The sequence below is a fragment of the Epargyreus clarus genome, unplaced genomic scaffold (genome assembly GCF_041222505.1).
Source record: "Epargyreus clarus isolate Ecla_fem2 unplaced genomic scaffold, WU_Ecla_fem_2.2 ptg000003l, whole genome shotgun sequence".
Lineage (NCBI taxonomy): Eukaryota > Metazoa > Arthropoda > Insecta > Lepidoptera > Hesperiidae > Epargyreus > Epargyreus clarus.
The window spans coordinates 7541662-7685840 of NW_027332211.1; the positions used below are offsets into that span (position 1 = coordinate 7541662).

Here is a 144179-nt window from a genome sequence, read left to right on the forward strand (position 1 = left end):
ACCAACAAATATAATAAATAGCAGGTGTTAAGAAAGTATGTTATAGTTTAAAACACCTAACCTAAAATCTATTTGCCTATTTTCTTTGTTTAGGACGTTTGATAAAATTGTTTCATTATTTATAATACCTTCTTTCGAAGAAATTTCTTGAATATAATACATATGTGGTAAATATTAGACTGAAAATTATGATAATTAATGTACATTTATTTAAAAAAGACATAATTACGTTAGATAATATCTGTGCAAATAAGCTTGAATCAAGGCGTAACTGTAACATTGTACCTACCTACCTATTTGCAAAATTTAACGAGAAAAAAATACATATTTATTATATTTACAAAAAAGTCTTTAAACATTTAGATTGGTTACAGTTACATTATAAATACCAAGAAGTTAATGTCAATACTTTGCATCTGATTAAACAGTTTAAGAATGAGTTAAGGCGTCCCTTATAATATAACGGTGATGTCTCTTAATGCGATACAATTTCCGCCGAGCTCCTGACGACTTCCGCCGATATCAGGCGCATTAGTGCGAAAAATATCGCTAAATGTACCAATGACTTAGCATCCCTGCTTTGAATATCATTACTTCTATTAATTTTAGCCATTAGAGGTTTTATATTTCCCGAGCTACTTATATCATCCTAGATCTAATGGCATGGCCAGTTAATTCTTGTAACTTCCTGAGTTGCTTCACTATCATCTATCGAATGGAATGACTCGTTATATTTAATCTTAATGAAAATTAGCATAGGCTGTAACGGATTCTAAGTCAAGCAACATTTTTAAATTTAATTTTTTTTTAAATCACCTCATTTTTAAAGCACGTTGCCGTATTTTAAACACTTTGTCTACTTTTGAAGGTACTTTTTGAAATGGGCCAGTGGCCTGTTTTATAATGAGGTCAGAAGCACTTACGGTTAGTCTTAACCTGTGCATGTCGTTAACGCTGTACTGCACTCTAGCATTTCTTATTTTTGTTTACCTTTCTTGTTTCTTTTTCTTGGACGCTATCCTCAGCCTTTGTTTTTAAAAGTTCTCAGTGTCGCGAGGAGTTCTTTTCACGTACTGAAATTGGTTCAGCTTTGTCTTCTGAGTCCTTATTCCTTATTATATATATGAAGAGTGAACGAATGCCTTTTGTACTGTTTTTTTACTATTATAAGTACTATTTACTATTAATAGTAAATAGTACTATTAATAGTATATATGTATTAGTAGTTGTAGTTATTTACTATTAAGTAGTATTTTTACTAGTATAAGTACTATTTTTTTTAATAAATCAATCATATTGTTTGCTCATTCTTTGTTTTATCAATTTACAATTAAGTTAAACAATCTTCCCGATAAGTCTATATCTAATTTCTTGTTTTTGCTTATCACGGAACATGTAAAAGTAAAAGGAAAAATCTGTTATTCCTGCTGAATCTACATCCCACAGTATACACAATGTGGCTAAGAAAATATATATTTAGGTCATAGAATCAATACGCAGCAGAAAACAAAAGAAGTATCACCATAACGAAAAATAATAGTGATAGGATTGCGAAACCTTGTTATGAAATACGATATGTTATAAAAATAAACGAGAGGTAGAAAAAGGAGATTAGCAGGTGAAATGAGTGACGTGTTCAGCCATTAGTGCGGTTCCAAGGCATTGTGGTGTGACGGCGCAGCGACAAATCGACCCTTTGTTGTCGTATTCGTTGACGTTGCGACACGCGATATGGTGGTCTAATATCAAACTCATCGTTACTTCACTACTCGTAATTCTGCCTTATATTGATTCATTTATTGGATGACCATTATGTAATAGATATACAGGCCAAACCTAACGCCTGATGTCATTCTGTCCCAATACAGAATTTTATGCCAGTTCAAATTAGAACCTGGACAAAATTTGCGGCAGATGTTGATTTTTGAAAAAAAAATAAGGACCAAAATTTTTGTAGGGTTCTAGATTGCTGGCGTGGTAAGATATATTCTGAAGCGGGTATTAAACACTAATGTGTTTGGGAACCCCTAATCCTAAATCCTAAATCCCTAATGGGAATTATTTACACAGGGTATTTGAACGATTTCGTGTAGGTCTCTCCTAGTTACATGCTGAATACTTCTGGACAAAGAATATATGCAACACAATATATATATATATGGTACTTAGGAGAAAATTAAATTGCATTAAATTGCATTGAAGAAGAAGAGAAAATTGCTTTTATTATTTAAACCATGTTAAAATATAGGTAGATGTATTTAAATCCTTACACTAGAGCTAATTAAATTTTACTTTATAAAAAATTGAATATTCTTCAATTAATTTCACATTAAAAACTTGTAATAACTGAAAATGGTAACGTGACGAAATGAGAAACTCAACACATACGTTTGCACGTAACTATCGTAACAGCTTATTTTTAATGAAAGGAATTCTGTGAATTTGTTGCAATCGCAGCGTGTGAAAGATATAATATTCTATATTATTACTTATTTAATCAATTCTGTGAATATTGGCACACATGTCGTACGTATGTATTAGCTTTTAATGCAAATCTTTTGAAAGTCTATTGCTAACTGAGGATCTGAGTATAGATTATAGTAGAGATGTTTAAATTCAATATGTTCACGTAGTTGATTTAGGTCATCAGATGATTTGGTTTGGTTTGTAAGAGCGAAATGTCTTCTTTGCCAATGTGTGGTCTTAACTCAAGGGCCTTTCTTTTTCATTAGTTGTCAGTCTTGCGACTTATGTCAGGATCTATACCTATATCGATATAAAAAGATCTTATTCACATTAAAAATAAACAGTAAATGAATAGTAAATAGTGAGTCATAAGTCACTCAGACTTTTTGGTGAAGTGATATCGCATGATCTAAGAATAGGATTGAAGATTTCCTTCATTGTTTGCAGGGTATATTGTCTTACGAAAGAGCGCTTCCTCTGACGGGCTTACGATAACGATATAATTTGGCGACGCTGTCAGCGAAAATACGTTTCGGAAGAAACAATAATTCAAGGTTATTTCTATAGATGAAGACATTTTCAAAATCTAATCGAGATTTAATTAAGACCTTTTAGCTTTTATCCTCCTTCCTCTTTGATTTATAATATTGTATTTATTTCTTAAATAGAATAGAATTTAGTACAATAATAATAAATATGTTTATTTAAAAATATGAGAGAATTGGCATGGATGGAGAGATGGATTCTAGGACAAGCAAATGTTTAAATACGTACATAGTAAATTGAGATATTCGTTATAGTTTTTTTTTGTGTATTGTCATTTTTTTTTGTGTATTCCTCTTATCCTTATTTTATTTATTAATGTTTACTTACAAATTATAAATAATATTTGTCTATTATGATTATATACAATGGACCGTGTTTAATTTATGTATAGATATTAATGGAGATATTTTCTATTATATAAAGAAGTATATGTAATGACATTTGGCAACAGAAGTTGCATATCATAACAGTTCAAAGGCACTGTCTCATCGTTTCCTCTCTTTATATTCCAATTCTAAATAAATTCGTTCGTTAATAAGTTCGTTCGGGAGTCTTTTCTTCGTTGTACAGTATTTTTCAATGAAACTGTACAGTAAGACTAACAGTATTCTTAAAACAAACTTTAATCAACTTAACGATTATTTTATAGCTATTGTGCTAGACTTCTGCGGATATTATTGGAGTGAAGTGAAACGGATATAATCTTTTTTACAATATTCATTAAAGTAAATACTATGAGACTTGAACATTGTTTTCTTTGATTAATAATTCTTTAGGCTTTCATGGACCAATATTATGAGGAAGATAGAAACTCTACATTGATGCCGATTTTAGAGTCTGAATTAAATTAAATTTATTCATTTTAATTATTGTATAGGTACATGATTTATTAAATTTAAGGTTATATGAATGGTCATAAGAAGTATTTTATTTAGATATATTTTTACTTATAGCTGTAAGTAACAATCATGATGAAATGACGAAATCAAATGTTAAGCGGTCTAATTCCTAGCTTTTGCAAACTAAAAAGTACTGAATGTAAGTCCTACTAATCTATACATATAGGTATATAGAAAATAATATGTGTATGTATGTCCTTTATAGAATTATAAACTATGCATTTCATTATGTGATGATGTTTAGCAAAGTTGTTGTGCAAGGTACAGTTATATATATCTATGCCATATTACTTTTATTAAAACGCGGGCGAAGCCGCGAGGAATACTAGTATTTATTATATAAATGCTAAATTGCTCACTCCTTGAATTTCTAGAACTCAATATAATATGATATTGAGTTCTAGAAAGGGTAAATAATATTTAGCGCGAATATAATAAAGCCTTTGTATTCAATATCTCTATAAATGCACTCATAGGTTTGAAAATATGACAGTCAATTAAAAATTTAATGCAGTACTTACAGTACGGTTTACAGTCACTTTCTCAAAAGTTAATAATCAGTGAAAGTGCTCTCGAATGAAATCAATAAAATGTACCTAATATTACCATTTATTTTTATATTACTGGATTATAATCGATATATAAAACATATGCCAATATTCTTTAATATGTAGGCGTGTTTAAATTTGTGTTAAACTCTTAAAGTTAATTACCTTTTTCACGTATTTCTAACGTAAAACAGTTCTTGTATTTCGTTGAAAGGGGTACCTATTGAAGATGGCTTCGATAATATGAGGCGACTCTCGAAATCCTCAGGAGGAGCAATGCATGTACAACTTCTATTCTACGTGGAGCCCATAACATGGGGCTGGTCATAGACGTCCATAGGCAGCAGGAGGATAGCACAGGTTTGCTACTCCAATGTTATAGAAAATCATATCTATTATAACGATAGGTATATTATGTTTTATCCCTGTAGTATCGGGACCGGAATAGGGCTACGGTAACCCCTGCTAAACGTAAGAGGCGACTAAAAGGGGCTTCCGGAGTTGCGGGCCGCAAGAGTAAGAGCTCAAACCGTCCAGCAAGCGACCCCGGGGAGGACAGCGGTTTGTGTGGTCGCATATCGCTGTAATCACCAGGGGATGTGAGAAGAGCGTAAATTACTCCCCGAGGGCAGAGCCCGATAGAAGGGCATTGCATTAGGAGGACTCCGGCTGTGTTCCGTTGGACATCCCGGAGTTCTCCAGCAAATGCCGAGGACGGCCACCGGGGGGGTTTTAGTGTGGTAAAAGTCGGCGTCACTTCCATGGCGTCGGGTACCTTTTGAAGGTTTCCCCCTCGTCAACAAAAAAAAGGTATATTATGTTTAATATTTATAGAGTTTCCATGAAGTGAATATCAATTAAATTGTTCTCAAAAATCAAAGTTATATAGTCATGTGGTTCTTGTTTTTTATAAGGTTGGTAAGTTATGTTGTTTTTTATAAGGCTGCTATCCCCGTTTCTAAGAAATGACTTTACAAATCGCATTTATCTAGTTCCTATGTAAAATACTAGGAAGGCTACAAAATGCTCGCTTCGTACGCATTAAAACAACACAATTTGCAAATTGTTATTACGACTTGCTTACAGAAAAGCTACATTCCGTGCAGCATGTTACATTCATACCAGTTTTTCCTCGCGAACCTCAGGTAATTCATATTAGCCATTTCACTATGACTGTGTGTCTAATGTGCATATAATGACACTGTGGATTGCATTTCAGTAGATAAAAATATCTATAATTTATATTACAATATAGTTAATTTAGAGTGCAATATAGTTAGTCTAAGATTTTGGACATTATACTTCTTTGGCGTAGTTAAAAGGAGTTGGAATGTCAATATATACACGTGCAAATAGCGGAACAATTATAAGACCTACAAATATTATAAAAATATTTGTATATATCATATCGTATTATATCACGACACATGATATATCTTCAACTAAAAACAAATATGATTATCATAACGTAACGCTCCAGCGTAACGTTTCCGTTACAAAACCAATACATTTTTCCCTCTCATGGCGCGCCTAAAGTAACTTCATTTATCTAATAGGATCTATAATGCAGACAATTTCAAATGCAACGTATGTTTGTAAGTAATTACGAACGTAAATGAACGCACGTTGTGACTGTGATAGTATCACGAACCCATTACGCATGTTATTAGCTGTTACTGCAAGGTCGTACCGCTATTAAGAAATCCATCAGGAATTCAAAGTTAATGAGCCCTGTTGACCGGTAGCCGCTGTTAGTTTAATAGACATATCAAAACTTAGTAGCGAATTGAAGTGATTTATTGTATTAAATTGCTGTTGGTACCTACCTAATATTGTATTATTTGTGAGATAATTTGTAGAGGTCAATGACCCGTTAATAAAATATACGAAAAAGTCAAATACATATATCAAGTTTGTGTTATTGCCGTCTATCGACAATCCAAGAATAGGTCCATGAAGTCCATAATCTGGAAACTTATGTGGTGGTAATAGATTTTTTCTGTATCTTAGACCTAAGATGGATATCTCATTAGATTAGCTTATATTTGAATGTACTTACCTCTTAAAGACGAAGACAGTATGAAGCGAAAGATCGTGTAGAGATGATGTCTCCATAGTCGATCTATAACAAGTACGAGTAACTCAATAAAAAAAAAAATTTTGGTTAACATATTAATTTAATTCAGATTATTGAAATAAAAACATTAAAAAACTTAGTTTCGATCAGTTTTTCCTTGCAATATTAAGTATTACTTACATACATATTAATACAAAGAATAAAAACATGTACTGCAGTACCTACTCACATCTCTCCCTACTATAAAGGGAGATGGAGTTCCACTCTAAGATTCTGCTCTAATGCGGGCTCGAGTCTACTCCACTATCCACTACGATTTGCAAGTTTTATTATGCGTGTCAAGGGGTAAGTCAAATGAATAGTAAAGAGCGAATACTTTTAGTTTTATGTTCCCCTAGTTGGCGACCTCTGATGGGGGAAACTAGGGGAACAGAAAATAGAAAGCATTCCCATGTTTATGACAATACTTGGACGGATATGATCATAATGATTTCTTAGCTAAGACCTCGTAACGGTATTATGACGTGAAATATTATATCTTGTATAAAATTATGGGATGCGAGGGTCAAATATGAATATGCTATAAGTCAATCGCCTTGCATAAAGTACTGTAAGGCTCATGGCGGGTTACACGTATTTATACGCTTAGCATTCGGTTGAAATAATTATGTGACATACTAGTAAAGTTATCATATTAGAAATGTGGGATGCTTGGTTCAGAAAATGGTTGTTGTTAAGCTCCGTCGCACAAAATGTTATGAATTTAATTTATGATTATATCTTCATACGGTTCCCCTTCTCGTAGATCCTAAACGGGTAAACTGATTTTGATTTTTTTTTAAAGTGAGTTGATCGAGGATATTTGAACTGTGGTTGAAGAAAATTGATTCAGTTGAAGATCTTACCTCTTTTGTAGCACGAGTTCGAAGTTTTAACAATACCGTAGGAGTCTCTACAGTAAATTTGTTCCACCGAAAAGAAACACTATGAACTCACACTTAATCTTTATTTTATAATTGTGGCTTTATAATGAAAACATTCGAAAATGTTATACCGAACACGTGGAGCGCGTGCGCATCAGTCGGAGGCTATAATCGAACTGATAGTAAAACTACCCGGCCGATGTCATAATGGTTCGATATTCGTTATGAGAGGGTAGTGGTAGAAAATCACATCTGTGACACTAGCGATATCACGATGATTTCTATGACGTTCCGTTAAATATATGTTTCTTTTTCTTGTTTGCATTTCTACTTTTTTCATTATGCCTGATTGTTTTCAATCCCATGTTAATGGTAGTATTGGCGTATGAGTTACGTAACAAAATAATTTAAAAAATACATTTAAATTAAATTTAAAGTCATCGCAAAGTTGTGCAAAGAGCAGATATTTATTAATAATTACAGTAATCTCATTATTTTAAACACATTAATGAAATCAAACTCATCTTGTAGGTCTTGAAGTCATGTAATAATATAGTCACATAAACGGTACAGAGTAACGATATAACAATTATACGTAAGTAAGTTCACACTAGTGATTAGAAGTATTATAACTACACAAGTATCTCCGTTATTCGACTGCTCTTGCTGAAGTCTCCGACCAGTACCCCTACCAGGAGTTTTCAAAACAACGCAAATGTTTACGTTATGTATGCTCAATCCATTCTTCTGTTCCGTTAGATTCAGTAGAATGATTTGTCAAAAACGCACCACTGAGTAAACATAACAAAAGTAAGTGCTCAAGTGACCTTGAACTTTTTGTCTCCCTCAAATGTTCGCAAAAAAGTGAGACAAAACATAAAGCGCCATTCTGTCAATTTAGACATTTAATTTTATGTTTTGAGTATTTCTTGTACCGCGTCAAATGTTGTACCACATTATATGAACATTATGCCAAAATATTATTGATTAATTATATAACAAATATTTACAAAAACACATTTGCAAATTTAAATAATTTAAAAATGAATATGTAGGGAAAAGATGATTAGGACATTAAGGGGAACAGTAATTCAGTAATAATAAAATTAGTTATCATAGTCAGTCGGTCGAGTATATGGCATCGCATAATTTAATAATCGCATAATTTAATAAAATTAGTTATCATATTCAGTAAGTCTACTATATAGCAAAATAACCATAGCGAGGGCTAGGACAGTCTATTGAAACAGACAGCGATCCGTGCACCGAGACGCATCCAAACCAAATGCGTACTGATCAAGTGCTTCAACCCTTTTTATAGGAAGAGCAGGTAAAGTAATCAGGTTAACGTTTCTATTAATGTTATTATAACATTATTTCCTTTAAAAAAACTTTAACAATTGTGTTTTTTCAAATTAAAAAATCTTTAATAAATATATATAGTTACGAGAGAACCGTATTTTTATTAATACTCTACATTCCTATGCATTTTTAAAAAATGAGTATTTATTACATATTATAGCACCTATTGTATAAAACTAATGTCTTACAAAGCAATAATGATGATAAGGTTGGAAATGAAAGTGCCGGGTTGCAGTTCATACTTTTTTATTCTACCACTGCTTCGGAAGGTATCTTATCTATATGTAGGAGAAAGAAGAATAAGTAAAAAAAAAAACTATGTGGTTGCTGCGTGTAGCCTGGTAGCCAGCCTGTCGCGTATCTGGCGACCCAGGAACAGCATGTCATCTTCTGCCTGCTGTGGATCCAATGAAGGCACAGCAATGACTGGAGTTTCTGAAAACAAAATATTTTATTATGTACCTTTTAAAAATTAAAATTGATTTCATACAAAATATATATATATTACAAGGAATTTAACAACTACCAAGTATTTCTTCATCAGACAGGAAGTCTTTAAAGTCTAGTGCAATATTATGTAACACTGAACATGCAACAATGATTTTTGCACATTTGTCTGGCTTGTAGTGCAATACTCTGTCTTTATGCAGACATCTCCATCTATTTTTGAGTCGTCCAAATGTATTTTCAACTATGACTCTTGTCTTGCTGTGTATTGCATTAAATGATTCTTGAGAAGAATGTGGTGTTGGGTTTATGTAGGGCGTCATGAGCCATGGTCTTTGAGGGTACGCAGAGTCACCTGTAAAAATTAATGGAATCGAAATTATTAATAAGCATAATAACTGAAACCTGACCTACTTATTAACATATATCGCTTTACCTAAAAGCCAAACCGATTCGCCATTCCGGTGTAAAGATTGCATAAATGTGTTAATGGTGCTATTATTCCATATGAAGGCATCATGACTTGCTCCACCAAATTTGGGATTGACATATAATATTCTGCCCTCATGATCCGAAACCTGGCAAAACAAAAACTTGTATGTTTCAATTTAGTCACTTGCTATATAAATTTCATATTAATGCCTATACTTACTACTTGCACATTAATGGAGTGATAATGTTTCCTACAGAAATAAAGGTGTTCCTCGTTCCTTTTGGGTTTTTTTATTTTGAAATGGGAGCCATCAATGCTTCCTAAGACACCCGGGAAGCCATACTTGTTGTAGAAACTAAAAGTAATTCAAAAGGTTATTCAAATTAAAATTACATGTATCCCTAAAATGTAGATGGTATAAATAAATTGTTAAATACTGACTTTTGTGTGGTACGCTGTCTATCTTCAGGCAAACATGGAAATTTTATAAATTTTTTTGTCACATGAGGGTGATTTAATGCCTCCGTGACCTCTTGCACGTACCCGCTAATCGTCTCTTGCGACAGGTAATTAGCCTCGCCAATGACACGCTGGTAATCGCCATTGGCGTAGAATAGTAAAGCGCTAAGAACCTAGAAATATAACAATTTTGTACATTGTATTGTACGACAAGTAACTATTAGGTATCTATAGAAAACAAAATCTTACCTTAGTCTCCAGCGACACCCTTTGTGATTTCCTTAAATCAGTATTTTCCCTTAATACTGTGCACAAATAGGTAAACCCCCTCTTTGAGAGCCGGTACAACTGGATGAACTTCTTCTCCGAGACACGAGATACGTTGCTCCGTTTCTTTAAATATAGCCGCTGCCTTGCCCGATGGTCTGCTTCCTCCTGCTGCTCAATCATCTTCCCAGCAAAATGGTATTTAGCGGCAAACATTTTCAAACAAAATGAGCAAAACACAAAACACGGCGAAAAGTCCGCTGACTGACAACTCGGTTGTCCGTTAATGTAAATGTCATGACGTATTTTACGGATTGATAATTGTCAAATAAGCAACTCATAATGCCAAATCGCGATTTGACGGCTGTTTATGTCTCAAACGTAACGTAATTATTGTAAAAAAACCGTTTTTGTAACTCGTGTTCCGACACTATACTTCGGAAACAATCCGCTAGGGGCGCTGATTGGAATTTGTATGGGCAAATACGTAAACAAATACCAAAACAGTCATTTTTGTCGATACGTAAAAACTCCTGGTAGGGGTACAGAATGTCGCTCTCTGTTAATTCGAGCGCCGCCAAGGTGTCGTCCCCACTTCACCTACCCGCATCTGTTTTTAAACTGTAGTATTAAATGAGTCACTTATTACTTTAATGTAACGTTATAAAAATGTGATATCGTTAATATCCAAGCTTCTTATTAACGACGATAACATTCGGCCGTCCTGCTCACACGTTCGTCCTCGATCGTGTATGGTCTGATGCAAGAGCTGCAAAAGAAAACCAGTTGTTTAATGCCTAAGTCCAGAAGAGTTACACATTTTCTTTTAATACCGACTCGCACGTAAGAGGCCCGAACTGTTTATCAAAAACATGGCTTAAACTATACGCATTTTCTTGCAATACCGACTCGCATGTAAAAGGCCCGAACTGTTGATCCGAACCAAGGCTTAAACTAGGTGATGTTCATATAGAATCACACTAGTTGTGTATTACCTAGGTTATATATCTGCCCCAACAGTGTTCACCACGGATTTCTGTTGCAGGCATAGTTCATAAGGACTCTTTACATAAATGTCATATGCGCGACAGGTATTGAAGCGAATGCATTAGACTATTGTTAAATAATAAAAAACACGGTTATAACTAGGTGATGTTCATATAGGATCACTCTAGTTATGTATCACCGCAGTTTTTGTACCTTGTTTACGATAACATTCGGCCAGTGCTCAACTCAAATTTACTCCAAAAATGCAATATTCACTTAATGTCTTCCAGGTACTCGATGCCTTGGGTCAACCCAACCATATGCGTCACCAAGAGACACCCGTGAACATCACATTGCTAGAGGCATCTGGACTAATCCATCTTAACTCCAGATAAATAAAAATCAAACCACAAAGTTTCCTACACCTACAGTAATGACAACTAATCTAACTGCCTGTATTCTAAGTCCAATAGTTAAATCTCCAACAACTATTGATTCGATAAAGTTACGCATCAGAATAACGACGTTTATCTTATTAGTCCATTTCGGAATGCTCAACAACCTGTTCAATAACTGTTATACTGATAGATAGATAGATCTATAGTTGGCCACTAAATGAATCTGTGCGACTCAAAATACTATTATAACATTATTTTATTACTACTTAGTACTTCTTTTAATTATTACAATGTTATTTTATACAAATAGTTGCCTTTCCAACGTACGTCTTTTATCAACTGATGGAGCAGTATCAGAATAATAATATATCGTTTATATTTGAAATGAATTATATCAAAGTTAAAGACTAAATAATGGTAAACAAACCATGAATTTCACACAATATAACACGTAATAAGTAGTATGAACCCAAATTTTTACGTTATTTATCACAAATTCAAATTATTTCTTTCAAAGTAACATAACCATTCAAATTCACATGAAATTGAAATTCACATTTCATAACCCACTTTTGAAAGTCAGAAAGAAATTTCATTACATTAAATTGAATTTATATTCAGTTATAATACATACTATTACATGAATTTCAAAATTTAGTTAACAAGGCAAAGAACCCATGCGTTCACGTCAGCGACATACTTGTCAATTGTGTAATAAGCTTAACTACTTAACTTTTTTTTTTTTTATTTCACCAAAAGTTTTAAATTAAGATTCCCATAAGGAAGTTATAGTTTGGGCTATTTTATTGTAAAAGTTATGCATTATACTAAGGAAGATTTGCTAGACTTTACGTAAACGTCGTTTTTTTTTTAAAAAAAAACAAATAATGTTATGGAAAGAATAAACACATTAAAATGGTCCGTTAATCTAAACGGAGTTTAAACAGACCTTGTCTTACATTAAGTTCCTCGGAAGCGGATTTTTTTTTTCGTAGTTATCAAACGGATAGTGTTATTGAATACATACTCGTAAACTACCTACCAAGAAAAATGACTTCAGAAACCGGCCATTATTTAACTATACTTATTTGTGTCTACAACTGATAAAAGATTTTTTTAAACACGCTTTTATTTTTGCCACGCTTTTATTAACTTGACCTGTATGTATGTATGTAACGGTATATTTGAATTCGATTTTTACCTAGTTTGAACGGTCAGATTTATTTAAAAATTTTGAAATACTTATGACATGACATGATTTTAATAATCTTGTCCAATTCTAATTTTGTCTCATCAGGATCGTCAGATTTAAAACTATAACTGTTTTACATAACATGTGGCTCCTTATCAATCACAACCTAAAATTTCTATGACCTGAAAAAGGTCTTTTAAAGTTGATCATGATTTTATACCAGCCAGCCAAACAAACAGTTAGTCAAACTATCTTATGATACACCTTATTACCGAACAATTCATATTTATTATATATATTTCAAACGCCTCGGCTTCACCTGACTTTTATATAGTTTGTAATAAAAAATATATTAGTGCGTAATATCTGTATAGATTATGTTAAGATACTCGTAATATGTATCATTTACAACCAACACTCTCAAGGAGACGCTCGATGTTTCTATAGAGAAAACCTAGACATGACGCAATTGTGAACCGTATGAAATTTATATGAAAAGTAAATTATTGTATAAGAAAATCCCATAGAAATGTACCTATGCTTTTATTTGATTATATTATTAAACAACATTATTATTCATTTGGATATGATATACATATAATAAGAATGAAATCTTCACGTGTTTACATCGAATATATTTGAAAAACAAAAAAAATTGTCTGTCGGTTTGTATGTTTGAAAATGCATTAAAACCAAAACTACGAAGTTGATGTCAAAAGTATAAATTATTTTTTAAACATTACATGGCCAGGTAATGGGAATTCCAAATTACCAACGTACTCCGTGATCTTGACAGAGGGCATTGTATAATTCAAATTATATTTTGAATCCACATGAACAAAGTCGCAGGCAAGACTTGTTTTAAAAATGCAATTCAAATTATATTCTGAATCCACATGAACAAAGTCGCAGGCAAGACTCATTTTAAATATGGTATACAAAAAACCATCTAAATGTATGGAGGCTTCAATGACCGTTTCTCACTTAGTACGTATAATAACTTAATTGTTGTAACTTGTAAATAGAACTAAGCTCTAGTTATAAAAGCATCAATTTATTATTATTATTATTATTTTACTTAAAATTATTTATTCTGAATCCCATACAAAGTGGATCCCGTTTATCATTTCGTAAGTGGCTCACATAATTGATAATATCGATAGTCTAAGCGTCTCAACGTTTAAGGTACAAACTTCATTTACCAGTTTTTGATAGTGCCCAATTTTCAAACCAAAAGGACGTGTAATGTGTCAAATTCAAATTCAAATTTAAAGGTTTAAAATTACGAGATGTAAAGAAATATTAATACAAAACGAAACGTTGCATACTAAATTTAAAACAGACATTTAATATTCTGTATAAGTGAGTCAGTCAGAAGTAAAATGTGAGTTTTTTTATATATAATATTCCAAAGACCGCTGCGCAAAAGCTTCTCTGTTTTCTTATAGATCATTAAATAATGTGCATTTATACTTTATGGGAGTCAAAACACAGTAGTACACAGTACTGCGTGAGTTCACCTAGAATTGATGGAAAGCTAAATTTGGCAACGTACGTATGCTTCTTTCATAACAATTACGTATCAAGTATATGAAATCAAAAGGAAACTTTCATTGATTTATAAAATGAAAATGTGAACAATGTAGATGTGAATGCAAGTTTATTTTTAAATATAGTCAATTAATATCCGAAAAAAAATAACAATAAACCTTAAACTCATTTACCATTTCCCTCGTGGGTACACTCAGAGCCACTCAATACGGTCGTGATACTTATTTGCAGTCAGTTAAATATGTACCACGTAGATATTATACATTTCTGTACAATTATGAATAATCTAAATTTTGCAACTTAATAAACGTGTCACTAATATCTAGTAGGTATACTGTACTCTGTAACTGCGTTTGTTGCTACCGCATAGTCCCTTCCATACAATAATAACAAACGCATATACGTAAACCCAGTTTGAAACATTGAAAGTTATCAAAAATAAATTCAAATCTAACCTGTATGCAATTTCTGGCGTACATTAGCCTATATTAACAACCATTAGGTTCCCATATCTATAAAGCCTAACATTTAAGATTAAAGATCCTTAAAATATTTTCATAAGTACGTGTATTTCTATATATTTCAAAGTAGGTGTAACTTTAGAACAATTAGGATTTACTTTTTACACCACAGACTTTAACCAAATGGACAGATTTACCACAAGAACTGCCTTGCAAAATTACTTTTAGACACTTCTTCACAGAAAATGCACTTATTTTGAAGTAAACACCTCAGTTTACAATGTTAACAAGTAATTTGATAAGAGTAAAGTTTGTTCACAAAATTTAAGTATATCATTTTCAGAGGGTATGAACATTTCATTGAATTACTAGTCTCAATCTATCCATTTTCTTAATTCAAATGAGTTTGCCCTTACATCAACGACATTTATCTACCCCCATTTTTACTTATTCTACCAAGATGAATTCACATACGACAAAATAATGTTTTAACTCACGGTTTTTATTCCTGTGTCAAGTATGTTCGTACTTACGAATCGCCGTCCATGATTGTGAGCTGGTTCTTGTACACTTCTGATGAAATCAAACTCATCTTGTAGGTCTTGAAGTCATGTAATAATATAGTCACATAAACGGTACAGAGTAACGATATAACAATTATACGTAAGTAAGTTCACACTAGTGATTAGAAGTATTATAACTACACAAGTATCTCCGTTATTCGACTGCTCTTGCTGAAGTCTCCGACCAGAATGTCGCTCTCTGTTAATTCGAGCGCCGCCAAGGTGTCGTCCCCACTTCACCTACCCGCATCTGTTTTTAAACTGTAGTATTAAATGAGTCACTTATTACTTTAATGTAACGTTATAAAAATGTGATATCGTTAATATCCAAGCTTCTTATTAACGACGATAACATTAAATTACGTTAATTTGATACAAACCGCGGTCGTCTGCAGTTAAATGAGACAAGGACGAGATGTACGTAACTGTAATTACATAAAGTAATTCTTAACCTTATTTTTCTGTGGCTTTTGTTAAAAGTTTACGAAATATCTTAAACATATTATTGGATATCAAGGCAGGCAAAAGTTTTATTGCAATATATTAAATAGTTAGATTTAGTTGACAATGGATGGATTAATGAAATAGATGAGTGTAATAAGATTAAGCACTCCGAAGATAAAAGTTACATTAAAAGTAGGTACTTATTATCAAAAGGTTTGGCGATATATCGACTATACAAATTGAAGCTATTGATTTGATGCTACCCAATTGAAACTATCATAGAATATACATAAAACATGAAAGAAAGGATATAATAAAATGATACAAATACATAAAATTGAATTGTCTGTCCGTAAATTCAAAATAACTGACTTTTTTAAAGCTAACACTAAAACCCCTACTATTCCATAAAGGTGTTTATCTGTGACTTACGTAATTTATGTCACTGTACAAAGGAATAAATTATTTTTATAGTTCGTTTTGTAGACGTTAACTCGAGAATACATATTTATTTAAAACTTACAGAGCAAACAGAGACAACTACATTGGGGGCATAAAAAGTCTAAACGAGCTTAGAAATATGAAACAGGCAAACAATAGCCCTATTCTACTCACCGGAATAAATATTTGTCCATAGGGGACAGTGATATGCCATCAGGAAAACTAGGTATGTAAGCAAATGCAGATATTGAAGAATAGCGTTAACTAGAAAAGGAGTTCTATTTAACATCGAATCATTGTTTAAGACTACGGTTTAAGATGAAGCTGGATTGTCGTGTGTACGTTTAGCATTAACTATGGATGGAGTCAATATTTCATCAAAGGAGGAAATCACTGGTAAAAAATAACACAAGTTGGTATGACCAATTAACACGACGCCGTATTTTTACGATGCACGTCGTAGACGTCCACGGGGTGATGTCGCAACATTACACGACATCGCAACGTGCCACAATGGAACACCGTACCTTGTACATATGTTTCACCCCTTAATTGCACTTTTTTACTTACACGTTTCAATTATTTACTCTATTGATTTAGTATGTATCCATAATACCTACATTATATGAGCTCGACGTAAAAAGAGTAAAATTTTTTTTTTTCGAATTTGTTAGTAGCATAAGTCCCTGATGCTGTGTAAAGTGAGAAGACCGATAGTAACCGACACGTGTGGCTGAGCAAACATTACTTAACCGTATCACCTCGCTCTTTGATAAAAGTTTCGTAATATTTATAACAGCTATCACCTTATCACCTACATCCTAGTGCAAGGAATGATATGAGCTCCATAAATTTATACGAGGAAGTGTTTAGAAGTGTAGGTAAAACCAGCAAGTACGGATTTCGAAATCCGTACTTGCTGGTTTTACCTCATATTAGAGAAAGTCCACTTATTTAAAAAAAATCGGTGACTCTGTCATATTTATACCTCCACACACAAATACACACGCACACACACACAATGTGTACCTACCTACTAAAGAAATAATAATTATTGATTACCATTACTTTTATGAGGTTTTAATTTATACAATAAACCCATTATATCATTATTATTTATTAGGTAATAACTACTTTAACAATGTTATATTCGTGCCATACACTACAATGAAAACATAATTTAGTTCTTACATTCTTAATGAAAGATCGCCTTATATAAGTTAAGTTGTGTAACATGAAACCAAGCAATTTATAACAGAACTAAAGGGAATTTCGGATATAATCTAACTAGAACCATTTTTTACGTTTATCGGAACGCCCGTTGAGCCCGTAGTTTGGAAGCCTGCCATTTCCACTGCCTTACTGATAAAACTTTAAAGAATTGCCGCCTCCAGACAGTACGTAACTACGAACTTATTTATAGACTACATAATTTTTCGCAAATATTTTATTAGTATTAAAGGTAATGGCCGAATGCGTACTAATTATGGCATTTTTTTAAAAAGTTTATTACATTTTCTATATTTATAGTTTCATGAAAAACTGGCAGATTAATGAACAAAGGAGCTACTTATAGGTAGGAGGGTAAACCTTCAAAGGCCCTCCTCAAAGCCCTCCCAAACGAAAAAGCTGGACCCGCCACCGTATTCTGGGTGCCTTAGACACGTATAAAGACTAGGACACAAACAATCACAGCCAGAAAAATCCATAGTTATATATATTTTTGAAATCCGCTAAACTGTGATAAGTCGAATTTATCGTCACAGGGGTTTCGGGTTCAATCGGCAATCTCGGATTCAGAATTCTATTCTATATAGACATGGGTATGTAATTCATCATCATCATCAACAACCCATTATTGTCCCACTGCTGGGCAGGGGTCTGGCCAAGTAGACTGCACATACCTTTCAGATTTTTTTTTAAATCTCTCAGGTATGCAGGTTTCACGATGTTTTCCTTCACCGTTTAGCAAGTGATAATTAATTTCTAATACGCACACAACTTTGAAAAATCAGAGGTGCCTGGGATTTGAGCCTCGGACCCCTCGATCAGGAGGCCGAGTTTCTTAACCACTAGGCTATCACTGCTCCTGCTGGGTATGTAATTAATCTTGTCTAATCTTTGTTTATGTCCATCGCCCTCACCACATGCAATTTCTAGTGAGAAGGTTATGAGCGTAGAAAGCGTTAATTAGTTTGTTTATTAATCAGTTTTCCATTCAATTCCGGTTGCACATAGAGAAAAATCTATATCTATGGCTGCATGCATTTATTTTTTAACCTAGCCTGTTGAAAGTGTGTGGAAAGTTTCACACTGCAATTAGGTGGAATCGATGACAATCGTTAGACGCGAAAGGTGGAAGCGATGGTAAGATAAAAATAATGTAATCTTTGAGAGCGTTCAGTAATTAAACACAATTAAGAATCATTGAAGCGATAGCTGTGGTACTTTTGTATCGTAAACGGAAAAACTCGTGACTTTTCATACGTGGTCTCGTTTATCCAGGAAAAAAAAGAAAAATTAGTGTTTTAGGGCACCTTCAGCCATTAGACATGGTTGTTAACCTTGGTTAAGACTGAGTAGTTTTTCATGTCCTTAAGTTTCTGTTATTTTTTGAAGTTTGAAGTTTTGCTATAATACGAGCATAGATATATTATCCTACTAATATATCTATGAATACGAGTAATATAATTTGAAGGGTGTGGAGAGAGAGGCATTTGCGCGTCTTTCTTTTTTGTTTAAAAATATCCATTGGTGCTGCCATCTTTGAAACACTGAACCAATTACAAGGTCTATTCCTCGAATCGTAAACTACGTAGTGACCTAAAGCCGAGACAGATGTCGCTACAGTCTATGCGATAAACAAAATGAACAACTATAATAACTTGTAAAATAACCTATGATTTTAAAAATAATTTGGTGAACTTAACGAACATCATAAGCTTACTAGGGTATGAAAGTACCCTTGCCATGTATTTTTCCCTTTAAAAAAAAACTACATTTTCTAAATTGATTTTCAAAAAAATAGCGATAACCGCCTTCAATGTTTGAAGCAACAGAATAAGTACTTAATTAATTATCCGTTTAAACTGGTATTAAACAACATTTTTTTGTTTTATGAAAGAATAAAATATTTCTTATATTTTAAATATTTTTTAATAGTAATAAGATTATACTTATGGGCCATGTAAGAACATGGGCCTGTAGTCTATTACATTAACAAATGAAACAAATGTATATTTCAAATCTATATTTTAAACAAGTTTATTCGAATACAAATTGATATGTACAATAAAATACCTATACATATAAGCAATGTTCCTTCATAGTAACTTCAAGAGTAAATTCTACTTACAACAGTTTAAAACTACGTTGTCTACTTTCATAACAAAATGCGTCTATATAATATAAGATGTAACATGAATAACACATACGTATATCTTTATGACTATCTAAATTCTCAGTACTCTTTCATCTGCATTTGCATGTTTCAAAAAGTGATTAATAAAACTACAAGTTAAACGATTTTACTAGATAATAAAACTTTGAAATGCAAATAGTGGCGTACATGTGAAAAGTGCTTTAGTTGCGCGTTCAAATCAAGCGTATAGTCAGACACAGATTGTAGTGTAGTGTATTAAATCTGTATTTAACTAGCGTAGTGCATAGACTAGTAAAGATACTTCGCCGCCTTGAAATTGAATGAAGGCACAAACGGTTGATTTTTCTTTTTTTTTAATTCTTAACAAATAAAAACAGTTTTAGAGAAAATTTACGAATATATAACTAATATCTACTGCGTAATTAACATAATAAATAAATAAGTATTTCAAATATTTTAGGGACATTTTAGCACGGACACGTGGCAAACAGTTTTTACGCAAGTATTTCAATTCTCAAAACTGGTTACATTTTCTTGTTAGGAGTGAGCAATCTTTACTAATCTATGGCTTAGTGGCATAGTGTGGTCGGTTCGGTGTAAACAAAAGTTGAGTATCAAACGAATAACAGACAAGTGCGTAACTCTCAAAGTCAGCGTATGACAATACGTTTGGTGTGAACGCGCGATTAGGTATTTCTATAGTGGCTACTTTTCATAAGCATTTTTAGGGTGTAAATAGTTTTGTGGACTAAGAAATATTGTAGTTTCAAAAGTTTATTAATCTCAATCGTATGCAACATTTTCTGTAGTGACTGTGGCTATTCGAAAATTGTGAGACAAATGAAAACATGAAGTATGTAATTATAAGTGTATTATGTCACGAAAAGTATTATGTGTTACAACACGCTTTACTTTTTTTTGAGAAGACGCATTTTGGATTCCACAATAAAAAAGAGAATAATAAGACATACTAATATCATATTCCATTTAAAAATCACGTGGAAAATATTATATGTAATTTACAAGCTTGGGCTCTATCGTACGTGTGTCCTGAGGCGGATTTTATTAATTTTGTACTAATAACAGATTATGTGTGAGCGCTGAAATAAGGATCCTCTATAACAGGACTGTCTATCACAGCATGTAATCAGATCAATCAAAGATATTTCTAAAATCTAATTTTACATCATCGAATTGTTTATTAAAATTTATTGTACGAATAATTTAGATTCAATTGAAAATGTAATTTTATTACAATAAATCGATCTATAAAGTAGCATTAAATCTACATAGCTATTTACATAACTTTCTAAAGTCATAAACATTTCATTATATTTCAAAAATCTACTTGTAGGAATACTCAATAAAGATTTGTTTTGCGTCAAAGTTACTTTTAACGTGTACTGAGCTGCTACAGTGCTTAAGTAACAAAATTACATACCTAACGATAAAAAATAACGAAATACCTAGTTATTATTATAATAAAATCTCGAGGCGATCAATTACAATTGTCAATTATAAATATTGTATGATTTAACATATAAAAAACTTTGTCACAATGAAAATTACGTGATGAGATATTCATTAAGAAAACAATAATTTGCACAAAAAATACGAACCAAAAATTCTATCAGATAAAAATATAATTGAACAATTGACATTATCAATTGAACGCCGCCAATGATTTACAGATTTATATACTATGTGCGCAAATATTACATGACGACATAAGATTTTTAAGTAAAAAATACATAAGGGGTCGTTCAAGTATTACGTAACGCAATTTTTGAAGATTGTTGACCCCCCTCCCCCCCTTGTAACGCACCGTAACGTTTTTCTATACCCCCCCCCCCTCCCCCTCTCTAAACGTTACGTAACACTCAAGTGTCAATTTTTACCCTAAACTTGCTAAAAAGTTATGTTATAGTTTTTATCCTTGGGCGTGTTCAGCCGAACTAGGTGTCCTGAGTATTCTAAGTTAGTTTAAGTATAGTCAAAGCATATATACTGCTATACTGTACTATACTTAGTCTAACTCAGAATACTCAGGACTTATTTCGGCTGAACCCACTCATTCAAGCGATTCCCCGTAAAACGTAAATGAAAAGGGTTGCCAATTTAGGAGTTTTAATTCTTTATTTTTTTATTAAAAAATGTTACGTAACGTGTATTAAGAAAGACCCCCTCCCGCCCCTGTAACGTATCGTAACGTTTTACAAGAAAAAAATGCGTTACGTAATACTTGAACGCCCCCTAATGACAGTAACTTAACTAACATATCTTTGGGATAGTACTTATTTTAGATATCCACTAAGTTTGAGCGTTGTTAAAAAGAAAGAAAATAAAAGTCAGGTACAAGAATCGAATTTATACGTAGTGCGAAAGAGAATAGTTAAATGAAATAGTTAAAATATTGTTTCATAGGAGATTTCGAAAAATAGGTGTAACATGATTCTTTCAAGAGCATATACAAGATGTTCTAGTTGATATAAAAGATATTGGTACAACCCACTACTATAAAATTTAATAAACATTAATAATTATTTTTAATCTAGACACTTCAATACGCTAAAATCTATTTGAAGTAATTTTGAAAGCTAACTACTTGCCCGCTGGTGAGTAGTGCCTGATAAAAAATGCAAATAATTATAAATGGCACTCTTTACATAATAAAATATAAATAAGGTGTCTACAGATTTTCTATATATTTGGCATTTCTAAGTACTAGCAAATTATATATCATAATTACTTACCTCATAATGACAACTGATAGATAATTATACGCGTTTCTAAATTACTTTACCTCAATTTTATAAATTACCTTTAGCTCTTTATTTACATAAACTATGACATTTTTTTAAACTGTTAACATTAAATGATTTTCAATAATTGAAGTGATTACTGATTATAAATAGATAATTACCACAACATCTCATTATAACAGCAAATCATGTGTTTATTTTCAAATAATAATTAACCCTTCAATAAACAAGAAGAATTATTCTTATCATAAATTATTGTATATATTATATCATAAGTATTGTTTGCGGATAAATTATTAATGTTGTGCAATCATTACATTACTGGTGTCTTAATTATATTCTAAGATTCATAGTACAAATAAATAATTAAGACAATTGTGATAAAAAAGAGATGGTGACAGGTTGCCCATAATGTTACTATTGTTTTGTTTTACATACATTATATTTTTTTCATTACTGCTTTACTACAGATCGTAGCATTAATTAATTATTTTCTTACTTATCAAAAAAACAATTTCTCATAGACTTCGATAAATCCGCTTCGCTACTCGTCACAGATTTAAGAATGTACTTTTCAGCATGCTACGGGCATATACACATAATTACTATATATTGAAATTATGACATTACATTCATTTATTAAATGACTCAAGAAATACAACAATTGGGATTGTGGTTTTCCCAAGATTCATTTATTTGGACAAGGATAAATGTTTTAAACTATGATAAACATTTTTGGCTAATACGTGCACAGTTACAATTATTTAACGTCATTACATTAATTCTGAACTTCCTCGCAACGTTAATTAATTCAGGAAAAATATAATATAGATAATTATATAAAATTTTCCTTATAGTAACTAGAACTCGAGATAAGTATATGGCTCGACTTGGCGGAGGCACTACCGTGCCTTCTGATATAGCATGAATCTACGCATTAAACTTTTGAAAACTGTAAAGATAATAAATTAAATGAAAATAAAAAAACTGGTTCCCAATATTTGTTTCACTGATTCTTCAGTCGTCGTCATTCAGCAGATCTGTGCAGGATTTGGCTTTGGTGGACCTGGAAAAGATGAAATAAAAAAAATATTTATAGATAAATGATTTCGCTATTATATAATTTATTTCGTTAAACTATTTTGAAATCAAAACTCCTACGTCCATTGATATTTATTCAAAGTATCCAATATTTTTTCTATTAATGATCAACATAATTTTGACAATTCCTGCCTATTGCAAATTGTCAAATTAAGATAATTTGTGGGCTAAAGTTGGATAGACGCTGATACTTTTGATAGAAGCTTTCTACAGTCACGTCCCCACACTAGGACTCCCTGTGTAGTGGGTGCCATGGATACACACAAAGATAAATCATCATTCAGATATCTGACTGGCCGGGGACTGAACCAGGAACCCTTTGTATGTTAGACTGGTGTGGTGACCGATCCGCCACACGGATCCTCGGCGGGGGATTCGCGGGATTGATTAATTAATTAGTAATAAAGGGCGGTAGTCAATAGCTAGCAATTTGATAGCTTATGAGAAGTTAAAATAAAAAAAAATGTTAATAAAACCCTTTAATATTGGAAGTGCAGGCTGAAACCTAGATGGGTCAAGAACTCAAATTGTGTCTTAAGATTATTTAAGAAACTCACTGTCCATTCTTCACTCTCCGGCAGACCCTCAGCTCGATGGGTCCACTGCGAACTGCCTTGAACAAAGCCAGTGCTTCTACATGGGCTAACTCATGACAGGCTTGTCCGTTCACCGCCAATACTTCGTCACCTGAAAACCAGTTGTAGGTTTTGTTGTAACTATATTTACTTGTGAATACCATATGCACACATCAATCACGATATGTATAACCTCATATTATTATATTCGATAAAATAAACACACCTCAATACAAGATCACAATATAGTCGACATAATAAATACTGTATAATGTTAAATGTATATTTTTAATTTTTTTTATATGTATACATTTTTTAATAATTAAACAAAATTTACTAATAAAACGAAATATATTTTTGTGCTCATTGGAAACAAGACTATTTTGTTGTGTGCATTTTCTGTAAAATCAGCAGAGTACGAAATTTGTAGCATTTAAGAACGAATAGTAGAAAATTTCAAAAGATCGTTGTGATCTTCAAAAAATTATCTTCTTGCTTGATAATACACAAGCAGACCAAAATTTAACAACAGGTAAATATATGTTCAGTATTTATATGAACACAATAAGAAATTTGATTTTTTAAATTAAAAAGTAATGTAAATGATTAATATCTTTAAAATGTACATTTTGCTTTACTTTATCTGCTGTTAAAGTAATATATGAGTTGTACATATTTGTTTAGTCTCCACGGCTAATTAACTGGATACAACTAATTACAATAATTGAGTAAAATGCAACACAGTAGGTAGTATTAACATTATGTCATTCCCAGAACCGGCACATGTAACTTCCGATCCTTATCAAACAGCATTCCAATTCAAGTAAAACATTTTTAATGATGCAAATTTTGAAAGAACATACCTGCTTTGAGTCTACCATCGTCGACTGCCTGGCCTTGTGGGAGGATGCTCTTTATGAAAATACCAAGGGGTCCTCTTGGAGAATCACGTCCACCAACGATAGTGAAGCCGAGTGGTTTCTTCCCTTGGCCTTTCTCAAACGTAATTGTGTGGTACGTATGCGTCGGCGCTCGTGGTCTTCGTGGAAGCGTGCAGAAGTTGGCGGTTGGAGTTTGCATATCACTTTCACTATCATGTTTGTCTGTTGTCCTGTCTGCACCATCCGGCACATCCACATCCACTATTTCACCGGCACAACTGAGCGACAAGCCGTCCTTGTTCGCGCCACCGTAACTGACTACCTGCCGGCGCAGTAGCTTGTTGTTCATACTGCTATAGGTCGCGTTCTGACCTTTCAGGAAATGTGAGTGCGCGCTCGTCGCACTGTCGCTCGCTTCGTCCGCTACCGATAGCGCGACGCGATTACACGCGGTGTCGTCCTGTGACTGTCGACGGTCTATCCTGACGTCATATTTATCGACACGTTTTTCCTTCCCCAATATAATCGCGTTCTCGTAATCAACAGAGCTTTCTCTCATAAGAATAGGATTCCGCGGTGGTATCCTCTGTCTCACGTCCACAGATGTCCTTTCACGTTGTCTACATATAACGATGTCTATTTCCGATGCTCCTGATCTCAGTGCTTCTTTGGCTTCCGACATCGTCAAGTCACGTAGGCGTCGACCATTGACGTTCAACAATTCGTCACCGATTCGCAATGTTCCTTCCCTGAAAAAACAAGAATAATATTTTTAAAACTATATATATATAAACAATATTTGTAATATAACTATGAAATAATGATCACATTTACAAATAATATCCAAGAAATACTTACTTAGCTGCCAAACCGCCTGGGACCACATGAGCTACCAAATATCCCACATGACCTTCGTCCGAGAGCTTGGTTTTGGCAATAAATATGCCTAATTCATCGGAAGGATTCCTTCTCATAATTCTGACAACTTTAAATTCGGACTGGGTTTTATCAGAACTGCTACCCCTTTGAGGCTTTCGGCAGGGTGGTATTGGCGGTATTCCAGCATCTCCTTGACTAGCATCTCTTTGACGCATTTTCTGTTTTTCGGTTAGTTGGAGGTACTGCGGTTCCGTATATTCAGTGTTCTTTGGCATTCGCCTTAATATTTCTTTCCGATCTAGTGATAAGGCCCTTTGATTATGTCGTGGCCTCGGCTTGGGGCAGTCTGGCCTTTCCCTGCTTCTTCTATCGGATATTCTAGATTTTACATACGTTTGATCTCCTGATACACTCCTGCCATGACATGGAATTTGGGAATTTGTTTGTGACGCAGAACTTTCACAACGCGAGGATATTCTGTCACTGTCGAATAGAGAAGAAGCTGCCGACTCATTAACTAGTATACCTGAATCTGCATCTTCACAGTCTTGTATTAATATATTTTCATCGTCACACGACACTTGGTATACGTCATCGTGGAAAACAGAATGACTCTTCTGAAACTCATCTAATCCTGGTAAGGCTCCGTAAGAAAAGCTTCTTAATTTAGCTTTTACACCACCCCTTTTCTTACGGCTTTTGCTAACTGTTGGCTTTGGGACACTATCATTACTATCTTCATCGTCCCCAGCCTGTCGGTAAAGTTTTGATAGAAACTTATTTGTTGACGATTTTAAGTATCTATCCGACATTGCTCTTAATTTTGCTGACAGACACGAACTAGGTCCGATAGTATCTTTGTCGTCCTTAACCTTATATTTATCAGTCTTTTTATCAGATTTCAATGCAATTGGAGTATCATCATATGGCTCGTAATCATCGTTAAAGATTTGGTCGCTCGACTTAGAAAGGTTTGTACCGGCCTTTGGTATAGAATGATATCGGTCGCATTCAGAACCAGAGCTGTAACATCTGGCTCCTCTATTGGTAAATGATTTACCCTCCCTCCAATTACACTCTACAGGACTAGTGACAGTTTTGGCATAAAATACGTCATCTTCATAACTTGCCATTTTAACCCATGGATTATGATTTTCGAATTCCATATGTGTGTCAGGATATCGGCAGTGACCTATCTCGTCCACGTGCCCAAAACCGCTGCAATCGCTGCCGGATGTGGACGCCGCGTCATCGTTACGCAGAGGTCCGTTGGATTTAAAACACGATAACTTGGTGTTTTTTACTTTATCCAGTAGCGGATTTCTTTTTTCTCTATAAACCATATACTCTTTCTCTAGAGACCCTCCGCGGTTTTTGCGGGAAGCGCTATAGCTATCTTGTGGTGATGCCGAAGCATTTTGAAGCGATATGCGCCTAGTAACAGGAGTTTCACTACTGCGGTGATGCGGGTGAGGTGATTTTTCCACAATAATGATTTGGTCGCTTAAGTTGTAAAAGTTTGTTTCTACTGAACTGCTGCTACTTTTTCTATGCGGGTACCGCACTGGAGACATGTCTGAAATTTAAAAAGGTAAAATTTAATGCATAACAGTCAACAAAACTTAAAAGCATAAATCTTATCGCTTATTCCAACTTTTAGATCAATTAAAAAAACAATATATTATTTTTCCCTTGTTTACCCTTAACTTTCTTCTTAATACTTTGATTAGTAGCAGAGCTAACGATAAACGTTTAATATTGTATTTATACAGTCACTTTATATGGATCTTCATTTTATTTATTGAAGTAATACTTCTTTCAGGCGTTTAGGAAAAATAATGAGAGACATGAGAAATTGTGTAAACATACAAATGAAATCGAAACCATAAAGTTGGCTAGAAAATATTGTAAGTTTTTCATAACATGATACCATACGATATGAGTCTTATCGTGTCATATCTTTTTTACTATTAAATAAGCCAAAGAAGTATAACTTAAATAACACGTAACATAACGTAGCACTTTGTTTTGTCTAAACTTACCAATTCTGGACCTTCTTGAGGAGCGCGGTTCCGTTTCGGGTGACACGGCGAGCAGCCGCGGCGGCTCACCCTTTCTGAACCACCGCATTCTTCGTCACTCACACCATCTCTAATGCTGAAACAATACAAACAAACTATTTAATACCATACACACACATAAAAGCTTTCTACACTCATAGCTTCACACTAGGATTTCCTGTGTTGTGGGTGCCATGGACACACGCATAGACAAATATACAAATAGTCAGACCCAGAAATATAAATCAAAATTCACCATTTAGACATCTGTCTGGCCGGGGATCGAACCCGGGACCCTTTGCGCGTTAGACTGGTGACCTCTCCACCAGTGGGTCGTCAATACGATCGATGATACAGAGACAATTCGGAGAGGATATGATTCACATAAAATATATATAAGATTTGCCAATGATTTGGTGTGAATATTCTAGAAATTCGTCATTTAATGAACTGAATAGTTTTATTTGTTTTTATAGAATACATTAAACATTATTAGGTAGGCATATTTAAACGTCTCATAAGGGTCTTTACATTAATCGCATTAAAATATGCCCGTCAGAGCCTTTTACGATGAAATTGGCGAATGGAATCCAGCATGAATGTTTTAAAACAGATGTTAATGACATCTTAAATGGCAGTTGAATTTAGGTTCCTCGTGACGACGGTTCTAAGACTAAATAAAATATTTTGATACCATAGAAGTGAACGGGCATGTAGTTCATCTGACGGTAAGTGGCAAATGCAATAGACATGAAACTCAATCCTAGATAGTATTAATGTTTGAGCTACACAGATCCGTTGCTATGGTGTTATTAAGTCCTTCACTTACCACCCCTCAAACCAGGACACGCAGCAGACATTAACACTGCTGTTAAACAGCAGAAATACGTGTGGCGGTGGTGCCTCCGGAATCGAACCATGAACTAGCTTTTTCTCATATGATACACGTAAAAGCTTAGTTCTTTTTTACACGCTTTATATTAGCTTTACTTGTATGTTTGTCAGTAACTCCGTTTTTCAGTAGAAAGAGATTAACATACATCCTTATAATTATGACGCTTTGTGGATGCTTACTATAATTGACATAATTTTATTGTGCTTAAATTCACAAAATTGCATATTCATACAGTTATTTGTAATTGCACAATTAGTACGCATATTTTATTACCCAATGAACTGAAACTTATCGAATGCGATGTTATTAAATGCATTACATTCAATTTTAGTATCGATTACGGTTACAAAATTTAAATTAAATGTTTACACGTAGGTACGTATGTCGATAAAACGTAATCGTGTCATTCTAATTAAATTACAAGAAAATATGTTAAAAAACAATACGCTAATTCGTAGACCAAGGTAAGCGCGCCACTTGGTCATTTGTGGTGGTTGTTAACCCCTGAAAAGATGCTTAAGGAAATTTAGCACATCACTACTCCATGTCTATAATTTCTACACTTAAAGCGAAAGTATTAAAATTTCAATTGAAGCCTTTTATGATATTTGTTATTGACACTAATATTTATAACAGCTAAATTAAATACTCATTGTAACTTTAAATTGTTTAAATTCAATCTTTCTATCGACAAAAGCAGACAATAGACATGTGACCTTTATATGTATAGAGGTCTATAACACTGAAAATAGAATATCATGTCGCAGTCAGAAGTGAGAACTTAAGGACCATTTAATAACGCTGTTGTAAGATTCGAGACTAAACTCGATTGTACTTCACTGCATAGTCTCTTCAATGATAATGTTGACATGTAGTACACCGCCAGTCGTCAGCCTTGTGTCACGTATATTCAGAGCTAAAAACCTCGAATTCAAATAATTTAAAACAATATCCAACCTACTTATAGCGCCCCCTACCGGTAAATGTCATTATCGTTTTTCGTGCAGCCTGTGTACATTTATGATTTTTCAAAATAAGAAATAAAATAAGTAATTTATCGTAAAAATTGTTAATTTATAACAAATATTTCAATTCATAATTTATAAAAGACGTAGGTGTGATATATTGTGCAGAAAAGTTACAATGGAAAATAAAGAATTTTGACGAAATTATTCTGAAGACTTGTACTAGGCGGCCATTACGAATGCCGTCGCAAATTGAAAATGTATTATTTTCATTTATTAAAGATAAGATGATAATCTTATATATTAATGAGGAATGACAAGGTAAATTTTTACATATATATTTTTCCAAGCAAAGGATTTTTAGATTACCATATTATTCTGTAGCAAGGAATTTGACGTCTTATGTTCATTAACTAAGCTTGTCACCTATTTAGGTGATCTCGCTTATATAAATCCTTATATAAATCTCGCTTATATAAAGCTATGAACATAGAAATAAGGTGCTATTTAGCCCCGTGCATGGGTACTAACCCGTTTATACTGAGTATTTACTCACATAAAAGAATCTACTATTGAGTAGAATATACCTAATGGGTATTCACCCGTTCAAATAAGGTTATGACCCTTACATATTGGATATTTACGTACATAACAAGAAATAGGGTGCTATTTAGCCCCATTCATGGGTACTAACCTGTTTATATTGAGTATTTACTCACATAAAATAATCTACTATTGAGTAGAATATACCTAATGGATATTCATCCGTTCAAATAAGGGACCCTTACATATTGGATATTTACCTATATAACAACTATAACAAGATACTACTATTAAGTAGACGGATACAACGGATATTCATCCATTCTAATAGGGTATGATGTCCTTCACATTGGGTAAATAACCCAAATAACAAAATACTAATAATCAGTAGATAGACACAACTATTACCATCGAGTGGGTGTAATGATTTTAATGAATGAACATTTTATTGAAGAATCATTCAGATTAATAATGTACATGATACAGGACATAGAGATGACAATTTATATCCTTTTGTAATACTCTAGAAGAACCTAAATTTGTATTAACCATTCATAAGAATTTGGTATCTAGGTAGATCAGCATATTAAAGAGTAATTTACTAAAGGAACTATCTATCTATCTAGATGGTGATAGATAGACTAAAGGAAAAAATAGTTTAAAGGAAGAACACTAGCCTCTAGGAAACTGTGGGACGGATAACACATGATTAGACTTTAAAAGTTGCACAAGTCGCAGTTACTATTGTAGCTGTAAAGAGTCAAAAGCCATGCCACATCAGGCAAATGCTTACTGCTCTCGAGCATTTGACATGATTGTTTCTTAATAATTTTAAATTATTTGCCTTTATAAAGATAATTTGCTATCAATTATCGTATTACTGGTGCTGGTCATTTATTATGTATAATAAATAATAAGAAGAAATTTCATAGTACAAGTACTGGAACAAATGAGCGGCAAGATGGTTTAAGAAACAATGATTGTTCAATTCATATATATATAGTACAATATTTTATAATAACAAATATAACGAAGATATTTACACTTCATCCTATGATAAACTTCATCCAAAAGTTTGAGATACTCATACCAAATAGGGTCATTATCTGACTTACAACAAGCCTCATGCACAAATACCTGTGTCACAGAAAGGCTTGATCGAAGTTTCCTTTGGAATAAATCTTCAATCACAACAGATTTTTAGGTGAGTGGTTAATAATGTGGTCGATTATAATTATAATTTTAAAGACCAGTTGTAACAAATAACTATTAAACCAAGCTTTGCAAGTGGTTAGCTTTAAGAGTCTAATTGTATAAACACTTAAACTCATTATTCTCAAGGAATGAAGATTTTTTCAAAATATACTCAGTATGTGTGTAGAAAGACTTCTCACATCAGTGGTAACATATTGTTTACTCTTAACCAATTTTTTACAATATTATTACTTTACCAACACCTGATGATGGTGATGTTGGTTTATATTGAATATCTTGGTCTTAATCTTGAGCTTTAAATAAAGCCTGGCATTCCACTCACTACTTACTATTGTTTTCAAGAATGCATATTTGGATACTAATTCATGATTACCTTAAACAGTGTTTACATGTCTATGGTTAAATGGAAATTCTATGCATTTCAAGTTCTTTCCTTTGGTTTGAGCAAAACACTATATTTATGTTTTTACTAACCTTTTAAAAGATACAAGACCATACATAACTGATTAAGATCTAGGGACATTGTGTCAGTTATATATTTATATAACATAGTTCCTATTTGAAATGTCATAATAATGGACAGGGAACAATAACGACACTTAGTAATTTAGGATCATAGACATAATAAGCTATATCATTCTTTAGGATTTATTAGTTACTTAAAAGATAGTTTGATAATTGGAAATAATACAACTGTTAAGGTTGTTCATTGTATTATACAAGCAATGAATAAATAAAAAATGAAATTGCTTTACCATTAGATAAAAGATTAAAAATCAACACAAGGGTGAAATAAAAAGAAAAAAAAAAATATATATATAATAATAATATTAAAAAATAAAAATTAAAATAAATGCAAAGATATGTATATATATATAACAATTTTAATAATGTTTATCAAAATACTACCCCTCTTACAGATAGATATAATTACAGGTGGTAGTTGTCATATTATTTTTATTATCGGGACACAATCAGTTATGTAACATATGGTCATTATTCTCGGTATTTTTGTTATTTGATTTAAATAACAAATCCGATCAACTATTTAAAGTTAAATGCAGCGTTACTTGTGCTTAAAGATATTTTTTCAATAATCATCTTCAACACGGTGAAACCCTAATACGTGTAGGCAACTCCACAGTTATTTCATATAGAAACAGCATGGTGTTTAATACCCACATTTAACCGTAATATCAAGGCACATATTGGATTTATTGAGTACCCAAAAAATGTTTTTATTTCTCTAATACATTCAATAATTTCAGAATGAATTTGCTATCACTAAATCAAGATTATACATTTGGAATTAACACTTTAAAGGTTTTTAAATAGATTTATTTACTAGGAAACCTACAAGAAGTATGACTTACATGTCATGACTAAGGTTATACTATTTAAATGGAAATATTCATTTTATTTCTAATAAAATAATTGTTGTTAAAGATTATCTCTGAACGGTTGGGGAGTTTGTGGTAGTACCAGACTGATCCAGACAGTCCTAAAAAATAGTATTAAAAAAAAAAATAATAATAATAAATAAATAAATAAACCTTTCATTTTGGAAGGGTTGCATTTTGGGTCTCATATGAACTTAAAAAAAAAAAAAAAAATCCTATCTAAATCCATTTGTTTTTCGTCAACGCTTTACCCTGTATGTTACTCGCTTCCTCGAGGAGCGTTTCGTTTCTATACACGAATCTCAAGATTTTGTTGCTCTACAAGCAATGTTAGACGCAATAATGAAAACGTGATGCTGGTGCTTATAATATTTTGGCCTAAACAGTGTAAATAACTAGATCTATCTGTACACTGGTTACAATATTCTTTTCATTTTGATATATATATATCTAGAATTATTTTTGTTCTTAAAATGCATATTTAGGTTTTCTATCCTCCATATCCCAAGTATGCTATTACTTGGGATAGTTACATCTGATGTATAAATATTTTTAGCGAGTTAAGTGTAAAATATTTTATATTATTTAATGGAGATGAAGAAAAAATACTATTTACTTTTTTTGGTTATTGTAATTACTCATATAGTAAAAAAAAAAAAAAAAAAAAAACAATAATAATATATAAGTAGTATATAAAAACAATAGATATCGTATATTTTATGACGTTCACTTGGTGTAAGCCCGTGAATGCCATTATTACTACCGATTCGCCTACATCTGAGTCGAGACTTCTAAAAAGTATTCATAAACATAATAATAACATTATTGTATATTAACCAAATTGCTTGGCGGAAGATATTGTATATTAAATTGCCACATGAATTTAAACCTTACTATAACCAGTGTTCAAACAATCTAGTATTACCATTATTTCATAGTAATCATAGTATTTGTCCAGCACATCCTTAATAAAATTACCTAGATAGGCCTAGTAACACTTGAAAGTTACAAGAATAAGTTTATTTCTTTTATGTAATCTTATAATACAGTGACCTCCCAGACGACAGTTTCTAGATTTTATCAACCACGGAGGATGATGGCATTGATATATCATTTTTTACAATACATACCATTAGAGAGCACGCATTACCACGCTGCTACGCTGACGTCTTAACATATGAGCATCAGTTAAGACCCTCTTAGAAGGATAGCTGAATGGATCAGATCTAAGTTCAATTTTGTAGTAGAGACGTTACATCAAAGGTATACTTGATAACTGTAATTAATATTTAAATAGATATATTAAATTAGGAATTTTAAAAATAATAGGATTTAAATGTTTTTGTATTTTGTTTAATAGGCTCGTTATTTTACAAATCTCTAAACATCTACATGTCAACATTATCATTGAAGAGACTATGCAGTGAAGTACAATTAGAAATTAAACGAACTTACCTAAGTGAAGTTCCAATTTCAATTGTACGAACTGCATAGTCTCGAAATGATATTATAACCCACCCACCCATACTTATATACGATAAGTATTACCCATAATATCATCTATGTTGTAAAATAATCGAGCTAATGAACTTACATCTTGACCCCAGGATCTCTAAACTTAATGACATTTACCGGTAGGGGGCGCTATAAGTAGGTTGGATATTGTTTTAAATTATTTGAATTCGAGGTTTTTAGCTCTGAATATACGTGACACAAGGCTGACGACTGGCGGTGTACTACATGTCAACATTATCATTTCGAGACTATGCAGTTCGTACAATTGAAATTGGAACTTCACTTAGGTAAGTTCGTTTAATTTCTAATTATATCACGTAACGGTATCTAACCTTGCTCGTGACAACGATACATTGTGTAATAGCTTCGATGTATTTTGTTGCAACCGATTAATCGTTATTGACATCATCTTCAGACATGCCGACAACGTGTTAATTAATAATAAAATGCTAGAGTAGATCTGCAAACATTTCGTAATGCCGACGTGTGAATTAATGCGTAAATGCTACGAGTACTATTTGAATGATAGTTTAGTGGGCTACCATCTTGTCGCTTGAGCTACTGAGCAGTTGCTTAATCCGCTGTTGCTGGGATGTCAATTTTGTTAATTGAGCTACCGACACCGACGAGCACGTTTGATTCTAACCTAAAAGTCTGTCTACAGTCGATTTTCTACGCGTCTCTATTGAATAAAGTAGTCGCCGAAAAACTTTTGACAGCCACCTTAACCGTTTCTTAATGAAATCTACTAGTTGCTCAAGCGATACTACGATTATTCGTACAAATTTGTGTAAATGTGCATAAAAGGAGTTGGTGTTGGGGTGTAGGCATGTTGCTGAATATGTATAGGTATTTGCAGGAAATATAAATATGTAATTCATCAGACAGAAAAGTGACGGCAACATTGCTGCAATCACCCGATAACGAACGAACATATTTAAAAAGTCAACTTAGTAAAATTGTTTAAAAAACATCTATCCTTATCTTAGGGAACTTTTTGGATTTTTGTTACACATTGAAAGAATAATCAATGAAATGCACGTGTGATTGCGCGACCACTTACATAAATTGAATGACGGTATCGATGTGGTAGGTTTGGAAGGTTCAAGTTTTGTAACCGCAGATGTTGCAAATGTATGCACATATGTATGTGTGCGTTAATGATAGAGGCACTAATTTGGTAACCTCTCAACTAAAATATGTCGGTAATTAATGTCCTAGCGCTCATTAAGAAGGCACTTTAGTTATACCATATGCTAAGGTTTAGTATTTAAAATGGAGTTGCTTTTAAGGCGCGTATTTTAATCAGGCCGCCATTTATGTCGGAGATTAAATTAGGCTGTATTTACAGCGTTTAAGTTTAACATCGAAAATAATTAAAGTGTAAGAATACTTACATAACTGATCATTATAATAAACATTACCTACATAGTATTGCTTGTGTGCTATAGAGGAAAAAAATAGTTTAATAGGAAAAGGAAACGATAAAACTCAAGGAAAAAATAGTACCTAATAAGAACAATGGGTACAAATTATGAAAAAAATATGCACCCTCGAACCACATACTGGAATTTATAGAGAGACAGGACAAAGAGCTTCATCAACTTGACATGAACAAAGTTTTTTTTAATTGTGAGGAAATACGAACAGAATTATTAATAAGTAGCTCATCGTTAAGCATAATTTAAAACTTATTATGATTACTTAGAATATACTATCAAGGAAATTAAATGTTTATTTTCTGTACAAGTGACTATTTTTGTATTTTCATAGGTATGCTGCAAAAATATACCTATATGCGCTTGTAAAATTAAAAAAATACATGAAGAATAAATAAAAAATAAGCATAGTACCACACTAAGTAGTCTATCAAATAGTAATGGTGTTTTACAATGTTAACAGTAGGAAGTTTGTTACTGATACCTAGTAAAACTCCAGACATTTGCAATCGATATAAAAATTGAAAAGAGCAACTAATCGGTAGTAGATATTTCTGAAGAAACCCAAAAAGGCAAAGATCGCTCTCGACGGAAGTGTCCATATTCGCCGCGGTCACATTCTCGGGGGCTAAAATGGCAAGACGTGTCGGGTGGCGTAGAAACGTAAAGTTACTCTCACTAATTGTTCTTTATGTGGTTAATGATGCCCTTGTGCTTCCTGGTTTACGCTGCTCAAATGGCAACTCGAGTGCAAATAACTTGTAAAAAGTTGCTTAGATTTTTTTTATAATATAGAAGCAACAGACGAGCATACACTCTACCTGATGGTAGGTGAGTACTGCCGCCCATGGACATCTACAATCAACCGCAGATAGGAAAATATATTTTTACTTGAGGTCGGCCACACATGCACCACTACCCCTGAGGACTAAGCTGGAGCTCCTCGGAAAAGTATGTCTCCCTTACCACACCCTTCAAACTAGAACACAGCAGCGCTTAATACTGTTGTTATTAGGCAAAATTAGGTGTGCGTGTGTGCCGGAGTTGAACCACAGAGGATTGTACCACCTCAAATTAATCTAATTGTACGTTATGAGGTTAATGATGCCCTTGAGCTTCCTGGTTCTGATACTCAAGTGGCAAATAGGCGTAACTTGAGTGCTAAATAACTTGCAAAAAGTTGCCTAGAATAAGGCGACATCTTCGTAGATACCTACCGAAGTCTCGTGCGTTGGGTGGATAAGCATAGTTAGTCTTTGGTATATCTTATATATAAAATTCTCATGTCACAATATTAGTTACCGTACTCTGCGGCTACGGCTACTATCTATTTTTCATACCCCTAAGTGATAAGGGTTCACCCTTAACATTTTTTTATATATATGGCAACACAACGTTTCAATGTATGTATATATTTACTAATGAGCTGTATTTTTGATTCAATTGTGCACTAACTATAGGGTATTTAATTAACTCCCAACTACTGTAATAATTTTCTCTTACCTATAGACGTCGTTGGAGGGGTTGAAGAGATTTACGCCAGGAGATGACAGACTCTTATCTCTGCGAAGTTATTCGTCTATTGCGATACTCAAAACCCAAAATCAAGCGTAGTATTATCTCAAGTAGTGGACTTCCGTAGGCTGACGGTTGGTCCCAATTAAAAGTAAATAATTTCGGAATAAAAGACGGCTACTATACATTTGACATCATACCCCATAGCAATGTAGACGATTGGTATGTGAATTTATTGCTATGATGAATTTTGCAGTGAGTGGAATTTATTAGACTTTGATGACGAAATTAAATGACGAATACGTACCCGTACAGTATAATATAGCTATTATTATTGCACACATGAATCTGAATTTTAATAAATTATTATGAGTTATTTTCTATGTAAATAATGATACTTTGTTATTATTCCAGAAATAATTTGCTTACATACATTTTGAACATTTCGTACGTACTGCTATATATCATTAAGTTCTTCACCTTCTATATCTTGGGAATCATAGCAATAGGAATATGTGCTAATAGTAATAAAAATATTCACATAATTATTTATTGTTAATTGACAATAACAATTAATACTCAAGTTCCACACATTTTTACGATTTTTCTTTTGTAATACTAAAATGGTGTTGTAAGGGACGAGTTTAGTCAAAAAACCGAAACACGTTTACCAACAGGTGTGAGGAAGTAAAAACACTTAGCACCGCGGAAGAAGACAACTTCCGTATTTGTCCTACGTACGTGGCTGACATCCTGATTATGTACGCTTTACACTCTCGACGTAACTCGACGACCAAAAGAACAAGTTTAATTATGCGACAAAAATTAAAAGGCACATAAGTACGTGCACTGTCTGTGCATAAAAGCTTGGAAAGGTTTAAAGCAACGTGCATGCCTATAAACGTAACGTAGCAAATGACCGTGGGGTAGAACTGATGTTAAAGCAGTTCATAGTAGTAGTATTGAGGTTCTACGTGAGATAACTCACGGATGCATTCGACTAATCAGATCAACGCAGATCAATCACACCATTCAAACCAGAATTTAGAAACTTATGGGGATAAGACGGTAAAATATCTATGGCGATTGCTTCGCCCTAGTCAGACCACGAAGAGTTGTACCGCTTTCAGAGCTATGAAGCATTTTATTGTTATAAAATATATCACTATTATAATAATACTAACAGAAGTAGAGGCATGTCTGATAGTATGACTATAATAACGCTGCCCTTAAAATACCTACAGTAAAGTATTCAAGTAATTATATCATGCAATAATTAAATTTCATATTTCGATTAGAATATTACTATGCGATGATATGACGAAAAATGACAGCTAGATAAAGAAATTCACTCAAAAAGTTCGAGAACTTTGCGCAATAAATCATTCGTGCGTTTTACAAGAGTGTGGACCTCCCATAATACCTGTTACGCACTTTTCGATAAGGCTGTGATATAATGGGGGGCTGTGTCACACATTTATCTCAAAAGTGAAATTACGAGGTCCATAAGCGGTCGGGAAATTATGTAAGAAGTAAAATAATTTATGTAAATTATCAGTTGTAAATCATTTTGCAAATAGTGAAAAAAATACATAGGTAAAGCCGAAAATACTATCTTCTCTTTTCGAAGAGGGTAAAAAGGGACTAACCCTTTCAAAGTTTCCGACAAATATATGAGATTCAAGACTACACATTACCTAATGTTAACGTTATCCATAATATCATCAACATTACACAAAACTCATTCTGTCGCAAGTTAAGTATATGTCTAAGAATGACAAGGGTTTATGTCACATTTTATCAAGTCATGTGTAGATTGGTTAGACATACGTTTGTGTACATTAAGACAAAAGCTGATAAGGTATTACGAGGATATAACTTTCACGTTAATAATAATGTTGCTTGTTTTGGATTTAAGTTCAGGCATCTTGGATATGGATTTGAGGTCCGATATCGCACCACCTAGTCATCGTGGCTTATTCGGGTTTCGTACCCTAAGGGTAAAAACGGAATCCTGTTACTAAGCCTCCGCTGCCTGTCTGTCTGTGCGACCGCCACGGGGCTCTTCTCCTGAACTGTAATAGATACACTTAAAAATAAAAATATTCCAAATAAATAGGGGTCGCCGTACAAGACACTGCTATTTTTCGACTTTTATCGCTTTTATAGTTTGAACCGTAAAAGGTAGACAATTAAAATTTTCGCAATGTATTTACTTCTACGGCTGCTGCGAACAACGAAACCCGAAAAAAATAAAAATTGGTGGTACGGAACGCTTCGTCTGCAAGTTCCACTTGCACTTGACCAATTGTTTATCAACGCTGTTTAATTAAGAAGAAATAGAAACAGAATACATTAAAAGTTATACGTAACACGACCAAACCCAAGAAATACGAAATGGAAGTAACCTTATATTACCACGAAATCGGAAAAAGCGTTAATAGCATGTACTGTGAATAAGATTTACAGAACAATAGAATTCTTAGAAATCACCCATCGTTCCGTTTCGGATTATTTACAATTCCGTGGTATTACATCAGATAGCCATATTACACCATGACTCTCTAACTTGGTCTCTAAGTTTTGTAACACTAGCATTTCTGTGCGAACTCTATAATTTATTAAAATTGGATTCAATTTAAGAAAATGAATGACATTTTTATTAAGTTAAGGATATAAAATGGACTAGTTACGTTTACAGTAATGGTACTTAAATTGTATTATTAACAGGCCGTCAAGTTCCTTGTCAATATCTCTATTTTTGGAAACCGTCAAGCATAGATTAGTAAAGATACTTCGCCGCCTTGAAATTGAATGAAGCCACAAACGGCTTATTAGTAAGTTCTTTTTTTGAATTCTTGACAAATAAAAACTTTTTTAGAGAAACTTTACGAATAAATAGCTAATACTGCGTAATTTACATATTAAATAAATAATTATTTCAAATATTTTAGGGACATTTTAGCACGGAGACGTGGCAAAACTTTTTTACGCAACTATTTCTATTCTCAAAACTGGGTACATTTTCTTGTTAGGAGTGATTAATCTTTACTAATCTATGCCGTCAAGTTGCTGATTCCCTAAATTTCCGTAGCGACTGTATAATTTGTTATAGGTCTGTATAATTACTAACACGTAGGTATGTGTAATAATATAAGATAGGTATATCAAATATAGATTTTTCAAAACTTATTGACCCGGTTTTTTTTTTAAATTGGTTTGAATCACACAAAAACATAAAACGAAAAAGCTTTAGATTTATTAGTACTAAATAGTCGTATTTACATACTTAAGACAGTCGCGTCACACCCGTGTAGCTTTATACCCCTCCTGGGTAAGATTAAAGTGGTACTCAGCCAAAGTTTTTGGTATACAATGTTATTTTAAGTTTAACGTTAAGATATTTCAGCTATAATTACACAAACGCGTCAATAATATACATGCATAGTTTGTCTTTTTAGTTAACATCTTGCGTTTTCACGTCTTTGTTATGTCGTAATTAAACTGGTTTTTCCTTTTTTGCTGCAAAATAAACTACACTGTTGCCTCAATAACGCGCACGTTTTCCGTATTCAAAGATACTATTCATATATGCAGAATATATTTTCTAATGAAATAAATATTGTGTTTATAATTTATGGCAGATAAGTGGGCTGATAATGATTTATTTCCATATAAAAAAAGCTATAATGGAGTAAATCATTTATATTTTAGATATAACTCTTTATAAGTTCTACGCTTTTTTGCCTGTTCACATTTTTGTTTACAATTTCAGGCGACGTTTAAATACCAAAATAGATTTTGTCCAAATTAGTAAAAACTGGTTATTACTTAATTAAATAATAAAAGACTGCTTTACCTTAGTGAAAGGGGAAAATAACCAGAATCCCGGTTGTAAAAGGCTCGAAGGTACAAGGACGCCTAACATTATATAAGAACGGGATTCCATTCCCTTTTGCAAGGGTCTATATGCCTACAGTCTTATGCATGTTTTTACGTTTAAGCAAAACCTTAAATACTTTCAGCGTAAAATGCATCGTGTTTTATTATAGAAGTAGTAAATGAACATGCAATCCATCTGATGGTAAGCGGCAATTGTCGTCTCATGACGTCTATAATTAAACTCAGATAGGATTGGGGCCTTCCCTGAGTTCGGCCTCAGATGTGTTGTCATCCCTGCATACAAATTTGGAACGCCTTGTGTCTCATTTTTTTACTCTATTACCTCATCCTTTAAACCAGGACACAGTAGCGGTTAACACTGTTAATAAAAGTCAGACACAGGTGCGGCAGTGATGCCCCCGGAGTTAAACTACAAAGGGCTCTGCCTTTAAGTATCTTATGCAATTCCATATAAACTTCTTCATCAGTCACGTTTACTAACACAGATAAAACATATAATAATAGCTAATAGAATGAGTTACTTTGTGAAATACTATATTTACAATCGCGTTTTTACACAAAAACATAAGGAAATACACATAACAAAACATTATGTTGCATAACGCTTACCTTTTTTGTATTCAGGAAATAAGCTGTATCTGGATTTATTCGAATCTTATACGGAGACGTGTTATTATTCATAAAATGTTACGACGATACTCTGGTTATATATGGGCCGTGCTTTATGTTTGTCCATAATACGTTATCGATGGATCTATGTAGGTATATCCATTCCTGAAGGTAAACATTTACTGAGCAATTCATTTTTATATTGTGTCGTTATAAAAGATTACAATGATTTAGTATAGGAAATGGTTAGACTCGGATAAGTATAAGGAAGGCTGGAATGATTTTAAAAGCTTACATTAACTACCTTTATTTGAATATGTGCGTAGTTTAGTGCAATAAAACATGGTACTGATAGATTTTAGAAGTCAGTGACTACAGATCGGGATAAGAAACTTGTTATTATGTATGTCACTGTCAATTTTACAAAAAAAAAAAAAATACCATATATGTAATTAGTACTGGCGCACGTCTAATTACTACTGCTATAAAAATGGATTACTTATTTAGTGATCCAGTTTTTCTAGGATTGGTACAACATCAATGTGATTAGCGTGCGCGTGCGTCTAATCATCATTATGTCTACAAATTAACTTGATCTAAGTAGTTTTTGAACTACTGGGTATATAAAACCTAATTATGGCTCGTCATCGAACGGAATTCGCATAAATTCGAACGGTCCGGTGTGTCACCGTTTAATACTTGATATTGTAAAATCTTAGAGTGATACACATACACTATCATATTTTATGACCCATTCATACATTTCAGTACATATTAATATTTTATATCATACCTTATTAAAGCAAGCTGAAACCAAGACAGGGAATGTAACTTAAAGCATAAATAGTTTACATTTCTTATTTAAGTCGACAATTCTAAGTTTCCAAATCATTAAGAACATCAATAAACTAACATTTAATAGGTTCACGGACCTTCCAAGAACATTATCTAGAACTAATTTGTATAATAAATGCAGTGTTACTTATAAAATCGAAATCCTCAGTAAAATGTCAATCACGTATTCGTTCGCTCAGAATTGATGTCGCGATGTTTGGGTATGCTATGGAATACCAACGGGGATAATACGGATGTAAAGAATAGTACGTAAAGATCTCATAAAAGTACCTGTACTAGGAGCTTTTATTATTTACAAAATATTTTGTATGTACTTGTCTTCGTGTCGCTCGGTCCATGGCACTAACTATGGGGCATATTAGTTGGAGGACATAAGTGTAAATATCGTTATTTATTTAACCGCTATTGTGTATTAATCATGTTTTTAATTAGCGCTTCCTAAGAATAAATAGATTAAATTTTCAAAATACAGTCGACAAGTCAAGTGATATTTAAAATTTCGTTTTTTTAAAGTGGTAACTTATACCTATTGGAGTTATTACCACTCATCATAAACGAAGGTTATAGATAAATGCGTAAATTATTGTAACGTTGAATTTATTACGAACAATTCAATGGATACATAAAAGGGTATTGACAATGTCTCTAAAGGTTTCGTAAAAAGATAGTTACGGCTATGCACTCTTTTTTGCTTTTGCTCAACTTGGCGTCGACTCTGCCGTGCCCCCAGCCCAGCCCAAAATTATCTCTCGGTTAAAAATTAGCGCAAGCTCACTATTAAATAATTTATTCAATCAAAATCGAAATCCCCGATGATAATGTGATTCGTGTTGATAATCACGTCTCCATCTTATCAGTATTGGAGTCGCGATGTGTGTTAATGTTTTGGAATACAAAGAGGGAATACGGATACAGATGTATAGTGGGTCACAGACCTCCAATAAACTTTCAGTACATGACAAATGTTGAGCACACGTCTGTTGAGATGTGGATTGATTGATGATCCAGTTGTAATCTTACTGACTACTGGGTTTTTGAGTGATTTTTTGTGGAAGCTTTGGTGTCGGGCTTTAATAATACTCGTTTAATGGGCAAAGGTAATATAGAGTACACAAGGCAGCTTTATAGAAATTGTTCGTAGATTTAGTTTTATAAATATGTAAATATTCATTATAAAAGTAGATAGAATTGTATGCTATAATCAGAAAAAGCCTTACGTGTTCGACGATTTTTGATTTTACGATTAATTTCATTTTCATTACTTTATGCTTATAAATGTAATTCTTTCATTACATGGTTTAGTTCTCTTAAATTCTTATATTATACTTTAACTATATAATTTTGAAAATATAATCCAAAAAATGACAACACTGAAGAAATCGTATCATACACCACAACAATCAAGCGTACTATCGTGATTATCAGATCCCTTCTTTCCTTTTAGAAGTAGGTTAAATATATCTAAATAAGTTAGTATGGATGAACATTTACCTACCTGCTAACCATGTGATAAGAATAGGTATTTTGTCATGTGTGACTAGATCATAATTAGGTTGAGTCATTAGATCATCGATGACTCAGTCTCAGGTAACTTAAGACCATACACGATAACATAATATGGGATCATGTAATTAAATCTCCGGTACACACGTATGATATTTAATGGTAATGTGCCTTATCGTTGGAACGAGAACCAAGCATGACTCTACTGTTCTAAGAAATAATGTTGTAGTAGTGCCACCAAAATCGATTAAGTTTTTCCTCTTTAAATTTAGTTTGACTATAAAAATAGGTAAGTTATTAATGATGCGATGTTTACTGCTTAGAACGTAATAATTGATTAAAATCTGTTAATCTAAAAGAGCCAATCCACTGTTCACTTACGCCATTTATTAACAACTAGCTGACCCGGCAAACTTTGTACCGCCACAAAATCTATTTATCAAATATATTCCATATAAAATATAGCCTATGTTACTCGTGGATAATGTAGCTTTCGAATGGTGAAATAATTTTTATAATCAGTCCAGTAGTTAGCCTATTCATTACAAACAAACATACAAATAAAGTTTTCCTCTTTATAATATTCGAGTAGATTTTTTTTTTTTATATTTTGTCAACCCAATCAAATCAATACAAATGTAGGTAGTATCCAAAAACTTACATGTTAATAGAAATTTAAACATCAATTCAATCTCTACTTATTCAATACCAAGCCAAGCGTTTTAAAATCAGTGCACAATAGGTTGTTAAAACAATGAGAAAAAAATAAAACAGCAACATAATGTACTTGAGATAACTACATCGATTCAGCCGATAAGTGGTCTTATCAGCGTTCTGACCCACATCGCACATTCCCCACATTCTTACAATACTGGCAATAATTTTATAAGTGCACAAAGTAATTGCCAATTACCTGGAGCAATAACTTGTAATAGTATGTTATCGATGTGCTATAATCGTGTTCACTTCACTGATTATTATTACGTTTTAATAATGTTTGCAAAGTTGTGAAATGTAGGAAGACAATGTGTTTATTATTTCAACCCGTAAATCTATCTAAGTCTGATTGACACTTTAATTGCTATAATTGTTAAGTGACTAATATAAAACAATGTGTCTAAATAGTTATACCAAGTTCCTTCTTGGTCATTTATAGTGATTTATTCACGAGGTCACCTTGAGGACAATATAATGTTGACATTAACTTGATACTTCGTTTCCACCTTTTTATGCGCCCTGTTGGGCACAAGGGAGAGTTCTGTTAAGATTTAGAAGCTAAACTGCTCGTATGCGAGAAAGGTACGGGGAATTTCTCCAGACTTCTCACAGTTTCGGATAAAATTTAAACGACTGTAACTCCATGATATCGCCTAGCAACTACGAAAAGACTAACTACTAAAGAACGACTACTTAACGGGTCTTCGGATCACAGAAGCGTGATGGAAATTTAGTCATAGATAGACAGACACCAATCCAATTTTCAATTACTCCTATGATTGCTTCTTGCTGATAGTGCGTTCGGTTGGAATACCTGTTTGTCCAAAACACTGCCGTGCGTTTAGATATAATTATTTTTCTATGTCAATAACCTACCACCACTTCGTATTTTGGTTATAGGGAAGTGGTTACAGAAACTTCTTAACACACATATTTAGTAAAAGATCCATAATATTTATGCAATGACAACTTGCTTAAAGAAGATAACCATATATAACCACAATTAACATACGCAACCAACATAGAATCCTAAGTAAATACTTGGTAATCCACAATTAGTTGCTCAAGTAAATAGCAATACGATTGTATTGAGGTCATTGAATCCGTTAGCTTGGGGACTCATCGTCTCACGAATAACATGCATTTGATATGCATGCGGGTAATACCAAACGTTGTAATGTTGTCGGATATGAGGGACTTTCTAGAGTTGACAAGGACGCGAGAATTAAATTTATTGTATGTGACAAGTGACAAATACAGTACATGCATGGGTATCTATGTGGTCATTTCGTACTGCATGGGCATCTGTAGCCGATTCTAAACAGGATTGAAGTGTATGTGTGTGTGTGTGTGTGTGTTCTTTGAAGTTAGTGGAAACTGTTGCGGTTCAAGTTTGGAAGAACCACCGCCACGCCGTTTCTGCCTATTAAAAACGGTGTTAAGCGCTAAAAGGTAAGGAGGCAGTTATCCGAGTGATTCTAACTTGATCCTTGACCTTTGTGGCAGACGTCAGGTCTAGTTAGGATGTCCCATATAAATGAATTTACCTTACCACACGTTCAAAACTCTACTCATATACGGCGTTGGTATTACCAGTGGTACCACCCAGAATTCTACCACATTTACTATAAAGAACTAATTACAAACAAGATTATCTAATCGGGGGTTAATCAGAGATAGGTTGGAGCCCCTGTGTGTACAAATAAATATTGAGTAACTTACGTAATGTGTCCTACTTTGGAAAGATTAGGCTAATACCTGTTTACAATGTTTCGTTTAGATGGTTTCAGACTTGCACAGAAGCAGCGAGTATGCAATTCTAACAAATTATGTTACAGTAACTTAATAAATGAATAAGAAATTTAAAATTAAAATAAATAGTTTAAAAAATTAAAAACCACGCAAAAATCGCACAAGGAAAATCGTTAATCCTGATTCCTGACAATCTTGATGGGGAGAATGGGATAAAATTATTAAAGCTGGTTTTTAATAATTGTTCAAAATTTTAAATTAATCGGACCGTACAAAGTGGGTAAAAATCGAGTTCAAAGATTTCGTTACATATAGGCCAAGCTAATAAGTAAAAAGATATAATATTATTGAAATTGATACCTACTTATAGGTACTATTTGGCTTGTTCTACAAATTAAAAGATAGAGTATGCACGTCTGGTAATGCATAGAATTTGTAAGTGTTAAATGTCCGCGATTCCTTTCAGAATTCATGCTGACGCTATGCATGTGCACGTTGACAGCGTATGCTAGCACTTTCGACACCAAGACAATGAATGTTACCGCGGATTTGCGTTCAATTTGAATTTATTTACTTAATAAAACCTATCACTGACTGGACAAAGCAAAGCTTTAATCGGTAGGTATATACTTAGGAACATTAAACATTTCTCATGAGTAATTATAATGCTTTCTACACTCATATACCTATACTAGAATTTTTCACAAGCAATAGAAACGAATACATTTAACACTAAGATAATTGTCTGGCCAGTGATCAAACCAGGAACCCACCGCAAGGCAGTTCGGCATGGTGAATGCTCCCTTGTCAATGAATTCAAAACACTTATAAAGGGTTCAAACATTTATTAACCAAAGGGGATAAATATTTTTAATTAACATAATTCAAACTAATTATCCTTTTTATGTCTTGTTTGAACGATACCGATGTATAAAGTATAGAAAAAAATCCACAGGCTACGAAAAGGTAGGAAACATTACATGGTGTATGTAGCACAACTTGACAATTAATTAAAGATTATACATAAACACACACACATATGCAAGCAACAAGATGTCAAACACCCAGATGCAGCTACATATCTGATTAATTAAAATAATATGAATCATACTGACTATAGTACTACGATTTTTTTATTTGTAGAAAATGTTACAATTTTCGACTATCAGCTTAACCTAAATTAACTTCAGTTGACATTTTCGTCCCTTCGCCACTCCTCCCACAATTTTAAGGATCCTTTAGCTTCAACAGATTTTACCAGTCAGCTGTCGAGCGAAGTTACTACGGCTTCAACTTGGTAATAATCAGATAAGACCTACTTGTAACGTTGGACTAAGTTGTTCAACTTCATTTTAAGGTTTGCGGACGGACATAATGTCAGGAGTACCTATTATTTAGGAATGATACCGAAAGATAAAACGTTACTTCTCTAGAATGTAGTAAGGAGAAAGGTGGTAGGATGTTTTGTACAAGTACAAATATAATGGAATCACATTTATTAATGTCATGTTTTTTTCATGACGCATACCTAGTGATACTTTATGTACCTATCAAATACGATGTTAAAATGTTTATACTTGCTATTTCATTTTTTGAATTAACTATATCCAAATTATAACAATAATTCAGGCAAAGAAGTTATATGGAGGACGGGAAATATTTTTGTATTATCGAATTAAATAACACTCTACCAGAAATCAAATTTTAAAACAGTTACTCAAAGATTCTTACTATAACGTTAATTCACAAATAGTCACATTCATTCATTATAAATTTAATTTTAATTACGTCACATAATCATATTACATACCTACGACGCTTTATTCGTAACAGTTGAGACAATGACGGCTCAGAAACAAAGCCTCCTTAATTTAATCTCCAAATTATATCTTAAAGCTATATCATGATGCGGGTCATTACATCAAACCAGTTCGTCTTCCGTTGTCGTAATTGGTACCTACATTTAATTAGCCAGTAATTAACAAACACCAAAACTTTGTCTAGATTATATCCGTGACTCTTAAAGGTCGCGGTGCGTCACAATCTTCGTTGAGTCTAAGACCATTACGTAAGATTTGTTTACGTTGTTTTTTGTGTCAAGAATCAAAACGGAAAATGGTTTTTTTTTTTATTTTGGCAAGAATTTAAGTTTGGTTAAGTATAAACGCTTATTTTTACTTTACGCAACCACCTTAGTATTTAAATCTAAGGCTTAAAAATCATAACATAAAGAAGTATAGAAGTTTAATTAGGAAGTAAATGGTTCATTTAATTACTCAGCAATTAACCAACATCAAAACTTTGTCTAGATAAAGATTTTTGCAAATATTTGCAAAAGTTTGTTTAAGTATAAATGCTTATTTTAATAAGCAAATATTAAAATAAGCATTTATACCAATATAAGGCTTAAAATATAAAAAATATACCCATCACTACTTTTACAAAAAGGCTCTTGATTTTTAGTACAATTAAGGATATTAGTTCCAATAGAAAAAACTGGTTAAAATGAACCAATTATTATTTAATTAGCCAGAAGGTAATTAGCAAACACCGAAAAGTTGTTGTCTAGATTAAATTCGTGACGACGATAGAGGTCGAGGTGCGTCACAATCTTCTCTGAGATTAAGACCATTACGTAAGATTTGTTTACGTTGTTTGAGTGAAAGTTACCTATAAACCAATAATCGATTTACGAATTCCATCGTTATCGAATCGTGTTCGAGTTCAATCGTGCCACCACAAATTAATCGTCACGTTTCAAAGTTACATGGTAATGATGAGATTATTTATTTGTAAAAAGTTATATTTTTTTTTTCAGAACTATCAAAATATAAAATGTCTTTAAATTTTGATTCAAGTAATTTATGGTCGTTTAAATATAAGGCTTGCTTATTTTATAAGTTACCGCGATGTTTACCGAAAATTAGGTGGAATAATTATATAAAAGGAAAATACAACTATCACTAGTTTTTTACACACGGCTCTTAATTTTAAGCAGGATGTTAAATAAGATTAAGCGTATCGGTTTAAATAGGATAAAGGTACTTTAGCGTAAATAAATCCGACGTAGTGGGCTTGGTCTGAGCCTAGCGGATGGCTAAGATTAGCGATGACGCACAGTAGGCTCGGCACGCGGTCTTTACCCCGAACGGACAAAAGCATTGTCTATTCAATCCCGGCTTTGATTTAATAGACACGCACGTACTACCAAACAAATCTTTACGTGTTTCGAAAAAACTGTATTTTTTTCGACTATGTGGATGGATGAGCGGTCACTATACAGGTCTGACCTGCATTGAGCTCCGGATTTAATGAATTAAGGTTTAGATGGATGTGTATTCGTTTTCGTGTATCTATAGCATCCGCAAAATAGCAAAATGTAGAAAGCATTTTTAATTATTTCTGGTTTCCGGTTATTCTTCGATAATATTCGTAACATTTGATCGGGGTTTTTATGCATAGAAACATTACAAAGGTAGATGACCTTGCAAGATAATATAGATTGTAACCCCTAAAATGTTTAGGATATCTCGTGAAACTTTAAACACTGTAAGAAGTACAAATCTATGACGTCAGTCGTATAATGGACGCACAAACTAGCAATCTTTATAAAGGTAAAAAACATTGCCGTATCCAGGAGATATTTCTTGGTCGCAAATTTCATTGCAATTATCTAGTCGTAAAAGTATTTCTCCCGTTTATGAACTCTAAGGATTGCTTACTTTAATTAAACGTGCCGCTACATGAGGCCGGGATATTTAGCGCAGTAAAGTTTCACTGCACTTTCATGCCAGTATCTTTAAAAGGAAATTGTGGCTCGCATACCACAATTTACAGTTCTATAGCTACAATTATCTAAAATGGTGGTCTTTGCTATGTAGTGGCTTTATGGTATAACAGATTAGGCTGTCCACTCGATTGGCTACTGTCTTGTGAGCGATAGTTGTTAATAGCGTCTAATTTGTTGTTTGAGCGACAGAGGAGTGGCTCATGTTTATTTGAAAAATCTGACAAAGGTAAATTGTGTTGTTAGATGTGGTGATGCTCTGCATTCGCAACAAAAAGTTTGCCTAGCAATATCGCTACTAAATCGCTAAAGCTTCCGCTAGCCGAACAACTTTCGTCTTAGGCTACGAATGACCCTTAACTTGATATATAAAAGAAGGTTTGTATATTTTTATACAATTATGTAATTGTAAGCTGCTAGTGCAGTATAAAAAGTATAAGAGTAAGAATGTTCTTATTTCCTCTTCTTGATACATGTCCAATTGGTAGATGACATTTAACAGTTATTGAAATAGTTTGCTGGAACTCCTCATCTTCGTTTCGTAATCCGTTTGCTATTCTAATTCTATTGTGTTCAGGTGTGAAGTAGTCCGTCATAAACATCATTATTTATTCAAAGTTGATTCACATTGAACTCTTTTTGAATCTACCATCTGGCTGTCGAATAAGTCTAAGGACAGCAACATATCGTTATCATACGCTTTACTAAGGACTCCTAATAGAATTTGTTGACAGACGTCCATCGGCTGCAGTATTCATGATCACGTATACAACAAGCGTACCTAATGCTTCAATCACACATTGTAATTCATACTCAAAAACCTGCTGTCTTTTTGCAAAAAAGATCGTCTCGTCCATGGGACCAGCTGAGGATTTTACGAGTGGAATAAGCACTTCCGTTCAACCGGAGCAATTCTATTGAAAAACGCACATTGTGTGCTCCAATGGCGGTTAATAATGTCGGCTCGCTATGAAAAGTGCATATTAAACTGTGGGATTTTTGCATTGTAACGCAGTAATCTAAGTTGTTAGTGATACGCGGAAGTAGTTTGGGACATACTAGTTTATGTTGAATTATTACTGTGATCACGTTAGACAGATAAATCGGATTTGAACTCAGCAGCTATTTTAAGAGTTTCAAAACTAGAAAAGCAATTAATTACTTATGTGCTGCAAAAGTATTTGTAAGTTAATTTCAAAGGTTTTGTTTCGTTTAAAGATCAAGGTTGCTGAAATATACGAGTACTGGTTGCGCCAATATGGATTGTTAGAAGGTTGAATTACTTTGTAAATATCAAAAATCACCTTATAAATACGAGCCATTAATAGTTTTAGGTACTTCAGATTTTTTGAAAATTCAATTTGATATTGAGTACAACGCCCTTATGGCACTTATTATTAGTCCCTAGTTAGACACCTAACATAAATACGTTTACAGCAGAGAAATGAAAGAGGCCAATGACCATAAAGCCTAAGGTTTACAGCTCCACTAAATTGACTCCCGAAAATGGGTTCTTTTTTATGGTCTCCACCGTCTTTTATGACGTGCGAAACATCATTAAACTCTCATTTTATTAGTCCTGAAAAGTTACTTTTTGTTTAGAAGATAAAGTTAGAATTTAATTACGTAATTTCCAGACAGAACTCGAGGGAAACATTTTCATTATAAATAAATTGGAAGGACAAGAAAATAGGAATATAATATACTTTATAAGTCTTTAATAAATGTGCTGAGTTTAAAATGTGATCGAAATAAAAATAAAATAAGAATTTATTTACTGAGTGTTTAATAAACATGTTGATTTCAAAAGTGTGTCAAAATAAAATAAGTAAGACTAATGTTGTGGTGATACAGCAAATACTTACACGAGTTTTTGTTTTCTGTTTTAATGCAAGCATTTCTGAAGTATGTCATTCCAAGCTTTATAACATGAAGCTCAGGCGTCGCAACACCTTTGTCATGTAGGTATCTAATACATATTTGACTTTCTTTACCTACTGTTTAATGATCGACGATTCATTATAAATTGATCATAAATAGCTTTGAATATATATCAAACTACAATCATACCCAATAGCAGTGATAGCCTAATGGTTAAGAAACTCGGCCTCTCGATCGAAGGGTCCGAGGTTCGAATCCCAAGCATGCACCTCTGATGTTCAAAATTATGTGCGTATTAGAAATTAATTATCACTTGCTTAAACGGGGAAGGAAAATATCGTGAGGAAACCAGCTTACCTGAGAGATTTATTGAAAAAAAAATCTCAAAGGTATGTGAAGTCTACCAATATGCACTTGCCCAGCGCTTTGGACTATGGCATAATCCCTCCCACTTGGAGAGAAGACCCGTACCCACCTGTGGGACATTAATGAGTTGTTGATGATGATGATGATGATGATGAATCAAACCGAAATATCAGTCTGAAGTGAGATGAACGTTCTTATATGTAATTTTGGGTTCCGTTCTACATATAGTCCAATAAGTAATATTTATTTTGAGCACATTCGTTCTATAGTCCTATGTTACGAGTATTATTGCTCGCCATAGTTGCTCGCATATAATATTTCTAAATACGTTCATATGTACATTGCTTCGTCCTGCGTGGTCGTGAGTTGAGTGTACCGTTCTAAAAGATCTTTGTGTAGATGTAAACCGCTTGGAGCTAGGCAAAGGCAAACTTTGTGACAGATGGGGACAGAAAGACGGAACATGCTTCTTTTGTACTAATGCTAGTTTCAAAAGGAAGTGCACGAGCTGAGAAGTCATCGGACTTGTGAAGTCTATTGGACCATAAAACATTTTTGTTGCCTATAACTACGAAGTACGAAGTACGAAGGTTTGAAATATGGATATATTATTTAGTGTTGCATAAAATAATAAATAACAAATTTAACAAGAATACACATAAATTGCTAGTTAATGAAAATATTGTAATATAAACAATGTGCAATTTGTTTTATAGTCGGTAAAAACCTGTAGTTCTGAAAGAAATGAAAATAAAAGTGATGATTGAATGAGATCGCACACTCTGCGTTTGAACGCCAGACCGAGCAGCCCCGCCTGCTCGCGCTCTAGTGTTTCCTAACCCAGAATTTTCTCTGGCCTTTCGGCCGGTTCTCGCCTACTCGATATTATCGATAGCGGTCCGTGCTTTGTTTATTGCCAATTTATTGGGAATAAACAAAACTCACGTCCCGACGCGTTTGAGTTGGTGGATACCTAACGGTGCCAACGAAACCAGCTAGCGTTGACCCGGTGCGCTTCTCAGACCTCTCGGCCTGAGAGAAACCGGCAGACCCGATCCCACTGCACTTGGGCTATCCCAAGGGTGACGGTAGCAGTTACTTTCCCTTAGGGGTAATTGCATTTCCCTCCCCCTCCCCGTTAGCTCCCTGCCTCGGCAGGGAGGCATCCCAGGTTACCATGGCCTACATGGTAACAGATAGGTTTTTCGAGGCTCTGTCCTCCCTCTTGAGCAAGGAGCTCAATCGCCCATTTGACTCAGTCAAACTCCGCTCCCTTTGCGAGCCCTTAAAATCCGTAACGGATCCCCTGTCCGTTACTGATTCACCCGCATCCCCTGATGCCACCCCGAGACACGAGATGGACTTCGATGCCATCTCGCTCAAACGCCCCGCCTCCTCCGACGAATCGTCGGAGCACACCCTCATCACCGCCCCCTCCTCCGACGACGACCAGGGTTTCACCCCTGTCAAGTCGAGGAAGACCAAGAAACGACCGGTGAAACGCGTCGCTAAGGCGACAAGTGAAACCTCTTCCGAGGCCTCTTTCGAAGCCACCCCAGCCCCAGCGGCCCCCGCTCTGGCCCCCGTGCCAAAAGCCTCCACTCTGGCCCCCGTGCCAAAAACCTCCACCGAGCCCCAGAGCTCAACCCCCGCGGCTAAGCCCGCCAAGCCAGCCACGCGCTGCGAACCGGCACTTGCCAAGTGCAAACCGCCCCCACACATTTTCTTCAGAGATAAGTCGAAATGGTCCGACTTCTCTAAAACCCTAGTGGAAAAACAGATCCACTACACCAAGGCACGTAACCTTCGCGACTCTATTCGCGTTTCATGCCCCACCACCGAGGACTTCAGGAGCCTCATTAGGCTCCTAACTCACCTTCAACTCCCGTACCACACGTACGCCTTAGAAGAGGACCGCAAAATCAAAGCGGTCCTTAGGGGTCTCCCCTATGAGCTCCCCACCGACGAAATCCTAACGGATCTAGTCAACCAAGGGTTCCCCGTGGAAGGTGTACACAAGCTGTACAACCGCAAAGGGGTGAAATACCCTCTAGCCCTGGCCATTCTAGCCAAAACTCCGTCCTCCAAGGACATCTTCAAAGAGGAGGAGCTCACAATCTGTGGCCTTTCTGAGATCAAGGTGGAACCACCTAACAAGCGTGGCTACCCTGCCCAGTGCCACCGCTGCCAGCTTTACGGCCATGCAGCGGCGAACTGCACTGCCCCCCCAAGGTGCGTCAAGTGCCTAGAACCCCACGCCACACGTGAGTGCAAGAGAACTCGTGAAGACGAGTCCCCTCCTGCCTGCGTGCTATGCACCACTTCAGGACACCCGGCTAACTACCGTGGCTGCCCTAAAGCCCCCCGTCCCGCTCAAAAGAAGGTTGCTAAAAAGCAGCCCTCGAAAGCAGGACCACCTCCGGTCAACTCGACCAATTTCCCGCGGCTAGGGGCCTCCAAAACCCCAACCGCTCCCATGAGTTGGAGGAAAGTCGCACCCGCGACCGCCCCACCAACCCCGGCCCCTAAGGCCACTCCCACTCCCCGTCCCACCCAAGACGCATCGGTAAGGGAACATATCATGTTCCTTAAGGACTGCGTTAAGGGCGTGAACCTCGACGAGATCATACTCGTCTCGCAAAAGATGCGTAACGCCAGCCAGGCGGAGCGCATCGCAATCTACTCTGAACACCTAGCGTTGTTCAAGTCCATTCAATGAGTAACGTTCATACTCAACCCCTTCATCCCGGTCGTCAAAAACCTAAAGGCGTCTCGCTTATCTCCTTCAATGCACGAGGTCTTAAGCCTTGCATTCCCGAACTCAAAGAGTTCGTCCGCAACAGGGATATCGACCTGTTGCTTGTTCAGGAAACTTTCCTCAAGCCCTCCCTTAAAGGCGTAAGTCTCCCCTCTTACGCACTTGTACGTAATGACAGAGCCGACGACCGTCGTGGCGGAGGCACTGCCATCTACTACAAGAGATCCTTCCATTGCACCCCTCTGGAAACACCCAAGCTCACCAATATGGAAGCCACCATATGCAAATTAGGCATGACAGGACACCCGTCCCTGATCATAGCCTCAATTTACCTCCCCGCCAATAAAGCCCCTCTCCAAAGCGACTTGGAGGCCCTCCTCTCGCTCGGAGACTCTGTCGTACTATTTGGAGATTTCAATTGCAAACATACCGTTTGGAACAGTCGTCTGACTAACACCAACGGTAAGAAACTCTTAACCATTTCCCGCGCACTGGACTTTGATATCTTCTCTCCAACAGCGCCAACCCACTACCCCGATCGGGAAGACCAAGAACCCGACGTGCTGGATTTCGCCCTCCTGAAAGGCGTCGCGCTCAATACAAGAGCGATCGAAACACTGGACGATCTGGGCTCAGACCATCGTCCAGTCTCTCTACAGTTAGGTCCCTATGATCCAACTCCCCATACCTCCTCGAAAACCTTCACTAATTGGGAAGGGTACGAGAAATCTCTCACCTCGGCCATAGAGGCCCCCGATTCACCGTATACTATCCCCCCAGACTACCTTGTTAGCTCGGAGAAAATAGACAGTACGGTGAACTCACTCACCCAGCTAGTTCAGACTTCGCTTCATGACAACGCGAAGGTGGTAGAGGTCCCGAACCGCAAACTACCTCGTGAGGTCAGGAAGCTAATCCAAACTAAAAACGCAGCCCTCAGATGGGCCGCCAAGTATCCCACCCCTGTCCTTAGGAGGCGCGCTAACGCCCTCCAAAGGAAAGTCAGATCCCGGCTAGCCGAAATGAGGGACTCCAACTGGAACTCTCTCATGGAGGTTATCCAACCTTCTCATAAGGCATTCTACAAAATCGCTAGACGATTTCGTACCGAAGCCTTCTCAAGCACTCCCCCTCTCACGCGTCCCGACGGCAGCATAGCCTTCGAAGACGCTGAGAAGGCCGAATGCTTCGCAGATAGCATCGCTGCGCAGTGCTCCCCCAGCACTCAACCGTGCGACCCTATCCACATTCACAAGGTGGAGGAGGAGGTCCTTAAAAAGATCTCTCTCCCTGTCACCTCTGCCCCCATTAAAATCACTACAGACGAGGTCCGGACCGTCATCCGCGGTTTGAAACCTCGTAAAGCCCCAGGTCCGGATGGTATCTCCAACCTGGCGCTCAAACACTTCCCCGAGCAGGCACTGACCCTTCTGGTCATTATCTTCAATGCCTGCCTCGATCTCAGCTTCTTTCCAACAGCCTGGAAGACAGCAACAGTTATCGGTATTCCCAAGCCTGGGAAACCGAAGCATATTCCCTCCAACCACCGCCCCATTAGCCTCCTCAATGCAATGGGCAAGGTTTTCGAACGGGTGATCCTCGTTCACATAAGAGGGCACCTCTTCCCAATAGATGCTCCCCCACTCATCATTCCTCACCAATTTGGCTTTCGCCTCCAGCACTCGTGCCCCCAACAAGTCCACCGCATTGTCGAGTACATCACAAGCGGGTTTTATCCAAGACGTAACAAGACACTAGCAGTCTTCTTCGACGTCGCCAAGGCTTTTGACAAAGTCTGGCATGGAGGACTGGTATACAAGCTATACCAATCTGGTCTTCCTGATCGCCTAGTCCGCATCGTGGCTTCCTACCTTCAGGACAGAACCTTCCGCTACAGGCACGAAGGTATCCTCTCTCCCCCACGCCCCGTAACAGCCGGAGTCCCTCAAGGCTCAGTGCTCGCTCCTACATTATTCATATCGTACTCCAACGATATTCCTATCCCCAAAAATGGGGTGCAGCTCTCACTCTTCGCCGATGACACCGCCCTTTACATCCAAGGGCAAAAGGAGTCATCTGTCCTCGCCAAACTCCAACGCTCGGTCAACGAGTTAGGAGATTGGTTTAGGAAATGGCGCATCGAAGTCAATGCGGAGAAAAGCTCCGCAATGCGCTTCGACCACAAACGCAGGCGCTTAAACAACCTGCCCTCCGTCAAATTACTTGGGGCCCCCATTCCATGGAGGCCCACAGTAAAATACCTAGGAGTTACCCTTGACCCGGGCCTCACCTTTAGACCCCACGTCTCTAAGGTCACCCATACCGCCCGCTCTTACATGAGCCGCCTCAACGCCATGATTGGCAGACACAGCAAGTTGTCAGCCAGGAATAAGCGAACGCTGTATAAGGTTTGCATTCGACCGGTGTTAACATACGCCTCTCCAGTCTTCGCTCACGCGAATCCCACCATCCTAGACAAACTCCAGGTCATACAGAATCTCTTTTGTCGTCGGGCACTTAATGCCCCCTGGTATGTCAGAAACGCTGACCTCCACCGCGACCTGGAGCTCGCTCCAATACAACAAGTCCTCAGACAATTCTCTGAAGCGTTCTTCGACCGCTCAGAAAACCATTCCAACCCCTTAATCAAGGGTGCAGCGGACTATGCTGCCCCTCTTCCTACCCGTTACAATTGCCGTCGGCCAAGAAATATCTTGACCGACGCTCCTAACAAACTCTCCACCGATGTGGAGAATCTTCTGGCCGCCCACAGGGGCGTACAACTCTCCATAGAGAATCGTCTTCCCGACGATTCTAATCTTATTCATGATACGTTGACACCTTCAGTGTCATCTATCCAGCGGTAGCTCTCTAGGGAGCGCCGCTAGCGCCTCTCGCTCCGCAAACGAGAGGTCGCTATCCGATGTCGGCTGTACGGTCCCCTTGGACGAATGCCTTAAAGGAGTTTTTAGTGGGATGGTCCTCCCTTCAGGAGGACCTTTCAGTCAGCCCCACACGACGCAGGCACCGGCCGTCGCGGCCTGTAAGTGCTTGGACGCATTTTTTGCTCCTCCCTCTCCGTAGAGGGTCAGCCCTTTTTCCACCTACATCTGGGCGCCAAAAAAAAAAAAAAAAAAAAAAGAGATCACACAATGTAATTTCTTCTTCATTTGTCTACGTCTCGAAAATATTTGACGTAAACTCAATTATTGAAATGAGTGAACGAATGAGTGAATAAAAAGAATAAATAAATGAATAAATGAAATTATATCGATTAAGTTAAACAATTCTTGTATTAGTAGTTATAATGTTTAGTGTATTTTACCTAACTTACATGAGCAGTCGGCCCCCCATATTGTTTAGAATGACTGTATGGTAGTGTCGTTCAAAAGTAAACAGTTAACGTAACCACACAAACGTTGGGTAGTGTTTCCACGATGTATAAGCAAGTGTGAGTTGGTGGTAAAGTCAACAGATCGATTCTTGTCCGTAATTGGTATGAGGTTGCATCACTATTGTTAGATGTTGACAGCGTTATGTACAGACTATATGCTACATAATATCTATTTTCAATTTTCAATGGACTTACGCGACTGAGACATCTAAAAGATAGAACACATTATGAAGTAAAGAACAGATAATTATAATATAGATAGAAGTAGACACGTTCAAAGGTTTAATTCTTTGGCTATGATTCCAAATAACTCTCTTTCTAAGTCCGCACAGACACATAGTAGAATAATATCAAAAGATAAAAGTAATTTCTATTTTTTTGTCCGTTTGACTTAAAGTCTAATCTTGAAAGTGATAAAAGGAATGCTGAAAAGACTCATTACAACAGAAGATGGAGAACTTTCAAAGAGCGATAACATTTTACCACGAAAATACTTAAGGTTTTATAGCAGAAAAAAATGAATAAGAATAAGCTCGGCGATAAATTCTTATAAAAATGTGAAAATTATCATAAATATCATAGATTAGTAAAGATTACTCACTCCTAACAAGAAAATGTACCCAGTTTTGAGAATTGAAATAGTTAAGTAAAAAAGTTTTGCCACGTCTCCGTGCTAAAATGTCCCTAAAATATTTGAAATAATTATTTATTTATACGTAATTATTACGTAAATTACGCAGTATTAGTTATTTATTCGTAAATTTTCTCTAAAAATGTTTTTATTTGTGAAGAATTCAAAAAAAAGAACTTACTAAAATAAGCCGTTTGTGGCTTCATTCAATTTCAAGGCGGCGAAGTATCTTTACTAATCTATGATAAATATTTACGACACACGTTTACGAAAATATTTTAATTTAATTAATCTTGCGTAATTATGTAATACATATTTGTTAGACTACGTGTAATTTCTTGATATTATGTAAGGACACCGAAGTAATTTGTTTCGCAGAAAACAAACACAGCTATTACAAATTATTGGAAGATATGAAATCGACGCTTATTTAAATACCGGGCAAACAGTTGCCATGGTTGTACAGCTGTTAATATGTTGTTTAAGCGTAATTCTAATAACATTGATTTCCACTTAATTTTCTTATGTGTCATGTAATAAACGATATTGCTTTTGTGATTTTGATTTGAATCGATTGTTTGCAGTTTTGTTTGTTTAGGATTTCTTCATTTTTACATCTTAGTGGGTCATTTAACACATTTTTGACTGCAAATCTGCAGAGTTGCTTGAATAAATAAAATATGATTTTTTCATAAACCTGTACATAAAAGAGGTTGACAAAAACGTTCTCCTGTTTAACCGACGTCCGTATATACCGTATATAACTTCACCGACCACTTCTAACTTTCTGCTGCTTCTAGTGCCGCTGCGAACTATGAGTAGTCCATGGGCTATGGTTCAGAACTGGTATGAAGTAAGTTCCCGCATCACTTGTATATTTATTATACAGTTTACATCACTATTCAAACTAAAACAGATGATATTAAGTAACTATGACGATGGTGCCACACATTGAATAAAACCACGCATTCTTTACTAGGGTGTATATCATGGTAGCCATGGATACACACACACACACACGAACGAATGTGTACACCAACACCCAGAGAGAACAAAAATCGAAATTCGTAAAAATTATGTTAAGAATCGAACCCGGAACTCTGCGTGGTAGACAAGTACGGTAACCGCTTTGCCCCACCGAATAGTCATAACACATTTGCAAATGAATATTCATAACATTGTCGACTTTTGTTTAGCAAGCACCTTTTGAAAATCAAATTGTCATTTGAAACAAAAACATGAAATATTCAGGTGTTTTGTGAAGATATTGTGAAACTGGCGACAAGTATGGTTATTACAGGATGAAAGAGCTCATGTTTGTAATGAGTGTAAATAGGGAACCGTGGAATTTCTTAAGCAGAGGCGCCACGATGAATATGTATGACGCCGGTTCCTTCGGTTAATGATATTCATGTACAGTCAACTCCAGAAGTAGACGAGCAGATCAAAATTCCAAAAAAATCTATAGGTACACCCAAACGTTCATATACCCCTAACCACATCATAGAAACACCGTAAAGCGTCAAAATTAGATGAACTGGACGTAGCTGAACATCATGTATGTAAAATGGCTAATGGCGTCACTAATATAATACTCATATATCATTGTTCAGCTACTTTTTACATTGTAGTGTTCATTTTTGGAACTTTACGATGTTCATCTATTTTTTAAGCTGACTGTACACCACACTAACGCCACCACAAAGCGATACACCAAGTATATATCAACAGCTACTATGCTATGTGTGCATCACGAGCAGCTCACCTGATATGCGTTGATATCTGTAATCAATCTCAATCGAGCTTGGGATCTACTAGATACAGATCACAGAAGCCTCGCTACCCTTGAGGATTAAGTTGCAATGGCATAATTAAGCGGACGGCTTATAATATCCTTTAGACAAGTATGTGTAAGTACACACATACGAGTCTTAGTGCTACTAATTAGTAATGATGATGATAAAAATGTAGAACTAGTTGATATGTGTCAGAAAAAAGCTTAAAAAATATCGACGTAATCGTAATTGAGGTTGCTAATAAATGATATTCTATTCTTATTGACAAAAGTGGACTGTCCTTCTGAGGGCTTCATAGCTCAAAAAGTGTTGATACAAAAATCAAAATATCAACATCTTTAAATATTCTTTATATATATCGTATGTGAAATGAATATGAAACCCCAAGGCTTCTGTTACATAGTCGGACGCATGTGAAATAATTCATATGGAATAATGGCGTGACATAATTCGATATGTTACATCACATCTATTGCAAGAGTTTCATAAACGATTCGTCTTGATTATACCGATAAGGATTCATTGACATAATTAACATAAGAAAACTAAATATGTAAATAAATATCTGAAGACATTTTTATGCAATAGATATCTATGAATTAATTTGGTAAGAACATAGATTAGTAAAGATTACTCACTTCTAACAAGAAAATGTACCCAGTTTTGAGAATTGTAATAGTTGCGTAAAAAAGTTTTGCCACGTCTCCGTGCTAAAATGTCCCTAAAATATTTGAAATAATCATTTATTTTTTACGTAAATTACGCAGTATTAGTTATTTATTCGTAAATTTTCTCTAAAAATGTTTTTATTTGTCAAGAATTCAAAAAAAGAACTTACTAAAATAAGCCGTTTGTGGCTTTATTAAATTTCAAGGCGGCGAAGTATCTTTACTAATCTATGGGTAAGAAGAAAAATGGAAAACAAGATACGCGCGAGCATAACCCTTCCTTGGTAGTCGGGTAAAAATGAAAAAAAAAAAACAAATGGAAAATGAAATACATCTAAACAGTTAAATGTAAATTTTCTTATAGACAGACTAGTTTCAGCTATTAAAATCATCATAAAATCATACCATACAGTATGGGGCTAAATAGTAACCGGTTAAGACAATCCCACACAATGGTAAAATTCTAGTTTGCAATTCCACACACTTTTACTAAATAAGTTTAGTTCATATGAAACTGACATATATGAACTTTTTAGCTGAAAATCAATTGGAACTTAGTAGGTACATACATGTATGAGTTTGATAAATTAGACGTGGGATTCAAATTGTATATCATAGAAGTTTACATATTCTACAAACAAACACCGCAGCGGTATTAGCCAACTTTGGTAACTTCAATTTGTCGCATTAATCCTATTATTAGCGTTTGAGGTTTGGGCCGAGGGATATATTCTGGTTAAGGCAACTGTACAAACACGATAAGAGAACTCAGCTTTGTGAGGTAAAGTGGAAGTTATAACCGTATTGCATAATGTTTGGGAATATATCTGTGCCTTAACAAGTATGCTGTAGGGATTTTCGTTTGAAGTATAACGAAGACTTATAAACAATAAAATTTACATACAATCAAGCGTGAAAAGCAGCGAAAGCCTATTTTTTCGGTTATGTGCGTATTAGAAATTAATTATCATTTGCTTAAACTGTGAAGAAAATATCGTGAAGGAACCTGCATACCAGAAAATTCTAAACAAAAAGTTTTCTAAGGTATGTGAAGTCTACCAATACGCACTTGGCCAGTGCGGTGGACTAGGGCCTAATACTTTTCATTCTGAGACGTGCCCAGCAGTGGGACAGTAATGGGTTAATGATGATGATGACGATGAAGTGTTGCTATAACGTTTAAAATTAATTAGGGTATCTTTAAAAAACAATTCAAAAGGTAATGTACAATATGAAGTTAGTATATTAGGTATCAATTAGACGTCTTCACCTTTTAGGCTAAACGAAGAGCATAGTTAACCAGGCCGATTCAATGCTCAGGTAAAATATTCAAATATGGTATCTATAATAATAATTAGCAAAGTAAATAATGATATTCTTCAATAATACCCAATTACAAGGCTTTTGACAGGAATTGCAACAATATAATAAAGAAACTTTACCATACGATTCGGAGCACGGAAAAGCGTATGACTTTGTGTCACAAAATTCACCCAAACGCTTTAAAATAGTTTGGATATATTATAACAAATTATATATATAACGGGACGCGTGCCAAACTGGTTTCAAAGGATCGAAAATGACAACTTTTTGCTGACAAAGAAGTTAGTCGCTATTTACATTACCAAACAATAGATGACGTATTGTTTACAGCGGCTATTGACCAGAGTTATTTTAGTCTTACGATACTAGGATAGGCTAGGGATGGCGAATTTTTCCGAAAAAATCGATTCTTTAATCGATTCGAATTGAAGTGTAATAAATTGATTCACAAAAAATCGAAGTTTAAAGAATCGATTCTTCAACAATCATCATCAAAAAAGGGCCAGAAAAGCGAAAAACAAGTCATCAGGACCAAACGCACTGAAATTTGTATCCGTAAAGCAAAATATGTCTATAATACAGTTAACCAACTTCAAAATCGACTTACGATTTTCTAGGTTTCTATACAAAAAGATCGATTCACTGAATCGATCGATTACTGGAGATCGCTTTAAATAATCGTTTTTTTTTGCCTAAATGATCGATTTTTCGATTAATCGATCTCAGATCGCCATCCCTAGGATAGGCTAGTGAGGTCGCTAATCCCGAACCCACGACTTGGAACTAATGTGAAATGAATGAACCAGCACAGTTCAGTACACTTCATCTCTACGTCTTTGTGGATGTCCGTAAACTCAATGACGTTTATGCTAAATATCAGATCTTCACACTGGATTTCACGATGTAGATTTCTAATTAGCCATCGACTTCAAAAAGCGTTTCATGAGCATAAAGCGTCGTTTTATCTCAATTTCTAAATGTATTCCATATTTTTCTATAATACTCTTTTATACTGATGCGATACCATAATGTTACCAATCTTAAATTGATAGGAGCCTCATCTGAAATGCACCGCAGGTGACCTGCTGTTTTTAAGGATTAATTGAGAATTATTCATATATATAACTAGTAGAGTCCGCGGCTTCGCCCGCGTTTAAAAGAAAAAAAAACATGACATACATATACAAAATACAAAAATACAAAATTTGTACCTTCATTGAAATTACAGTGGCGCCATCTGTCAAAAATTGGTAGTACCAACTCAGAAACCTTCGTGGGCTCACACCAACTTTGCTAAAGATCATCGTCATGATCGTCATGATGAAATGCATAGATGACGATTCTATTAAGTACATACATACAAACACTCATTTATATATATATATATATATATATATATATATATATATATATACGTTATGACCTTTGTAAAAAACATCATCATTTACGAAACTAAACTCTCGTAAAATGCAACCTCTCTTAAATGGTACCGTTAGAATATAAGAATTTATTTACAATAATTAGGTATATTGGGAAATTAAAAACGCAATTTCAAATAAACATAAAAGTCTGTTGACATTAACGATGGCATTAATTTTATGGTTATATCCAATGAAACGACGTAAAAACAAACGATGAAAATTCCTATTAATAGGATGTCCATAATATTGCACTATGGTGTCCCATAAATAACCACTCTCCTTATCGAATGATATTAATTATAATGACAGAAACGTCACTTGATCTTTAGAAGACAATAATAATTGTCCAAGTGCAAATCGAACTCTCACACTGAGGGTTCCGTACTAACAAAATTTTAATATATTTTTTATTTTTAGTATTTATTGTTAAAGCGGCCACACTTATACATACTCTGTAAACATTTCAAGTATGTACCTATTACGGTTCAGGAGATAATATCCTGTGACAGACGGACAGACAGCGGAAGCTTAGTAATACGGTTCCGGTTTACCTCCTGGGTACGGAACCCTAAAAAATCAAAGTAGACATCTAGATTCATACTAACGAATAAATGCATTCATAATAAGCATCAATAAGTATTGAATTATATTAAGAATGGTCTGTCTCATAATGTGCCGGAGTAGTTTAACTAGTTCGAGACAATATTTCAACACCTGTTTCAACAGCTGGGTACACAAGTTACGGATCTAAAAGGAATAATTACAGTCATTATTGTACCATCGACATATTAGTACTTATTAATGCGGTGTTTTTGTTCTGTTCCGTTTAATTTTTTCTTAAAATTATGTATGGGTGGTAAATTAGTTGTTTATCAGTCATTCATGAGCTTTTCGAGGATCTATTGCTATTATTACCAGTCTTCCCTGTCCCTGTGGTAAGTATCGGGACCAGAATTGAGTTATGGCACGGATTTATAAATAGTTACTACGTAAGTTATGGTATACCCTGCCTGTCGTAAGAGGTGACTGAATGGGGGGATTCGGAATTACAATGTTGCGAAGTAATATTTTTGTAACCAAATATGACTTTTCCAAATTAGTCTAGGCCCAGTTATTAAGTTATCAGGAACATTTGACTCCTTTTTTGAAGTCAGATCATAACATTTTTGGTTTAAAACAGCGTATAATAATAATAAAGGAACAAATCACTGTGAAGGTAAAATTGTGATACGCGATAATGAGTTTTCATTTGACTAACAAAGTCTATCCATTAACCATTTGCTTCTGTAAAGGAAAATTGTATTTAAAACTGTAATTAATCATTGTCTCGGAGTTACCTAGTCGCCTATAAAACAGAAGGAAATTAACGATGGAAAAAGTACTAGCATAGTAAAAGTACTAGTAAAATAAAAGTAAAGTACAGGTACTCTTATACAGCAGTACTCTTTTTTGAGCGCCTAATACTACTGCAATTATATTTTAGTATAGGTATATATTCCTTTGTATAGAAAATACATATTTCAAAACATATATTTATTGTCCATATAGTCAGTGATTTCCGAATTTTGACGGACCTTCGTACGGACGCACGGATATATAATATAATGTCACACAAACACACAGACAGACTAGCTGGACGAAATAAAATTACGGATTCCTTATTACAAAAACGCCATCCAAATCGCATCGTATGTATTAAGTAGTTTCTGAAAAAAATGCAGACATACAAACTTACATACATAGATATACAAATACATACATACACATTCGAATACAGAACTTGCTTTTTTGAAATCGATTAAAAATACGAGAAACTTACACCATACTGTCCACACACCTTCATACATATGCATATACCTAAGCTATATTACATTAATCTAATGCGATTAGATACGCCCATTTCCCATATTGCACGTCGTGATCGAGATACAGTGAAAGTCGCGGGATTGAACGTCGGATTACGATGACGGGTGTATCAGTCGAGATAAAATTGCTACTGTCAATACCCACTTACAATAAGTTACACATACAAATGACAACTAGTCTCTGAAACTCGTTTAATCGTATTAGTTTAATGCATCTTTTAACTACTCTTGTTTGCGCTTAATATCCAAATATTATGATTGACAGTAACAAAACATGCTTTAGATAAGATGCTGCATTGTCTTGGGTTAGTACTTTAACTTTTATCCCTATTGTATACGGAAAATCACAAAGGTTTATAATACAATGACAAACAAATAATTGAGTAAATAATTTTTACTGCTATTTTGTTCATTTTTTTAATTATTGAAGTAACAGACGAGCATGCAGTCCACCTCGTATTTGCCCATGGACTGTAATGAATATTAGATTTATACCTGAAGTTGGCCACATATAGTTACTCCCGAGAACTAAATTGGAACGCCTCAGATAAGTTTGACTCCCTTACCACATCCTTCAAACTGGAACGCGGCAGTGCTTAGGTATGGCGGTGATGTCAAAGGAGTCGAACCACAAAGCGTTCTACCACCTTTATTGTTTGGTGTTTAACCCATTCGGTTATAATAATGTACGAGTACATAAGATTCAATCAGTAGGTACGAATGTTATTCAAACTTGCCAAAAAAGTTGTATGTTTATGTAAATTTTATCAGATTCAAATTTATTTAGTTGACAATTTATAACAACTTGTATCATCATGAAGTCATTTCCAAAATTTAATCATTACCTCATCAACGATCTCACATAACTCTGGTAACTCTGGTAATAAATTTCGCGGTTCAGATATCACATTATAGAGAAAATTTATTATTTATTTATCGTTTAAAATAAACACCAATTTTCTCAAATAATTACGCAATAGTAATATTGGTTTACATAAAGTTTCCAAAAATAAAATGTAAATTACAATATGTCAAAACGTTTACAGCCAATATTTATGGAGACGTCGTATTCTGTCGGCCTGTCTATCGAAATGTACGATGGCGACCAGAATAGAGGTTAGAAATAATAAATAAAAATAAGCCACGTGTTTCTAATATGTTACTACTAATATTTAGTGGAGTTATCTACAACGCAAATACTACAACGTAATAAATGAAGATTTGTGCTAAAAACATATTTGTAAATATCTACAAGTGATATCTATTAGTAATACAATAAGATACAGGATAAAGATGTCTTTGAAGCAAAGCTAAAAAATAGGTAACATTATTGGCAACGTGCTAGAAATAACCGGGCCGAATGTGTATTTAACGGTAAATAACAGAAATAAATGCCTCCAGGTAAAACAGGATAATAAGCAAGTTAATGCAAGGGCTTTGAACGTTCAAGTACCTACTAGATATACGTATATATAAAAATATTCTTATATTATAGAAACGGCAAACGAGCATAGAGTCCCCTTGATGGAAAGTATAGACGCCCATGGAAATCTGTAATCAACCTCAGATAAGATTAAAATCCTACGTCCCAAAGGAGGACTAAGGACTGAGTTGGCACGCCCTAACTTCAAAAGTACTAGAAATATTGCATGCAAAAACGCTGATTGAAACACGTGCCTAAAGCTAAAGGTGAAACATTATGTAGAAAAATTATATTCTAGAAATAACGCATGCAAATATCTAAAATGGTGCGTGACAAAATCGTCGCCGGTCACGCAAGGCCGGTATATTATTTGCGATTTTATAGCATTTTCGTACGACTCGAAGGCGAACCAACTATGTTCGGTTTATGAGATTGTAAACGTTACTTTGTACTGTCACGATCGAAATAGTCTTCGTCGTCATCGTTGGTTAAACCTATGTATTAACTATAGTGACGGGATGACGCATTTTAATTTTAATTTAATTTAAATTGATAAAAGTTTATCGTTGTTTACTAAAGATGTCTCCCTCAAAAGTAAATAAATGTTTGGACTGTTTGTTTTTAAATTAAAAATAAATATTTCTGAAAGTTGGGACTAATGGGAATTAAATACTGGCCGTCCTGTTGTACAATACAGCTGAATACAATAATTACACTACAAAGTCTAATTATTGTATTCATCTGTCCGTACATCCTCTACTTCTAGCTTGCAGCAGTTCTGCGTATCGGCGAAAGGGTGTGGATGCCGCCTGACTTACATTTTTATGAGGCTTATTAGTCACAAACAGTGACAACTCATGTATCATTGGCTTGTGGTAGAATCCCTATTTCACTATTTGGAGGAACTGTATATGATGTACCATAGTAGCCATGAACAGAATACTCTTTTACTACTTCAATTATGAAAATACACTTTATTACAAGATAATATTACTTTCATCGATTGACCCATGTTCAAAGAACCAGTCTGGCCTACAATTTCATCACATTAACACGACAAGTAAAGTAGAATTTTACAAGTTTATTCAAGGCGAACTTGCAAACACGAATTCCTAAGAAGCCACATGACATACCACATAGAGTTAACTCTTTCACCTCGACACGGAGTATTTGAGTTACACAATATAAACTGAATGAGATATTGTGCGGCAAAAGTAAAACCAATAAATATGTTGTAAAATCTAAATAAGTTGGATCTTTTATTTTTTAAGTCAGTGCTTAAATTACATAGCAGCTAAAATACAGTCGGTAAAGATGTCACAAGATTTGGAAGTATAAAGCAGCACCTATCTTTCGATTCTTCGAATTAATTAAAATCAACAGGAAATTCTTTTGGTGTGCAACGTTCAGGTACGAACCCATGTAAAGTAGGTACTTCTCAGGATTAATTTTCTTCACAATCACGGAGAGCCACGTTAAGTACTTTTTGAAAAAAGGTCAAATATAATTTTCCTTACAAGTAATGTCAAATGACCATGAGGAATGGTTCCTTATAACCAATCTGGCACATACCAAAGTTCCTGAAGTAGAGGAAGACCTATCAATAGGTACCTAGTCCTTTTGAATTCCGTTTAAAATTAGTCTTAAACCTACTTTATAAAATTAGTCAATATTGGTATTTGATAAGACTTTTTAGGTTACTTTATAAGAAACATCAATCTTGCTTATACCTGTTTAATTAATAATTAATTTATTCAATTTTGATTGTTGTATCCAAAAAACGAAATTTCTCAGAATAAGCAGATATAAGGGCGTAGACCACCACACCAGTCAAGTGCAATCAACACTTAATATGGAAAAACCAGAAACCAAGATCCGGGTTGATATCAAATTTCCATGAATAGTTTTATAATAAAACCACGCAATTTGTAGAAATCGGGCGCCAAATCGGCATTCCACGATCGATTGCAACGAAATTAATTTACGAGATTAAATGTTTACTACGGAACGACAACCGCATTGTTTTGTGATCGTGATTATGAATCATGTTGGAATTCGTCGTGATGCGACGTCCTTCGACTTCGATCTAACTTGGTTGTCAAGATTTAATAACTGCTAACTCGCCGGTTAACAATGATGACGGGTTACAGTGAGGTAATGATGTACCGGGAAATGTTACGCTTGTAAAGTACTTGGGTAGTAGAATTTGAAACAAATAAAAAGATAAAAGGAAAATAAACACATTTGCGCCTGAAACCAAAGTTGCATTTAAGAAAATAATAGGACAAAGTTAGGAAAACAAGAGCACAAAGACGAAAAAGCATTGATGATCTCGATTAATTTATAAAACAAGTAAGTATTTGAGTACAAAATATTATTATAAGAATATAAGGCACTGCGTAGTTAAGAACTATACCTGATTGCATACTGAATTGAAATAATTTATTAAATAAAAATACCTTGCACGTAAATCTTATTTCATCCATTAACGACTAAAAGATCTATAAATAAAAACAAGTTCAAAAACTCATAAACTAAACACCTACCACAAGATTAAAGAAACTCCAATGGCGTCTTTTATAACGATGTAAAAGCACAAAACACAATAAAGTAATTTCACACTAAATTTTACTACACGACAATCAATTAACGTTTAAAGTCGCAATTTACCGACAATCGTCACAACACTTCAACAACAACGTTCACCACGATAGGTTTCCTTCGTCGAACTGACTGAACTGAAGTTATTTTGTCGACACCACGGCAAGTCTAAGAGACATTGCGGGCTAACTTGACGATAAAACCGATAAGCACGGCATACATTGCTGGATAAGACTGAAAGATAAGAGCGTACATACTACACAGCACGCAATGTATGGATGACAAATAAAAACATTGTTACGAAATAACGTTTACACGGATAGCAGTCCTAGGTTGAGATACGTCGTCAGACGGGATTTCTCACATGAACGGATTCGATTCAAGAATGAGATTATAATGCCCAGGTGAAAATGTGGAAGGATGTGTTCCCGACGCTCGTCTCAAGTGTGGGAAGCGACGTTTCTATCGGCTTTGCCATTTCCTATATGAAGTTTTTATGTATCTTTCTACTTATTAAGTATAATATTCGTTATGTGGGAAATTCAACAATAATAGCAACTAGCGCTTTTTAGGTACCTATTCTTTATGTCGTGAAAACGCTATAAAAGTGCACGAGCACCGACACTCAGAATATAATTATAAAATAGTTATACAGAAATCTGCCTGACTTTAAATACATATTTAAAGAGGCAATTAAATTATATTAAGTAACCACGAAGATAACGTTAAAATTTTTTATCTATAGCAAGTTTACCTTAGAAACAAAATTGGATTTTGGAACCCTTACTAATATTTATAAAGTAGGTAAATTATGGTAAATTTACTTAAATATTAAATTAGACCCTTTGATGAAAAACAACAGTTACTTTACATTAACTGTTGTTACACATACATAAGATAGTATCCATTAACTCTGTCAAATGACAAATTCTTGGTTTTCCATTCCGAATTTATTAATTCGTTATAACTGCAAAAAATGTGCGAATTTCCAAAAATCCGATTCAGCGAATCGTGTGCCGCTAATCAATTAATTAGGTCGTTAGTTCATTTACTCGTACTTAAACTAAGTTACCGTTATCAAAGCTACCAATGATAATTAATCATCATAAAGGATAAATTCCATTGAAACATTGGCTCATAAATTAACCCAGATTAATATGTGTAAACCCGTTTAATGACAAATAAAGTACCTTGTAATTAATTAACTACTCGCAATTCGAGCAACAAGAATGTTCAAATTAAATTTATGTGACTCGCTGTTATGATTTCGTAATCGATGCATGTTTTTCATAAACATAATATATGTCTATTCACATGTACTACAACTACACTACACCACAACGGCATATGTGGCCGGGAATTTTGCACGTCTTGCTGTACTATCCCCGTTGAAATTGGACAATATATGGTGTAGTGTATCATATTGTGGGTAGTTTGTCTCGAGCGCATAAGACACGGAATGAGAGCGGACTGTGTGGGGGCAGTCATGCTAGACCGTCGGTGAGTACGGGCGTGTTGGTGCGTGAGCGAGCCAAATATGGTTTAAGTGATACTACTAACCCGACGTTGAGTCGGGAACACTACATATGGTATCTAGAAATTTGTCAATTTCACCATTGTCAAATTTCGGTCGTTGGTAGGTAAAAATCGGATAGATTGATTATTAACACCGGGCGCAAAGCAACAGTGTGGACTTCACCGCAACCACAAGGCAAGCACAACCGTGTACGATAATCCGCCCACTCTATCGCAGACATGTTTTTGTAATTACGACAACGTAGCACGAGCAGAAATTCTTTTCATACATAACCACTGCTTGTCGCTTTGTCGCCGCCGTGCGGTGTAGTTGTGATACATGTGAATAGGCACTCAGGGGCATGTATGCAACGTGTATATGCTAATTCATCAAAACATGTACAATGTACACTAGTTAGCACTTTGCTTTGTCACTATACGTGATGCCTTTGTGAGAAGCAAATCTGTGACAAATAGGTACATAATATTATCTTTGCGCACATGGTGACAGATACTTTGTTTTTCATGACTAAATAGGCATGCACACACAGATAATTCTTAGAACAATATTTAAAATCATTTAATTTGTTTTCAGTAGGCTAAAAAGTCGAATATAAAGGAAAGTCTACATATTTTCTCTGTAACTGAATTGTGCATATTCTTAAGAGAAATAAATTCTTTAATAAAAACAAAGTCATAAATCATTTGTGTGAGGCTAGAGTTATTAAAAGAAGAAATTAGGAAGCCCTTACCAAAAATTGTAGGTTGGACAATTATCTAAACAACTAAATTAGGTTTTTATTCTGGGTCTGGGTGTTTTTGTTCTTATCTTCGTGTGCGCCTGTAGCAGCCATAACGGAGAATATCCTAGAGTGGGATTATAAAAAACCAAAACATTCTTCCATTTAACATAAACAAATTGTTACATCTACGCCTCTCCATTATCCCGAAAGTTTCGACTAGGACAAAGCATTTTACGTAAAAACGATACGATCAATCCCGCATCCAGGTCCATTTATCGAACCAGGTAATCGAGTTCCGTGGAGTTAGTTTGAACGGAAATAGTAAGCTGTAGGAATGAAATGAGAACTAGATTAGTAAAGGTATTAAAGTCCATAGTGTTTCCCAATTAGAAAGTTAACTTTCATAGCTAAATGTAATCTTTTGAGTGAATATTGAAAATTAACAGTTATGGAATATATTCAGTTTCTTTTATCAAAGCAATTATTATAAAAACAAAAGCCAGAATGCTTTAAAGATAGCTTATGGTTTCTCTCGCAATTAAGACGTATTTAATGACAAATTATAATTATGTTAAAATCCGTCTAGCTGTTTCCTTAATAGTCGGGTAAAAACTTAAACTAATTAAATGATACGACCCACAGTAATATTGGAGGTAATTCTATAGTTCTGAAAGACATTCCAAATTTTCTTGGAATAGATAATTATTATTCCTCAGAGAAAATTCAAGCTTCAATAAAGGAACATTTTTTTCGTTATTGAATTAGCATCGATATCGAAATTAAGAGCTCCTGCCCTAATTTCAATGTCAAAGTTTTTGAAATAGAATATTTTATTGAATATGGAAATAAAATCATAAGAAAACGAATTTCGAAAAATTTCAGTTGCCAGGTAGGTATTAAAATATCTCATTTAACGCCGTCCGGATTTCCATTTTCTGGGTCAGCGATCCCGATCGCCGGAATTAAGTACAATTTGTGCGAAACGTTCACATTTCGCTATGTGACGGGAATATTCCGGATATATGGAACGAATCGTCGTCGTCAACCCATTACTCTCAGAACGAGAAGGATTAGGCCAGTCTACTGCGCCAACTGCGAATTGGTAGACTTCAAACACCTTCGAGATTTTTTAAAGATTTTTCGGGTATGTTCCTCACGGTACTTTTTCATCTTTAAAACTAGTGATAATTAATTTGTAATACGCATCTAACTTGACAATTCTTATCACATTTCGCTATGTGACGGGAATATTCCGGATATATGGAACAAATCGTCGTCGTCAACCAATTACTGTCGCACTGCCGGGAACGGGTCTCCTCTTAGAATGTAAAGGATTAGGCCACTGCGCCAAGTGAGTCTACCAAGACTTCACACACCTTTGAGATTTTATAAAACTTGTCTCAGGTATCGAGGTTTTTTACGATGTATTCCTTCACTGTTGAAGCAAGTGGTCATTAATTTGTCATCTAACTTGAAAATTCTGTGCACACCTGGGATTCGAACCTCTCAAGTTCGAACCCTCAAGTTCGAGAGGCCACGAATCAACCACTATGCTTATAAGACTATCACATTTATGTGACGCGGATATTCCGGATATATGGAACGAATAAAAGGGGAAAATAAAGGTTCATCGAGTTTACTCCTCGATAGAGGGGTCACTTCCGGGAGTTACGACGCTAGGGTGTCCAGGCTTTATAAACTAATCTAGACTGTCTTAATTTAAATTTGAACTAAGTAATTATTTTTTTACCTACTTGAACCTACTACCGATTATTATCCGATCATGGGCAGCTACAATAATAATTTACCATGCCCTAAAATTTAGCTCGCATAAGGTGGAAAATCCCTTTTACTACCCAACTGCGGAACGTAATGTTTTTCGACCCGTAGTATATTTGTATTTATGTCTCATTATTTGGCACACCCTATAGACCAAATGGCTTGACAAACCTTCACTTATGAGGTATCGTTGGAGTCGTCTAAATTGTTAGCGTGACATGGACAAAAACACGACTGTTTTTTTTGTTTTTATAATAATTATCATGTTATTAAAACATTTATCCCTTACACAATATAAACAAATGTATTAAATCCTTATTGACCAAATCGTCTTATTTCTTTGCTCAGGTATCTCATCAAAAGCTATTTCCTGGCATACCCAGCCAATACTAGCTACGTATTATGAATATCGTCCATGCCCACTCTTCCGTGCATGCTAACGTAACTAACGTAACAGCCGCTATGAATAAACATTGTTTTCAAACAATATTAGCCGTATGTAAATCCCCCGTGGTTTCATGCGTTATAAATACGCAGTGATAAATGGCTACTGTTTTGTTTATAAAAGTACCGATAGACTAGTTGTATGGATTTTTTTAATAAATTTCCGATTGAAGTTGCGAACAAGCATGTAGCCTACCTGATGGTAAGTGGTTACTGTCACTTATGGATAACTGTAACTACCTTTATATAAAACTGGGTTTTTTTACTGAAGCTGATCACACATGAGTTGTCAATCCTGAGGAATAAATGCGTCACATGTCAAACAGTGCCTATCGACATCCTTCCACCTAACGCAAAAAGTATTTTATGTTACAAATAGGTATGCTGATGCTACCATCCTGGTCGAACTATACTGGTTCTAGTATCTAGAACTACATTACTCCATGTTACTAGATACCAATTACGAATAGTGTTAAAAGTGAAAGAATACATCGCGACGAATCTGTACATATTACATGCCTGAGTTTTCTAAAAACAATTCTCAAAGGTATATGAAGTGTACCAATGCGCATTCGGTCATCGTAGTGAACTATGGCCTAGAGTTTAGACCCTTTTTATTTTGAGTGAACCGTACCCGTGATGAGTTTATTGTTTCTCGGTGGGTACTCATATCTACTTAAGCGTGTAATGCTTTTACTGTTCCTGCTAACTTCGCTCTTGTGGCTCGCTCTTTGTCTACTTGTGCTTTGTTTCTACATAAATATGTCTGTATTTTAACTGGTATTTTTAATTAAAATACAACTTATACTCACACGTGGCGTACATGGTGTGATGTTCGTAAATAAATCATATATTTGTCTTGAACGGTAAAAGAACTCAATAAAATATCTATGACTTCCTGTCTATTCTACAGTAAAATTGTCATACGGGCATCTCATCACTAGTGCCTAGGTACATCATCATAATGTTAATTTGTAATCACTATCTTACACATATAAAGTATATAATACCCAGCTCCAATAAATATTAAATAGTGAATTTAGTAGTTAATCCAAACAGATTTCAAACCTAAGACCATGTATGGACGGTTGTCATGGTAACCTCGATAGAGACCGTGTGAAGATTGATATCGCTTCATTTTCCCAAAAATCTAATGTACTTTTAATAGACGACCTAAAATCTGTGGTCACACGCATTACCGCTCTTGAATTGAAATAAAAGGTCTTGTCCAAACCTTTTTGACCATTAAAATGCGTTTAGTGAGCCTTCTTTCATTTTAATTCAGAAAGGTATTCAATGCCTAGTGGTCGGTGCCGCCTCCGGCCATTGTGACTTGTTTAGGATAACATACATAATGTACAATGCTTTAGATCAAACAATTGCTCTTGCTTATGCCTTATTTTATTATGGTAGCTCAAGGCTAAGGTCTATTATTATTTTTTTCTTTACACAACATAAAATTAGTTAACTTATGTGCTAAGTGACTGCTATTATTTAACATGGCAATAAATACGTCATGTGATTTACTTATTTATGTAGTCGTTTTAATGCCCGTTTTTAAATGTTAATAAATCATTATTTGTTCATCAAGCTAATATAGCAGAGAATATAATCTAAGAAATGGGCCAAAGGGTCACCCTGGGAAAATACTCATTAACTATAATTAGTACGATCACTACCCTACAAAGCTATAGACAGCAAAAGTCTTCTTTCAACACCATTTTTATAACTGGGCTGATAGTAAGTAGGTACTTATAGACACCTGGCAACGTAACCTTGCTACAGTTCAATTTGATGACCCAAAGCTTTAGAGTGGACCTGAAGTTAATGTAAGTTGCAGAAGCCCTATACGGGATAATGCCACCATATTGGAACCACGTGGACTTACCACTCTTTGTCCTTACTTTCTTTGTATGTTATTACCTTTTGTTTTATTATTCGTGTTGTGCACGACTACCTTAAACCCCTTATAAAAATACACCCCATCTGCCGCAAAACAGTTTTGACACCTGCTTCACGTTCTAGTGAGCACCAAAATACGAACCCATTTACAGAAACTTGTTCCCGGAAATACAGCGTCGTTCCTGTTTTATCCATTCGAAGCCCTGTCTACGTACTCTAAATTGAAAAGGTGTTATGTTAGGGGGTTCCTGGTTCGATTCCGGGTAGACATCCAAATTATGAACTAAGAATTATGTACTCGGTCTAGGTTTTTATATATTATTTAGCACATGTTTTATGGATTCATTCGATGGTTGTTTAAAATACATGAACCGATTTTGATGAAATTTTTGCTTCTGATTAATATTGTAAGAAGTAAAGTTACTTAGCTAAGGCGTGGGTTAGAAACATTCACACAAGTAAAGAATAAGAAGTACCTACCTTAATTAGATTATGTGACCAGAAATTTAAACATGATGATAATTTGGTGTTATTAAATTATACGTAGATAGATTTCATTTATTAATTTAATTGTTTGGAAGTAATAAATTACCTAATTGGAGATTTACGAAATCTAATTCATTAAATTACTATATAAACTACATTATAAAAAATGTTGAAATGTATAACAAGTAATAACAAAGTTTGTTTACATTAAATTAATCTATTTTTATTAGTTATTACATAGACATGAACTCAGTTAAATTACGTTACAAATGATTTAACATCGTCATATAACTTGGAATTTTAATTTTATGACCCTTATGGTGAGTCCCACACACGTCATAACTCACACATCCATCTGTATAGAAAAGAGTCGTCATTTTCGACGTAATCATATTAACAGTAAATAGTAAAGTCATATTATTGTGTAAAACCGTCAAGCTTTTTATCTTTCAATCGATTCGGTTCAATAGTTTCGAAGATTAGTCTACCTAGATAGGCTGAAAAATATTTTATATTGACTATAAAATTAATAAAAAATAAATCAGGTGGCACTTAGGTATATTGAAAACCATGATAACATGTCGAATTTTTTTTTAATATTTCTAACTAAAACTGTAACCTTAAAATTATAGAGAAAACTTTATTTTTTCGTGTGTACTTGTATGTATTTCCCAAGACCAACGTCGCTAGAAAGAAAAACGACAAATTGTGATTTTATAACCTCACACCACAACGTCATGTTCGATCTTTAAAGCGACCGCGGGGTACAAAGATCCCATGACAGTACCTGGTACCCGATACAATGACGAATCATGCCCGGTCCTTGACCTCTCAAGGTCTTAGCCATTAAACGAACGAATGCTTTTATATCACGGTATCTACCACAGTCTTAATTGAGTTTTTTGTTGCGCAAAGATTAAGCTCTACAAATAGAATATTACGCGTTAACCGCTGATTGCAAAGGTGGGAAGGTACATTACGACATGGTACGAGTGTTGTTAATGTTAACTACATTTGGTCGGAAGAATGTCATTGTTAACACGGATAGACAGACAGCCGTCGCTTACAAATGCATGCCTTATTATGACGTCCATCTTCAGTATATTAAAATAATAAATCATTTGAAACAAAAATGGTAGTCATTCGCATTGTAATAACATAAACATACTTAATTGATGAATAGAAACGCACTGACAAAAACGCTTTTTATTGGTGTTATTCAGGTAAAAAAAGTATGAAATAAATAAAATATGACGAACAACAATATACATTTTAAATCACATTATAAGTAATATAATACACATAAAGTTAACGCGATAACATTGAATCCAATAGTCTTAGAAGACTAAGAAAAGTAAAAATAATATACATATTAGCACATTTTACTACATATTTAATAGTTGTGTAATTGACTCAAGTCGACGCGGCTTAGCACTAGAGGAACTTGGTAGAAGTCAAGTTGTAAAATGCGTACGCGAGCCAGTAAAGTAGTAATTAGTGTAAAATCTTGTAATAGGGTCTCAGTGGTCCAGGCGGTTTTTGTAGGGTTGACATAGTGCCGAGTTAAGATTAACTATTTAGTGCTTTTTGGGAAAATGATCTGGTGTCTGGACATATTTATTTTTTGAACTGTAAAAAGATTAATGCGATATTAATACACAAAGAAAGCTCTAATGTTTTGTTTCGATTTTGTAAAATTTTGCATATTGTATTGTGATTCTAATAGGTAATTAGAATTATTTATTGATATAAGTTTAAAATACTATCTTGTATTTAAGTGTTCTGATAAAATAACGGTCATTTCCTAAGAGTGCGAGTTAAGCTTATAAACTTAACTTGTTTTTTAAATACATCATTTTATTCTTAGTAACAGTATATATTTTTGACTGTTTACCAAAATGACATAAAATGTATTGATTGTAGTTTGCCATGTATGAATTACATTCTACTAAGCATTCGTCCGAGACTTTTTGCTCAACCCTCGCCCGTCAACATAATGGTCCTTGGGACCGGAGCTCTAACGACCGCTATTTATTGTGTGAACAGTCCCCGTAGGTGTCCATTTGTTGCGTGATGAGCGCATTTCTCCTTTTTAGGGTTCCGTACCTCGAAAGGAAAAACGGTACCCTTATAGGATCACTTTGACGTCCGTCCGTCTGTCAAGACCCTTTTCTCAGGAACGCGTGAGGTTATTAATCTGAAATTTATATGAAATACTCAGGTTTTCTGTCTCTTAGAGCGAGCTGTGAAAAAAAAACAAAATTTTAAGCCAACGCAAATTTTTAGTTTCATTGTGTAATAAAAATATTCTTAATATTTTTTTACTTTATCTATTGAACCGTAATAGATAAACAGTTCTATGCTATGATAACAAATTCGAAAAAAAAAAAAACGAAAATTTGGTGGTACGGAACCCTCCGTGTGAGTTTGACTCGCACGTGGCCAATTTTTCAAGTGCTTTCATACCATGCACATTGCACATGTCAAACCAGTCGGTTTGACGTGCATTATTAAGAGATTTGCTGTTTGCACGTCTCAATGAGGAGATTTTATGTTCCGTTGCGAATTGTCTTTTGTTTTCGGTTACCGTAGGTACTAAATATTTAGGGGTTTTGTTATAGATTTGTTGTTTGAAACGTTTGTCGTGGGTATTACATTAATTGCGGTTATATAATGAAGGTTTTACAACGGTCATATATCAGAACTGTACGTGTAACAACTAAACGCAAAAGTTCCATCATCGCATATATTTCATTACTGCCGTACATGTTCATGTACATGTACCCATCAGGTGTACACAACAGTGCATTCTGGACTCTAGCACCACTGTACGTGTATACTGGTATTTTTGTACGAGTTTAAGGTGCAACAATAGTAAATATTAGGCGAGGTGTTTATCTATATCATACATAAATACCTCTAAAACTTAACCTATATTCTTTGCAAACTTAACGTCCCATTTTAATATAACGTCCCATTTAATTCACTTCAGTTATTAACCTGCAACTTAAGTAATAACACCGTTTTGTGAACAACATATTCGCTTTTGTTGAAATAAACAGACTTCGGTCTGTTAAAACAATTCTGACTACAGTATTACTAACGTGCATTTACATTCTATCTTTGTTATGCACGGTAATTCCTTTGGTTTCAGCTATTCGCTACATAATGCCGTATTTAAGTTTAAAGTGGCTTTTAAATAATTACACACTTGACACACATTAATGTTGCTATGCTATTTCGTAAACGACGCTGAATTATATTTAAATTCACAACTGAACATGATTGTTTTTGTAATAACACGCACATATCCAAATACTAAGCAATGCACTTCTAATATTATGCTTTCATACGTATGAAAAACTTGAGGAATTCGCACCAAACCATTGATTAATTTGATAAAAAATACATATATCAATACTAAATATCGCACTATTATGATGTTTTCATACGTATGAAAGACATCAGGAATTCGCATAGAATCATTGATTGATTTGATAAAAATCGAGTACCTATCTACACTAATATTATAAAGAGGTAAACTTTGTTTGTTTGTTTGGTTGTAATGAGTAGGCTCAAAAACTACTGGACCGATTTTAAAAATTCTTTCACCATTCGAAAGCTTCATTATCTACGAGTAACATAGGCTATATTTTATATGAAATATATTTGATAAATAGATTTTGAGGTGGTACAAAGTTTGCCGGGTCAGCTAGTGTATGATGAAGGTCATGTCGTAACGAGCAGTCTTTGTCAGTCTGTATTAACGAAATCTTAATTCCATACTCATTCTGGAATTCGGTTTAGAAGTAGCAAACTAGCATGCAATTACCTGATGGAAAGGGGCCACTCCGCCTATGGAAATTTCTACTCCTAACAAGATCAGAATCTCCTACCTGAGCTTGGCCACAGATGCGTTGCTACTGCTGAGGATTGTACCATTGTTATTAAAGTAAAGATAACACATTTACAAAAGATTCAAACATTGTAAGAGGTATTAAATTATACTTCATCTTAAAGCTTTCAACTCAATGTTATATTGGCCCCATTCTAGTCCTGACATCGCCTCCTCAGCCAAACATCGTGGGATCGTGTAACGACATCGTTATACAAATGTTCATGTTCATTCAAAAGGGATTGTGCACATTTCGAAACCAAAATTTAATGCTTCCGTTTACAGCGGTATGATTCAGGCGCGCGGACTATTGTGCGGGCTAAATATATCGAAGTTTCCATCGAGTGGAACGGACCAGTTGCTTTTGGAGTACCATCATTATGATGATAATTCCTTAGATATATCTTTTGGACCGACAGCGGAGGGCTGTTTTTGGAGCATATACCTATCATTCTTTGGTACAGTTAATGTTAAAATCGGTCAAGCCGTTTGCCCTATTTTAACATTTTTGCGGTGTCGTTGGATTTTTCCTAGCAGCGAGAATTACATATATTTTGTTTATAAAACATACCCTTTTGTATCTTTTTGAGTACATGCTTTTGTGTTATATCTGAACTGAAGGTTCGAATATGATTCCATAAAAAATAACATTTACTTTACGACATTTCAATACTTTAGTGCAATAAAAGTGCTAGTAGATAATAATACCTAAATACTCGAATATAAATAGTGGAACTATCCAATAATTCGTTAATAATAATTAGCTTGGCTCCATCGAATTCCGTGACTAAATCACTCAAGTTCTCAGTTCATGTTGATTAGTAAAAAAATATTACGTTTTTAATAACAGTAGTTTCATATAACTGTTATTTAACAAACTATGTAGGAATGACAATTCATGGTCATTGTACTAGAATAGTATGCAGAAAATTTGGGTTTTGGTCTGTTTAGGCAGATATGTAAATGAAGAATTTAAAAACTTTTGCGTGAAAGTATACGTATTTGCACGTTGGACATATGCAAGTTACACATTTGTCGTATGACATTAAATTAGTATTAAAGATTTTTACAGCTATACGAAATGCCTTCAAGTTTTAATATTTTCCGTTTATTTTTTCTTCCCGTTATTTTTTTTCTTTCCGTTTATTTTTTTCCGTTTATATTTTCCGTTTATTTTTTCTTCTTATTAGGTACATATTCCTACTCTTATAAAGAGCGTGTCCATATCGATAGGTAATGCAAACTCCATACGAACACAAAAAGAGACAGCTGCCACAAGTAACATGTACGTGGGAGTGAACCCATTATAACCAAAGACATAAAATAATATCTACATTTTAAGGCCTTAGTCTTATTCAGAATCCGATCCACACACTACAAATATACCGTCACAGTTTTAACCGTAACTTAAAATGTTTACTATGCATTCAAGCGACCATGTTTTCTAGGAAAACGTTTGATATCCACTTGGATAATGCCAGCAACTGTGTTTAAACATCGACAGGGCAATAAAATCTCGGTTTTAGTGGGATTACTACAAACATTATAAAACTACACAAAAATATCCCTAACATAAAAGCTAGCGAGTTCGTAGTAACGGCTTTACTTCTCACGTTTATTTTTCTATACTAATATTATAAAGAGGAAAACTTTGTTTTGTATGATTGTAATGAATAGGCTCAAAAACTACTGAACCGATTTTAAAAATCTTTCACCATTCGAAAGCGATCCACGAGTAACATAGTCTATATTTTATAATAATATGAAATATATTTAATAAATTTATTTGAGGCGGTACAAAGTTTGCCCGGTCAGCTAGTCGTAAATAAAACTGTAAATTTAATTAATATGTAAAGCACCCTCTATCGCATCACTTAATAAAAGCAATAACATAAAATGTAATGGGCTAATTAGAATAAAGTTTTCAAAATATTTTCTATATCATTAATTAAATCGAAATTTATTTAGCATACGAGAAGAGTCGTATTTTAGATAATGTGAATAATATAATATGTTTTATTAATTAGAAATTCAGTATATTATTAGTTAATTAATTAGCCAGCATAATATAATATGTATTATTAATTAAACATTCTGTATATTATTAGTTAATTAATTAGCCAGCATAATATAACAAGTATTAATAATTAAAAATTCAGTATATTATCAGTTAATTAATTAGCCAGCAATCTTACTATATATCGATTTTAAATTTTATTACAGTCACCATTAACTACTTCTGTCTATAAAAACAAAAACGCGTTGACGACAAAAATCTTACAAGCTCAAAACTGGTTCCATTAATTGTGATTGTGTAATTATATTTTTGCAATTAACGTCATAAAGACGTAATAGTGGCTAATAAAGCGGTTCCCATCTTTTACCCCAGTTCATGATTCTCATAGTTATACAGGTGTCATAAACATATGATATCTATCTCGAGATTCTTGAGATAGATTCTAGGTACTCGGAACTAATGGCGAACCACAGGTGTGGGGACGCCAGTCAACAAAGTTCAGTGCTCCTTCAACGCTCTCACGACGAAAGCGAAATCTGCTCTAGTACTCAATTATTTCGTCTCAGTTTCCAACGGATCGTAACATCGTTTATTATGACAACATTCTTTAGGAGAGTAAGAACTGGAAGGACCGATAATTAGCGCGCAGTGAATACATAAAAAAGCAGTGATAGCCTAGTGGTTAGGAAACTCGGCCTCTCGATCGAGAGGTCCGCGGTTCAAATCCCAGGCATCTGATTTTGACCTCTGATTTTTCGAAATTATGTGCGTATTAGAAATTAATTATCACTTTGCTAAAACGATTTAGGAAAATATCGTGAGGAAACCTGCATACCTGAGAGATTTAAAAAAAATCTCAAAGGTATACCAATACGCACTTGGCCAGCTCGGTGGCCTATGGCCTAATTCATGGCTATTCTGTCCCGTGCCCAGCAGTGGGACAACAATGGGTTGATGATGAAGTGAATTCATTTCCGATCCAATTATCTGGTACAAGTTGATCTGAGAATAGCATTATTGAGCGACTTCCAGGATTATTTTCGGAACTGAGAACCCAGTTCCGTATTAGAAGCGGCGGTCGGTACCTACCTGTTTGGAAGCGAAAGCTTTATGCGCCATTTATTTCAAACAAAACATATATTACAGGATAAAAACTGTTTTTGTTTCGTAGCCATTACTTTTATATTTCATCTGTCTGTGTACTAGCCGTATGCATTAATTCTAAAAACTTACTTACTTTTATAGGTTTTTCACGACTGACGTTCCGTAACACCAAATGTTCTTTTTATTTTATTTTAAGTGTTTATTATATATCATATCAGCCATAGAAGTACATGCATTGTGACAATTGGAACCGTCTTCCTATTATGGTTCAATAGATAAAGGGAAAAACGCCGAAAAATGGCGGTTTCATGTATGGCCGACACCCATTTCTTTTTAGCCTTTATTTTTGAGTATTTGTTGTTATAGCGGTCACTGTTATACCTAGGTACATAGTTTGTAAATATTTCAAGCGTCTATATTATGGTTCAAGAGGTAGAGCCCTGTGACAGACGGACAGACAGTGTAAGCTTAATAATAGGGTTCCGTTTTTATCTTTGGGTACGAAACCCTAAAAACTACTTCCATTCATGCAGACCTACATAGCTTTACAAGTACTTATGTCCATTTGTAGTACTTAGTATTCGTCACTGGTGACGTAACTAGGTCTTAAAAGTAAAATGACTTCATCAGCACCAAACAGGCGTACCGACATTTCACTTGATTACGTATTCAGCATATCCACTTAACACGAGTAGGCATGTTATGTTGAAACATCATACATTTGACATGGAATTCCTGCTTTCCGAATGTCACAGGGCCGACTAACTACGTAGGTAACTATTAGCGAATTCCTCCACTCGTAAGATATAAATATAAGTATTTTATGTTTAAAGGATGCAACTTGTAAGCGGAATTTAGTATTCAATAGACCACACTACTGTATTTCTATCTATAAACAGCATAATTATTCTGGGTTGAATGGTGTGGTGAAGAATGGATACTTAAACAAATCATTCCAACTTAGATTTTTGGGATAGCACCACCAATCTCGGATAGGAGTTTGATACTATTTCGAATTAATAGTTATTTAAGAGCGGCAATTATTGTGTCCGTACAAATTTTCAAACTATGAAATGTTTTGCCTACCTAATATCGATAAACAATATAACAATTCAATGGTCATACTAGACATAGTCATATTTCGATCCAACGGGCATAGGTAGTAGTTGTAAAGTATGCTTGTTTGTTACTGCCATATCACAAAAAGCTCCAAAAAAGTGAGTTTAGAACAGTGCGGCAAAATTAGCGCATTATTTATAACGCGCCCCCGCAGTCAGTTACTCCACTAATAGTTTCTAACTTCGTAAAACTTTCTATGGACTGCACTACATTTTTCGGCCATAAATAAAATATAAGGTATTTCTGTTAAAATAAGTACTAGTTATACCTATTATTTGACATTCTTGCTCTGTTTATTTTTATACTCGGCACTGCACGTTTCTTGGTGTAACAGTTTAGTCAATACGACTTTTTAACCCTTCTATTATGACCACAACCTTGCTATAATTCAATTTCCATCTTTTTGCCTGAACGAACGTGAGCAGTTATTAGAGCAAGGCGTGCTATTGTGCCCAGTTATCGCTAATACACGTTTCGAGAAAGTGGTATAAATCAGCCCTTCTCTTTGTTTTATTGTTGGTCCTGACAACGCAGTTTGTATTCCGCCCGCGCAAATTCGAGGGGAAACGCGGAAATGTTCGTGTACGTAGCGTAGGCAAATTTTGCACGATACCGCTGCCCTTAGCTTTCTAATTACTCAGCAGGTGTTCTTGCGTTTTCTAGTAATTTATGTAACTTAATGTTGGTTTAACCCGTTGTGCCATGCTTGTTTTTTTTAAGTAAGGGGGATTAAAAACAGAAATTATTATAAATTATAAATTATTTGTCTTATTTTACGCTAATGGCTTTGTTTTTTATAGACAACATTTTCCACTTAATATTCTACATTATTTTTCGACGAAAATGCAGTGCATCTGATGGTAATGTAATGATAGCGAAATAGTCAACTATGTGCCTGCTGCTGCTACATCTCATATTTAACTACTAGTAATCTATTAAAGTTGAAACATAAGCATAAATCTTAAGCTATGACATATGGATACTGAAATATTGATAAAATGGGAGCCTCTTTGAATTTTTGCCTTATATAATAATAATAAATAAGTAGGTACCTAAAATTCCAAATTGTTTAAATTAAAAAATGTGGCAAATGCAATTAAATGCAACACTTAAAGTTGTTGAACTCCGAGTCGTTTTGAGGCGAACTCGTCAGTTAAAAATACAAAACGGTTAAAATATCCGCTTTAGCTCGTTTTCTATTAGCGGAGCGAAAACTTTTAATAATATCGCACAATAACTGTTTATGCGGTAAAAAATATTTGTATAACTTTTTCAAGCGTGGCGTCTTATAAATCATTAACCATCAAGCTGCCATAACTGACCTATTTTTCTACAAACGTACAAAAAACAGTTTAGATTTTTTTGTATATCTATAGTCATTAAATACGCCGCTTGTGAGCAGTTTTTCACGTTCGTTTTTATCTTTTACGTGAATATTGTAAATATTTCCTCGGTAAAAGGTAGTTTATATCACAAAAAGCAAGTCAAAATAGTTTTAAGCCGTTTCCAATAGATTGATAAAAGGTAGGATTGTAATATAAAGTGGCGTTTCTCTCAAGGGTTATGACTATTAGCTTAAAAATAGCGGTTATTCTATATTCATAGACAAACACATCAGTTCTCTATCATGTATATTTATAGCTATTATTGTCATCGCATAACGGTTATAACGGTTACATTTGTAGGTGCCCTCACCCTATTTTTTGTAAATTATTTTTATTGCAACCGTAAGCGTGGGTAGGGTAAAACGGTGCCGAATTAAAACTGTAAATTATGTCAACTACACTTAAATTTACTATTTTCAAAATTTAGGGCATAATAATGTAAAAAACACGTTAAAAAGCTCCACATTTTGTACCTAAATGCATGTATAAAAGTCGATGTAAAAATTGTACAGAAAAGTCATTTAATTTAGGACAATTGGTTTGTGCTATTAAAATGCTCCAAATTTTGTTTGGCGATGAAATTTAAACCTTTGTTTTGTGAAGTCGATGTAAAATTGTTAAGAACATTCGGTTCCTTCCAGATAAGTGTACCTGGCTCACAAGAGGGATGTCCCGTTTCAAATGCATCAGTTTTAACTTTTAAGATAATCTGATCCATCTCGGACGCTAGTAACTAGTGGTACGGGTCATACTAGCATTGCATGCTTATTCTATTAATAGGTATACCTTGGTATTATGAGCATCACAAGTATGCAGTTTAACAGGTCACAAGCTATGGCGCGTGGTTCCGCACTCCTGCACTAGATTTTCCATTTAACAGAGGATCTCTAAATACTTTAGGCATCACAATAGTCGTGTGCTTTTCCAAGTCTGTGTAAAATATCATAAGTTTCTTCGACTGTCCATACATAATAGACATAAATCTTAAAAATACCAAAAAACAATTACGAGCTTTGTATTTTCTGAGGTATTATTAGTTATTTAATCGTTAAGTGGGTTATGTAATCTAAAGACTTGTACAAAGGTAGGACTTTTACGCCGCCCATGTATATCTGTAATCAATCTCAATTAGGATTAGAGTGCTAAGATCAGTGACGGATATGTTGCTTCCCTTGAGGACTAAGTTGGATACTTCGGGAGTATATCTGCTTTGCAACATTTCCCTACCCACACTCATTCTCACTATCGCTCAATTTGACTTCTTAATAGAAAATTTCATTTAGTTTCTCGTTGCATTCTTTATTTTATATGAATAAAATAATAAATAAATAACGTTGCACCGGATGTCTCCAAGACTTTACCCTGTCTTATCGGCCTGGAGATAGCGATGTAATTCATCATGTTTATTATCCACGTCTGCTTTCATATTCCAAGGAAGCCGGGTACCGGTACAGAAAACAATCTTTCTTCGTCTATGTTACGTTTATATTAGCTCCGTATGTCGTGTATTTATTTTATAGTCAGGTTGTATATAGTTTGAAAATAAAGAGTAACTATCCTGCCGAAGAAGGATCTTAAAAGAGTCAGTACAGTACCAGGCCGTAAGCAACAAGCAGTAAGTAAATTAAATCAAGGTATGTTGTAACAACTCTTAATATATATTGCACTAGGGTGCGTCGAAAACTGCGCTATACAGATCCGAAGGAAACCGAATATGGCCGATGGTCTTTATTTAAGATAGTCTTTAGATATAAACGTTTAATTTTTTTTATCTGTTTTCTGATACCCATAGTAGATTTCTTAAGATATCAATACCTAAACGACGTTTTCAATATAATTGTGAGGACTCACTTCCAGATAGAAGTCCCTTTCATTTATAATGCCCGCATACGTGACGCATGTGTCCTTATGAGCGGATGTCTTCAGGACATTATGAGTGATAAGACTAGGTTATCAGTCCGTTATAATTTCCTTCGTTGTCTAGGTAAACGACCGACAGGACACACACCTTATCAGGATGCAGAATGCGTTCAATACTTGCGTCAATTGATAACTATTGATTTATTAACATTAACTGTATCAGAGCAAATAAACAGTAGTGCTTGTTTACGAATTGTTTGATATAATACAATGTATTAAACTAAGAATGTACTGGAATATTTCGACCACAAAAACGAAGCATGATTCTAGATACCAAGGGACTTCCAAAATAATTTGGGAAGAAAAAGTTGCGTATTTTTCACGCCAAAAACGGCCTGATCCGACGTGCGTATCCCTGTGGGGTGCGACGTAATAGGGTGGTTCTGTCGGCACAAGCAACTAATAAGAAATAAATTGAGTTATGGTAGGTGGTTACGTGATGTGTAATATACTTTCTTTCTCTGCAGTTTTGATTTTCATACACAAGTCGGTAAATAATAATTAAGAAGAGAAAGAAGTTGAAAGGAAACAGTGGAGTTGTAAACATTTTTCGCGTTTTATTTTGCCGCCAATAACAGACTGCATTATTCACATATTAAGTTCAAACTTCGGCACATCTTTGGTTTAGTTGTTCATCTCCAGTGGTACCATTGCCACACTTCTTTCCGCGTAATAACATTAATGATAAGCGTTGCTGTGTTTTGTTTTAAAAGGTGTGATACGAGGGATATACTCGTACTTTTACAAGGCATTCCAACTTAGTATTACCCCTAAATAATAGCGGCGCATCTGTGGCTGACTTCAAGAAGGAGTTTGCTCTTATCTACAGTCGATTACAGATTTCCATTTGCGACAGTTGGCATCATCAGGTGTACTGCAAGCTCGTCTGCTATTCCTATATTATAAACTAGCAGACGCGGCAAACTTTGTACCGCCTCAAATTTATTTATTAAATATATTTCATATGAAATATAGCCTATGTTACTCGTAGATAATATAGCTTTCGAATGGTGAAAGAATTTTAAAATCGATCCAGTAGTTTTTGAGCCTATTCATTACAACCAAACAAACAAACAAAGTTTTCCTCTTTATAATATTAGTATAGAAAAGTCATATAAAATGTTTCAATCCTTGGGGTAAAAAAGTATGCAAACGTAATATGGTAGTTCACTATATCATAGGTGGGCACCGACACCGCAACTTACTAATAAGTTGAAAAGCGATCCGCCTGCGGTTTGTGTGGGTTGCTTTCCCTTTTAATGTCACTTGTGAGTTTGAACTTTACTACTATTCAAGTTACAGTACTGGTAGCCGCTTCGCTTAGCGTAGTCATCGTTATCATGCTTTATGTAACTGCTATGTTATGTAATTCGTAGTGTTTATTTAGTTGTACTAAAATCAACATTCAAACAATTCGTCAAATAGTAAAGGAATAATGACATCTATGGGTACTTCTTCCTGTGTTCAAACTCCTTTCCACATACTGGTATTTGTCTATTTCATTAACAAGTCGTTTTCAATTACTATATTTTCTTAAACGGGAAGAAAACATCGTGAGAAAGTGTGAGTGTCAGTGTAGAACTGAGTTTTTAAAAAAGTATTCAACGGTGTGTATAGTCGATCAATCCATTATTATACAGCGCGGTTGATTATGGCCTAAAACCTGTATACTATATGCTCTGAGAGCAATGGGAGGACAGTATTAGATTGACGGGTAACAGGATAAATTTACAAATTCTTAGTGTTTACCGAAAGTATATAATAAACTCCCGAACCAAACATACTCAAAGATCCAAAGTTTTAACTGTCATCACCGTTAAGTTTTATTGAGTTGTTTTAAATCCCTAATGACGTTCATCTAAGGACATAATTCAACTAGATCCACATAATTAATCATGCAACAAACCGTCTTATCTGAACGGTTGAAATTACTCTAATCCCGTTAATCAATATGCAGACAGCTGAAGGGAAGGATGTTATCTTAAGTAAGCCCGATCGGGGCGAAGACAGAATTTTAATTAATATGAGAGAGATCGCCATGTCGTAATTAATTCGTGTTCTTGTAGGGATTAACTCTGCTCGAAATATAATATTAATGTTGATGTAATACTTTCCTTCGTTCAGGAATTTCAATTAACTTAATTTCTCGTTAGTCAAACGTTTAATTGCTGCTTTACGCGGCTGACCGCCTTATTCTTATCTCTACATTTTATAAAATTAAAAATGCGTAAAGCTTATCTTTGTCCCCTTTACAGATAAGACGTTTATCATATAAGATAAAAGATCTAAGTTATTTGTGTTCCAAAATAAACTGATATATCCGGATAATACAATAAAATAAACAAAAAGCGTAGGTTTCAACGATACTCAGTTTGGGATCACGCAGAGTTGACCAATCCCTCGTCCTATGTAAACACTATAAAATTCGAATAACTTTTTACGTCGGAATTTTGGCACGGACGGACAAACCCAAGGATTATAGCCCAAGTTCAAACATTTACAGCATTTTTATTACATTTTCATTAAACGAAGCAGAAAGAACTCTTTATTGCCGATTTACTGTGAAGTTTCAAAATCCGGCAGCGACAACTGAAATCGTAATTTTTAAAACAATTTTAAATATAAAATATTTTTTAGAATTCTGCGTTGAAACTTGCATCATATTTTGTATTGGATGATCCTTGTATATTCTCATTAAAACAGGTTGTTTGTGAATACCCTACCCCTTAACCCAGTTCGTACGATGATTAAGTGCATGATAGTGCACTCATTTTTCTAGAGCTCCCATACAGCCATGGTTTTTATACATTAAAATATTATTTCGACGTTGAAGTGTATCCCTGTTTCTATAAAAAACATTTTTATGTTTTTTAATTATGGAGATTTCTTTGTTCACGATGGTTTGACTCATTGATTTGTTCTAATAATATTTCCTGAAATAAAATGCATTGTTTTTAAATAATGTATACAAAAAGTAGATGCAATGGTACTCATTAATAATGTTATTGTACTTAAGATATCAGAAGCTCTTACTATTTTACTGTCTTAGATACCTTCTTCTGCAGTGCTGCTATAAAAACCAAAACATGATATGGCTTGATTAAATTGATCTTAGATTATTTATTACTTACTTATATTTTAGCATATTGCAATTTTGAAAAAGTTGAAAAATTAATTAATCTACAATTTTAATAGCTTTACATAATTTTAATGAGGATAGTTCCCCCACATTTCTAGCTTCAGCTTCATAATTCTTGGATTTCTTGCGTAACTTCATTAACGCTAAACTTAACCCAAATCCTGTTTATTATCGCGATGTTCCGTACTTTAGCTGTTTGTGGCCTGAATGCACGGTCTAAAAAGATGAATGAACAGGCGTCAAAGGGTTTTGACTAGCTGTGAGAGCATTTGGGATACCTACTAGAGATACTTGTTTCAGATTGCGAGGATTTGTTAGCCAATGTTTACAACAGATAAACTCAAGTACTCGAGTATTATCAGACTAATCTTGTATGTTGACTATTGACTCTAAATTAAAGAAGTACTGTTTAACATAAACATACGAACGCCACGAAATTTGTATGTACGCAAATCCTGCCAAAATCAAATCTTTAATGATAAAGATAAATCGTTTAATAGGTACAAAAACTGTTATTCTCCCAAATCAAACACCACATAATAGGACGATAGTCCTCGTAAATGTAATGATGTCATTAGGGATACACTGAAATGATGCAGTTCGTGTTTTCATTTGTCAGAGGGTTGGTGTGCCCTCTATTTTGTAGCATAATGGCGTGAAACGTGGATAGCCCTGAAAGCCTGAAAGCTTCAGCCTTGCGGCTTTTTACAGGTTCAATCAAAGCTACCTGAACATTAGGAGTAAAATTTCTGACAAAAACATTTTTGGTACGATAATCTTTACAGTTATCATCATAATATCATAACGTTATCATGGGTTAGTCATAACTTCTATATTATTGTAATCCTAACATAACACTAATATTATTGAAAGTTAGGTTGTTTGTTAGTTTATTCTTCTTTGCCTTATATCATAACAAAGGCGCGGAATAACTTGACCTTTGCAGATAAATTGCTGAAGGGAACGGTAAGAAAAGGTAAGTCTTTTTTCGGAAACATATTTACTTCGACGAAAACCTTATTTCGTCGTCGTCCACCCATCAGAGTTATCCTTTACCCCTCTCGGTTTAGATCTTAGTAAGCTAAAATAAACTCGGCAAGGACCACTTCACACACCTTTGAGAACTTTTTTTATGACCTCTCATGCGTGAGGGTTTCCTCACGATGTTCTCCTGTAACTTTCATAGCAGTTAACGATTATTTTTAATACGCATATAACTTTTAAAAATCACATGATCCCCAATTAAGCAGAGTTTTCCATTAGACTATTGTAGCATTAAAATACTTTACACTAGCAAGAAAATGTAGAACTAAATTCGAAGCTCAATGTAAGCGCTATCAACCGACCAGTTATTATTAAATGGTCCATAAACATAACTTTTAGAGCCAGTTGTGTTTATACTAGTAATATGGGGCAACAAGAAGTTTAAACTGGCATGTGGTCTCCTGTTCAGTTGCAACAGGATGTGTCAGAGGAAGCTGTTAAAGTCTGTCGCAGGTGCGTTAACTTTAGTGCACTATAAATAGGTCTGGGGCCATTACTAATAATTACACCAGTTCGCATCTATAGGGCTTAGGTAGTTAATACGTCTGATGTAGGCTTAACAATGTTATAGTATTTCAAAGTAACTAGAATTTGGAAGCCACAAAAGTTGGAGTCAGACAAAGTCATTGGTACTTCTAATAATTATCTATTACGCAGCGTCTCGATCTAGTAATCATAATCCAGTTCCATATAAAGAGATCCTTTTAGTATTTTTTTCTACAAATAGAGATCCTTATAAGACCCAACGCCCACAAACCACGAGATCAAAGAACCAGAATCGATCAATTGCTCATTGTCGGCTTTGCAATTGAACTGACATACAATTTGTCTGATCTCGCAATGTGCCTGACACCTGTCAGTTGATCGTTTTTGGGCAACGTAATTGTTGGTAACGTTAGATGCCTTTGGTAGAGCAAAAAATGCGTTTTTTCGACAATCGCAAATGGGAGTTTCTACTTGATTATAATATGATCCTATCAAATACATTCCTGTAAAAAAATACCAAGTCGCTCAACACTTTCGCCGTAAAAGTGTGAAGAGCCGAATGAGTTCAGACAAATGACTCGATTCAATTGATGAACTGTATATTTTGATCTATGCAAATCTGAGAATAGTGTACCTACTTACTATGAGACAACTTGATTGATGTGGATCAAATAAATGAATAACTTTTTATTGGTATTCATTACAAAACATTTTATTTTAAAATATTCAAGATATAAGTCGATGAAGAGATTGAATACGGTTCGCATTTACTTTTGATCTTTCCTCATTATCACCTTTTTCTTTGACCATGGCATTAAAGCAGCAAACTTGCAAGCAATCAATCTTATGTTAAGTGGCCATTGTAGCCTATCGGCATTTATAATCGAGATTATGCTTCGAGTCTTAAGTTGTTTCATGAATATTTGCTAACCTACTTAATTGCAACTACTCCTAACTACCGGACTGGATGAAATGCTGCTAAAACAACTTGTTTTCGAACTACTGTTACTGTCTACTGTTGTTCTACTTGATAGAACACTGACTCTCAGAGTAGTAAATTTTATTTTTACCACAATATTTCCTCTTGATAACAAGGTGCTACGATACCTAGTAGGAAATAATCAGCCAAGAAATTAGTCGTGAAATGATCAGGAAAATTACTCGTTACTGGCATATAGAGACTAACCTATTTCGCTTCGAATGTTAAGTGATACGGGTCATATTTACCTACTATTATATCGATACCCAAGGCAAACAATGGATAACAATACAGATCCTGCAAGTAGCATATTGAAAGGGTAAGGGATTCAATTAACTGAATGGGTAACATTTCTGTTTATTAAAGGGGTGGCAGGTGGGTAGCGTTAGTTGATTAAACATTATGTTTCGTGGACCTGTGGTTGATAATGGGTTGGCGTGTGATTTAAAAATGAATAGGTAAGGAATAGGTGGGTTAAAAACCATACCAGTCAAATTGTAGATTACATTCGCCATGATTCTTAAAATTGGCGACATTATACGACATACCATAAAAGTGACGTACCTAACTAGTTACCTACGATGACTTATGTGTCCTTATCGAGATCGAAAAAAAACCGTATAATTTCAATTTTTCGATCTTACCGGAATTGGAGTAACCTTATTATAACCATAGATTATTATAAGGTTACTCCAATTCCGGTTCTAATTTATGATTATAACAGGCACTATAGTGTACCTACTACTACAGACTACAGGCTACGTCAATTAAAATTAGGCTTAACTATAAAAGCTAAAGTTAATTTTACAAGGAAAATAATGGATTTTGTATTTTCCAGTTTATTGGCAGTTGCACTGGAAGCGCGTGGTTTAAATAATATTTTAGATCAACGGATGCGTCTATTTTTTCAACTTCGAGGTGTAATTCGATAAATAGTCGTGAGTTAAAACAGTGATCGCTATCTGAAACTTAGCGGGCAAGTTGATGTACAGAAAATATCGATAGCCAGCTACTCGTTGCGGCAAAAAATAATAACAAACTATCATCTGGCCTGGAACCGGTTCCGCGCCGGCGGATGAGGCCGCTCCATAGACATAACATGCTTCCTTTTTATTGCTTGTGCAACAGGGATAAAGTACTAATGAGTTTTCAGAAATGCGGTTTCAAATAACCAGAAGCCTCGCAGATATTTCCTTTGCACTACAAGTACGGAAACTAACATTAGTATTATTATTCAAACACCCCAACGGTCTATGCAAACACGACTTAAGCACTGTATAATAAAATTCAAACAGAACAAAGTTTGCTTACCTCAACAAACGGCAATTAGTGCACCGGCAAAAAGTACAAACAAAAACAATGTCGTTGTTCGGGTCGGCGTGTCACAAAACTGGGATTCCAACACTGTTCCTACTTCCTTCGATTCAATTTATAGACGATTGAGTTGTTTACGTGTGTTTTTCTCACAAGTTTCACTCCACTTGCAGTCACAATGTGTGACGAAGAGAATAACTTCGGAACGCGAGAGCACGTGAGACGTAAGGATAGCGCGCGCGTTCGTTTACGACTGATGCTTGCTTGTTCGATGCGACTGTTTCGCGCGGTACGCTCGCTTGCAGGCCGCTCTGTCCCTGCTGCTCACGGAAAGGTTCAGTAGCACTACCATGAGTTTACAAAAGTATTACTCGCTAGCGACTGCGTAAAATAAATGTATGAAAAATTGTACAGCGCCTCTGGTGGTCACTCGTAGAACTAAAATCCGTAGTGTGAGCCACTACGTAACTCGATACGTAAAAAACCTATCGAAATCAAAGCGCTAGCTAATGTCATTATGATCTATTGCCATACAAATTCGGTCCCATGAGTCATTAGTTTGACAGACGTTGTCAAGAAATACCGTAACGATAGTAGTTATGTTATTCACAAGGAAATGACAATAGTTTTCTATTTACAATTTCTATAGTGGCGTTTCTATGCCAACTCATGGTAGTGCTACAGTACACAAGACCGACATTACAATCGAAGTATAAAATAAATAATAAAAGCGTGTTAAAATACTTTTCATAATACCTTTTAATTTTGATGTATAAGTTACTATTCTTATATTTTGATCAATTCAGGATATTGAATGTTGGAGAGAAAACGTCAATAAAATAGTTTGTTATTACCAGTGTGTTTCTCAGTACTAACATAAATTAACAAGAGAGTTAATATAATAATTGGTATATTTATTTATATCCTTTGTCATTTTAAGTATTTTTTCACTACACGTTAACTTTTCTGACGCAAATTAACGTGTGTTTTTGTCAATTAAAAACGATATAACGTACTTATTATAAAGTATTAGGATTGTCGCTCATGTGTAAGTAGCCTAAAGCTAAATGTTTGTCGGTGAGTCTACGAAGCCCTAGGACTGTCGGAGGGCGGGCGCGGCGCAAGCTTCACCATGAGCTTTGTACAATGCTTCCATCTGTCACTGGAATTTCAATTTGCAGTGTCGATTATCACGACTTAGTGAAAAGGGCTTCCTTGAAGGCATCTGAAATCCTACAATGTATCCGCTTAAATTGGTACACACTTATATAATAATATATATATACGTACTTTTAAACGTAAAATTTATAATTTTTTTATACGCCTTTTATTTTTATTAGGCATTGAAGCGTGCGTGTCATAAATTTTAGTTTCACAGAACTTTTTATAATTTATCGTGCAAATTACACATTTTCTTGTTTGCAAATAACATTTGTATCTATTAGCTTGTTCGGTATATTTCCTCGTTTCACCGAACTATCTCATTCATGCTTCATCCCTCAGACAAAAAAGCAAGACAACGCCTCGCGGAACATTGCATGAAGCTCAACATGCACTTTTTTAAGCGTTTGACGTCAGTACAACAACGTAACAACCCGTCCGTATATTTTCTTTGTACGCTATCGGAATGATTTGCATTGTATGTGTGTAAATGTACACTATCTTTTTGTAGGTGGTAAAGACTTTTATGCCTAACAATGTTAAGCGGTACTGTTTTCCGGTTTGTAGGGTGTGGTAAGGGAAAGGGATACATATCCGAGGCGTTCCTACTTAGTCCTGAGCTGTATTAATTGACTTATCTGTTGCCTCGTAGTACTTTTATCTCATCTGGGGTTGATCACAGATATCGATGGACGACAGTAGTTATTCATCAGCTGGACTGCATGCTTGTTTCCTACTTGAAAATTATAAAAAATCTTCTTTGTACTCAATCGGAACAATTTGCATTGTATGTAAATATACACCGTCTACATCAGCACATCTGGTGTTCTTTAATATTCCATTCAAAAGAGTAAAATCTATATTTTTGTTCTGAACTTCATTCACACAAATTTCACGGTTTCAAAACAGAAGAATAATATTGTATTTTTTTTTTACGAAACAAAAAGCTCCCAGACTATTTGCGTGTCCGCGCGTGTGGTACTGTGCTTTGTTGCACATGTGCACGCAAATCTTGTTAGGGATGGCGATCTGAGATCGATTAATCGAAGAATCGATCTTTTTGGGCCAAGAAAATCGATTATTATAAGCGATCTCCATCCAGCAATGGTTCGATTCAGTGAATCGATTTTTATCCTAGAAATTGTTGAATTTGTTATCTACATTTTTTGCTGACGGAAACGTATTTAACTACTTGTTTGGTCCTGATGACTTTTTCTTCGCTATCTTCGCTTTCTAGCTGAAAAGATCGAAGATCAATTTTTGGACAATCGAATCTTTAGGCTTAGATTTTTTGTGAATCGATTTATTACACTATGATTTGAATACACGAATCGATCTTTTTTGTAAAGAATCGCCATCCCTAAATCGTGTTATGACGTTCATTTACCACATGCTGCAAGTTAAACTCATCCATTACTGTCAGAAAATGCATTACTGTTATAACAAAACTGTTGAGTACGGGTTTGCAATAAAAACTCCAATTGAATTTTTCTTCCTGTATTTTCTTTTCTTGACCATTTACAATATTCTTCTATTTTCCGGAGCGTGTCGGACATCGTTGTTTTCATCTTCCAGGGGCCAGTTTATGTCCCCTGGAATTATTTTTTACTATTTTTTTTTTTTTTTTTTTTTTTTTTTTTTTTTTTTTTTTTTTTTTCCCCCTGGCATACCTGTGGTCGTGGTTCCTGCTGTTGTAGTAGGGCCGTGGTATGGGCATATGCCCGTAGTGGTATCATGTCTGGTGTTGTTGTCAATCCGATGGGGGCGGCACTCTTGAGTGCCGCGGTCTTCTTGAGCTTCTCAAGAAGCCCCGACGTCCGCCGGCGTGTCCCGCGCCAGGAGATCGCGCGGGAACGCCCTGCGGTCCGGTGGTCGAGCGTGGAGCGGCGCCAGATCCCGCAGATGCGGGAATCGCGCCGTGTCGACACGCTCGAACATCTTCGCGGCGAGGCGGCCAATGAAGTCGTCCAGACTCTCGACTCGTAAGTCCCTCTGGATGACTGCGTTCCTGACGTACCACGGCGCGCCGGCTACCTGGCGCAGCGCCCGCGATTGAATAACCCGCAGGCGTTTGCGCTGCGGTTCGCTCACGAGCGCGTACCAGGCCGGCGCCGCGTACGTCAGGCGGGGTCTTATGTATTGTTTATATATGGTGTTCTTTACACCCAGAGGGAGGCTCGAGGAGAGCACTGGACGGAGGAGGAAGCTGGCCGCCCTCGCGCTGGCGATGACGGAGTCCACGTGGGGCTTCATGGATAGCTTCCAGTCCAGGGTCACGCCCAGGTACTTCGCCCGGGCGGACCACTGGACGTCCAGTCCGTTGTACTTCAGAGTGGGGTCGTTTGGCGAAAAGCCGCCAATCCTGACCGCTTGGGTCTTCCCCACATTCACCGACAGTCTCCATTTGGAAAGCCAGTCAGGGAGGGCATCCAGGGCGCGTTGCATCTTCGACGCGGCGTGCTTGGAGTTCAATGATGTCGTCACATACGCCGCGTCGTCCGCGTAGAGGGCGAGTAGAGCCCCCCCTTCCGCCGGAATGTCGTCGGTGTATGTAGAGTAGCAGGTCGGAGACAGGCAGCTTCCCTGCGGGACTCCAGCTGCCACGGGGTGTTCATTCGATGGCGTCCCGTTGACCACCACTCTGAAGCTCCTATTCTTCAAGAAGCTGGAGATCACCTTGACGATACGCCTGGGCGCCGACGACTGCGAGATCTTGTAGAGCAAGCCGTCGTGCCAAACACGGTCGAACGCCTTTTCCATGTCGAGGAATACTGCACACGCTCTCTCCTTCTTATTAAGGGCAGCGGTGATGTGGTGCAGCACCCTCGACAACTGAAGAGTCGTGGAGTGTTCCGGCCGAAATCCGAATTGTTCCGGTCGGGGTGTGAGATGGGGTGTCATGTGTTGCAGCAGGAGCTTCTCGAACACCTTCGACACACATGATAGCAGCGTTATTGGCCTATAGCTCTCAGGATTCAGGGTGCTTTTCCCCTGCTTGGGCAACATGATAATGTGCCCAATTTTCCATGAGTGCGGGAATGTCCCCGTGCGCAGGATGCCGTTATATAGGCGCGTGACGGCCACCACCGTCTTCCGTGGAAGTTGGCGGAGCACCGTATTAGTGATGCCATCTGCGCCGGGAGCCTTTCTGGCTTGAGTCCTTTCAATCGCACGCTGGACCATGCTCGGGGAGAAGACAACGGGATCTTCATCTGGAGCTATAGGCTGTGCGAGGTAATCTTGGAGGTGTTGCTCGACTGCTGCAATGTGCTCCGTCGCTTGTGACGGGTTCGGCCGGAACTGGCGTTCTAAGTGCTCGGCGAAGATCTCTGCACGATCTTCCGCCCGGTATCGGGGCGTACCGTCCGCATGCAACAAGGGACGGACCGGGGCCGGGGAGCGTGACAGCTGGCGGCAAAGTTTGTGGAGAGAGGGCCAGTCATCATGGGCCTCCCCTAACCGGGTCTCCCATCGCTCGGTGGCATGCGCTTCCAACTCGACCTTGAGCTTTTCTATGGCTCGGTTGAGGAGAGTCTTCTGCGTCGGGCATCTCGTCTTCTGCCAGCTCTTCTGAAGGCGCCTTTTGTGTGCTAAGAGTTGGCGGATGTGGGGCGGCAGTGGTGGTAATACCCCACGCGCTGGTATCTCTGTTGTGGATGCTTCCAAGGCGCCCCGAATGCTGGCGGTGAGGTCGACCGCGAGTTGGTCGACATCTCCTCCCGTGCAGATGGGTCGAGTTGGTGTGGTGATCTCCAGTTGCTCCTTGAAGTGAGTCCAATCCGTTTTACGACGTGGCTTCAGTGGTGAGACTCTAAGTGGTGTCTTCGCCAGGACCAGCAGGACGGGAACATGGTCGGACCCCATGCCGTCTAGCAGCGACTCAGGTGCGAGCTGTACCCCTATTCCGCGGAGTACAGCTATGTCGATGACGTCCGGCGCGTTCGATTGACGGTCGGGGTAATGAGTGGGGCACTCAGGGCCCCTCACCTCATACCCGTGGCGCTCGGCGTCATCGAAGAGGCGTCGTCCGTTGGGACATGCTTTGCGGCTGTTCCACCCCGGATGTTTCGCGTTCCAATCGCCGGCGGCTATGGTCGAGTGCGGCGCGTCCAGCAGTGTGTGGACGTCGGCCAGCTCTAACCTGCCGCCTGGCGGCCGGTATACACTGAAGATCCGGAGCGGGGTGTCGCCGAAGCAGACTTCGATCCCGAGGGCCTGTATGCTGTTCAGTTGTTGTACAGGAAGGGGCTGGTGTATGACCCTCCTACGGACGAGCACCGTGAGCCCTCTGTAAGGGCTACCTGAGTCGTTAATCTCGTCCTGGCGGTATACGTTGTATCCTGGAATCTTAAAGAGGTCCGACGAGGACAGGAGAGTCTCGGAGACCAAAGCCACGTCGATGTCCTGTTCCCGCAGGAGGAGTCGGAAGAGCGCGGCCTTCTTCTTTAGGCCGCGGGCGTTCCAAAATAGTATGCGAAGGGGCTTACTATCCATAATGAGCGGACATACTCGCTATGCCGCTGCGGATAGCTGGCCCCGTGTCGTGGCCCTCACCCATAGCTGAGATCACTTGCTGCAGCATCTTTGTGAGGTCCTGCAGTACCTTCAACTGTTTACTGCAGGCCTCTTCGCTCACCCCCTGGCTCCGCTCTGATCTGCGAGCGGGAGCGGGGGTAGGAGCGGGAGTCTTTGATCTCGGCTGCCTCCTGGCAGCAGGTGCAGGTGCGGGTGGGGCGGCCGAGGGGGCGGCCTTTGCCTTCTTCCCCCTCCTCCTCCGACTCTTTACTTGAGCCCCGCGTGTCGTTGGCCCGTTTGCCGGGGCCATGAGGGAGCCCTCGTGCTGCTCCTCCACGGTCCGCGGCTGAACGGGAGCCACCGAAGGTTGCGTCCGTCTCTTCTCTGCCGGCTTGGCAGAGAGGGCAACCGTGCCAGCGCGCTTGTTTCGCGCTTCCCGCCGGAATACTGGGCACGAAGTGTGGTTGGCGGGGTGCGGTCCGCCACAGTTCGCGCAGGTCGCGGGCTCCTCCCGAGGCCTAGGGCACTTGTGGGCCGCGTGCTGCTCGCCGCAGCGCACGCAAGCCAAGTGCCGATGGCAATTGTGGGAGCTGTGGCGGAACTGCTGGCACCGGTGGCACTGGGGGGGTCCCTTCTTCCCGCGCCAAGCCTCTATCTTGATGCCGGGCATGCATAGCAGCTCTCTGACTGCATAGATGCCCGGCAGGAGGTCCTCTGTCCTCTTCAATATGGCGAGGAAGATGCAACCGGGCCGTCCTCCACGGGCCCGGATGGCGCGCACGTACTCTGGGACGTACCCCAGTTCGCGGAGCTCGTCCTGGATCTCCTGCGGGTCTGTGTCTGCTGGCAGCCCCCTGATGGCTACCCTCACACTCTGCTCCGCAGGCAGGGAGTAAGTAAACCAGCTGATGTTCTCCCGTTTCTCCAGGTCCGTTAGGTATGCTTGGATCAGCCGGTATTCCCCTATCTCCTTCGGGGAGAAGCGTACTCCCTGCCCGAAGGGGCGCGCGTTAGGTGCTCTACCCAGCTTCTCCTTGAGCACCTTGAAGTGATGGTGCCAGCTGGGGAGCTTCTCCACGATGAGCGGAGGGAAGCGGGACTTGGGCGGCTCTTGCTGGCCGGCAGAGGGGGCTGCAGTGGACGGCGATCTTACCGCTGCTCCCTGGGCTGCGCTGCTGGTGCTCGGCTGCGGCGACAAGGTGCGTGGCTGCGGCGGCGCGGCACGTGGCGCGCTTGTGGACGCAGACGCAGTCGCAGTCGCAGCGGGCTGGGCGGCGGGCTGGGCGGCGGGTTGGGCGGCGGGCTGCGTGGCGCCCGACGCTATCTGTAGGTCGGTGCGCTTAGCAGCGGTTGCGGGCCTTTGGGTGGCCTGCGGGATGTTCGACGGGCGTCGGGCGTCAGGGGCGCGCGGCGCTGCAGGGGTCTCCCTGGCTACAGGTGGCGGGCGCGGAGCACCCGCGGTCACCGCAGCGAAGGAGCTGGGAAGCGGCTTCGGAGTACCGCTAGGCGATGGAGTCGGCTCCGGGTCCGGGCGAGGGCCTGGGTCGGAGAAAATCCGGAGTACCCGGCCTCTCAGCCGCGGATCCCGGATGGTGGGGCGCTTGATGACCCTGGAGGCGGCTGTGGCGTCCTCTTCAGGGCTTCTTTGGCGCCTCTTCTGGGCCCGGTCGGCGCGGTAGCTGTCCCAGAAGTCTTGGACTGCTACTACCTCCGGACCGGGAGCTTTCTTAGCGCGGGTAGCCTCGATGATGAAGTCAAGGAGGGTATCCTTGACTTCATCGGGGGTGATGTCTTCCCGGAGGAGCTGCGACCTAACCAGCTCATCATACTTTAGTCTGGTGCCGGGAGAAAACTCCGACAGCCAGGCCGGGGTATGTGGCGGTGGGCGCTCGACTCCGGGTGGTGACGGTGTTGTTGCCGCTTGCACCGGGCTTACCGGCGTTATGCGGGGCGGCGGGAACGCCGGGCGCGACGGACGCGCGACGACCGCCTGTACAGGCGAGGGCGTCGGCGTCGGCGTCGTCGACCCTTGGCGACTGGATTCTGGCCCGCGGGGCCCGACTGGGCGCGGCGGGGCGGGAGTCACGGGGCGCGAGGGTCCCGGCAGCCGCGACGCGGATGGGGGAGTGCGCTGCACACCAGTGAGCGACTCCACCGATCCGTGCGTGGGCGGCGCAGGGACCCCCGACGTCGGGGTGGTGGCTCCACTGCTTCGTGCGCGGCTGGCGGCGCGCGCGGTCTCGCTCCTGCGCGTGCCGGAGCGACCGCGGGCGCGCGATGACTCGCGCTGCGGCAGGGGTGGCGCGGCTGGGCCGCGGGCTTCTTCATCCTGGGGCATCTCCCCTCGCTGTGCAGGCGCCGCACCCCCTAAGGGTTGCGGCGCGGGTGCGGTTGCGGCAGATGCTCCCCTCAGGCGATGTTGTTGCCGGCTCTTTCTCTCCCAGATATTCTAAAAATATGTGGGTAGAGAAAGATTTCTTCAAAGTGGTGCACACGAGCGAAGTTGTATAGATGGCGCGAGATGCAGCAATCCGCGTGTCGGACCATATTTTTAGCCACCTTAAGTGGCAAAGTGAGTGTTACAACCGACGGGGGGCTAACGCAGCAGTCGCTCTTATTCCCGTCTCGCTCACTTCCTATAGCCCACTCTTTCTAACACGCTATCTCGCTCATACATGTACCTCTCTTTCTATCCTAGGGGTTTTTATATTTTTCCTTTATTATTTACATAAAACTTATTTCTAATACATAACAAAACGTAATATAACATAAACCTTAACTAAATAACAATTTATGCATTTAAAAAACAATTTATAATCACAACTTAAGACTATTTTATTCGCCGTCCGCAACAAAAACAATTTGAATGGTTACCGTCTTCGTGGGAATGGTCTACGTTATTTCTGTTTTCTTTTACATTCATATGTATAATATTTATGCATGCACATTATGCATGTGCACTACAATACATTATTATTTGTATCTGTAAAATAAGCGTTAAAAACTTGGAAGTGTATTATTAAAATGGAATTAAAATATTTTGTTATTGCATTATACCGTGACTAAAATTCTAGTAACTTACATTTTACATTAGTAAGCAATAAATTATTTGTTTTTCGTTATTCATTTATAAAAAATATTTTTTTTTTGAAATAACATTTGTTTTTATTATCCGTTCGTTATTCGTAGAAGGTGATTTGTGGTTCGACTCTGGTGATTGGTAGAAGGTGGTAGAACCCTTTGTGGTTCCACTCCGGTGGCACCACCGCCACACATATTTCTGCCTTATAATAGCAGTGGTAAGTGCTGCTGTGTTTTGGTTTGAAGGGTTGAATACTTTTCCGAGGCGTTCCAGCATAGTCCTCAGAGGTAGCGGCGCATCTGTGGCCAACCTCAGGTAGGCATATCTAATCCTATCTAGGGTTGATTAAAGATATGCATGGGCGGCAGTAGCCACTAACCATCAGGTGTACTGCATGCTCTTCTGCTACTCCTATATTATACAAAAAAAAAATCTGAGTCTTCAAGACCGTCATTAAACTTATATCTACTGGTGGCATTCCATATCCGCGTTACGACATACAGAAACCTATAAAACTCGCTCACAATACATCAATTACTGTGGTACATGTATTTATGGGAGGAGCGGCTCTGAGCCTTCCAGCCGGAAGTAGTCTGTGCGTTTCTCAACTACTTTGCAACATCTTACTATATAGCTACCTATATATTTGTTTCAACGTTATGCTATAGTCTGTAGGATTTTAGAGCGCCTCCTTGTTGCTGGCCAGTCGTATCAAATGATCTTGGGGTGCATCTTTTATCCGTAAAAATAATCTTATCAAAAGAAGTAGGTGAAGAACAAATCAATTTCAATAGATAGATGAAATATATTTTGAGTATGGTAGAAAGAAACCTAGTCTAAAGGTCCGTTCACATTAAGGTGGCCCAACAGATTTATCGTTCATCGACTGGGAGATTTTGCTGTTCACATTATAATGACGATCAATTTGTCGGTCGGACCTAATATGAACAAAACCAGCTCTTGTCACTTAGTGTGAACAACAAAATCACGGCAAACGGTAAAACTGTCAGGCCAACCTAATGTGAAGTGGCGCTATGGGTTTGATAGTAAATTTTAATTACTTCCTATTTGATAAATCAAACCATTCAAGGGATACTGCTAAACATGACCGTTAGACGAAAATAATAATTATTACGAGAATAAGCCAAAATGTTTCGCTATGACATCCGATGTCTATAGCTTTAGCGTTCTTCGCTCAGAAGCGTTCACCGCTTTTCTGACCCCTAATCACTTCAATTTGAATATGGACATGTATAGGCGTAAAATATATCCTATATGCCAATCGTAATACTGATATTGATTGCTAAAGCGATTACATTTCTAACTCAACTACTAGTTTAAATTTGCAACTTATTTGGGTCAAGGGTATAATACGTATATATATGCACATTGTAATGTAAACATGCGTATGTAACATAATATGTATCGACATACTTAATCGCATTAGTAAATAGAAGATATCATATGTCTTGTAATTTTGTTTATAAAGTATGGCTTAAAGTTTAAACCATTATTATTAATAATACTAGTTGACCCGGCAAACTTTGTACCGCCTCAAAATCTATTTATCAAATATATTTCATATAAAATACAGCCTATGTTACTCGTGGATAATGTAGCTTTCGAATGGGGAAAGAATTTTTAAAATCGGTCCAATAGTTTTTGAGCCTATTCATTACAACCAAACAAACAAAGTTTTCCTCTTTATAATATTAGTGTATATGTACATAATATTTTAGAGATCTCCTAAATTATCATTTGTTATTTTGTTTATTTCGGGAAATGGTGAAGAGCCTATAGCCCCGTGGCTTTTATAGACCGTAAACGACATACAACGTTAAGCAACATTAGGTTTGGTCGGAAGTTGGATGGGTGGCCAATACTGGCTAAATTTCATGCGTGCTCCCGTGCTTTAATGGGTACATTAAGCTATCGATCCAAGTTGTTATCATTGGATAGTAGTCGATAGATTGAAGGGCTTGGGCTTATGTAAGGGCTTGGGTGGTTCGAAAATATCCCTGACGGGGTAGCCACTACCATATACGTGCTTTCCTTTATTAACGCACAAAGTATAAAACTTCTTCATTTTATTTTAATTGGAAAAATATTACCTACTGGACCAAAGTCATTAAAAGTCAGTAAATTATTCTGTATTAAAAGTATCATGCAAGGTTCTCTAAATTTAATCAAAACCTTACTCAGTTAATGAATAAATGCGACACCCGTGTCAAGGTTGGAATAATTTAGCGTTGGTATCTGTCAGCTTCCAAAATTAAGGGAGGGTTATGCATTAGCAATGATTACAACTAAGATCTGAAACTCACATGCTTTCGTCAGTGAATTTGTTTAAGTATGCGTAAAGCTTAAAATGTGTGAAATGTAAGGCTTTACTCACTATAGGCAGCTTGGTAAATGTTGTGTTGATCTATTTTTAAAATTAAGTATGAAAATAAAAGAAAACGTATGAAATAGTGCTGTGCTTTATAAAAAGTGACTAAACTATAACTAAATACTATATCGATTACCTAAATAAATGAATGTACGAAATAACTGTTTTTACTATATTTCTCCCCGTTTTGGAAACTACTAAATCAATTTAACCGAAATTACAAGTAAAAATAAAAGATTTTACGGAAGATAACACAAACCCCTTAAAGTAAGTAAGTAATTTTTTTTTTTGCAAGGGCATGTGCCTACAAAGTCGAGGCCACATGCAAAAGCTTGAAACGTTACATATAAAGCTCTAGCTATAAGCTAGTAGACAAATTTAGCTTTATTTTATTCATAAGGCCTGCATTAAGATATCTATACATTCATTAATATATTCATGGAAACATTCGCATTTATCATGTTTATAGTCTACGTTTCACAAGACGGGCACCCACGTCACATGAAGGTTTAGACAATTACTTAGCGGCGCCGACTTCTTTCTTTTTGTGTAATTAAGTTGGAAGTGGGCGGACTGGCTGTAATAATGAGATAAAAGTTCTTAATCATTGACGTCAAGAAAAGTAAGTTTAGTTGTATAGTGTAAATGTTAGGTGTTAGCTCTACATAAAGTAGGTATAATTGTAATTGTAATATAAAGAAATCAAAATTATATTATCTTAGACTAAAATTATCGCGGAATAGAGACATTTTATTATGAATCGGGTACTCACGACATGCGTTTTTAAGGTGCGTAAGGAAAGTGGTTTAAGGTGGTTAGTGTTGTGTGTCGTGATATGAAACCTAGAAAAGAAAAACGAAATAGACGTAGGGTAGATAGATTAATCTACCTCTAGTACCTACCTACTTGTCAACGGTTTCTCCCCGCCACCGCAGTTTCACCCTGACCACGATCCATCCAATTGGGTCGAAATATCGACAATAGAGAAATTAAAAAACGCATATCCTGAGTACCTGTTACATAATAAAAATCAAAATTAACTTCATAAATGTTACTTTGATATTTTTGTCAAGTGAAGGTATAAAGCTGTGTTATTTGGTCATTAAGTAGGAATACGTAAAATATAATAAGCAAAAAAATACATATTCTAATATCAAGTCAAATTCAAGCAACGAATGTTTTTTTCTGTTTCCAAAACGTAATCACGCTTTCATTTCGATTAGCAAAAACTTTGCTATTGCGCATGAAACTAAAATTTACTTCATAATGAACTGCATGGAGGCACAATGAAAACACGGCGGAAGTATGAATATTTCGCCCAAAAACGAATAAAAGCTGGAAAAATCCAACTCGGGTTACGATATTCAGGTTTTTCGTCCAAAAAGCGGCGGAAATCTAATGGATAGCGTTCATTTATGACGCCCACGTGACTGATGGAGTCACTTTTATGCGATCGCCATGAATTGTGTTATACTCTTGGAAGCTTTTAATGTAGCTAGAGCGATATACAAATAAATCAATTGAAGTTTCCATTTGTATGACTTTGTATTTAGACGGCTTTAAGACTTTAAATACATTTTTTTTTACCCGACTGCCAAGGAAGGGTTATGTTTTTCGCGCGTATCTTGTATGTTTGTCTTTCTTTATTTGATCCGATCTAACAAACGGCTGGATGAATTTCAACAGTTAAGGTGTCATTATATTTGTCTCAATGACCCGAGTGTCCTTAGATAGGTGTTAGTAAAAAAAAAACAAAATGGCGGATTTTTGGCGCGAAATAGTAACACATTTAAAAAAAAAAAGTTATACGAACCTATCGAGTAGGGTATCAAATGAAAGGAAATTTAACGGAGATTATAAAAACATATTTGTATATATATAAAACAGCAAGGTGACTGACTGACTGACTAACTAAATTACTTTTTCATTTTTCAGAAATCAACGTACTGCCCAAACCAAAGACCTTACACTTCTGAAATTTTGCACAAAGGTTCTCTATATAGCGTGAATAAGTACTAAAAAAGGCCTTTTGGAAATTCTACCCTAAAGAGGGTAAAATAGGGTAAAACAGTTTTTTTGAAATTCTTTAATTTTGAAGCAACTACTATACAATTTTGTATTTGGCTTTCTGGATAGGAACAAGGACGCACTTATTTATCGCCTGCCGAAAAATCAACCCCGTAGAGGGTAAAATAAGGGTTTAAAGTTCATTTGAACAATCGTCAATTTTAAAGCAAACACTATGAAATTTTGAATCAGGCTTGTTAGATAAAAATAATGAAATTCTACCTCTAACGAGGTAAAATAATGACCGAAACTCTGATTTACTGAAGTTATATATTTTATAGACCGTAAATGGTGGATTTTTTGCGAAATACGAGTAGTAACACGTTTTAAAAAAAGTTAACCAAACCTATCGAGTAGGGTGTCAAAATACAGGAAATTAAGAGGAGATTACACATACGTTATATAATATATCTTATATATAAAATTCTCGTGTTAGTTACCGTACTCCTCCGAAACGGCTTCACCGATTTTCACCTAATTTTATATACATATTCAGTAGGTCTGAGAATCGGCCACTATCTATATTTTTTCACCCCTAAGTGATAAGGGTTGTTCACCCTTAACATTTTTTTATTTATTTGGCAACACAACGTTTGCCGGGTCAGCTAGTACATATATACTCGTATATACACATCAAGATGACTGTCTGACTAAATGAGTGAGTTGCTGTACCTACCAGAGATCGACGCAAAGGGAAACCGCTGAACTTAAGCGTGCTGGAATTTTACACATTTTTTAGGTTCTTTATATAGCGTAAATGAGCACTACGAGGATAAAATAGGATAATATTGTTCTGAACATCTTTTGTTTTTGAAGCAGACACCTACTATGAAACTTTGTATGTGGCTTTCTGGATAAAAATAACGAAATGCCTATTTCACTGCTTTTGGAAATTCTACTTCAGCCTTTTTGGTGCAGTCGGGTTTTTGATTTTTTTAATTAATTACTTGTTTGAACTTGCTCTCTGTTTGTATACATTACCATACATATATGGATTAGTAATGGGTGCGTTAATATCACCATTAAACGGATATAGAATTTCAAGACTTCGGAACTTTCAGGAATTTTAGGAAGAAAAACAAGTATTTTACGTGAAGTCTCACTAGTTCAGCACTCCTTTTTTCCTTATTTTTGATATTATTAAAGCAAGCATTGATGATAAGTCGTCACTGCTGCTTACAAACATCTGTAATATACTGCAAATAAATTTGGATACCAAACTAATGACCACCACGGCAGTGTCGCGGTCCCGAAGTTAAACGCCTCGTGTAAGTATCTTAGCCTCAACATCCTCCACAACATATAGGTATATCATTTCTTTAAAATCTGTGATAAGTAAAATTGATGAAATGCCGCAATCAAACATTGAAAATACACTTGACTTACATACAAAACTGTTACGCAATTTCTTTCCCAAATTTGTGGGAATAAAATAAGTGTAGGTAACATTGTTTTACTTATTGTTCTCTTAAGCAATACTTGTATGTTGGGTAACATTCTGAATCTGTTTCGAATGGGTCATGCCAAAACATTGAAGCATTTATGTTTTAATATAACATTACCTTAGTTGGGTTGTTACATGTTATATTTTAGTCTCTAATAATTATGTTATATTTGAGTACCTAATGTTAATTGGAAAAAATGTTCATAAATAATTTACTCATTTATGAAAATCAAACATTTTCCTACTTAATAAAAATATTTTTTTATTAAGTAATACGTTATATTTTTAATGTACATTTATTACTAAATAAGGATTTTTGGATTCTTGTATTTTAAGGTATATTTAAAAATATATTTTATATTATTTTAACAACCCATTTAATATAGCAATCACGGGCCCTGACAAAGGTCTCGCAGGACAATAGGCCATCCGCCATGAACGACGCGGAACAAAAACGCGGACGCTATTAACTGATTCATTTCAAATAATTAGTCAAGGATTTTATTGACTGCAGCTTTATGGATCCTCTGTTACTGTATGTCAATAGTATTTTGTAATAAACTCGTCACTCAACGTCACTCAAACAGAATTCAATCATTTAGCTAGCTATGAAGATTATGACAGAATATGACGATTTTTGGGAATATGGTGGGGTGATGATAAACGAAACTTGTCGAAAAGTTTTCAGAATTAGTAGATTGTAGTGTAAATGGGCTGGTCACGTGGTCACGTCGTGCCTAAGAAAGGTAGCGCGGCAAAGAAGGGTCTATAGTCTGATTCAGAATTAGGTGTCCAAAATGTAAACAAAGAAACGTCATTGTCAAAATAAGATTACATGTATTGTAAACCTTAATAAATTAATAAAAAACTAAAACTTTTAGAAACTCAACAAAATACAAAAAATTAATAACTACACACAATTTAACAAACGCGCTATGAAAACGATAAAACATTAGAATTCCACCACGATCACGAAAATGAGTAACATCAACTACGGAACTTAAAAATGGCGGCACAAAAAATGTGGTGGATCCCGATTGTGTTACCATTATCACATTTTAATTTTCTACCGAATATATAATATAGGATGGAGACGGTTTGGAAAAGGAATAAGTAGATCGCCCGCCTAGGTGGACTGATGATTTGAAGTACGTCAACTTGGTTGTTTAATAGATAAATAACATAATTTGCTGAATGCATGACCTAAGACAATTATATGTTATAGAATAAAAGTTCAGAATCAATTAGTTATGCAATGGTTACCTTGAATTCTAAGTTTCAATTTTTTAATGTTTTGTTGTTATAAATAACTTTAATAAAACACCCGTGTTGTAATATTGGAAACGTTAGTTAAATTTCTTATTACGAGTAGAGTAATATCTCATATTATGCAATAGATTAGTAAAGATTACTCACTCCTAACAAGAAAATGTACCCAGTTTTGAGAATTGAAATAGTTGCGTAAAAAAGTTTTGTCACGTCTCCGTGCTAAAATGTCCCAAAAATATTTGAAATAGTTATTTATTTAGTATGTAAATTACGCAGTATTAGTTATTTATTCGTAAATTTTCTCTAAAATGTTTTTATTTGACAAGAATTCAAAAAAAGAACTTACTAATAAGCCGTTTGTGGCTTCATTCAATTTCAAGGCGGCGAAATATCTTTACTAATCTATGTATTATGCATAACATTTTGATAATACGACTAAATTACAAAAAAGCTAATTCTGTTCTGTTGCTACGATTTCTTATAATTTCAATATCGAGTTGCTATTACGTAAAATTATATTTCAAAGTTTTAATCCTCTTTAATTAATATAAACTGGCGATCTGCAAACTACTAATAAATTAACTTGAATATTGCTTTGTAACATAATATTTGAAACGACACGAATACTATATTAAATGATACGTGTCTTGAATATTTTATTATATTGGCATTGTTTTTATTCGAATATTAATAAAATATAAACATAAAAACTAATATTCAATCGTTATGAAACATGATATAATAAATCGCTGCAATTTAGTTTATATTTGCAGCGAGTCGTAAATATCAATGATATACATTTATTGATCCTTTTATTTCAATTCAACAAAACGTAAGAAAACAGGGATGGCGATTCTTTCTAAAAAATATCGATTCCTGAATCGATTCGAATCGAAGTGTAATAAATCATACAATAACAAAAAATCTCATTAACACGTTGAACCAACATCGAAAAGAACGACATTCGATTTTCTGGGTGAAAGATCGATTCACTGAATCGATCTGGAGATCTGGACATTACTGGAGATCGTTTAATTTAATCGAATTTATGGCCCAAAAGATCGATTCTTCGATTCATCGATTTTAGAACGACATCACTACAAGAAAACATAAAAATAATGAGTTCAAAAGCCTGTAGATGGAATTTCGTCGAATATCTTTTTCCATCTTAAGTCATTCTGAAGATATTCGATGATTACCCATGTATTATATTGTCTAGACAAGATAGTTACATTAAGGATTATATTGAGGCTTAATTTCTAATCGAGGAGTCTAAACGAGGAGAGGAGGAGGGATTTATATCAATGTCAATTATTTGATTGTATAACCTCAATTAATGACTCAATGATCGTAACATTTCATGACATCAGTTGCCAACGTCCATACCACGTTGAATACACCGGTTCTCGTCCGATCACCGAAGTTAAGCAACATCGGGCGCGGTCAGTACTTGGATGGGTGACCGCCTGGGAACACCGCGTGTCGTTGGCTTTTTTGCTTTTTTCCACTACTACTTTTTCATCTACATTTTACTTTGTGAATTGTTTTTCTTCTCTTTTTTCTATAATATTGCCTTTTTTCATTTCTATAATTTAAAAGTTTCGTTTCACAATAAACCTAAGCCTAAAGTACAAGGAATTGCATAACGGTGAATAGTTTGCCATCCCAGGCACGCCCCTCTGATTTTTCAACGTTATGTGCGTATTAGAAATTAATTATCACTTGCTAAACGGTAAAGGAAAACATCGTGAGGAAACCTGCATACATGACAGGTTTATAAAAAAAAACCCAAACATTTGTGAAGTCTACCAATACGCACTTGGCCAGCGCGGTGGACTATAATCTTTCTCATTATGGGAGTAGACCCGTGCCCAGCAGTGGGACAGTAATGGGTTGATGATGAATTTGTAGTCTCTACAAGTATTTAATCTTATTATGAAGTTAATTGGTCTGCTGTGGATTTTTTTATAATATTGAAATCAGGATTCAAATCACTAATGGTTCTACAACCTTCAAAATCTACGTATATGAACTTAACCTACTGTAAAGTTTTTAATTAATATCGTGAGGTTACCAATTAACTATCGTAAAGTTTTATTTTTCTACCAAAAGTGAGTAAAAACATTAAAGTAATCAAAGTCTGTCCGACTTCGATAAAGTTGAAATTGATTTTCTAAGATAAATTTGTTCGTGCCTCGGTTCATCGAGACTATAATTGAATGAAAAAGACTATTATTACGGACGACAACGGCCTAAGAATTTAAATGTAAATGTTGATTAATGTAACTTGTGTATGTAATTAAGACTATGTAAATAAGACATTTTATTGCAATAGATATAAGTCCTACGTAATAAGAATAGATATGTAAGAGTAGGATAGCAATAGAGTGTAAGCATAGAATTGTAAGAGTAAGACAGGCTATGTTAGAAAGGGACGGCAATAGGACGCGGTTGCTGACTGAGCCTGCGCCTGTTGCGGTACCCAAAATAAGTACTTAAGCTCGCCTTTTGTATGGAAAAATGTGTACGCCTCGGAATAAAAACAAGAAGAAAAGAACTGAAGATTCAAGTTGGAGTTTTATTTGAAAACCCATAATCTACATTGGTCCTTCGAGAAGCCGGATTTAAAGAAGACTCAAGATGAATACGCCGATCGCAATGAACACAAGGGGTCGTGTTCGCTCCGAATCGGGGTACAGCGAGTCAGAAGCAGCCCCGGGCGCTAAGGGTGCGCCAGGGCCATCGCTACACCGAATTTATGAAGATTCTCCGCAGTCGCCGTCGACGGTCGCAGGAAATTCCCAAGAAAAAAGGATGGAGCACTCTCCGCCAGAAGGGGCGAGAGAGACAGCACCAGCGACGTCAACGCGGACGTCCGTCATGGGGCCACCTGCACGACCAGCTAGCACGCCACCAAGGCGTGAAACTTCATCGCCGGTGCGGAGACCTACATCGCCGGTGCGGAGACCTACGTCGCCGGCACACACCGCTCGCAGTAACACTTCAAAGCGAAGCATCGACGCACGTATGAAGATGGCACAATACGAAGCGGAGAAAGAACTCGCGGCTATAGAAGAGAAGCGGCTACTTATGAAAGAAAAGCTAATCAAATCGAGATTAGCCGCCGAAATGACTGCAATCGAAGCCGAATCTGAATATGCGGCGAGCTCATGCAACGAAAGGGTACAAGACTGGGTGGATAGAAGCATGGAACAACCAACGGCGACGAAATACAGGGAAGAACCGGAAGAGGTTCGCCCTCCCGTTAGTAAGCAACGGGGGGAGAACGCGAAATTCCAAGGCATTCAACGGCTAGCCGACACCTTAGAAAAACTAGTCGCCTCAAGACCGTTGCCTCGCCAAACAGCGGAACTACCTATATTCACGGGAGCCGTCGCCGAGTGGCTACCGTATAAGGCCGCCATGGAAGATTCTACAAGACTCTTTAAGTTCTCTCCAACGGAAAATCTCCTTCGACTGCGAAACAGCCTGCGAGGGGAAGCGAGAGAAACCGTGCTGTCACAGCTATTCACCGCATCTAACCCAGATATCATCATGCGCACATTAGAGATGAAATATGGAAGACCGGAATTCATAATAGATCGGGCCATGGAAGAGCTCAAAAAGGTCCCGAAATTAGGGAGCGCGAGCACCGATCTGTATGAGTTCGCGGTGAAGATTCAAAATATTGTCTATACGATAAAAAGTATAGATAGAAGAGGCTACCTACGAAACCCGCTACTCGTTCGAGACGTAATGGACAAACTGAGTCCTCATCTCATAAGCAAATGGGCGGAGTACGCAGCCAATAACGAAGCACGCATCATGGAAGATAATGAAATGATAGTACTCTCCGAGTTTTTAATGGCCGAAGCGGACCTTATGATAAGGTACACCCACACAACGAAGCGAAGCGTTCCGGTACCCGTCAGAAGAGAAGTAGCACCAAAGCGGGTTGCTACCAAGGGCGTATACACTGCGGGGGAAAGTCAACCGGAAGAAAGAAAATGCTTCATGTGTCCAACTGGGGGACACTACACTACTGAGTGCGATAAACTCAAAGCACTCGACGTCAACGAGCGATGGAAGTGGGCAAAGGACAACAAGATGTGCTTCAAATGCATGAAAAGGAAGCACAGCAGGTTCACATGCAAAGCCAAGGCCTGCGGAGTCCACGGATGTACCTACCAACATCACGCGCTACTACATAAAGAAAAAGTAACGGAGTCTACGACTACAGTGAGCACTCCGGACGACGGCAGGGAAGACGAAGCAGCCGCGCTAGTAATGAGCGTCACGACAAGGAGGTCGCCTATTACATCAGTACTGCTCAAAACCTGCGAGGTGAAACTCAGCGGTCCACGGGGGGAGGTAAATACGTACGCCCTCCTAGACGAAGGGTCTACTGTGACGCTAATAGACGAAGAATTAGCGAAGCAACTCACTAACGGCGGACCGAATCGACCTCTGAACATAAGGGGTATTAACGATCAGAGAAGGATCGACAGCGAAGCGGTCAAGGTTCGTGTCAAAGGGGTACACGAACAAGAAGCCTACTTAGTGACAGCCCGCACAGTAAAAGGACTACAGCTACATCACCAACGCGTACCGCACAACTTAGAACGGTACAAGCACCTGCGAGTTGTACAAGATAGCATCAGTAAGGGAGAAGCTCGACCTCGCATATTGATAGGTGCCGACAACTGGCATCTAATAATATCGCGACAGCTGCGCGCCGGCAAGAGAAATGAACCCGCCGCGTCGAGAACGAAGTTGGGATGGGTACTGCACGGGTCGGTACCCAGGAAATCGATTTATCAAGACCAGGCGGCCGTACTTCACATCTGCGCGAGCGACGTCCAACTACAGAAGCTCGTCGAGTCACATTTCGACGTGGACTCGCTTGGCGTATCGACTAAAGAAAAAATTAATAAGCATGAGAAGAGAGCCAACGACATTTTCGAAGCGACCGCCACAAGAAAGGACGGCCACTTCGAAGTGGGTCTGCCCTGGAAGATAGATAACCCCACGTTCCCAGATAGCTACGAGTCTGCCCTTAAGAGACTACACACGCTCGAGAAGAGGATGACTAAGGAGCCGGCGTTTAAAAAGGAATACGCGGCTCAGATCGCTAACCTTATACAAAAGGGTTACGCGGTGCAATGCGACGGCAGCGAAAGGGATAGCAACGTAAAATGGTTCCTGCCGCACTTCGCCGTCACCAATCACAACAAGCCGGGAAAAGTTAGAATGGTCTTCGACGCGGCGGCTAAGGTGAAGGGAGTCTGTCTCAATGACTTCCTACTAGAAGGACCCGACCTACTAGCTTCACTCACAAGAATATTGTTCGGGTTCAGAGAAAAGAGAATCGCCGTCACAGCGGACATCGAAGAAATGTTCCTTAGGGTTAAAATCAGACCCGAGGACCAACCGGCACACATGTTTTTATGGAGGGACAAGCCTACGGACCCTCCGAGAAGATTTAAAATGGTCTCCATGATATTCGGAGCCAGCAGTTCGCCATACCTCGCTCACAGCGTAAGAAACCGCAACGCCGTCGACTATGAAAGTAAATACCCAGAGGCGGCCACGGCGGTCAAGGAGCGACACTACATGGACGATTACCTAGACAGTTTCCCATCTGAAGAGGAGGCTATTAAAATGGTGAACGAAGTTACCTACATCCATCAACAAGCGGACTTCAACTTAAGAAGATGGAACTCAAATAGCAAGAGAGTTTTAGCTAGCATACCCGAAGATAAGAAGTCTGAAAGCGCGAATGTAAAGTTAGCAGCACACCAGAAGGAAAAGACATTGGGGCTGCGCTGGGACCCGAGCTCCGACACCCTCACCTTCAACACTGACATCAAGAGGGTTCCCGATGAGGTCAGACTGCGGTTGAGAGCACCGACTAAACGCGAAACCCTAAGCGCGGTTATGTCGGTGTACGACCCACTGGGGCTTATCAGTCAATATACGATCGTCGGCAAGATGATATTACAACGCTTGTGGCTCAAGAAGGTTGATTGGGACCAGGAATTGCCATCTGAAGACGCTAACCTATTCGACGAGTGGATAAGGCGACTCCCAGATGTCTCAGCACTAGCAATACCGCGGTGCTATAGCTACAACGTAACGCCGGAAACTCACATCGAGTTACACGTGTTTGTCGACGCAAGCGAGCAAGCCTACGCTACGGTGGCCTACTGGAGGATCGCACACGGCGATCACATAGAAACAATACAAGTAATGGCCAAGGCGAAGGTGGCTCCACTGAAGTTACTAACCATTCCGAGACTGGAGCTCCAAGCTGCGTTAATCGGGGCACGAATGGCTAACACTATAGTCAGGGAGCACAGCTGTTGGAAACCCAAACGAGTCATATACTGGAGTGACTCCCGCACCGTCCTTCAGTGGATAAGAAACGAGACGAAAAAATACACGCCGTTCGTCTCACATCGCCTAGCTGAGATCGCCGAGCTCACACATACAGAGGATTGGCGATGGGTGCCTACAACACTCAACGTAGCCGACGATGCGACCAGGCTTCAAACCGACGGGATCGACAGCCGGGACCGGTGGTTCACGGGACCGCAATTCCTACGAGCCACAGAAGAGCACTGGCCTACGGAGAACGGGGAAGGTGAAGAGACCGGGGAGACGTGTTACACCGTCTCAGAAGAGGACTCGGACCGCAACGACTCATTACCCGACATTAGAAGGTTCTCCAGTTACCTGAAGCTTATAAGGGCGACGGCACTTACTCAGCTATTCGTCGAGAAGCTTCGATCTAGAGACAAGACTCTACACTTAGAAGTGTCACACTTAGAAGCGGCCGAACGACGGTGGTTTCAACGCGCGCAGCGGGACTCCTTCAGCGAAGACTTAGCGCGGTTAAGTCACAACCAGCCGCTACAACGACACAGCAAATTTAAAAGGCTCGACGCAGTATTGAACGACGGGCTAATAACCGCAAGAGGCCGTATAGGTGCGCTCTATTCTACAACGCACTCTAATGAGCCGGTAATACTCGACGGGCAGCATCCCTTTACTCACCTGCTTGTCGAGCATTATCATCGCCGGGCGGGACACGCGAATAACGAACGAGTCGTCAACGAGCTCCGTCAACGATTCATCATACTGCGCTTGAGGCCTACAGTCAAGAAAGTAGCACGAGCGTGTCAATACTGTCGCGTGTACAAGGCGACTCCGACGACACCACCGAAAGGAGACCTACCTAAAGTGAGGTTGGACTCGGGGCACCGCGCCTTCACCTATTGTGGCGTGGACTATTTCGGGCCCCTAACGGTGACTATCGGACGAAGACACGAAAAGAGGTGGTTTGCACTATTTACCTGTCTCACCACAAGGGCCATTCATTTAGAGATCGTCCAGTCGCTCTCTACGGACTCAGCTGTTATGGCGCTGCGAAGGATGGCCGCCAGAAGGGGTTGGCCGCGCGTCATATACTCCGACAACGCCACTAACTTTAGAGGGGCCGACGTCGAACTGAGAAATACATACGGAGCATGGATCGCAGCACTACGGGACTACGGTCTGCAGTACAACACCGACTGGCGTTTCATACCGCCGGGGGCGCCACACATGGGAGGAGCCTGGGAGCGCTTAGTGCGTTCAGTAAAAACCGCACTAAGCACCACGCTCAAAGAAAAGTCGCCAAAAGAAGAGGTACTGCAGACGTTAATCACCGAGGCCGAGTACAGCGTGAACGCGCGACCGCTCACGCACGTCTCCGTGGACCCCGAGGACGAGGAAGCACTAACGCCGAATCACTTCCTCATCGGCTCATCGACGGGGCTACCGCGGACGGGGCCATGCACCGAGGCGGACCGCAGCACGTGGAGAAGGGCGCAGGCACTGGCGGACCAGTTCTGGCAGCGATGGCTGCGAGAGTACCTGCCTACGCTCATTCCGCGGGGGCCGTCCAACGCACAGGCGTCACAACTGCGGGAAGGCGATCTCGTAATTGTGGTCGACTACGCCTTACCCCGCAATACCTGGCCGAGAGGAGTCGTCGAGCGAGTTCACCCGGGACCTGATGGCATCGTCCGGTCTGCAGACGTCCGCACAAAGGGAGGTGTGTTCCAGAGGCCAGCGACGAAGCTTGCCGTCCTTCAGATGGAGGAGGCTTCGAAGAATCTACGCCGGGGGGAGAATATTACGGACGACAACGGCCTAAGAATTTAAATGTAAATGTTGATTAATGTAACTTGTGTATGTAATTAAGACTATGTAAATAAGACATTTTATTGCAATAGATATAAGTCCTACGTAATAAGAATAGATATGTAAGAGTAGGATAGCAATAGAGTGTAAGCATAGAATTGTAAGAGTAAGACAGGCTATGTTAGAAAGGGACGGCAATAGGACGCGGTTGCTGACTGAGCCTGCGCCTGTTGCGGTACCCAAAATAAGTACTTAAGCTCGCCTTTTGTATGGAAAAATGTGTACGCCTCGGAATAAAAACAAGAAGAAAAGAACTGAAGATTCAAGTTGGAGTTTTATTTGAAAACCCATAATCTACAACTATTATACATTAGTCACGACTCGTCTACAAAAACGCGTGTCGATATCTCAGGATGTGAAAATTGACTTCGTTTGTAATATACCTTAAAAGGTCCGTGAGTGACACGGAAAATGGAACCAGTTTGGAGCGAGAGCCAAAAATGAATAATGCAATGAGACTATGACATCGTATTAGGTACGGCTCCAATACATTGGCCGGTTGCGTCTCAATACGCATACGTAGGTGTTATTTTGTAATACTACGCTTCTTTGTCTTGGTGCTAAGGCCGTTGACATACGCTACGTTAACTAAAATAGTGGCCTAATTGGCGTCGACCTGAAATTGTATCCTCAGTAGGTTTGTAGTTTCGTAATTGTGTTGTGTGCGTGAAATGCTTCACATTCCTACAATGATGGACTAGTGATATGAATCGATTTGCCATATTGAATATATAGGGTTCGAAATCCAGAAATTATATTTAGAGTAAAACTTGGAAGTTATAGTATGTTATAGTTATAGTATATTAGAAAACAATTATTGCTTGCTGTTTCTGCGAAATAAAATATTGGAGGAAACTATACGTCTGAAAATCGTTACAATAGTTTTAAACTTATGTAACGTCTATCTATCTGCATTTTTAAAGATTTAAGTAAAAAAACAATTTACAGTCTACCGGTTAGTGGTCACTGCCATAGACATTAATTTGTAAGCTGTCTACCTGTACACTTACCATGAGTTTTTACGTTTTGACAAATATGTCTGTTTTGGTATGTGTTTACCTATTGGCCCATACTATTTCCAAGTTCTGATATAATCTGCTAGGGCGCTGATTGGAAATTGTATGGGCAAATACGTAAACAAATACCAAAACAGTCATATTTGTCAAAACGTAAAAACTCATGGTACGGGTACTGAAGCCGAAGCGTTGACAGTCCTGAGGATTGTCGCCTCATGTGTAAGTCTGCTGGTATACACAGGTTGATATTCTCTTTCCTTTGGGAAGTCGGTCAATAAACGAGTAGCTACATAAAGATAAAGCTAGATGTAGCCTTCGCTTCAAATCAAACAAGTTAACTAAATAATATGAAATTTAATACTTGTTTTAAGGAATGTTGTTTTGGAGTACAACTATTGCTTAACAACCTAATCTGTTACTTAAGAATAGCAGTAAGCATAATGAAGTATGAAAGATAAGAATTCACTGGCAGAACACCGCAATATTGATTTCGCAAGGACACCTTGCTACGTGCTCTTGAGGAAAATTGTATTCGCATCAACAATAAAATACGAAACGACTTTACTATAAAAATACATCAAAGATAAGTAGGTACGCGCGGTGCAAAAAGACTAGTTTCACGGTTATTATTTTATAAAAATACTTTAAAGATAAATACACGTGTAAAAATACCAGTTTCACCATAGTTATATTAATAACTTCTATAGAATTACAAAGACTACATTAACATAAAATTTAATCATTTTACAGATAATTTTACTAGCAATAAGGTGTAAGTGCTATTTGATGATAAAAGATTTCCATAACCTCTGACATTTTGAAACACCAGAAAAGTCTATAAGAGCTGTTTTTGCACCTTTTCAGAAATCCATTAGTAGCGCTTAGGGAATTCTTCTGAAGATCGGTCATTCCATATTATTCAGTATTAAGAAAAGTAAAAGAATTGTAAATGACAACTCCTAAGTGCTCCCGTAGGCGTATAGAAATAAAAAGGAAAGGAAACACCGCCGCGGTCCCAGCCTGTTGAATTTGAAAAAGAATTTAAGGCGAATTTGAATAGATATCTATTGATTTTTTTGATGTAGTCCATCAGCATGCATAACAATATAATGTGATTCAATCCGATGACCTAAATAAAGTATACTGATATCTACGAAGAGAAAGTGATGTATCGAGCGAGCAGTTCTTATGTAAGTGTACCTAAGTGGGCTTTGAGGAATATTGGCCAAAGCGTGTGTTCTTAAGCAACAATTAACAGACTTAACAAAGTTCTTTTGAAACTAGACGTCAAAGAGCATTTTTGTGTAATTAGCCCACTATTTTAGTAGTTCACATTGAAGAGTGAAAGGTAGGCAATGAGGTAGATCATTCAGAACGTCCTTTGCCGGTTATGTAAGTAGACCAACCTCCACAAACGTGATAATTGGCTTGAAATTGACACTTTCATAGACCATTACAAAATACAAGTACTTTTTAAGTTTCACCTTGCTCACGATATTAGTATGGACTAATTAGTGTCTCAGGCAGAAGGTGGGAAATATATGTAAGTTAATGAAGCCGCTTCGCGTAGCTTGTGTGAAGCCTAATCGATCTACAAAGTAACGTCTGGCGCTGTTATGTCTGGAGTTGGGATTTGAAGAGTATTTTGAGCCATCCCAATATCATTGGGACGGCATAGCTTTCTTTACGCCGGTTCCAGGAGTTTTGGTAAAATTCGACAAGGATTTCGTACCAATATTTATCCCATTCTGGGCCAATTCGTATTGGAGCGGATAGGCGTAAGCTTCAGGTCTCCCGTAGATGTGGGGAGATATGTACCCAACAGAGAGCACCATTAGAATTCCACTAACTTGTATTTCAAGTTAGTGGAATTCTTCAAGATTTAAGCGGCATAATGGCTACACCTATTTCAGCTCTATAACAACAGTAGGTATTCTCTCATGGTAGGGTGTAAACACAGCGGTACTCTACTTCAAGAACTTCTATCCTATTTGTATTTGATACCTACTTAAAATTACAAAGAATAACATTTGTATAAATAACATTTACACTTACTTTAAATGCTAATGTTTACTCAACACTCCCACTAGTTAAACAGATGACATTTTGATACAGTCACAGTAGAATACATTAAAAACCCGAATACAAATATAACAAACAACTTGTTACAAAGCAGAGGATCGAGGTGTTCAAGTATTCTTATAACAGGAACATTTCAACATCAAAGTCTTTCGCATAAACAAGTATAGAGGGGTTCGCATTGAGTCAATATAGCCCTTGCAGCGTCAAGTGTCGACTCAATACGGCTTCAGGACGTAACTCAAAACTCTTTTCTATAGCAAATACTGAAAGGAGATTTTAAAAGGCTTCTATTTTCGCGTCGTTCTATCCCTCCCTTCTGATTCGTTAGCTTTCAGACCGTATGTCTAGTCATGGCACGTTATTTCATTGTGTTTTTGCAATAACGTTTCTGATGTGTTAAAGAGAGTGGTATTAATTTTGGTCATTCGCGTTATTGTGTATTCCAATCCATCAATATTCAACAATTACAGGTTTTTGAATCATGCTCATTAAAAATAATAAGATATGTGACTTTAGTAGTGACGTAATAGATGGTGTCAACAGTTATCTACACTAATATTATAAAGAGGAAAACTTTGTTTGTTTGTTTGCTTGTAATGAATAGGCTCAAAAACTACTGGACCGATTTTAAAAATTCTTTCACCATTCGAAAGCTACATTATCTACGAGTGACATAGGCTATGTTTTATATGAAATATATTTGATAAATGGATTTTGAGGCAGTACAAAGTTTGCCGGGTCAGCTAGTTCATCATATTGTTAAAGGTGTGTATTAACTAAACTTCTACTACCTTACTAGTGTACTAACTAAATGTAAGTTACTCGTACATTTAGTATGGTTATTTACGCCTAATTCTCGGTATAGTACGCTATTTCAAGATGTATGTATTACAAAACCAATATTTATACCGTTAAAATATCTGTCCGATATTATTACGTCAAGTCCACACGACGGCAGACCATAAAGCGTGTAATTTCGGTAGGCGTGTCTTGCATTACCGGCGTGCAATCTGATCAACTCGTAGGTCAACGGATAATGTATCTGTGTTATCGGGTACATCGTGATGACCCGGGTAACTGGAATTTGAGAGCCGTTATATTTGGCCACATGGTAAATGATTATAGTTGAGATGTTGAGCGCAGGGATGAGAAAATAATAATCGATTATTTGTCGATTCTTATAATAATCGATTATTTTGTCTGACAATAGATTTTTATGAATCGTCATTAAAAATATTAAGAAGCTTTTTTTAATGTATCGATTATTTTTAACAAATCGATTATTAAATAATGAGCTCTCTCTGTGTCTTGCTTGAACTTAAAATTAAGTCAATTAATTGACACTATTGATGAATTGGATGCAGTCAAATTCAGTTTCAAAATTCGATTATTATCGATTATTTCTACAAATCGAATAATAACTGACTAAGAAAAAATATAAATCGATTGTTGATTAATCGATTTTTCACTCGTTCTCATTTGCCTATTTGGGCGTGCTTATAACCACGTCTTAACCACGCGGTTCGATGGTTATGTAACATGATCTAAATATGAATTTGTGCTTCACTGGGTATATGAACTTAGGGAAAATATTGAGCGATACAAATTGGCTTTTACGCAACCCGACAGATGGTTTTGAGGCTTGAGGGCAGTGATGTTTGAAGGTTGATGCGAGTTTTCTAACCGAGTAGGCGTGTAAAGGGTAGTTGATGTTGTCTTCCAAAACATAAACTTAATATAAGAGATAATGTTTCTACTTGAAGTGGTTTACTTAGGTAGGTATACTTGTTTCATAGTTTACAAAGTGGAATCCCGTTCAATGTAATGACTAATGATAAAGCATTTATTGTCTCTTTCCTTTGGGAAGTCGATTTAAAATACTACAAAAGTGTGTGTGTATTATATAAGGTAATTTATAGCACATAGACTTATAAGTATTTTATATAACTTACGTTACTATTTCATATTGAACCATCAGAATGCGCATAAAAATACCAATCAATACTTTTGCAAAGTAATTTTATAGTAATTAATATTAACGTACTGGTATTTACGAAGCTTATGTGTAGAATAGTTATCGAAAACCAAAAAAAAAACTGAGGTCAACAGGCGCGGTCATCCTTGCAAGCAATCACAATTATTTAAATCATGAACGTTTTTAAATTTCGTCATCCACTTTGTCCATATAAATTAAGTGGTTACTCTCATAAATAAATCAACATAACATGTTGAGTTAAATACATATACTATCGGACGGCGCATCTACCTAAAGTCTATCACCGATGCACTACCACTCTTAAGAACTAACATGGTCCTATTAGGTAAGTTAGTCAAATATTAATAAGAGTATTATAATTTGAATAGATAATTCCATTGCCTAAGTGTTAATACACTCGATGTGAAGTGCCACTTATGTAAAGAAGCTTTCGATCGCAGTATGTGTTGTACTCTCTTACGCCTTACTCAATTTTTTTTTTTTTTTTTATAATATAGGAGTAACAGACGAGCATGCAGTCCACCTGATGGTAAGTGGCTACTGCCGCCCATGGACATCTGTGATCAACCCCAGATAGGGTTAGATATTCCTACCTGAGGTCGGCGACAGATACGCCGCTACCCCTGAGGACTAAGCTGGAACGCCTCGGAAAAGTATGTCTCCCTTACCACACCCTTCAAAACGGAACACAGCAGCGCTTAACACTGCTGTTATTAGGCAGAAATAGGTGTGGCGGTGGTGCCGCCGGAGTCGAACCACAAAGGGTTCTACCACCTTCAAACACCCCCATTACATTACACCCCTCTTAGACAAAGTACTCCAACCTTTTTCACAGAAAAACCCCTTCAATAAGGAGTATATTTCTTTGTGTGTTACATTACATGCTGTAATAAGTCTTTACTTAAAGCGTACGCGCGTAGAAGAACTTAGAACGTGATTTAGATAAGCAGGTGGTAGAAGCCTTTGTTGTTCGACTCCGTTGGCACCACCGCCACACCTATTTCTCTGCTTAACAACAGCTGTGATGTGTTCTGATTTGAAGAGTGTGGTAAGAGAGACATACTTTTCCGAGGCATACCAGCTTAGTCCTCAGGGATAGTGTAGGTGGCGGTCCTCAGATGGGAATCAGGTCTTTTGTGTGGTTGGTTGCAGATGTCCATGGGCCGCAATAGCTACATAATATTAGGTGGACAGTATACTCGTCTGCTGCCTATGCCTACAATAATTAAAAGACGTTTGTGAAATAAACGTCAACAAGTAATTAATTTAAAAAATCAAAAACCCGACTGCACCAAAAAGGCTGAAGTAGAATTTCCAAAAGCAGTGAAATAGGCATTTCATTATTTTTATCCAGAAAGCCAAATGCAAAGTTTCATAGTAGGTGTCTGCTTCAAAAACAAAAGATGTTCAAACAATATTATCATATTTTATCCTCGTAGTGTTCATTTACGCTATATAAAGAACCTATGTGTAAAATTCCAGCACGCTTAAGTTCAGCGGTTTCCCTTTGCGTTGATCTCTGGCACAGCAACTCTCTCATTTAGTCAGACAGTCATCTCGATGTGTATATACGAGTATATATGTACTAGCTGACCCGGCAAACGTTGTGTTGCCATATAAATAAAAAAAATGTTAAGGATGAACAATCCTTATCACTTAGGTGTAAAAAAAAAGATAGTGGCCGATTCTCAGTCTATGACTATGTATACTCCTTTATGTACTGTATTCCTACTGACTATGTATATAAAATTTGGTGAAAATCGGTGAAGCCGTTTCGGAGGAGTACGGTAACTAACACGAGAATTTTATATATAAGATATATTATATAATGTATATGTAATCTCCTCTTAATTTCCGTTATTTTGACACCCTACTCGATAAGTTTGGTTAACTTTTTTTAAAACGTGTTACTATTTTGCGAAAAAAATCACCATTTACGGTCTATAAAATATATAACTTCAGTAAATCAAAGTTTCGGTCATTATTTTACCTCGTTAGAGGTGGCATTTCATTATTTTTATCCAAAAAGCCTGATACAACATGTCATATGTTATATGTTTGCTTCAAAATTGACGATTTTTCAAATGAACTTTTAACCCTTATTTTACCCTCTACGGGGTTGATTTTTCGGAGGGGGATAAATAAGTGCGTCCTTGTTCCTATCCAGAAAGCCAAATACAATTTTTTATAGTAGTTGCTTCAAAATTAAAGGATTTCAAAAAAACTGTTTTCCCCTATTTTACCCTCTTAAGGGTAGAATTTCCAAAAGGCCTTTCTTAGTACTTATTCAAGCTATATAGAGAACCTGTGTGCAAAATTTCAGAACTGTAAGGTCCTTGGTTTAGGCTGTACGTTGATTTTTGAAAAATGAAAAAGTCATTTAGTTAGTCAGTCAGTCAGTCACCTTACTGTTTTATATATATATAAATATGTTTTTATAATCTCCGTTTAATTTCCTTTCATTTGATACCCTACTCGATAGGTTCGGTTAACTTTTTTTTTTAAATGTCTTACTATTTCGCGCCAAAAATCCGCCATTTTGATTTTTTTTTACTAACACCTATCTAAGGACACTCGGGTCGTTGAGACAAATATAATGACACTTTAACTGTTGAAATTCATCCAGCCGTTTGTTAGATCGGATCAAATAAAGAAAGACAAACATACAAGATACGCGCGAAAAACATAACCCTTCCTTGGCAGTCGGGTAAAAAAGCAAGAATAATCCTCAACCAAAAACAATGCAGATAAAAAAAATGAAGACAGAACAGATTTCGGCACAACCTTACATGTTCAAATTGCCTTTACTAAGTAGCTAAGTATATTTTCTACAGTTGACTAGAATAACGGACACAGCAGTTTCTTTAAACTGTTCCCCGTAAGTTTATTATAGCGGCAAAAGAATAGTCATAATTTAAACGGTTGACTACTGTGCACGGAACGTAATATTATTTGAACGGTTGAGCAAACGGTCAAATGAACAGTTAAAGTTATTTAAGTGCGCAACTGTGTTTACGGATTTAATGCGAGAGAATTTTATTGTATCCTGTTAAACGTTTCTTTGTAAGCGCTATTTTGCGAATGTTAGACTTTAATGCCAATACGAATAGCATTTGCGATACTTAGATCTAAGTGGTAGGTAGTTTAAAGGGAGCCGGAATCAAATACATAAAAATTAAAATTAAAACAATTTGCTTTAAGCTTGACATCGGTTTCATTTTGTTGAATGTTACAGCCTGTGTCTTAAACAAATAAAAAGCTCTTTTATTGTTGGATAATATTTACATAGAAACCTTGTACCTAATAGGATAAGTCACGCAATATGAAATGGCTACTACCAAAACAATAGCCAATACACCATCCATGAACAGAAACAGGGGTAGTGTTGGTAGTATTGGAACCTACCATCAACGCAGTGGAATCTAAAAAATGATTAAGCCTTATTAATCCACACATCTATTTCAACCTTGAAATATAAGCTCAAATAGACATTGACACCTACAATTACGGTAACAGTTACGTTACACATCAATACTTTAGGGCTAGGGCATAACCTAGTTAGGGCAAGCGGCGCGTGCGCATTGGCCTCAGCTGCGTGACATGACACAGCTGATCACGTCCTTGTTGCACACCGTGTCAAAACACGTTTCTTAATCATAATTATTGATATTGTGCACTGATCATAGTGGTCGTAGGTACAAATATAGGTTGACACAAAATTAATCATCCAATTTTGTTTTTGAATAAGTTTTGTACTGAATAAAATAGCGATTTTGAGTAATAGAAATCTTTACTTGGACCTATAATTTGTTTTTTGCTAATAATAAAAGATGATATCTGTCAAGTGTCTGCCACTAATGATGTGCCGAGTCGGCCATTTTTGGTATTCGAGTACTTTAGTACTCATATAAAAAAGAATCGAGTCAGTACTCGAGTCCAAAGTATTCACAAAGTACTCGAGTACTTTGCACAACATACAGTCCAATAGCACGGATGAGCAAAAAAAAAAAAAAACGCCACTCACTACACAAAATTAATCAAGTTTTTACTTGTACGAATAGTATTTGTAGTGTACGAGTAACGTCAGTATTCGAGTATTACTGGTACTCGAGTATCACTATTGGTACTCGAGTATGCGAGTTTATGTAAGTACTCGAGTACTGACTCGAGTCGACCTGACTCGGCACATCTCTATCTGCCACCAGCGTAGACACGCATTTGCGCCCGTTTAACCATATTTTCTGTGCCTTTCCTTACTATTTCCGCCGATAACACTGCATTCCAGGAGAATATTCTCCTTAATTCACTATCCAAGAGAAAGGAACAGAGGTAGCGTTGGTAGTGTTGGTTCGTGCCTACAACCTATGCAGATGAATCTAAAAAATGATTAGCCCTATTAATCCTGTAACAGATACGTTACACATCAATACTTTAGGGCTAGGGCATAACCTAGTTAGGGCAAGCGGCTCGTGCGCATTAGCCTCGGCTGCGTGACGTCCTTGTGTTCACACCGTGTCAAAACACGTTTCTTAATCATAATTATTGATATTGTACACTAATCATAGTGGTAGTAGATATAAATACAGACTGAATAGTAATTATTGCAATTTATCCTCATTGAATCTAATCACTGATTAGACTCTATAAGGATAAACCTGAATTTTTCTAGATATTTATGTATGGTAGAGAAGCATAATAAGGTTTTTTCTTACTTTTTGGAAATACTATAGGTACTGAGTTCAATGAAGAATTCACTAAAATGTAAAAGTGTTTATAGCAACTATCGAAGTATCGAACAAACTTGCGGTCCATCTGATGGTAAGTGGCTACTCTAATTTATGAGAATACCTCATCTAAGGTAGTTATATCACATTTTTCAAATTGGAACACAGCCGCGATTGATACTTCTCTTACAGGCAATAAGGAACAGGAATGCACTATGGTGGTGGTTCTTCTGGATTCGAACGTCAAAGAGTTATACAAACTCCAGAAATATTATATATAGAATTATAGACCTTGGATTCAACAAAAAACCTACATTTATGTACATGACATAAAGCAACAATTTCATTCCACTTGAATAACTTGTACCTGATTATTTTACATCTACTTTACTTTAAGTTGCGTTCAGATTCCTAAGTGGCTGACAGCTGATAAGGCGGGATTTCTCACCGCCGGTACGCAATTTTGCGGTTAAAAGGAATTCCATCTCGAGGGATGCCATTTAGAAGATATTTAATGTCGACAGAAATATCTTGTGTTTGAAATGTCTTATGTAATGTTTATTATGTTAGCGGTTAATTAATTTATATAATAGAGAAAATAATTATTATTGATGATACCAGTATTGCTTTGACTATAAGATTCTTGTAGTATTAAGAAATTAACCTGTTTTGCTTAGTGACAGTATTGTTAAGAGCTGCTGTGTTTCTGTTTGAAAACTGTGGTTAGGGAGACATACTTATCCAAGGCGTTCCAACTTGCATTTTACGCATTTACTCAACTCAGGTACAAATCTAATCTTGAGGGGTTGATTATAGATGTCTATGAGCGGCAGTACCGCGTGTAGCGATATAAGTAGCATTTACCATCAGGTGTAGTCCATGCTTTGAAGGTGGTAGAACCCTTTGTGGTTCGATTCCGGCGGCACCACCGCCACACCTATTTCTACCTAATAACAGCAGTGTTAGGCGCTGCTGTGTTCCGGTTTGAAATGTGTGGTAAGGGAGACATACTTTTCCGAGGCGTTCCAGCTTAGTCCTCAGGGGTAGCGGCGCATCTGTGGCTGACCTCAGGTAGGAATATATAATTCTATCTGGGGTTGAATACAGATGTCCATGGTCGGCAGTAGCTGATGGTAAGCATCAGGTGGACTGCATGCTCGTCTGCTAGAGTAGCAGACGAGCTGCAGTCTTGCTGCATATTATATAAAAAAATGCTATTTATATATTGAAGAATTGATTTTACTCCACAATTTTTATAATGATACCAATAAGGATTCATGATTTTACTGCGACCTTTTTGTATCCTTTGCCCGAAAATCTTTTCCAAACAATGACAAAGACTTTGATCTCGTTTTGTGAGCCTTATTTAACGATCACGCGTCATTGGGTAATCTTGTGGTGTCGTCATCACTTACGACATCTTGTTATCACACTTCTTAAAGTCCACTACTAACCGCACCTTGTGAATTCATTTGTCACGAAGTTGTCTATAAGTGCTACGACTCATAAGAACTGATCGTTAAATTTTCATAAGTACCTACATATAGTGTCTTGTGTTGCGAAGACTCTTCAAATTTTTATTGTATTGCATTAAAGTAGATCTCTTTAGATATTATTCAGAATGTTCCTAAATCTGTAAATGTTGTACCTATGGGTTTTTATTTGTTTATAAATTTATCATCGATAGGTGCTGGATAGCTGGAGGTATGGATTAAACACATTCCAAATACGGATTCATGGACAAAGGTTGGGAACTTAGAATTGGTAGGTAATGAAATCTGTCGAATGTTTTTAAATCGTGCATAAGACCTTTGGCGACAGCATACCGATTAATGATAGCAATTGGTACTGACCGCTTAACTTTTCCTCCAAACCACAAATTAATATAAATTTTAACCGATTAAAAAATCTGTATTTATTTGTTTCTGATAATTTTGTCACCCAAATTTTTTTTTATAATATAGGAGTAGCAGACGAGCAAGCAGTTCACCTGATGGTAAGTGGCTACTGCCGCCCATGGACATCTGCAAGCAAACCCAGATAGGATTACATATTCCTACCTGAGGTCGGCCATAGATACGCCGCTATACCTGAGGGCTAAGCTTGAACGCCTCGGAAAAGTATGTCTTCCTTACCACACCCTTTAAACCAGAACACAGCAGCGCTTAACATTGCTGTTATTAAGCAGAAATATGTGAGGCGGTGGTGCCGCCGGTGTGGAACCACAAAGGGTTCTACCATCTTCAGATGATTTTTAACCGCGTTCGACGTCACTTTACTTTGTAGATATGGCAGTAAGTATACTATACAAGTTTCACGTTTACAATAAGACATACTACCTATGACATTTAAGTATACGACACGTATTTGTTCAGCGTAAGAAAGCCGTCACGGTAGCTGTTAGCGCTGTAACCTAACGCCGGCTAACGAGGACGTGACAGGTCCGGCAACTCCTGTCCTATTGTATCTGAAATGTATATCCAGGTTGCTTGACACGTGTCACAGGTTTCCAGTTTCATGCCTACTTTCTCTGTTTATACTAGAAATCAGAGCTGATCATCTAATTATGGGACTAAAGGAATTGGGACAGTTTAACCCAATAATATCTGAAAAATTTCATAAGAATACTTTCTTAAAAATATGAAGAAATGACTCAAAGATTCTTGAAATAAATATGTGAAATGAAAAATGTGTATTGAAGATTCCAATGGGGTTTTTATAACAGTTTTGGGTTGGGCCTACGTTGGCAGCTTTTAAGTGATGTTTTATTTCGTTTTGTAGCTGAGCAGCGATTTTACTAGCTTTCATTATTTCTTTAGCCAGTCTTGATGATGATGGAAGAACTGTTTGGGAAGAACGGGAAGATTTATTAATTTTTACGAGTTTTCTGGTTTTCCCTTTAGGTCATTAACCTGATCGCGGATGATTTATATCGCTCTTTGGAATAAATTACCTTTTTTGATGAGCGGGAACCATTACCTTTTCCCCGTGCCGTGGGAATGACACCGTGCTATTCTTACTCACTAAAACCTTCCCAGTGGCCGCCTTTACGTTACGTGATGGTCTTCGGGATCCAACGAAAGACAATCGGAGTCCTAATGCATCTTAGTCCTAGACCAAAACTCAAAACTCTAAACTCAAAGCGGTATAATTAGTACAGATAATCACATACGACATAGTTACAACACAAGAAGAGTTCTTTAGCTAAGGAATACATAAGGTCAGGTTATAAATAGTTACCTAGTTAAACTAGATAACTGACGATCGAAGTCAATTTGTTTATCGACGCCAGGAGGCTTTAATTGAATCCGTTTTCAATTTCATACGCTGTGTGAAGGTGGTAGATGAGTGACTAACTTTACTCTATAGGTGTCTATGGAAACAAGCATCTTATTGCAGCTTGGTTTGCTTATTTTTTAGTATATTAAACTATATTTAAGGTAAAGTATACTATATTTAATGTTTGGAATAGGTAAACTTTAAAGAGCTATAAAATCCTGCAAACTCCTTATAAATGGAAATCCTGTCAAAATTGATACAGATTAGTCCAAATTAATACCAAAAAATGTATCGTAAAAGTTGATATCAAGGTACCATAGTACCTTATTACAGAGAAGATGCCTTCATAGGAATTTTCTGGGAAAATCACAGTATCTTTTATATTTGCTACGACGAAGGTCAAGTCATGCCAATCGACAAGGCAAACATTTTAACGTACGATTCGTACCAAATTGAATTTGAGTTTATTATGTTTTATGTTTGCGTGATCATTGTAAGGTCATTTTCTATTTTCAAATCATTCATATTTACACATGTCACATATGATTATAAAGTAATCATACTGACATTTAATGTCTTTGTATGTGTTATTACTTTAGAGAGCTTGACTTCGCTTTAATCGGTAAACTAGTTCTGAATTCCGATGAAGTAGGTATAACTTCACAATTTGTGGAATAACGCGAAAATGAACTGACCAGTAGCATTACCATGAGTTGGCATAGAAACGCCACTATAGAAATGGTAAATAGAAAACTATTGTCATTTTGCTAGTGAATAACATAACTACTATCGTTACGGTATTTCTTGACAACGTCTGTCAAATTAATGACTCATGGGACCGAATTTGTATGGCAATAGATCATAATGACATTCGCTAGCGATTTGATTTCGATAGGTTTTTTACGTATCGAGTTACGTCACTACGGATTTTAGTTCTACGAGTAACCACCAGAGGCGCTGTACAATTTTTCATACATTTATTTTACGCAGTCGCTAGCGAGTAATACTTTTGTAAACTCATGGTAGTCCTACTGAAGTTAATAGACGAAACGGAATAAAAGTAAACAAAACGAAACCGAACGGAATGGAACTGCACAGAACGGAATAAGATAAAACGCAGCAAAAAATATGATATGATTTTTTTACATTTAGCCAAAAAAGGGCTTTTGGAATTCATGAGTTAGGTATAATCTTGTCACTTAATTATTACCGGATCGGAATGTATAGATGCTTAAGTTTAAAGAGTAACTTAGACTTACTTATTGACTTATACGGCATTAGAACTTTAGAAATGGCTACAACGCGTCAGTGAATCTGCTCCATATAGAACACCTGCTCTATTTTTTGCTTCCTACAGATACAGATGGGTTTTAGAAACGTAATGCGAGGTAAATTAATTCCAATGTGCAATAAGGAGTTTCGGGTAGGAAATAACCCTTAAGGTGTTTGACTTGGAAGGCACCAATGCCACACCTATTTTTGCCTAAAACGGCAGATTAAAGCGCTGCTGTGTTTTGATATAATTAAATTGTATGCTGAAGTTCTTATACAAAGTAGGTAAGTACTAAAGTGAGATTTTGATAAATCAACCCCCGAAAATTGAAAGGATATATAAAGATAGAGCTATTTGGCGGTTGTTAACTCATAAAATTTCGTTATCGCAAAAAATGCAGTGAAGGCAAGTTCTCAAGATGGCAGCATCCTTTAAATGCAACTATAATGATTCAGGCTCAGAATTTAACCTTTTTAGTGAATCGGCTGCATCCTCATTACTGCATTTTCCTTTTGAGCTTAATTTTTTCTAGTTCGTAATTGGAGGGTTTCAGTTTGTAAGAAGGTTGTACTAAATTAAGACTCAGAAATTATACAAGGTAATGATAGTAAATAATAATAATTTTAAAATGAGGTAGGTACTTATGTATTTATTGAGACATGAGAAAAAATAGATATCTTATAATTAATAAGTCAGTATAATTATGTAGAGGTATTTACCTATTATTTTTTTTGACATGTTACAACATCAAAAATGAATAGTCAGTGTATACATTTTTTGCCTACAAAATAGTTAAATTTAACAATTTTTAATAGGCAATAATTGTCAGATTTCGATATTTGTTAGACTTTGGATAGATTTAATTTTGGATATATTTATCGTATTCAATATCCGTGTATCAGTATTAAATTGATATATGTATATTGTGTTTTTTGAGTTTATTTTATCTGCTTTCATTCAACCGAAAATACCAATCAAAGTCTAACAATACGCTATCTGAGGGTTCTTCAATTAAGGGAATGTACCAGCTAATGGAAAAATTGATTTCCTTTGATTCAAGAGTGCTTTGTAATTGATATAGAACATAAATCAATTAATGAAATAACGGAGCATGTGTAAAAGGAAAAGTAATTGAAGTATACAAGCGTTGTTTATTACTTTGCATTAGATTGTTATTCAAATTTTGAAGGTAGTGGTTTGACTCCGGCGGCACCACCGCCGCACCCATTACTATTTAATAAGAGCAGTGTTGAGCGCTGTTCTGGTTTGAATGGTGTGGTAAAGGAGATATACTTTTCAGAGGCGTGCCAGCTTAGTCCTCAGGGGCAGCGGCGCATCTCTGGCCGACGTCAGGTAGGAATCTAATCATATCTGGGTGGCAATGGCCAGTCACTGTCAGGTGGACTGCTACTCCAATATAAATAAAACTGAGATGACCTTCCAGCAATCATACTAACTTAACAACTTTACATTACTTTTATAGAAGAAAAAAACATCAAAAAACAACGTTCGATGTATTGTTAGGGTTCCGTACCCAAAGGGTAAAAACGGAACCCTATTACTAAGACTTCGTTGTCTGTTCGTCTGTCCGTCTGTCACAGGGCTATATCTCCGGAACCGTAATAAATATACACATGAAATTTTTACAAAAGATTGTGAAAAATTTACGTATTATTCATCATCATCCCAACGCCATCTTATGTTGTTTCATATAACTAAGTATTGTTGAAAATAATAAAATTAATAAAAATAATGAACATTTCGTGGTACGGAAGCCTCCATGTCCGAGTTCGACTAGTACTTGGCGAATTATTAGATATACGCTACAAGCTTTAAGCACTTGTTCTATTTTACACAGTACAACTAATAAACATAATAGGTAGGTAACTGTAACTAATTTTATAATAGCAATGATTAAGGACCTCACATAGGGTCCAATGTCGTCGTTATGCCATAGTTGGAATGCCAATTGTCCGTAATTACAATGGCATAAGTATCATTCAGATCTGAACTCAAGATTGGTCGCTAATAGCAACTGAGGCTTTGGCGGCAAACGGACCTATACTTAAGGTATTTTAATGGTAATTATAGTAATTTAGGGTTATATTAAAGTTCATGGGTGTTATACATAGTACAATATCAGAACGAGGTATGAATTTATACAAATTATATGTAATTGACCCTATTTAAAGTCCAAGCTTCGAATGTTTGAATAGACATTACAAAAGATGATGATTGTACAGTTAATCTATTGGATTCCAATTAATAGTTAGATTCTTAATCTGAGTGTTTAAAACAGCTTTAATTATGCTTTCAGAAAAAGATAGATGAATAGACCTTAGGAAATACCCAATATTGAAAAAAACTGATCAACGATTTAATTATTAATAGGTATAATAGTTAATTGTCTATTTTTTATTTTCAAACACTAGGCTACAATTGGGTGCCGGTTTAGACTTTATTATGAACATCATCTTTATCATAGTAGTGATTTTTATTTCTTTCATAAATCTTAAAAAGTGAATTAAACAAGATAATATGTTTGTAATTTGTTTTACCAAAGCGTATATTATTTTGCATGATGCTAATATTGCTGGTGCAAGCGACATCTGTTTGACGTTGAGATAACTACGAAGTCAACGTACAAACTTACCTTGCTTCACTTCGAACCTCTAATAACTAAGTTCGCGCGACAATTGGTAGATGGCGCTGTTTTATAAAATTGTGTGACGTCGCAGTTGTGTACACTTTTAGAATATTATGCATTTTCTTTGTACCTAATCACTATTTTTTCAATTATTTTTTATTTATCTAACTGCTATTACTAACAATCGTAAATTGATTACAATATGCTAAGAAGCAACTTATCAAACTAATACTTAATAATAATTAGGGGTTAGAAAATAATTAATTTATTTACTTACCTTGTGCACTTGTGCAGGTCACTCTCCTTAGTTGCATGATGAGTTTATGACTGTGTCTGAAAAGAGAGGAAAGATTATAATCAATATGGGGAACTCTCCGGCATGTAATGGACGTATATAATATGCTGAAAGTGCATACGTTGGTATATTAAAAAAATGTTAATAATGTGTGTGAGACTGCTGAGGTCGTTATATGAACTAGGACACCGTTAATTCTTAGGTACTTCTTGGCTGTCACGTTCTATAAATTCTCCATTAAAGAGCTTAAAAGCTCTTAAAATAGTTAAAGTAACTTTCTACCGTTGTATATTATCCGATGTTTAAAAACCGTTGGGAGCCTAAGCCTATTCGCCGCTGCAAGATCGCAGCATTTCTAGAAGGGATGAGAAAAATAACGCCAATTTCTCGCGTCATTGGCATTCGCTTCGACTAGCGGACTACTCGACTCTACTCCGTTTTTATTCCCGCCCATTTATCACGTCATGAAATGCGAAAAAATCACGGGCTTACTGACCCGTTACATTTCCATTTACAGAGTGTTCTCGCTTATCTCATCCGTGTAATACTCTTTAACCTCGTAGCGGAGACAGAGGAAACAAAGGGTTTCGCGCGCCAGGATACCTATTGTTTCATATTTTTATAAGATTGGAGTAGCAAATGTTGGTAGGTGGTACCAGTATTGTCCCTGTAGTTTCGGGATTAGAATAGGGCTACGGTATTCCCTGCCTGTCGTAAGAGGCGACTAAAAGGGGGCTTTCGGGGTTGCGGGCGGCAAGAATGGGAGCATAAACCGTCCATCAAGTGAGGACGACGACGGTTTGTGTGGCCTCATACCGTTGTAAGCACCAGGTGTGTGGGAGGAGCATGAACTGCTCCCCAAGGGAAGAGCCCGATTGGGGCATTGCTTTCGGAGGACTCCGGTTGTGTTCCATCGGAGATCCCGGAGTCTTCACCAAGCGCTGAGGACGGCCATCGGGTGGGTAGCGCTCAACAGGGGCATCACGCTCAGGCTCCGGTTGCGTTTCGAAATGCTGAAGACAACCATGGGGACGGGGAGCGGAGTGGGGATGGGTGAGTAGGATTTCACCGCACGTCAACAAAAAAGATAGAACCTTAATGGAGATGCTAACAGATATCCATAAGATTTTAGGTAATGGAATAAATAACACTAATTAAGAACACTATTAGTATGAATGTGCCAAATGCATAAGGTTTTATTACCCACATTTTAGCTTTCATCTGTCAGCTATTCCTGGTTACGGTAGTTTTACTGCTTCCCATTTCAATTGCGTTTATGCAAAGCGCATCACTGTGTTCAGAATCACAGCGGCGTAAGTGCAACAGTCGTCAAATTGACTTATCGGTACCTTAATTCGCAAATCAGCCAACTCCATTTTTTGTCAAAATGTTTTTTTTTTTTTATTTATTTTGATAGTAAATTATGGCATTGAACGAAATCAGAATAAATAAAAAATCATTTTGACAAAAAGTGGAGTTGGAGTTGGCTATGTACAAAGATAGTTAAAAAGTTCCCAAATACCCAATGCAACATTGACTCTTGTATTGATGAACTGTAGTTCCGTTTAATGGTAGGAGTTTCATTTTTTATAATATAGGAGTAGCAGACAAGCATGCAGTCCACCTGATGGTAGGTGGCTTCTGCCGGCCATGGACATTTGTAATCAACCTCAGATAGGCTTAGCTATTCCTACCTGAGGTCGGCCACAGATGCACAGGCGCATCTGAGGTCGAGGCGTTCCGGTTTAGTTCTCAGAGGTAGCGAACCCTGAGTAATAAACTGGAACGCCTCGGAAATGTATGTCTCCCTTACCACACCTTTCAAACCAGAACACGCTTGACGCTGCTGTTATGAGGCAGAAATAGGTGTTGCGGTGGTGCCGCCGGAGTCAAAGGGTTCTACCACAAATTGAATGTAAAATTTCAAATTAAGAGGGAATTGAACGGAAAAATACTGATTTGTGCATTTGTCTCGGGTATACTTACATTTACGTCGTTTTAATTCTAAAGATAGGTTCTTTTATTAGGTACCTAACCTTAAAACCTTCCTTTAGTAATAGGTTGAAAGTTAAAAAGCTATAACTTTAACTATTTAAGTAATAAAATATATTTATAGCGACGCTGCCGCTATAAATCCAATTTAAAATCTGCGTGAACTCCACCAGCCGGGATATTGGGTGCAAAATAAATATGTATTAAAAATTACGCTTATACGCCATGCTGGTATTTTATAGGTTACATATTATACTGGTTGTAATAAATTAATTTCGTATGGAGGTAAATGTTAGTGTTTATGATAAGGACGCGGTGCTGGGTTTGACTCCAGAAAAAAAAATTGTTTAATAGAAATTTGTTCGATTTCGTGTGTAACCAAAATGCCTGATGATATTCCATTGAATTATTTAGAGGACTATGTACTAATTTTCTGAAATTGATTTTCTGATTCTGATTTTGATAGGACTACTTAGTCGATGTTTTTAAATATAAAATTGCTCTTAGTGAACATTACAGCTTCGCCGATTTTAGCTCAGCTAGGCCAAACGCGATTTGTCTTAAAACGATGGAAAAGCCTTTATTAAAATGGAGAACATGAGGTAGAAATACAGTCATACAACAATTATCAGATTACAATTGTTTCAGATTTTTTTGTTGGAGGTTAACGAATAACGCTACAGGTAATTTTTTGTTTCAAAAACTCTTCACATACCAGTCAGTAGCCTGCGCCAGAAAAATGTTCAATCTCCATGCTTCTAAAATATCACAACTCTGACCCATTTAGTCATTTTAAATCTAGGCAAATTAGGGCAAAAACTTGCGATGCAAACTCCGTAATTACTGCAAAAATTGTAAAAAGGCATCCGCTTCTCGTCCACTTCCATTACGGATCCGTCGACAGATCTTCTGCTTAAATATTCACGCAAAGAACTACAGTGTCACTTCAAATATCGCGTAATGTCCTGAATTGTGGAGCGGAAGAGATCGTTTTGGATAAGCACCTTGAAGAATCCTTCGTGCGTTCTGTTCAGTGTTACCAATCTATAAAAAATATTTTCCCATAACAATTGAAATAAGTATTTTGATCCATGAAACAATTGATTGTTTGATCTGATAATCCGTCAATCGGTTTAATAAGTATCTTGTAAGTTTTCGAGAATTAATTGAAATCAGAACTACCCAAAATAAATGACTTTACTTACGCAAATATTGTATTCAAATTTACCCAAAATATTGTAGGTAAAAAAATTACCCATTATTTTGGGAGAATTTCCAACTTGGCATCACTCACTTCCATTTGATACAGCCCCGCAGAGATATTTCGCGCTTCAGACGAGCGAAAGGAAAATATTTCATTTGCCCCGCGAGCCAGTAAAGCTTGGCCTGATCCTTTTTATGAGCTTCTATTTCACTGGCATGCTGAGCAATGAATGTCGCTACTATGTGACACTTACTATATTAATAGTAAAGCCCTGTCGGAGACACCGAATGTACTGTTCCACTTGGATCAATGTGTCTATCAAGATATAAGGTATATGACAGTAAATATCAAAGATAAGTAAGAAGACGGTACGATTAAAAGCAATACGGAGGTAGGAATAAAAGCATCTTCCATATATACTATCGGTGTATATAATAGGAGATAATTCTGGTATTAGGATTATGTTATGATTTCCTGATGTTCATCAAATCATTTCTAAAAAATTTGAAAAACAATATCTGTATTACTTGAGGCGAAGTGACGTCTCAATCGAGAGTTTAATATCTCTACCATTCGAATAGTATTTTGGATTTATATTAGGTGGAAAATGCACCAAATATAATTTCGGTACAATGCGCTTTAATAACCGCAATATAAACTAAAATGAGAATCGCGATTACTGACCACATTACACATACTTAATACAAACAAAACACTACATTAGGCTAGTTTATTCCGCTGTGGAATTCCCCAACTAGAATATTATATTTGAAATATAACTATCCCGTGAACAGATTTGTTGTGCTATTAAATCGGTATTTACTGTGCACGGAACGATTACGATGCCCTCGAAAGTCGCGGCTTGAAGTGTTCTCGATAATATGCTGCGAAAATCGGGTCTAAATCAAAGCAACCAAGATACGTGTGAAATTAATTACCCAATAAAGAAGGATTGGGGAACGTTCGCAATAAAGGAGGCTATTGAGACGGAGCGAGACCGCGATTGGTCGCCCGCTCGTAATCTCAATTCTCTTCCTATAACAACCAACTGACGCTATCATAAAGTGCGTGTAAACAGTTTGACACGTGCTAACTTACGTAAGTGTTCTGTCGTAATTTTTAACATAATCTCTGTAACGTTTCCTATTCCCTTGTTCGTATAATCGGGGCCGCCTTAAGATATTTAATTAGAAAAGTAATATTGATCTGGAAATTTGGTTATCTTTGTTATTATAATTTTGTAGGTAAGTTTGTATCGAAAGTCCCGTAACTAAGGGTGCTTTTTCACCAGAGATGAACTAGTAGCTAAGCTATGAATGTATCAAGTTCACCATAGGACTTTTTAATTTCAAATAGTCTTATCGGCGACTTCGATACCTATGGATAGTTAAGTTACCTCGCAGATTTCTCGTGGAAGGGCAATCTGAAGGTGGTCGAACCATCTGTTGTTCGACTCCAGCGGCACCACCGCCACACCTATTTCTGCCTAATAACAGCGGAGTTAGGCGTTGCTGTGTTCCGTTTTAAAGGGCGTGGTAAGGGAGACATATTTTTCTGAGGCGTTTCAGCTTAGTCCTCAAGGGTAGCGGCTCGTCTGTGGGTCGACCTCAGGTAGGAATATCTACTCCTATCTGTGGTTGATTACAGTTGTCCATGGGCGGCAGTACCCACTTACCATTAGGTGGGCTGCATGCTCGGCTGCTACTCCTATATTATAAAAAAAATCTCATACTGGGATACAAAAAGATGTTGATGATGCATCTGTTTGTTATGACAAATTATTAACTTTTATCACATTTGGGGATATAAAACACAATTAAATTGCTTGTCTGCGGAATATACGGAGTTGGTGTGAAAATAAAATGTGCTTTTTCAACTAAATCTAAAATTTACAGCTGTGCTTTGAGTACCGGTCAGCCAGTCGTAGCTTTATGAAGGAGAATATTTTTAACAATTTTATTTTTCTCTACCAGTTGCCTACGTCGGTTAACTTTAATATTATGGTTTTTGAAGTTTTTTCTAACAATTTCCTAAACGTTCTTTAAAATAACTATTTTAAAAATAAAAACAAATAAAATAAACTTCCGTAAACTTGCGTATTCACTGGTAATTCTAATGCTGCTAATAAATTTACTGTTAACATAAATAATTGTATTACGACTAGTAAGATTAGAGATCTATTAATACCTTCTGATATTTTAGATAATTAAGAATAAGGATACAATTCATAAAATCATTTTAATTAAGTTATGAAGTCCAAGCAAACTACTTTTACTCAAGAAATATTGAGATAACTCCTAAATAAGTAAGATACGAAAAACAAGTTAGACAAGTTTATCGTGGGAAGTAAAACGCTTTCCTTCTTATTGGTTTAGAGGTATTTCGTGCAGAAAATTACATGTCTTAAACGTAATCCATAGTTTAATAAAGCCGCCGCTCGCGTGGCGAACTAAGTGTTGTACATAATTGAATTTTTCACATTGTGTAATGTAATAGGAAACTGCTTGTAAGTGTAAGGTCATATTTATTTGCATTTATTTTTATTTCCTTTATTTTTACTTTATATATAAAAAGAACATGATTAAAAACTGAAAAATAATGCTGGCCATATATTTCATTGGATGTCATCGTGACTAAAAAACAAATAGGATTATGGCGGGAAACGGCAGATGCTGAGGACGATGTATCTACGTGTCTTGGAATTAATTAAAAATAAATAGCTGAATTCCTAAAATCAATATAAAACTATACAGGTCATATAAGGTCAATGTTATTTTAATATTCGTTGCAGAGCTTTCATACTATGAAATAAACATGAAACAGTTTTTAAAATTCAATAATACGAATAGCAAAGGATTCCTGGAGAATAGATGAAATTAAAGTTTCACTGAACATTTTTCGAGAATGTTTTCTGAAGTATTTCAATAGCTTGATTGAAAAAAGTTTGGAACATTTTTATCAAAATTAGAAGGGAACTTCAAAGTTTTCATTACTTTTTTAATTATACTTATACGCGAAATTTAGTAATCTCTCTGGGATTTTGTAATGTAAAATTATATTTTTGACATAAAATTACTAAATTGACAACTTACCCACATTATCATATCATATTTGATTCATACTTTTAAACGATTGTGCATTCGAACTATTGAAACCTTATATTTGTGTAATCTATACATCTATCAGCAAAATTTTATCGCGAGAAAATTTCAAAATTCGACCCCGTCCAATGCAAGGCGTTGCTTAGTTAAAACACTAAAACTCTTTTAGTGCTCTACGGAGAAAATCTCAAGTTGTTAGTTAAATTCAAATTGGAAAACTTTGCAATTTATGTGCACAGTTTTAAGGCACCTATTATGTCCCCGCGAGTCGTTACACGTGT

At 36.6% G+C, this 144179-nt stretch overlaps 1 protein-coding gene and 1 non-coding gene across 4 annotated transcripts; one reads left to right on the forward strand and one right to left on the reverse strand.

The window, feature by feature from the left end:
* Nucleotides 1-23121: 23121 nt before the first annotated feature.
* On the reverse strand, nucleotides 23122-96382 carry LOC140752322 (uncharacterized). 3 transcript variants are annotated; one of them, XM_073086592.1, is made up of 6 exons: nucleotides 96113-96382; nucleotides 28087-28195; nucleotides 26024-27620; nucleotides 25148-25914; nucleotides 24267-24396; nucleotides 23122-23674 (listed from the first exon to the last, which is right to left on the reverse strand). In XM_073086592.1, exons 2-6 carry the CDS (start codon nucleotides 28172-28174, stop codon nucleotides 23626-23628), a joined length of 2631 nt encoding a protein of 876 aa, XP_072942693.1. In that variant the 5' UTR covers nucleotides 28175-28195; nucleotides 96113-96382; the 3' UTR covers nucleotides 23122-23625. The 3 variants fall into 3 exon arrangements, with proteins under 3 accessions (XP_072942693.1, XP_072942675.1, XP_072942684.1); XM_073086574.1 differs by having other exon boundaries at nucleotides 28087-28201; XM_073086583.1 differs by lacking the exon at nucleotides 96113-96382 and adding an exon at nucleotides 70790-70959 and having other exon boundaries at nucleotides 28087-28201.
* Nucleotides 96383-113414: 17032 nt separating this feature from the next.
* Nucleotides 113415-113533, forward strand: LOC140756590 (5S ribosomal RNA). The gene has a single exon (XR_012103901.1). It is a non-coding gene; the product is annotated as a 5S ribosomal RNA (ribosomal RNA).
* Nucleotides 113534-144179: the final 30646 nt, after the last annotated feature.

Coding starts and splice junctions, on each gene's coding strand:
- LOC140752322 (XM_073086592.1), bottom strand. CDS start 28,174: ATGCGGTGGTTCAGAAAGGGTGAGCCGCCGCGGCTGCTCGCCGTGTCA. Junction 27,621..28,086: donor CTCAAGAAGGTCCAGAATTG/GTAAGTTTAGAC, acceptor TTTAAATTTCAG/ACATGTCTCCAGTGCGGTAC. Junction 25,915..26,023: donor CCAGGCGGTTTGGCAGCTAA/GTAAGTATTTCT, acceptor TTGTTTTTTCAG/GGAAGGAACATTGCGAATCG.